The sequence below is a fragment of the Thalassophryne amazonica genome, chromosome 17, assembly GCF_902500255.1.
Source record: "Thalassophryne amazonica chromosome 17, fThaAma1.1, whole genome shotgun sequence".
Lineage (NCBI taxonomy): Eukaryota > Metazoa > Chordata > Actinopteri > Batrachoidiformes > Batrachoididae > Thalassophryne > Thalassophryne amazonica.
In genome coordinates this window covers 15149943-15283684 of record NC_047119.1, presented here as the reverse complement: position 1 = coordinate 15283684, position 133742 = coordinate 15149943, and the positions used below count along the sequence as shown (strand labels likewise).

The following is a 133742-nucleotide window of genomic DNA, read 5'->3' as shown; positions in this document are numbered from 1 at the left end:
TGAGGTGATTAGATTGTGGTTAACTTTTTGATGCTACTACTAATACAGTGATATTTTTGAAGCCAAAACCATTAGTTATAGCAATCAATGACAGTTATTTTATAAGGCTGTAGCGTCTCTCTCTCATTGGTCAATATAGGTCACGTGATCATAAGGCTTGAACATGTATCTGCTATTGATATGTAGATTCTTAAACTACGTTAACCACAACCACTAATCCTACCCGTATCCGTAACCCTAACCATAACAAGACTGTGCTATGTACAAATAGAATTTGTAATTGTTATTACACCTACATGCGAACAATCTCTTTCTATAAATACACTCAACGCTCACTTTATTAGGTACCTTGCTAGTACCGGGTTGAACCCCCTTTTGCCTTCAGAATTACCTTAATTCAGTCTGTCCATTCTCCTCTGACATCAACAAGGCATTTTCATCCACACGACTGCTGCTCACTGGATATCTTCCCTTTTTCAGACCATTCTTTCTAGTCTAAACCCCAAGAGATGGTTGAAATCCCAGTAGATTAGCAGCTTCTGAAAAGCTAGACCAGCCCACCTGGCACCAACAGCCATGCCATGTTCAAAGTCACTAAAATCCCCTTTCTTCCCTATTCTGATGCCCAATTTGAACTTCAGCAAGTCCTCTTCACCATGTCGAGATGCCTAAATGCACTGAGTTGCTGCCATGTGATTGGCTGATTAGCTATTTGTGTTAACAAGCAATTAAGGAGGTGTGCCTAATAAAGTGGCCTGTGAGTGTATTTGGTAGTTGCCCTTGTTTTTGTAATGGGTCACTTCATGAAAAGGGGTCACCATTACACAAGCCAACAATCTTGGTCAGTAAAAACAGAAAAGCCCAATCTGCAGGGAAAAAAAATTAAATGATTGTCTCTTGCTATATATATATATATTGATTAAATAACTGTGATAATATAGAGCACATAATTATCTTTGATTTTTTTTTTTTCTTTTTTGAGTTTTTATGTGCAAAGGGGGGGGACACCAAACCCCACCAAATTTGTGATGACATACAGCACCGAAGTATTATTTTGGTAAAAATAAACAAAAACCACTTAAACTAATTTATCTGAATTTACTTCTGATTTGATGAGCACACTGTAAAATTGATTTTCCCCCATAGACCAGTGTCTTAATCACTTGGTACAGCTGCAAAGAGCATGCCAAAAATGTGGTGTTGAATGTAACCTGTAGTGTCCCGCTCTGTTACATTTAAAACCCATGTTCCTAAGGGGTTAATGTGCTTGGTTTCAGTGCAGAAGGTTCCGGGTTCAAATCCCACCCCTGCCACATTTCTCCATGTAATGTGGAGTTTTGTCAGGAAGGGCATCCGGCGTAAAACTTGTGCCAATTCAACATGCAGATCCACCTTGGATTTGCTGTGGCGACCCCGAGTGCAAACAAGGGAGCAGCCGGAGGGACTTACTATTCCATCCATCCATTTTCTTCTGCTTTATCCGGAGTCGGGTCGCGGGGGCAGCAGCTCAAGCAAAGCCGCCCAGATCTCCAGATCCACACACACCTCCCCCAGCTCCTCCGGGGAACCCCAAGGCGTTCCCAAGCCAGCCGAGAGATGTAGTCCCTCCAGCGTGTCCTGGGTCTTCCCCGGGGCCTCCTCCCAGTGGGACGTGCCTGGAACACCTCTCCAGCGAGGCATCCAGGGGGCATCCGGAAAAGATGCCCGAGCCACCTCAACTGACTCCTTTCGAAGTGGAGGAGCAGCGGCTCGACTCCGAGCTCCTCCCGAGTGACCGAGCTCCTCACCCTATCTCTAAGGGAGCGCACAGCCACCCTGCGGAGGAAACTCATCTCGGCCGCTTGTACTCGCGATCTCGGTCTTTCGGTCATGAGCCAAATGTCATGAGCATAGGTGAGGATCGGAACGTAGATCGATCGGTAAATTGAGAGCTTTGCCCCCCTACTCAGCTCTCTCTTCACCATGACGGTCCGATACAGCGACCACATCACTGCAGATGCTGCACCGATCCATCTATTGATCTCACATTCCATCCGTCCCTCACTCGTGAACAAGACCCCTAGGTATTTAAACTCCTCCACTTGAGGCAAGGACACTCCACCGACCTGAAGAGGGCAAAGCACCTTTTTCCGGTCGAGAACCATGGCCTCGGATTTGGAGGTGCTGATTTTCATCCCGGACGCTTCGCACTCGGCTGCAAACCGCCCCAGTGCACGCTGAAGGTCCTGATTTGACGAAGCCAACAGAACCACATCGTCCGCAAACAGCAGAGACGAGATTCTGTGGTTCCCAAACCAGACCCCCTCTACACCCTGGCTGCGCCTAGAAATTCTGTCCATAAAAATAATGAACAGAACCGGGGACAAAGGGCAGCCCTGGCCCTTACTATTCCTAAACTGTTAATTTATTCCTTAAATAGAATTCCAGTTGTGTTGTTTGAACTCACCACTCTTGAGAGCCTTAAATCCATGGGGAGATTGAATTTAGTTGAACAATAAAGTAACAGTCATCAATTATTCGCTTTATGTTTGTTTCGCGCCGAGTCCTAATATAGCCGTCAAAAATAGCACTCTGGGGCTTTCCCGTGAGCCCATCCCCCCCAAAAAAAGTATATCTTAACTTATCTCAGTAGTGGATTTTATGTATTCCCTGTGGTCCGAATATTCATATCTTAGTCTTTATAACCTTGATATAAAATTAAAAAATTGACCCTCATGTCACATATTGGTGACCCCTTTTCATGAAGTGACCCTAATTGTAGTTTTGAAATAGCTTCTATTATGTTGCGTTGCTTTAAATTTGGAGTAGATTCGAGCTAAAATATTTACTCAGTGAGCAAATATGATAATCATTAAATCAATTTAGCCATTTCTCAAGTGAAAATGCCAAATATTCTCTCCTTCATGATTTCTCCACCTGTCAAATAAAAATATGTATTTGACAAATTCCCAGTGCTTCTGGGCATTTGTTATTCAGCCAGTTAATTGAGCACTAAACACTGTGTAATTCTGCTTCTTAATATTCTTTTCTGTTTTTTAAACTGCTGTCATTGTGTGTCCCTGAAAAACAGTGAAGGAGGAGAAGAAGCAACAGAAAGAAGCTCGGCTGATCAAACGGTTAGAAAAGCAGAAATTGCAAGAGGCCGAAAAACCGAAACAAAGCCAGAACAACAAAGGTAACCTTTAATTTCATGGAATGCAGTAGCCACTTTATTAGGTACAGCTGTGTGCCTGAAGGGTTGGTTGGTTTGAGTGTGGCACAGCGGTTAATGTTTACCAACAGCTGAAGACATCCGCTCAGCGAAGTGGCCCGTGGTGGTTTATTTGTCTGCGTAAGGCTTGTTTCCTCTCTGCTAGGTCGGGCGTACACGGTGAGCGTGGCCCTGCCAGGCTCTGTCCTGGATAATGCCCAGTCGGCTGAACTTCGTACGTACCTGGCTGGACAGATCGCCCGAGCTTGTGTTGTGTTCTCCGTTGATGAGATTGTTGTGTTTGATGAGCAAGGGGAAGCTGTCAAGTGAGTTACCTCAAAGGTATGAGATATTTAGATTTTTTTTTTTAAATGACAGCGGTGATCCTTTTGGTCTTTGTCCCACAGGAGCGTGGAAGGGGAATTTAAAGGCGTTGGGAAGAAGGGAAATGCTTGCATCCAGCTTGCCAGAATCCTTCAGTACTTGGAATGTCCACAGTAAGTGGAGATATTTTGCATGATTAAATCACTTTTTCTTTTTTTTTTTTGTGAGAGTGCAGTTACAGCTTTGATTATTTCCCAGGTACCTGCGCAAGTGGTTTTTCCCAAAGCATCAAGATTTACAGTACGCAGGTAATTTGAAGTATTTCAAATTTTCTCCTAATGCATCCTTCTGTAGCAAAACCTGTTTCGTCTTGGGATTTAAATGGTATTTGAGTCTGTTTTTTGGATTTTCAGCTGAATAAATGTGTGCAAATTCAGTGTTACAATCCAACAAATTACAATAGTTTGCTCAAAACCAAAAGCAAGAAGCAAAATGGTACAATCATTCAGTGCAGCTGAAGCGTTTGAAAAAAGTTTTTATTTACATAGTATGTGGGGCACAATTTTATAACGCTGGTGTCTAGTGAGTGCAAACACATTCTTGTTAACACGATAACTCATTAACGATACACGATATGTGCTTTATACTTATACTGTTGGTACCTCACAAGGAGACGATAAGCTGATGACGTTTTAGGATTGATTGTTGCATGTGTGTTGTAATGAGGATGGTTATTTCTGAGAATGCGTAGTGAGAGACGCTTCACTTTGTGTGAGAGAGAGAGAGAGAGTGACTGTGTGTGTGTGTATCTCAACGATTACCTAAGAATGGATTACACTTAATCGTATTTGGGGTGTACATGTCTGCCTGTCTGTGGCACAATAACACATTGTCAATATGCTGGCACTTTTGTGCATTAATAATTAAAACGCATCAGTGATGTTGGTGACTACCAGATCTAGGCTTTGGAATGCTACAAGTAACTGCAACTACACATGAAGAGTTCAGATGCAAAACCCAGTATCTCCAAAACCATACATTTTTAGTTGAAGCCAGCATGTACTTGGCTGTCAAGGGGACCATCAGTGTGCAAAATATGAAAGAATTTGAACAAATTGTTTTCATTTTATTGATGAAAGTCTGTGCATTTCTGAAAATGGTTTCCTTTAATTCTCCATTATCAACTGCATTTTTCTCCGTTTAAAAAAAATACTTATTGGGTTTTGCATCTGAACTCTTCACATGCTCCTAATTTCCAGCATGCATTTGATTATTCCCTGCAGCAAGCCTAGACATGTCCAGCAGGTGGCAGACAGGTATACGCTATGTTGCACAAACCCAAGAAAGTTTAATATATTTTTAAGTCTTTTACCTGTCTGACCACTTATTATACACCCGCCAACTATCAGTCTTTCAAATGAATAATATATTTCTCACATACAAGTATAAACAGACCTGTTGGTATCTTCAATACTATTTGAACAATGTATGTATATATATATATATATATATATATATCATAAATGTTTAATACCACTGGGGAATTGGTACTACATATAGTCCATGAGCCCAAAGCCAATTTTAACAGCACTTAGAATCCATCCTCGGTATACCATGGCCTACATAAAAATGTTTGATAGCTGTCCCGGGGGGCAGCTTTAGCCAAGTGGGGGTCAGTGAAGGATGAGATGGGGCCACAATTTTAAAAATCCTCCAATCATATCGAAAGGTATACCACATTATTTGTCTGATCGTAGGGATTCCGACAAAGGTATAGTTTGAGCTATCCACGTCTGTTGGGGGCAAAACAGTTTTGGAGCATTTCTAAATGTTGACCCCTGTGTAATCCTTTATTGACACCTACCTGTTTATAGCTTCCCCCGGGATGGCTATTGCTTTTGTGTAGGCCACGGTTTAAGTGGGACAAAATCGGCAACCTGCTTGACTTTTGGTCTAATTCTAGTTACAACCAAGTATCTAGTATGGAAGAGTGGGATGTATCGTTTTTGTGAGATTGCTCGCAGATCTTTAGTTGCGTTCTGTCACGTCTTTGTACGTATGACAGACGGTTCTGTTTTCCGCCTGTCTCCAAGGTTTGCTTAATCCTTTGGACAGCCCACATCACATGAGAATTGATGAAGAATCGGAATACCGGGAAGGAATAGTCCTCGACAGGCCGACCAAACAAGGAAAAGGCTCACTGGTTAATTGCGGAATGAGAAAGGTGAGCTTCTCCATCTGCAGCCGAGGATCGAAGACGTCGCTGGTGCTTACACATGAATATAAGATGAACTTTGTCCGTCTACCGCTGTAGGAGGTTCGAATTGATAAGCAGCTGCAGTCTGGACTGCGGGTGACGGTACAGCTCAGTAAGACACAGACAGAAGGTAATCTCATCGATCACACTGCGTTGTGTTCAGCAACACTACGCAGCGAGTAACTCTGTCAGTGTGTCCGTCCTCAGAGAGCAAGTCGTATAAAGGTGTGGTGGTGGCGCCTCATGTGCCCCGGACTGAAGGTGGATCCTACTGGGGCTACAGCGTCCGTCTGGCCTCTTGTCTCAGTAGGTTTCCTGCGATACACCTGTGTGAGAAGGATGATGATCTTCAGCCTATACTGACTCTATAATCCCATCGGTTTGTCAACGCAGGTGCCGTTTTTACAGAAAGTCCGTACAAAGAAGGATACGATTTGACAGTTGGCACATCGGAGAAAGGCAACAACATCGATCAAATAACGCTGTCGCCCTTCAAGTAGGTTTACAGCCAGTAAGATTTTAAAGTTTTAAAGCAGTAAGAGCAAGTGTTGGTTTGAATTGCACTTTTCAGGCACCTTTTGGTGGTTTTTGGAGGGCTGCAGGGATTGGAAGCGAGTGTAGACTCCGACCAAAATCTGGACGCAACCGACCCCAGTGTTTTATTTGACCTTTACCTCAACACGTGCCCAGGTCAAGGCAGCAGGACCATTCGCACAGAGGTGAGGACACTGTCAAACCTTTGCTTTTACTGACCAGATCAGTCTTCTTACAAGCAAAAATGTTACAACCTGTCGGTATTTCAGTCTGTGAGCACTGGTCAGCCAAGGTTTTTTTTTTTTTTTTTTTTTCTTTCTCCTTCTTTCATCTACAGGAAGCGATCCTAATTTCCATGGCAAGCCTGAGGCAGAAGATCACAGCCGTTTTTTCAGACGTTTCCAACACTCCATTTATGAGCTAAATGAAATCTATCCTAAGACGTGCTGGAAAACGTGACATTAGAAGAACTAGGTAATACACACTTGCAGGCATGAAGATGGTAACTGCTTTGGAAATGTGACTTTTGACCCCATTGATTGACTTCTGGCAAATTTGATTTTGTCTGAACAATTCCAGAAGCCACCTACATATGTGTGCCAAATTTGGTGGACATCAGGATCTTTTCCCCCAGTGACCTTGACCTTGACCACAGAATGACTAATGGAAACTGGCTGAAGGACCGTGTAGCAGTAGTGGAACAAAAACATACATTTCTCAAATCACGGTATTGTAACGCTGCCTTCACATGTTGACATCAGAAAAAGTCGTACTTATTATAGTAGAATCACTGTCATCTGCAGCAACAGACGGTAGATGACGTTAGACGTGGTCATTACTCAGTGACCAGGAAACAACTTTTTCTGAGGTTATAAGCTCAATTTATTTCTGTAATATGACACAAAGTATTCATGTTTACCTCATTAAAACCGAGTGGCTCTCTGTATTTAAACAGCCCATTGTTTGTTGCCCGTGTTTTGTCCTTGGTAAAGATAAGAACTGATTTGTGTCCGCTACCGCGCTCACAGCCAGCGATGGCAGAATTTTGTTTTCCTGTCTCTGAAGACAGTAGAGCAGCTTACAGCCAACATGTGAATGCAGCGCAATACTCATCCAGCTGGTATTCATCAAAGTGTATAAAAATATAAGTGTGGACCCCCACCCCCCCATGTACACACACATTTATGTGTGTAGTCATTCAGTACGAACAGCCCATCGGGTATAAGTGACCATTAAAATCAAATTTTCAAATAAAATAAAAATTGCCGGTATAAGCTTTTACAAATATTTTCCAGATATTCTGTTTGTAGAGCATACTGATTTTTTTTTTTTTCCTTTTCCACATAAGGAAGATGCCTTTTTTTTTAAATTCTCTGTACAAGTAAGTTTGTGTGAATGGACTTACAGTGGTCGGAGGTTTACATACACTCATCATGGGCATGAATGTGTTGGTAATTTTGGGCTTTTAATGATGTCCTTGAACTTTTCTTTTGCCAGGGTGGAATGAATGTAGGGCATGCATCATTGACTTAAAAAAAAAAACAATAATTGGTGCATAAGTTTGAATTTATTTGGGATGTTCTCTAATCCACACAGGGTCAAAATTACACATACAGGCTGAAATGTATACATACATTCACTTAAATGATTTAATAAGTGGTGCTGAAGGTTCTACAATGTCTTTTAACGTGACAAGGTGATCACGATTGACTACAACTGGCAGTTTCTCTTTGACAGCATTCACTGGACTTACTAATACTCAGAACTCAGGGAGATCAAAGAAGGAGAAATGTAGATTTAAACAAGCTGGGAAGGTCTCTTGAAGCCATTTTTAAACATCTACAGATTCCAAGATCATCAGATGAAACAGCTGTATGTAAGTACAAGTTGTGTCACCACTTTGCCAAGATCTGGAAGAAGAGCCAAACTGTCACTCAGATGAAATTGGTTAGGATGTTGAGGAACCACCCAGGTTTAGGTCTGCCATGAACTGGAAACTACCTGAGCACGAGCGTCTCTGTCCAGAGTGAAGCAAGTTTTACATCACCACCGACTGAGCTTGCCATCCAAGAAGGAAGCCCCTACTCCAAAATCAACTCCTTCAAGCTCGACTGAAATTTTCAGCTGCCCACATGGACAAAGGTTGATGGTAAGACCAGACAAAGAACAAGGTGTTTGGCCACAATGAAAAGAGGCATGCTTGGAGGAGTAAAGATGAGGCTTTAGAACCTGAGGACACTACCAGTGGTCAAGCATGATGATGGTAGCATCAGACTCTTTTGTTTTGTTGCCAGTGGTATTGGTGAATTGCATGATGTGGATGGAATAATGGTGGAGGACTACCTCCAAATTCTTTGTCACCTCAAATCAACAGCTAGATGGTTGAAACTTGGCCACAATTGGGTGTTCCAGCAGAACAATGATCCACACACATCACAAAGGGTTGTGGGTTGGATAAAGCCCCAAACTCAACCATATTGAACGTTTGAGGCCAACGCTTAAAAAACCGGGTCTGTTGCCAGGAAACCAACCAGTTTAAATGAATTTTACCAACTTTGTCTTGACGAGTGGTCAAATATCCAACCAGAAGCTTGTTGATGGCTACCAAAAGTGTATGGTTGAGGTTCAGCTTAGTAAGGGACATTTAATCAAATATTAGTGGGGGTGTATGTATATATTTGAGCCTGTATATATAATTTTGACCCTGTGTAGATCAGAGAAGACCCAAAAATGCAAACTTCCCAAACAACTATAGGTGACTTTCTGCTGCCATTCTGTTTTAACTGGAAATTTCTATTTTTATGCTCGTTTTACAGTTTCATTTTGAGTTGTACAAATTAAATTTTTACATTTTGCAGATATTATTTTTGACACATGTATACAATAGTCAACAGGGTATAAGTGCTATGTTGTGACCGATGGCTACTTACAAAAATAAATAAAGCTTTTCGATACAGTTATGACTGTCATGTACACTACCATAGTTTAAAAACATTTAAATAACTGTTCTTTCTGCATAAAAAAAAAAAAAAAAAAAAATCAATTTCTCTTCATTTTGTGCAGTCCATTGAACAAAATACCGACAAAAGTGCACGGTGCATTCTGTGGACAAGTTACACTCAAGCTGCTTGTCGTACACCAGACGTGTTAAACAAACAAGGAAACAAGATTTTTCACATATTTTGATTTTAAAAAATGTAAATATTCAATGACAAGAAGAAATCCTTTTCATAAAGAACTGCAAGTAGCATTTTGCAACTGAGGTCATTTGTGTACAGCTGTTGTGATTAATTATTAATCCACTATTAAGTTTACATTTGATTATATCACTTTCAATCATTTTAAAAATGTCAAAATAATCAGATTTCAGCTGCTCCCATTTGAATACTTTCTGGTTTATTTGACTAGTTTCTTTACTCCTATAAGGCAGTAAACTGAATATATCTGAGTTGTGGACAAAACAAGACAGCATCATCTTGGGCTCTGGAAAACGCTGACATTTGTCATCATTTTTTGCCATTCAATAGACCTAACAACTAATCGATTAATCATGTAAATGACTGATTAATTGATTATGAGAATACTCCTTAGTTGCAGCTACACTTGTGAGAAAGCATGTTGTGTATAACAGAATGTACAGTGCATCCAGAAAGTATTCACAGCATTTCACTTTTTTCACATTTTATGTTACAGCCTTGTTCCAAAATGGCATAAATTCATTTTCCCCCCCTCAAAATTCTACTCACAACACCCCATAATGACAACGTGAAAGTTTTTTTTTTTGTGCCAATTTATTCAAAATATAAAACTAAAAACAAATCACACGTACTTAAGTATTCGCACCCTTTGCTCAATACTTTGTTGATGCACCTTTGGCAGCAATTACAGCCTCAAGTCTTCTTGAATATGATCCCACAAGGTTGGTGCACTTGTCTTTGGGCAGTTTTGTCCATTCCTCTCTGCAGCAGCTCTCAAGCTCCATCAGGTTGGATGAGGAGCGTTGGTGCACAGCCAATTTTGGCTGGGCTCTGGCTGGACCACTTGGCTGTGTGTTTAGGGTCATTGTCCTGCTGAAAGATGAACCGTCGCCCCAGTCTGAGGTCAAGAGCACGCTGGAGGTTTTCATCCAGGATGTCTCTGTACATTGCTGCATTCATCTTTCCCTCAATCCTGACTAGTATCCCAGTTCCTGCAAGTGAAAAATAAACCCACAGCATGATGCTGCCACCACCATGATTCACTGTAGTGATTGTGCCTGATTTCCTCTAAACATGATGCCTGGCATTCACACCAAAGACCAGAGAATTTTGTTTCTCATAGTCTGAGAGTCCTTCAGGTACCTTTTGTCAAACTCCAGTTGGGCTGTCATGTGCCTTTTACTAAGGAGTGGCTTCCATGTGGCCACTCTACCATGCAGGCCTGATTGGTGGATTTCTGCAGAGATGGTTGTCCTTCTGGAAGGTTCTCCTCTCTCCACAGAGGGAATGCTGGCGCTTTGACAGAGTAATCGGGTTCTTGGTCACCTCCCTGACTAAGGTCCTTCAGCCCTGATTGCTCAGTTTAGACAGGCGCCAGCTCTAGGAAGAGTCCTGGTGGATCCGAATTTCTTCCTTTTATGGATGATGGAGGCCACTGTGCTCATTGGGACCTTTGAAGCAGCAGAAATGTTTCTGTAGCGTTCCCTAGATTTGTGCCTGGAGACAATCTTCTCTCGGAGGTCTATAGCCAATTCCTTTGACTTCATACTTGGTTTGTGCTCTGACATGCACCGTCAACTCTGGGACCTTATATGTAGACAGGTGTGTGCCTTTCCAAATCCTGTCCAGTCAACTGAATTTAGCCCAGGTGGACTCCAATTAAGCTGTAGAAACATCTCAAAGATGATCAGTGGAAACAGGATGCACCTGAGCTCAATTTTGAACTTCATGGCAAAGGCTGTGAATACTTATGTACGTGTGATTTCTTAGTAGTTTTTTTTTAAATAAATTTGCAAAAATCTCAAAACTTTTTTCACATTGTCATTATGGGGTACTGTGTGTTGAATTTTGAGGGGAAAAAAATAAATTTCATCCATTTTGGAATAAGGCTGTAACATAAAATGTGGAAAAAGTGCAGCGCTGTGAATACTTTCTGTAGGTCACTAGAACATATATTCATCTGTTTGTTTGTTAAACTGAATGTGTCCAATTATCAGAAACAAGAACAATTAATGGACAACTCGTAGTCTAATTTTGACAGTGTTCATTCATAACTCACAAACTGTGGATAATAGGTGTCACATCCCAAGAGATCTGCAGAATAATTTAACTTATCAACTACAAAACCAAAAATGAATACTTGTCACATTGGCTGGGTTTTGAATCACAATAAATAATACCCAATGCTCTATGGGTTACTTGACGTTATTCTTTCTGTCACGAGTTATTTCTTTTTTGGTATGGATTGTTTTAGGCTTTTAAGGCAAAAATTATTAAAGGCGCACTGTATTAATCACTGATCATTTGTTAAATTTATTATGTGGATTGAATTTATGATCTACTGTACTTGTCTACTGTGCTGACATGATCTCCCTCAACATGGGAAACAAGTACTTTTTCAAGATGCATTAAACAAAAACATAAACCGCTAAATTTTCATCTTTAAATATTTTTTTCATCTATTTACAAAAACACTTGTCACATGGCAGCTATATTTTGAGACATGCTGAATCTTTCAGAAACGTCTGAAAACATTACAAGTCAGTCCAACCTTGGCAAAAGCCTTTTCCTCCTCATGGTGCCTCCAAAACAACAACAACAACAACAACAAAAATTCTGGATAATTGAAAGCTCCATAGAATAAGAACTATAACACTTGTCCAGGTTTCTGGTTTCCAGTCTTTTCACCATGTGGGATGAGTAAAATTGATGTTGTACTGCTTTGCCCATCGTGCAAATACTTGTTTCTCAGTAATAAAACGATGATGGTTTCCTCTTCTGCCACTTTCATTCTGTAGGTATGTCACACATTCATCAGCTCCCCTGGGTTTGTAGTAATGATAGGGCATCTTCTTTAATCCAGATTTTTTTCTAGAAAAATTGTGGTTACAGTATCATCATAAATAGTAATTAAGGAAAACAATATGTAGCCTACTTGACCGAATGCTCTTTTTGTGCTTTCTAACATTACAGTATTTAAACGCTGTGTACTCACCCGCAGTGACTGGGTGGAACCATCCCATACACTTTGATGTTATCACAGATCTCGATGGCTATCACCATGGTGAACCAGCCTGTACTTAACCAGGAGTGAGATTTTTGTCTGAACAAACAACAGAACAACAAAAGAGGAAACAATATGAAAAGCTAATGTGCAATAAAAATCTTTGCAACACTAGAAATACTTGTGCTGCGACCCTAAAAGGCCATTGATCAAATCTTATTCATTAGATTTTAATATAATGGGACCAATAAACATGTTTAGAAGATCATAATATTCAGGTGTCCAGATAATTACACTTTGCTAGCATCATTATAGCAACAATTTATGTAAAGGTAATGTATTTGTACTAAACAGTCTTGTCTTACAACTGACTGACGATCACCGGCATATTGTCTTTAGGGGGTCTACCTTGTTTTCAGAAGGCCCAATTGTCAGAAAACGTGTCTTTTGGGCCTGTTGTCAGAAGGCCCGGTAGTCAGAAAATGTCTTTCGGGGGGATTCCATACTTTTTACTGGGGACTGTTATTGTTCAGAGGTTTTTCTACTGAAACCCAACTGATTTATTAACTATCGACCTTCTGACCAGTAGGTCTTCTGACTAACAGCCCTTCTGAAAACAAGGTGGGCACCATCAGCTAGCTAGCTAGCATTGCTTCTCCAGTAATAAATGATATGAAGGTAATGCATTTGTACTACCCAGTGTTATTTTACTGACAAGTTTTACAACATTTTATAATATACTACGGCAGACTTCTGTAAAATCAGATGATTTGCGATGACTAACTACTACAGGCGTCACTGCAACAAAGTTGATGATGACGGTAGCATGGCTACTAACTAAATAATACATTTTTTCAAGGAGTGTTTTTTTTTGTGATCTATATTTTCTACGAACTGACTGAAAATTACACTGATGGGAAAAGATGGCAAATGATGGCATAAGTATTATAATATCGACTACCACAATGGTAGGCCATGAAAGCAATTTTTCTAGCGAATAATTATGTAAAGCGTGTACATTTATTGTATAACGCAGTGTATTTATATAACAACTGACTGCAAAATTACTTGTTTTTTCTTTGTTTTAGAAGAGTTTGCACTTTGGTAGACCAAAATTTTATAAAATCTGAACATGTATGCAGTACAATAGCCAGTGTCATACTGTAGGCCAAATTTTGCGTTCAGAACCCTTGGTAGCTCTGAAAGACCCTACATAAAAATCCTTAATTCTGGAAAAAGTGAGTTCATGAGATTACCTCGGAAACAAATATGTAACAACCACTTAACCTATCACAATACAGCGGGCTAATATTATGTAATTGTAGGTAGAATGTGAATATATTATATATATTTATATATATATTATATAGCAGTAATGTCTTGTTAAAATTTGATTTTAAAGTTGCATTTTCAACATAAGCAACACTGTTTTCTAACCAGTCACAAATGCAGTTGCCATGGCTGTGACATCAACTGGGGTACCTTGGGTTTCTCAATTTCCTCACGAGTTTCCAAGCAACAATTCCTGCCCGATGAAGTGTTTAAGGGATTTTTCCCTGAGCTAGAATTCAGAATCTCTTCCAAGGGTTTTGAACGCAGCAATACTAGCTAGCTAGTGCAGCCGCTATCCAACAATAACTTAACAAGTACATAAAGTATCAACACTGAAAAATAGAGATGGAAAGGGATGCAAAGTAGAGCCCGAACGATATGGATTTTTTGAGGCCGATAACGATATTTGGATGAAAAAATGCAGATAATCGATAAATCGGCTGATTTGCCGATAGCCGATAAATCAGCCGATATTATTCTTTTTTTTTAATGAATAAAATGTTCTTTTTTGGACCCTTAACAAAAAAACGAATGAGCAAAAAGCTGAAGTTTTGTCCTCATATTGATTAACTTTATAAGAGAGAAGAGTTTTCAAGTTCAAAAAATGCAATTGGAGCAATTAGGGGGCTATTCAAGTGGGCCAACTAGTAAGATATCACTTCTGAAAACAATCTTTGCCATATCACGTGAGGTAAATCTGCCCTGCGATTGGATTTTGGAAAACCATGTGACGGAGAACCAATTCAGATTGGACACTCACATGCGCATGTCATCACACATCTTCTGTGAGGAGTACCAAGATGACCGACGGAGTATCGAAAGTCAGCGGAGTTAACTTTTCAGCAAAAAAAAAAGTTTCTATATCATATCATTAAAAAGTTATTTACAATTTAGTAAAGCCTGGTCCCAGCCAACGGCATCGGCCCCAGAGGGTTAATGGCGAACGCAGTAATTCCCAGAACCCTTCTGGACGACCAGTGAATCTGAATGTTTCAACCTCTTAGCAGTAAACGAAAGTTTGTCATGCTAGAAATAAGGTCTACACAACGTAGGCTTAATAAAAAGCATGACCGACGCAATGAAGCACATTTGACACATTACCACATAAACTGAGTTAATCAAACTGAGTTGAACTGAAACAGGAGAAATGTGGGTGAATGTAATCGCAAAGTTATTACAAACAACATCCTTACAAACTTACTTGTATGCTTTTGTCAGCCGATCAGTGCACTGTGATGGCAAACTACGGGGGCCGGTGATGAACACATTTAAGCAGGGGTGTAAGCAGCTCCATCTACTGGACAAACGGTGCAAGGACATTTTACATTGCCGACACAAACATTATTTCAGTAACTGTTCTGTTTATGAGAAATTATTGGCGTTCTATCGACAAAATTTCGTCCGATAGTGAGTACTTTGAAAAGGGTTTTATATCAGCCAATAATATCGGCCGGCCGATACATCGGTCGGGCTCTAATGCAAAGCCATCCACAATGGATACAATGTTGGCGTACTGGAAACAAAAATGATGAGAAGATGTGGAAACCTATTTCAGGTGACTGGGACAAGTCAGAAGGCTCCTGTGGTTGGTGGAGCCTCCTTTATTACCATCTATCTAAATACCAACCTATCTCGCCCCGTCTCCTTCTGGAATAGACTGTCAAATTTGTGCATCTTGTTTGGTGTGATACTGAAACAAGACACATTGGTGTAGGTCATGCTGAACCTCTGAATCAATCTGTACAAGGTTCCTTTGGCATCCTTCCCAATCTTGTTTGGAGGCCCCCAAAAGATGATCACAGGCCTGCTGTCCATTCCATGGAGAATCTCGTTCGGTCTTCGGATTACACGGAACACACTTGAATGGGCTACCACCCTCACGGATGTCCGGTTTCCTACATCAGCTTCATAGCCCAAAGTGGGAGCATCGTTCATGCGAATTACACATTCTGTGTGGTCGATATCATCTCCGGCATGGCTCCCCAGGACGTGACTAGAGCTCGTCACCAGTGCACAGTATTGACAGTGCAACGTCATAGTCTGAAGAGGAACAGAAGATAAAATTCCTCAGCTACATATACTTAATAAAATCTACATAAATACTGCTATATTTGTTAATGTAATGTTAGAAGTTTAGGGAATGTTTTCGTATTTGTTCAGGTGCCAAATTAAACAAAATGTCTATTTTACAAAATTTTAACATGCATTTCACAAAACTTGATCGTTTCAGGTCAACTCGAGCTCGGAATTAACTATGAATTTTGGGGAGGGGGAAAAAACGGACAAAGAAATTTAGTTTGTTTTACATTGCCAGATGGGATTTTCTTGATTTGGTATGAACCATGAACAAAGACAACTTCCTGTGCTGAAAAATGAAGACAATGCGGAAGTGCCAAAACTGGCAATTCCTTGAATGGCCACATGAGGCTGGCTGTGAAAGAGTGTTAGTCCCCATAGAAGCCAATGTTAAAATCTCCAATTTAACAACAGAAATAAACATGTTTACAGTATGATAGAAAAAACAAAACAAAAATCTTTTGATTTCTATCAGTAGTTTTCTTGGTCATGACAACTGTACAGAGGGTGAATATTTAAATAACATGATAGTTTAAGGTATTTTATGCCATAAAAGGAATTATATAATAATAATGGATAGGGTGTGGTCATTTTGAGTCCCAGGTATTTGTCAGATTGGGGGCTGTTAGCTGTTGAGAACCTACCAGAAGGACAACCATCTCTGCAGCAATCCACCAATCAGGCCTGTATGGTAGAGTGGCCAGACGGAAGTCACTCCTTAGTAAAAGGCACATGGCAGCCCACCTGGAGTTTGACAAAAGGCACCTGAAGGACTCTCAGACCATGAGAAACAAAATTCTCTGGTCTGATGAGACAAAGATTGAACTCTATGGCGTGAATGCCAGGCATCATGTTTAGAGGAAACCAGGCACCATACAGTGAGGCATGGTGGTGGCAACATCATGCTGTGGGGATGTTTTTCAGCAGCAGGAACTAGGAGACTAGTCAGGATTGAGGGAAAACTGAATGCAGCAATGTACAGAGACATCCTGGATGAAAACCTGCTCCAGAGCGCTCTTGACCTCAGACTGGGGTGACAGTTCATTTTTCAGCAGGACAATCACCCTCAGCACACAGCCAAGATATCAAAGGAGTGGCTTCAGGACAACTCTGTGAATGTCCTTGAGTGACCCAGCCAGAGCCCAGACCTGAATCTGATCGAACATCTCTGGAGAGATCTGAAAATGTCTGTGCACTGACGCTCCACATCCAACCTGATGGAGCTTGAGAGGTGCTGCAAAGAGGAATGGACAAAACTGCCCAAAGATAGGTGCACCAAGCTTGTGGCATCATATTCAAGAAGACTTGAGGCTGTAATTGCCGCTAAAGGTGCATCAACAAAGTATTCAGTGAAGGGTATGAATACTCATGCACATGTCATTTCTTAGGTTTTTATTTTTAATAAATTTGCAAAAAAAAATGTTCATGTTGTCATTATGGGGTGTTGTGAGCAGAATTTTTAGGGTAAAAATGAATTTAATCCATTTTGAAATAAGGTTGTAACATACTTTCTGGATGCACTGTATATGTGTGTGTGTGTGTACATATATCTAATTTTCAAATGTGCATGAAAAAAACCCCCTCAATTATTCATCTAAACTGTATGTGTTTGTTTGTGACTCATTAATAAACATCTGAAAATGTATTTAAGTTAAAACTACTTACTCTCATTGCTTTTCACTGATCATACAGACCTGCATAGTGCAGCTGTAATCAATACGCTTGACTGCCTACACAGAATTTTCAGTGATATTTATAGCACCAAAGAACAGTGTGTGATCTACGTCAGTCCCTTGACAATAAATGTACTTGAGCATCCGGAATAAAGTGGCAACACAGACAGCAAATAACAGAAAAACATCATCTCGTTCACAGTACCTTATTTCCAAGGATCGGCACATAGCCGTCTTTCCCAGCCCACTTTTTCAGATTTGTGGGCTTGCGAACATGATTTATAGAAACACGGAACGACGTGTAGTTGCTGGCATTACTTCCAGCGTTGGAGCTGTACAGGATGAGGAACGTCATCAACAGAAAGACGGCTGCAAAGACAACCATCCTGCGGCTCTGCAGTCCCTGCACAGTCAACAACAGCAAAATGAAATGCATTTTTGCAACAGCACAAAGAAATGTTGGAATGTAGGAACTGAATATTAATGGTTAATGGCAAATGTTAATCAATTATTAAATGAATCAACTATTTTGATAATCCATTAATCATTTTGAGTCCAGATCCTCACATTTCAAGTTTTCATAAATTAATTTTCTGTCTTTTTTTTTTTTTATTACTAGTCTCCCCCCCCCCCCCCCCCCCCCCCCCCCAAAAAAAAAAAAACAAAAAACTGTAAAAATCTTCTGGCTGTAGACAAAAATAAATATTTCTGTGTAGGCTCTCAGTTGTCCAGGTGGTTTCCATAGTAGAGAAGCTTGAATCTTCGACTGGACTGGGTTGCTTGACGCGAGGACGTTTCGCTTCAAATCGCAGAAGCTTCCTCAGCTAAAATTCTTGCTCTGGTGGTCTGACTTCTGTCTTGACTCTTCTCAAGAGTTTTTTATGTAGGAATTTCTTAATTAAAATTTGTAAAACAAACACCGTACTTTTAAAGTTAACCAAAAGATGAATCAACTAATAAAATAATCAATAGAATAATTGAAAATAAATATATATATATACGAGGGCTGTCAATAAAGTAACGGTCCTTTTTATTTTTTTCAAAAACTATATGGATTTCATTCATATGTTTTTACGTCAGACATGCTTGAACCCTCGTGCGCATGCGTGAGTTTTTCCACGCCTGTCGGTGACGTCATTCGCCTGTGAGCACTCCTTGTGGGAGGAGTCGTCCAGCCCCTCGTCGGAATTCCTTTGTCTGAGAAGTTGCTGAGAGACTGGCCCTTTGTTTGATCAAAATTTTTTCTAAACCTGTGAGACACATCGAAGTGGACACGGTTCGAAAAATTAAGCTGGTTTTCAGTGAAAATTTTAACAGCTAATGAGAGATTTTGAGGTGATTCTGTCGCTTTAAGGACTTTTCACGGTGCGAGACGTCGCACAGCGCTCTCAGGCGGCGTCGTCAGCCTGTTCAAGCTGAAAACCTCCACATTTCAGGCTCTATTGATCCAGGACGTCGTGAGAGAACAGAAGTTTCAGAAGAAGTCGGTTTCAGTATTTTATCCGGATATTCCACTGTTAAAGGAGATTTTTTTAATGAAAGACGTGCGGACGGGTCCGCGCGTCGGGACGCAGCCGACGCGGTGCGGCGGCACAGGAAAAACACCTCCGTGTTGATAACCATTTGTAAAATCCAGGTGGCTTTTGATGGCTTTTAGTGGAGTGAGTATATGAGAAATTGTTTAACAGCTGGACATGTTCCAACTTGTCCTTAAGGCTTCCAATGGAGGTGAGACAGATCTTTTTTCCAAACAATTTTTGTAATTTTTTTTTTTTCGGTACACTGGATTCTAAATGAAGCAATCAAGATTCCAGCCATGTGATGAACACCATTATTGTGACTTATTACCACTGGAAAACAAACAAACAAACAAACAAACCAAAATGCATTTTTATTGTCTATGACTGGGTAACTATGAAAGGTTTCATTAATTCTGCCTTATAGAAACCTGGTTACAGCAGGATGAATATGTTAGTTTAAATGAGTCAACACCCCCGAGTCACACTAACTGCCAGAACACTCGTAGCACGGGCCGAGGCGGAGGATTAGCAGCAATCTTCCATTCCAGCTTATTAATTAATCAAAAACCCAGACAGAGCTTTAATTCATTTGAAAGCTTGACTCTTAGTCTTGTCCATCCAAATTGGAAGTCCCAAAAACCAGTTTTATTTGTTATCTATCGTCCTCCTGGTCATTACTGTGAGTTTCTCTGTGAATTTTCAGACCTTTTGTCTGACTTAGTGCTTAGCTCAGATAAGATAATTATAGTGGGCGATTTTAACATCCACACAGATGCTGAGAATGACAGCCTCAACACTGCATTTAATCTATTATTAGACTCAATTGGCTTTGCTCAAAATGTAAATGAGTCCACCCACCACTTTAGTCATATCTTAGATCTTGTTCTGACTTATGGTATGGAAATTGAAGACTTAACAGTATTCCCTGAAAACTCCTTTCTGTCTGATCATTTCTTAATAACATTTACATTTACTCTGATGGACTACCCAGCAGTGGGGAATAAGTTTCATTACACTAGATGTCTTTCAGAAAGCGCTGTAACTAGGTTTAAGGATATAATTCCTTCTTTATGTTCTCTAATGCCATATACCAACACAGTGCAGAGTAGCTACCTAAACTCTGTAAGTGAGATAGAGTATCTCGTCAATAGTTTTACATCCTCATTGAAGACAACTTTGGATGCTGTAGCTCCTCTGAAAAAGAGAGCTTTAAATCAGAAGTGCCTGACTCCATGGTATAACTCAAAAACTCGCAGCTTAAAGCAGATAACCCGTAAGTTGGAGAGGAAATGGCGTCTCACTAATTTAGAAGATCTTCACTTAGCCTGGAAAAAGAGTCTGTTGCTCTATAAAAAAGCCCTCCGTAAAGCTAGGACATCTTACTACTCATCACTAATTGAAGAAAATAAGAACCCCAGGTTTCTTTTCAGCACTGTAGCCAGGCTGACAGAGTCAGAGCTTTATTGAGCTGAGTATTCCTTTAACTTTAACTAGTAATGACTTCATGACTTTCTTTGCTAATAAAATTTTAACTATTAGAGAAAAAATTACTCAACCATCCCAAAGACGTATCGTTATCTTTGGCTGCTTTCAGTGATGCCGGTATTTGGTTAGACTCTTTCTCTCCGATTGTTCTGTCTGAGTTATTTTCATTAGTTACTTCCTCCAAACCATCAACATGTCTATTAGACCCCATTCCTACCATGCTGCTCAAGGAAGCCCTACCATTAATTAATGCTTCGATCTTAAATATGATCAATCTATCTTTATTAGTTGGCTGTGTACCACAGGCTTTTAAGGTGGCAGTAATTAAACCATTACTTAAAAAGCCATCACTTGACCCAGCTATCTTAGCTAATTATAGGCCAATCTCCAACCTTCCTTTTCTCTCAAAAATTCTTGAAAGGGTAGTTGTAAAACAGCTAACTGATCATCTGCAGAGGAATGGTCTATTTGAAGTTTCAGTCAGGTTTTAGAATTCATCATAGTACAGAAACAGCATTAGTGAAGGTTACAAATGATGATCTTATGGCTTCAGACAGTGGACTCATCTCTGTGCTTGTTCTGTTAGACCTCAGTGCTGCTTTTGATACTGTTGACCATAAAATTTTATTACAGAGATTAGAGCATGCCATAGGTATTAAAGGCACTGTGCTGCGGTGGTTTGAATCATATTTATCTAATAGATTACAATTTGTTCATGTAAATGGGGAATCTTCTTCACAGACTAAGATTAATTATGGAGTTCCACAAGGTTCTGTGCTAGGACCAATTTTATTCACTTTATACCTGTATCCCTTAGGCAGTATTATTAGACAGCATTGCTTAAATTGTCATTGTTACGCAGATGATACCCAGCTTTATCTATCCATGAAGCCAGAGGTGACACACCAATTAGCTAAACTGCAGGATTGTCTTACAGACATAAAGACATGGATGACCTCTAATGTCCTGCTTTTAAACTCAGATAAAACTGAAGTTATTGTACTTGGCCCCACAAATCTTAGAAACATGGTGTCTAACCAGATCCTTACTCTGGATGGCATTACCCTGACCTCTAGTAATACTGTGAGAAATCTTGGAGTCATTTTTGATCAGGATATGTCATTCAATGCGCATATTAAACAAATATGTAGGACTGCTTTTTTGCATTTGCGTAATATCTCTAAAATTAGAAAGGTCTTGTCTCAGAGTGATGCTGAAAAACTAATTCATGCATTTATTTCCTCTAGGCTGGACTATTGTAATTCATTATTATCAGGTTGTCCTAAAGGTTCCCTGAAAAGCCTTCAGTTAATTCAAAATGCTGCAGCTAGAGTGCTAACAGGGACTAGAAGGAGAGAGCATATCTCACCCATATTGGCCTCTCTTCATTGGCTTCCTGTTAATTCTAGAATAGAATTTAAAATTCTTCTTCTTACTTATAAGGTTTTGAATAATCAGGTCCCATCTTATCTTAGGGACCTCGTAGTACCATATCACCCCAATAGAGCGCTTCGCTCTCAGACTGCAGGCTTACTTGTAGTTCCTAGGGTTTGTAAGAGTAGAATGGGAGGCAGAGCCTTCAGCTTTCAGGCTCCTCTCCTGTGGAACCAGCTCCCAATTCAGATCAGGGAGACAGACACCCTCTCTACTTTTAAGATTAGGCTTAAAACTTTCCTTTTTGCTAAAGCTTATAGTTAGGGCTGGATCAGGTGACCCTGAACCATCCCTTAGTTATGCTGCTATAGACTTAGACTTCTGGGGGGTTCCCATGATGCACTGAGTGTTTCTTTCTCTTTTTGCTCTGTATGCACCACTCTGCATTTAATCATTAGTGATTGATCTCTGCTCCCCTCCACAGGATGTCTTTTTCCTGGTTCTCTCCCTCAGCCCCAACCAGTCCCAGCAGAAGACTGCCCCTCCCTGAGCAGTTGTTGAGCGAGACAAAGGAACACCTCCGTTTCGGAGTGTTAGAGGACAAGTTGGGACATGTCCAGCTCTCCACAAGTTCTTTTATACTCACTCGACTGGTAAGCACTGAAAGCCGAGATAGACATGTCCCATCTTGTCCTCTAACACTCCGAAACGGAGGTGTTCCTTTGTCTCGCTTCATCAGCGAATCGGTCGTGACGCGCGAAGCCTCCACGCGGCTTTACATGACAAAATCTCTTGTTAAAAGTGAAATCTGCCGGAAAATGGCTGATGTCCAGGTCTTGTGATAACCAGAGAAAGAGCACACGACGGTCTCGTATCCACAGAGCCATCAGCTTAGAAATGATCCAGTGGTTTGTGCCGCATCGTCGCAGCTCGGCGCACCGACCGTCCTTTAAAGGGGTCCTTAAACCTGTAGTTAAAGTCCTTATTCTCTGTGAAGCCCGTAAAATTTTCACTGAAAGCCAGATAAATTTTTCGAATGGTTTCCAGGTGCCAGTCTCTAACAGCTTCTGAAAAAATTCTGATGGAAAAAAAGTCCTTTTCATTCCGCCATTTCCAGACAATGAAAATCCGACGAGGGGGCGGGACCACTCCTTCCACAAGGCGTGCTCACAGGTGAATGACGTCACCGACAGGCGTGGAAAAACTCACGCATGCGCACGAGGGTTCAAGCATGTCTGACGTAAAAACATATGAATGAAATCCATATAGTTTTTGAAAAAAATAAAAAGGTATGATACTTTACGGACAGACCTCGTAAGAACTAGAGAGCGCAGTCCCATTGCTGCACACTAAACGAAAACGTCCCTTCATGCACAGCGACATGACGTCTCCTAACCGGGCAAAATATTGACGAAGTACCCGGATGTTAATGCATTTTCAATGGAGATTCGCGACTGAACACACTCAGAAAAATGCTCGCAAAATACGTGTTAAAATGCCATTTTGTCCTGGATATCGAGCCAGTAAAATTAAATTACATTAAATTATGTCAGGAAAGTATTAAACTTACTCTGACACACACACATTCTCAAATATTAGTGTTGAAAGTTACACGATCTGTGCTGTTAAGCTACGCTGCTCGGCTGAGCTGCTGCTGTTCAACGCAGCGCGGCTTCTAAAACCATTACAATACATTTATATATATTATATTTTTACACAATTATCCTTTATTGACCAAGTTTCGTTCATGAAGTCAGTGGTGTATGTGTGCACATCTGTGTGTGTGGCAGCACAGAAAAAAAAAAAAAAACTCCCCAGTCTTGTCCAACAATTTTTAGTCACTAACGACAATAATTTTAACTAGACATTGGTCTAGCAGTGGAAAATATCAACTAGACATAAGTGAAAATAATGATCCGTGTCATCGGGCGACACAGGTACGGCAGGAGACATACAGCTGTTCATCATCCAAATATCACGGACAAAGTGACAACAATAACCAAAACCACTTACTTATGGAAGGAAATATTGTCTCCCTTGTTTCTCCGTTTGTGACTTTGCCAACATGCGCAGCTTTCCGGCGTATTCCACCTGTTTTTTGACGAGACTAAGTGAACTTTTATGCACACAAATCACTAACTTGCCCGGAATTAAAATGGCGATCACGCCTCCTTGTCGGCACACGGCTCAGCGCTACTGCGCGCTTTGCTGCCATCTACTGGAATAAAAGAGCATTACACCATCTGCCACACTATTACAGCACATACACCCGATAATGGTGATATTTGATAATTGCCCACGGCACCCCTGACGATCGAGAATCACTGTTCTAGGACACCATCTGGTATGCTCATCAAGTATCTGACAAGAGCTAGCTCCAGTTACTGAATATCAAACCCCGTGCCAAATTCACACTGGTTACAAAAAGCCACTTTGGATTGGTTATGCAACATCCAACAGACCTGTTGCACAGTTAGTGATGCTGGTTGGATAATGAGCTCGTTTTCATTTCCAAAGTCTAGATCTGGGGCCACTGCTGTTTGTGCAATAAACGATTCCAATCCAGGGGAGATCGACTCTGACATAACATGCAATCGGCCCCTCCTTCACCCAAGGACCATCCCCGTTTGTTATCCTAAAAAAAAAGACCGTTGCTTCTTGCGTGTCATGCGCACGTACAGACAGACGGGCAGCAGCTTCTTACTTCTTACCTGATCCGTGAAGCCCATGCTGTCTTCTCACCGACACGTCTGTGGCTGTCTGTCATCATTCCTGGTAGCAACAGAATAAACCCTCATTCACATCACTCGTTTGAAGCAGATATCACATGCAACCAAACGTCAAGCTGCAGGTATTTATTTGGCGAAATGCTTTTTATTTGGACAAAAACACCGTGTTACGCATAACGTCCGCTGGTGGCGCACCTTTAGACACGTAAAAAAAAACAAAACTATATCGCGTTCTTCGATGTTATTCTTGCCTTGGTAGTTGTCGTAACGTGTGATATGTATTTTTTTTTTAATCGTATTTACCGTTTCATGGTTTTTGGAGGTCTGATGTCTCCTCATCCTCCTCGCGCGCGCGCTCTCTTCCTGCACCACTTGCTGACGTCACAGCTGCAGCAGTATTTGCGTTCTGTCAAGTTTACGTTAAAATAAATAAATAAAGATCGGGAAGGTATCTGGAGCTTAATTATTTGTGCGTAATGCGAAATGCAACCAGTAAATTAACGTTAGAGGAACGGTGGGAACAGTGGCAGTGCAAGCCCAGTGATTCCCAAAGTATGGGCCGCTGCCGCTTGATGGGCCACAAACATGCTGCAGGTGGACAGTCTTTTTTTTTTTTTAACTCTAATTTTCCATTTTTAAGGAAGCTTAAAATAGCCAAAAAACTTGATTATTTCAAAAATGTATTCAGAAGTAACAGGATTTAAACTGTGTTGTGAGAGCGCAGCTGTGGCAGCCTTTCCACTAGCTCTTTTTGTCTTGTGTCTTTTTCATGTTTTAAACTTTTTTCCTGTCCTTGTTTACTTTATATTTACATAATTGTGTAGATCTCTGTGGACAGTGTTACTCTACGGTCACATTCCACAAATGACAATGACACATGGTCTTTGGAGAGGCCATGAGGAGGACATTGAGGGGAGTCACACACTCCACTACAGAGTACTTAAATTTCTGTATGGACGTTGCTGTTCCCACAAAAAACTGTGCACTGCTTTCCAAACAACAAGCCTTGGATTACTAGAAATGCTAAGAACCTCCTGTATAAGAAGAAGACCAGACATCTGAAGTGCATGTACGGGGAACGGCAAAGGAGAAATATAGTATGCAGATAAAAGCTCACAACGTTGAAAAATTTATTTTTTAGAAGAAACAAGGAAGTGTTACATGTAACATCATATATCAAGTGAATTATTATATTGGTCTTGATAATCTCCATGCTGGCAGTTTGAGAGATACTGTCAAATCTACTCACCTGTCACCTTTATATAATGCTATAGTGCAGCAGATAAGTAAAACAATCATGCAAATGGTGATAAAAGCATCAAATTCGGCAGAAACACTCCTTAGACACTACTCTTTTGAAAAACCGATTAATTAAAAGATGCTCTAATCATATTAAAAAATATTCCACATTATTTGCCTGATCATAAAGATTCCAAAAAGGTATAGTTTGGACTATCTGTGACTGAATTCTATGGAGTTACAGGATAAAGACAGTAAGAATGGTGACAAAGGTCAGTTTCAGTTTGTACAGGGGTCAAAAGTTAAAGTTGCTCCAATTTTAGTAAAAAGTGATGCAAATTATTGGTTGAGCTAATAGGATTAATAAATGGAATAGTGTTGACAGTGTTGAATGTTTGGTCTCCAAAGTAAAGGTCAAACAAGGTCTACGTCTATTGGATTCTATGACATGTGACATATGTTACCCCGTAACGTGATAAGTAAGGATGATACATGGTCAAAACTATTCCTTTTTAAAACTGTGTTAACTCAACTAGTAATTTGCAGCACTTTTTACCAAAATTGGAGCAACTTTAACTTTTGACCCCTGTACAAAATGAAACTGACCTTTGTCACCATTCTTACTGTTTTTATCCCATAACTCCATAGAATTCAGTCACAGAATTTGGAATTTTTATGATCAGGCAAATAATGTGGAATATTTTTCAACATGATTGGAGCATCTTTTAATTTTGACCTCTGTGTAATTCTTCAATTGACCCCTACCTGAACACAGATTGAAAATTCACGTGACCTATCGGTTTTTTTTTTCTTTTTCAAAAGAGGAGTGTCTGAGGAGTATTTCTGCCGAATTTGATGCTTTTATCACCATTTGCAGGATTCCCCTCTAAATATTCTAGTATCTGCTGCACTAACAGCACATTTGAGCAGATCGGGGTAAAACCGGCTCAGTTATACAACCCCTGGCAAAAATTATGGAATCACCGGCCTCGGAGGATGTTCATTCTGTTGTTTAATTTTGTAGAAAAAAAGCAGATCAGACATGACACAAAACTAAAGTAATTTCAAATGGCAACTTTCTGGCTTTAAGAAACACTATAAGAAATCAAGAAAAAAAAGATTGTGGCAGTCAGTAACGGTTACTTTTTTAGACCAAGCAGAGGGAAAAAAAATATGGACTCACTCAATTCTGAGGAATAAATTATGGAATCACCCTGTAAATTTCCATCCCCAAAACTAAGACCTGCATCAAATCACATCTGCTCGTTGAAATTGACCCTATGTGTCTTTTTGCAAGGAATGTTTTCACAGTTTTTGCTCTATGGCAAGATGCATTATCATCTTGAAAAATGATTTCATCATCCTTAAACATCAGAAAAGTGTCCAAAATATCAACGTAAACTTGTGCATTTATTGATGATGTAATGACAGCCATCTCCCCAGTGCCTTTACCTGACATGCAGCCCCATATCATCAATGACTGTGGAAATTTACATGTTGTCTTCAGGCAGTCATCTTTATAAATCTCATTGGAACGGCACCAAACAAAAGTTCCAGCATCATCACCTTGCCCAATGCAGATTCGAGATTCATCACTGAATATGACTTTCATCCAGTCATCCACAGTCCACGATTGCTTTTCTTTAGCCCATTGTAACCTTGTTTTTTTCTGTTTAGGTGTTAATGATGGCTTTCGTTTAGCTTTTCTGTAGGTAAATCCCATTTCCCTTAGGCGGTTTCTTACAGTTCAGTCACAGACGTTGACTCCAGTTTCCTCCCATTCGTTCCTCATTTGTTTTGTTGTGCATTTTTGATTTTTGAGACATATTGCTTTAAGTTTTCTGTCTTGACGCTTTGATGTCTTCCTTGGTCTACCAGTATGTTTGCCTTTAACAACCTTCCCATGTTGTTTGTATTTGGTCCAGAGTTTAGACACAGCTGACTGTGAACCAACATCTTTTGCAACATTGCGTGATGATTTACCCTCTTTTAAGAGTTTGATAATCCTCTCCTTTGTTTCAACTGACATCTCTCGTGTTGGAGCCATGATTCATGTCAGTCCACTTGGTGCAACAGCTCTCCAAGGTGTGATCACTCCTTTTTAGATGCAGACTAACAAGCAGATGTGATTTGATGCAGGTGTTAGTTTTGGGGATGAAAATTTACAGGGTGATTCCATAATTTTTTCCTCAGAATTGAGTGATTCCATATTTTTTTCCTCTGCTTGGTCTAAAAAAGTAACCGTTACTGACTGCCACAATCTTTTTTTCTTGATTTCTTATAGTGTTTCTTAAAGCCAGAAAGTTGCCATTTGAAATTACTTTAGTTTTGTGTCATGTAGGTGATCTGCTTTTTTTCTACAAAATTAAACAACTGAATGAACATCCTCCGAGGCCGGTGATTCCATAATTTTTGCCAGGGGTTGTAAACACACTCAATACCCCCAGAGAAGGTACACCTCATGCAATCTTGAGCAGGTCTGCTTAGGAAACTGCTCAATTCAAATTCAACATTGCAGATCTGGCTAAGAACTGCTCAGTTGTGAGTAGCTCCAGTCATGAGCTGCTGAACACCTCCACTTGCAGCCGCTGGGGTAGTGGCCTTTGTTGGTGTTACAGGTATGAAAAAATACCAACACATCAAAGGTATACTGTCTTGTTATTGCCCAAGGCCAACATATGGCCATCGAGACTTTGCCTCCATCCGTCTGTCTGTGATCAACATAAGTCCAATCATATTACTGCCAGGGTCTTCAAATTCACAGGGAACATTCTTGGGATACAGACCTTGGACAAGTTCAAAGATGGCTAATGTTAACCTACTTTAAGCGGTCAAAAGGTCACATTCATTTTCCATTTTTATGCTCATATGGCCGAGGATATTTTAGCATCACGTTCTATTTTTGAATTATGCAATCAGGCGCATGTGTTCTTGCTCTCTCTTTGAAAAAAAAAAAAAAAATTACCTTTGACAAAGTTGTGAGCTTTTGTTTCTTTTTCCAATTAGATTGTGAGCTTTTGACAGAGTTGATTGAACACCATTTGGGTGTGCTCTCACTGCAGGGTCTATTTTTCACTGCAACATTTATTGCATATAGTTGCACTTGTGCAACATGATGAATACGGTAGATGTACAGGATTTTTTAACCACATATAGACATCCTAAAGGCGTGCATCTTAAAAAAGTTCAAATTTAAACATGATCATGCTTCACCAGGAGCCTCTAAGGCCCCGCACCTGTATTAACTGTATTAACCCCTGGCATGTGTTTTTTTTTGTTTGTTTTTTTACACAAATACTGTATAAGAGACACATTCTGTATAGTATGACTTGGTGCACATGTGTTGTTGGACAAGCACATAAATGCATAGACAAATTATAACCAACTTTAACACACTTTGATTCAGAAAAACACAGTGTGTCAGCATTTATTTAGCTTGGCACCCATTTTTAGACTTGGACCTTTGGCGACTCATATGCAAGTTCACATTCAACAGAAATCTGCTTTGACTTTGTCAGGCATGATTAGATAATGAAGTATCAAAACACAATACATTTAAGATCAATTCAAGACATATTTCATGCAGTCAGTAAAACAAAGTCACATTTGTGATAGAAATAACAGTAAAACATGTAACAGCAGTTTGCTCAGTGCAATTAATATAATACTCTTTGGAATTAGTCACAAAATAAGCATTATACAACTGAAGGCAGCATTCCCACTTAAAATCATCAATAAAGCAGCATAAAAGACTAAATGGCTTTTAAAGCTGATGCCCCACTTGGCCCGAAAACGTAATAACTCACTTTATGTGACAGTTACATTCAAACGTAAAGCACAATACCGAGACATGTCTCATTTAGATGCCAAATGTGCAGAATTCTCACATGGATGACACCGGTCAACACGATTTTCCTTGCATGGAGTTTTTCAACAGATTTTGGGTAATTTGGGGGCGCTGAATCCAAATCTGGTGTTAGTTTTTGCCAATCACGTCACAATTTTTTAAAACATTTTTTTTTTTTTTTTTTTTTTGCCGAAAGTTTAAAAAAATTGTTGCTTTTAAGCACCCATATATGGAACGCTGTTACAGTCAAGTGTGTTTAAAAATAACATTTCTTAACCTTACTACTTTGTCTGGAAACAGCTATCAAGTATTGAAGCAAAAGCTGCAGTCTCACACACCTCTTCTAGTGCAGCAGATAACAGAATATTTACAGAAGAATTCTGCAAATGGTGATACAAGCACCAAAATACACCTTAGATATTACTCTTAAAAAACCGACAGGCCACTTGAATTTTCAATAGAAGAATTACAAGGGGGTCAAAATATAAAAATGCTCCAGTCATATTGAAAATTATACCACATTATTTGTCTAATTGTAAAGATTCCAAACAGGTATAGTTTGGACTATCTATGACTGAATTCTATAGAGTTATGGGGTAAAAACAACAAGAATGGTGACAAAGTTCAGCTTCAGTTTGTACAGGGGTCAAAAGTTACAGTTGCTCCAATTTTGTTCAAAGGTAATGCAAATTATTGGATGAGTTAATAGGGTTTCAAAAAGGAATAGTTTGCACCATGTATCATGCTTAGTTATCACTTACAGGGTAACATATGTCACATGTCATAGAATTCAATGGACGTCAACATTATTTGACCTTTAGAGGCCAAGCATTCAATACAGTCAAAACTATTCCATTTATTATTCCAATGCATCACTTTTTTTTTTTTAACTAAAATTGGAGCAACTTTAACTTTTGACCCCTGTACAAACTGAAATTGACCTTTGTCACCATTCTTAAGGATTTTACCCCGTAACATTCAGTCATAGATAGTCCAAACAATACCTTTTTGGAATCTTTATGATCAGACAAATAATGTGGTATAGGTTTCAACATGATTGAGGCATTTTTATATTTTAACTGTGAAACTGTTTAATTGGCCACTACGTGGCCGCCTATTGAACATTCAAGTGGCCCGTCGTTTTTTCAAAAGAGCAATGTCTAAGGAGAATTTGCGCTGGATTTGGTGCTTGTATCACCATGTGAAGTATTGTTTGTTATTTGCTGCACTATTTGGGCCATAAACGATATTACGGCTTTTTGTTCACATTTTGCAAACCTGGTTTAAAAACTATGCTTTTGAAGCTGCTTTTGTCCATGATTAGCAGCGTCAAACTTGTAAGTGAATGAGCAACTTTTGCATAATCCATCAATAAGGAACATGCAGATTGCAAAAAAAAGGAAAAAAAAAAGTGATGTGATAGAGAGAATCTGAGCCCAGATTCAGATTCAGCACCCCCAAATTACCGTAAATCAGTTCTCAAAGTCCATGCAAGAAAAAGTTTTTTTTTTTTTTTAAAAGCACTTATTTTCCTGGCTCTGAACATTTTCATTCAAACCTCCAATTGCTATGCTCAGTTGAGGCAGCAATCACACACAGACAGCACGCAACGATTAGTGAGATGAGTTCTTGATCACAAACCTTTTTGAAGTACCATTGGAACACAGTTTGATCATGATGGCAGTTTGTCTTCTGAGGTGACATAATGTAAAAGTCAGATATAACACCATTATACGTACTGAATCCGCACCTACGAGGTACAAACTGTGTGAGGGGTTGAATGACAGTCAACTCACTATGGAAACACCTTCTGACCAAACCTATTTCACACCTTTAAATATTGCAGCTGGGTGTATAAAAGCAAACTAATCTAAACATGCACAATAAAAACACAGGAAAGATTTTTTTAAAAATACTGTAATACAGAATAAAATGTACCCAATCCAAAGTTACTTGACCAATTTTGCATTTGATGTAAGACTTTTTGGAGTTTCTGGCTACTAGTGCAGCAGATAACTGAAGCAATCATTCAAATGGTGAAACAAGCACCAAATTTGGCATAAATACTCCTTAAACATCAGTCTTTTTAAAAAACCCACTTGCCACTTGAATTTTCAAAAGGCAGCTAGGTAGGGGTCAATTGAGGATTTACACAGTGTTCTAAAACTGAAAATGCTCTCATCATATTGAAACCTATACCACGTTATTTGTCTGATCATAACGATTCCAAAATGGTATAGTTTGGGCTATCTACAAATGAATGTTATGGAGTTATGGGGTAAAAACAGCAAGAATGGTGACAAAGGTGAGTTTCAGTTTGTACAGGGGTCAAAAGATAAAGTTACTCCAAGTTTGGTAAAAGGTGGTGCAAATTATTAGTTGAGTGAACAGGGTTTCAAAAAGGAATAGTTTGCACCATGCGCCATCCATAGTTATCATGTTATGGGGTAACATATGTCACATGTCGTAGAATCCAATGGACGTCAATATTGTTTGACCTTTACTGTGGAGACCAAGCATTCAACACAGTCAGAACTATTCCATTTAATAATCCTATTAGCTCAACCAATAATTTGCACCACTTTTTTTTTTTTTACCAAAAATGGAGTAACTAACTTTTGACCCCTGCACAAACTGAAACTGACCTTTGTCACCATTCTTGCTGTTTTACCCCATAACTCCAGAACATTCATTCGTAGATAGCCAAAACTATACTTTTTTGGAATCGTTATGATCAGACAAATAACGTGGTATAGGTTTCAATATGATGAGAAGATTTTGAATTTTTGACCCCTGTGTAAATCCTCAATTGACCCGTACATGGCTGCCTTTTGAAAATTCAAGTGGCAAGTGGGTTTTTTCAAAAGACTAATGTTTAAGGAGTATTTGTGCCAAATTTGGTGCTTGTTTCACCATTTGAACGATTCCACTGTAAACATTCTGTTATCTGCTGTACTATATACTGACTGCTACCAGAACTAATTAAAAGTAGAATGCACAATCATTCATCTTTAACGTATAAAGAAGTACACTGCATAGTAAACTACAGTGATTAGGCATAAAGCAAAACACTGAACAGAATACACCTGAAAATTACAGTAAAGCCTGAGTGGAAAATCAGTCAAATTGGGAGTTTTTATGAGCATGGTCTAGCTAAACGGATGAGGCTGGAAGCTTGGTGGCATGGGGACATTTTGCAGAACACACTGGGCGCACCACCGGCCCGTCTCACCCGTGCTGTCGGAGAGGTGGAGCATGAGCGCGTGTGATAGGACCTGAAAGATGGTGAACTATGCCTGGGCAGGGCGAACCCAGAGGAAACTCTGGTGGAGGCGGGCAGCGGTCCTAATGTGCAAATCGGTCGTCCGACCTGGGTATAGGGACGAAAGACTAATCGAACCACCTAGTAGCTGGTTCCCTCAGGATAGCTGGTATTCACCGCTCGCAGTTTTATCTGGTAAAGCGAATGCTTAGAGGCCTTGGCAGAAACTATCTCAACCTCTTGTCAAACTTTAAGAAGCCTGGCTTGCTGGCTTGGAGCTGGGCGTGGAATGCGAGCTGCTTAGACAGCCAATTTAAGCAGAACTGGTGCTACGGGATGAACCGAATGCCAAGGAATAATGTCTAAGGAGTATTTGTGCCAAATTTGGTGCTTGCATCACCATTTGAAGGATTCCTCTGTAAATACTCACTTATCTACTGCACTGATTTGGAGTGGGGGATCTGCACAAATCTGCAGATTGCAATTAATTATGCTGAAAGTTGTAATTCATGCCAAAGTTTCAACTCCAAAATATGCAACCACTCCCTTCCTTCCTAAATGACAGCAAAATTGGTTGACTTTGACACAGAAACATCTTTTTGTTGTTGTTTTACACTGAACCATTTCAAATTTTTTGAACACAGCTTTTTTTATAAAGTGCTCTGGCAACAACAAACGTCAAGAAAACCAGTAGCAAACAAATGTGAACAGTGCCACCAAAAAGTTCAAGGAACTACCTCAAGATGATAGTTTCTCCATGAAGGGTACTTAAACTCAATCTTGTGGCGAGTTGCCCATTTGGCATAGATGGCCTTCTCAGTGATGAAGCGGTGGCCCCCGTAGCGTGCACGCTCATGGAACTTGTACATTCTACACTCATCAACCTTGCCCGGCTCATAGTAGTGGTAAGGAACAGCGCTGTGATTGGCTTGGCTGCAGGGACAAAGAAAGCGTCAAATGTGGATTACGATTATTTACGATCAAAGTTTGAAGAGAGAAATCTCACCTGCAGTATTCATCATCGATCATCCCATAAATGTGGATGCTGTCACACAGATCTATAGCAAGAATCACAGTGAAGAATCCGGTGCTGAGAAATGCCCCCGTCTTCATTCTAAGTGAGAGACATCAAAAACTGAAATATTAGGGAGGAAAACGCACATTTTACCATTCTTGTCTAACATCACACATTACCTGTTTTTCCCAGTTTCATTTTGAAACACGCGATCACAGTACTGAATCTTCTGTCTGGTCACAGCGTAGAGTCTCGCATGCGGATATTTTCTCGCTAATTTCAGGAGAATATTGAAAATGTGTCCCTTCCCGTCTTGCCTCATGGTCCTTTCCGGACCCCAGAAGACATATGCTGTGTCTGCTGATTGCTGGAAATAAGCATGCTCATTTTTTAGTAACAGGGGGACGGTGGTGTGGGACACAACACGGACACTGGTGCGGCTTCCTACATCATTCTCATACCCCCCAGTGGGTGCATTGTTCATCCGAATCACACATCCAGTTTTGTCAATCTCCTCTCCTGCACCAGCTTCCAGCATCTGACCTGAGCTGGACACCAAGGCACAGTGGCTGCAACGCAAGTCCAGGAACTGTTAAACAGAAGAAAAAAAAAAAGGAAAGAATTTGTGATAGACTTTTTTGTGCACAGGAGGTATTTATGACTTTGTACACTGATGGTGATCCTTCTAAGTGACACATAAACATGTCTCCTGTATGAAAAGCACAACATGTAAACCAGACAGGGTTTTTGTGTGTGTCTATGCATGCACACTGACTTTTGCACACAGGACCTTCTTGCACTAAGCCAACTATAAGCCACCATGGAGCCGCTGACTTTTGCACAATTGAAAAATAAAGACTACACAAAAACCTACAAGGCGCCAGTAGAAAAGTAACGGGCCTTTCACACCAGCCGCCCAAAGTCCCACGCATTGCTCTGAAACCCATTAAGCCTGGGTCCCACTGAATAATGAAGGATGAAGGAGGAGCCACGCAGCATGTTTTCTTTGCTATGAGAGGGTTTCTTCAACTATCGTGGGAGTTTCATGGCTCTGAGTGGCTCTTAGAAGCATTATCTTCAGTTAACAAGGCTCCTCTCTGAGCGTGGTGCTAATTTCAAGAAGGTCAAAATTTAGCAACAACAGCGTGGTGCAGTTTGTGTACGAGTTACTGCGACGGCTTAGAGGCATTTGCGTGGTGCTTACAAGGCTGCTAAAAGCCCATTATCCGTGCGCCTGGCACCTACGCAGGACCTGAGAGGCTATTTTTGGAGCGGCTCTCCTCTTGCGTGCACAATTCCACCTGCTCTGTGCACTGGACTCTATATAAAATAATTATTTTGTAGCATTACAGGTGGACAGCAGCCTGTCGCACAGCGCACAACCGCAGAACTGTGCTGGAGTGTCTATTTTTGGACTGCGTTTAAAAAAATGGGAAACCTTTAAATGCTGCTGTGAATCTGTGAATTGAAAACCCACACTTTAAAGGGACCGGGTGTGGGAGGGCTGGAGGTTTGGACCAAACCCATGCCTAAACGTGCACCAACATGGCGTTGTCATGGCACTACATGGCTTAGTGTGGCTGATGTGAGCCATTCAAGGCTCTAATGACCAGTCAGTCGTGGCACATGCGGGGTACAGAGAGGCACATAGAGGCACCTTCATAGCGGATACGTGATAGATGAAAACGTTGGTCATTCTTCAAATAATCACTGACATACCCATGCGTGGCTCCTCCTTCATTATTCAGTGGGACCCAGGCTTTATTCTCAAAGGCTAGCCTCACACAGAGGCCGCCGCTAAGCAAAGCAGCAAAGACTACTATGCGCCAGTCATTATAGAGACAATGAAATATGTGGAGAGGGACATGCAGCAAAGGGCATCCAGACCAGGATTCGAATCTGGGGATAGTGAAAATGGCATACTACAGCATGGGGTGCACGCGTTACACTCTCAGCCAAAGGCTTTTCAAATACAAGTGGTGGGGGCTCCAAGAAAAAAGGTTGGGAAGCACCCATCTGCAATACAAGCACATCTTTATTGTTTCATGTCAACTCCACTGTGGCAATGACCACATTAGAGACATTACGAGGACTGCTTTCTTCCATTTGCGAAATGTAGCAAAGATTCCTCCCATCCTGTCTATGACTGATGCTGAGACTTTGATACATGCATTTGTTTCTTCATGACTGGACAACTGTAATATTCTATTTTCTGGTTTGCCGCAGTCCAACATTAGGGGTCTTCAACTGGTTCAAAATGCTGCTGCCAGACTTTTGACTCAAGGCAGAAAGTTTCACCATATTACGCCCATTTTGGGATTCCTTCACTGCCTTCCTGTCACTACAAGATGGGATATTAAGGTTCTGTTATTGACCTTTAAAATTGTTCATGGACTTGCACCTCCCTATCTGGCTGACCTGGTCAAGCCCTACATACCAGCTCGGGCCCTGCACTCACAGGGTGCAGGACTTTTATGTGCTCCCAGGGTGAATAAAAAGTCTGCTGGTCACAGAGCTTTCTCATACTGTGCCCCAGCTCTATGGAATGATCTCCCAGCACACATACGGCAGTTGGATAACGTGGAGACTTTTAAATTGAGACTAAAAACCCATTTGTTTTCCTTGTTTATCATTAGTTTTATTGTGTTATGTGTTTTTATTCTTGTGCTCTTTTATGGTTTTGTCTATTTATTGTTTTCAGTTTTTTTTTATTACCGTACATTTTTTTCTGTTTTCGGTATTGTGTTGCGCAAAGCGCCTTGAGGCGATCTCATCATGAGTTGGCACCATAAAAATTAATAAATTTGATTTGATTTTGATTTGACCAGAGCTAAAAAAAAAAAAGGTCATTGTCCAAATGTATATGTAGTTGACTATCAGCCAGATCACAGGTTTATTCCCATTTTTCAATTTGTGTCAGTGTACTAGTTCTCTCAACCTTTATCCTAACCCTTTAATCAGCTAGTGTGAGAGGATGTAAGTTATGTTTTGTGACACTGACCTACATCAGAGGGAATATATGGGCTGCTCTGTGCTTATCTATGATAACTTTTACTATTTCCTGTACTTTTCAAAATAATGTTTTTCTTCTTGTTCAGAAGCTTTATGAGACTCAGTGATCAGTCCCTCTTCTTCCTACATGTCACCACAGGGGATTTTTATGGAGAAAAATGTGGAATCTCTGGATTTTAAACCCACGTGGTGTGGTGTGGTGTGGGTGTGTGATGTGTGTGAGCAGCAGAAACCTCTCACCTGGTTGGTGGTACCAGAGCTGATCCTCTGGTACCCTCTGAGCCCGGAACTCTTCAGCTCAGGAGGCGGCGGCCCGTCCCCCGTGATCACGTGACCCAACCAAAGCACGACACAAAGACTCAGACTGAGCAAGCAAAGCCACGGGAGCCTCTGTGAGGACAGACACAGGCTCACAGGAAGGTTCTAACAACAAAAACAACATATAAACTAATTACTTACTACCTTAGACTTCATATCAAGAAGTGCAGCGAAACTCTTTTGCACAGAACCCGACGGAACTCATTTCTTCAGCTGTTTAACATCAAGCTCCATGTTAATTTGAGTAAAACGCTACACCGAAAAATAAACATTCCCTTCTTCTTCTTCTTCTTCTTCTTCTTCTCTGGGGTATATCGGCAGCCAGCGTCCAAACTGTTGCATTGCTGCCATCTTCAGGACTATTCCAGTAATGCGTCATATCGTAACAGCCCATTTTCCACTCGGAATAATAATAATAATAAAAAAAAACCAACGTCTTCCCTTTCAACTTGACTCTAATTCTAAAATACTTTGCATGGATATTTCTTCCATCCAGGCCTACCTCCCGCATCTCCCTCAGAAATTCCTGTCAAAGGCTGCCCCATGAACGTCCGATTTCCTGTTTTGGCTTTGAGATTTCAAAATAAATCAGTGACGCGCTAAACGTCTGACAACTGAAATGTGTATGTCGGGCCCTCGGACTATAGTGCAGCAGATAACGGAAACAATCTTTCACTTGGTGATACAAAAAATCAGATTTGGCATGAATGTTCTTCATAAATCAGTGTTTGAGAAAAAAGCTTGGGCCACTTGAAAATCCAATATGGCGGCCAGGTATGGCTCAATGAAGAATTACACAGGGGTCAAAATTTAAAAATGCTCCAATCATATTGAAAGCTATACCACATTATGTGTCTGATCACAAAAAATCCAAAAAGGTGTAGTTTGGACTATCTATGACTGAATGCTATGGAGTTATGGGATAAAAACAGCAAGAATGGTGACAAAGGTCAATTTCAGTTTGTACAGGAGTCAAAAGTTAAAGTTGCTCCAATTTTGGTAAAAGGTGGTGCAAATTATTGGTTGAGCTAATAGGGTAAATAAATGGAATCGTTTTGACTGTGCTGAATGCTTGGTTTGCAAAGTACATCTCAAACAATGTCGACGTACATTGGATTCTATGGCATGTGACAGATGTTACCCTGTAATGTGACAACTGAGCATGACACATACATGGTGCAAACTATTCCTTTTTAAAACCCTATTAACTCAACCAATAATTTGCATCACATTTTACAAAGATTGGAACAACTTTAACTTTTGACCCCTGTACAAACTGAAACTGACCTTTTCCATTCTTCTTGTTTTAACCCCATAACTTCATAATATTCAGTCACAGATAGTCCAAACTATACCTTTTTTGGAATCTTTGTGACCAGACACATAATGTGGTATAGCTTTCAATATGATTGGAGCATTTTTACATTTTGACCCCTGTATAATTATTCTTTGACCCCTACCTGGCCGCCCTATTGGATTTTCAAGTAACCCGCATTTTTGTTTTTTTTTCAAACACTGATTTATGAAGAACATTCATGGCAAATCTGATGCTGGTATCACCAAGTGAACAATTCTGCTCAAAAATCAAACTTATCTGCTCCACTACTAACAGTTTATGTTGAACAGCCACAATCACATTTAATCACACATAATCCCCTATTCATCATAACTGGGTATACATAGGAACTCTCACATGAGGATAAACTAGACACTAACACACACAATATTCATATTTTATCACTGTAATAAAACTGAGGCCTGCGGGAATAGTCTGAAATATATCTAAAACGGTAGTATATATAGTTTTGATTTTCTGTACGGTATCATTTTTATTCTGAAATTTTTTAACCGGTAGTAGTCCACCAATATGACGGAAAATAAAACCTAGGCACAAAAAAAGAAACAAAATCAAACCAAACCAGGAAATATAAAATCCATACAAATGATAATTAAATAGACTATAAAATAAAATATAATACAAACACAGTTAATACATAAAATGTACAATAATTTGTGAATGTTTATATTTCTGTAGTTATTAAGTAGATACACTTCTGACAATTACAATACAACCTAAACTTAATCTTAAAAAATAAAAATTAGTGGCTGCGGGTGGTGTTTCCATCTCCATAAATTTAGTTTTGTGTTTATAAGAGAATATTTGTCCTTCGCGTTTGATTTTTGTTCATGCAGACGCTGCTCTCTGATCTCGCCCTGATTGGATTTTGTAGGCGTTTGCAACGCCCATGCTTTATCTTATTGGTTGATGAAGGTCGAGCACTTGTAGTCCGTGACCGATTGACTGATATTCACGCCAGTATTCCTGCCTCTGGCGTAAAGCTCCGCCTCCCACCAGAAATCTGGTGTGCTGCTTTCATCGTGACACGGGAATGTCCTTTGACGTTTTTGCGCTCACGTACGTACTTGTCTGCGGGATTAACGGTAGTGTTTGTGGAGCCTGTGAATGCTGCCGTGGTGTCGGCTGAAAGCGCCGTAGTCGGTGTTTGTGTTACACCGGCTGATGGTGTGATGTGTGATGCTGACAGGTCAGGTTGAGTTCGGCTAGCTAGCGGGCTAGCTAACGTGAACTTGTTCGCCATTGAACTGTGCTGCCTGCCTGCTTGCTGCTGCTGGAGTTTTCTTATGAACAAAATTGTTACAATTAGCATTCGTATTTTACGAAAAAACTAGGGGAAGATTTTGCCAGCTTATACTTTTGTCCTCAGAGAGTCTATCTTGTTTCACTTTCAGTGCATTCTGTGGTGAAGGGGAGTGCTCGAAGATTGGGGGGAATCAGACTGGTGTCTGGCAGAATGAAACATTCTGATGACATTTCTGATATTTAAGCCGCACCTGCCGTGTGTCATTGAGTTGTAAGACAGGCTTGTCCTCTGCCTACATACTTCAGTAAGTAAATAGTGATTCAAAGGCAAGTTGCTCTGCTTCATGGTTGTATTGACAGGTTTTGTCTGAAAAGTAAAGTTGATCATTTTGAGACAGTGCAAGTTATGGTTGGGAAGATATTGCAAAAAACAAACTACGCACACACATACATACATACATATATGTATATACACACACACCAATTTGGCCACCACCCCTAAAGCGCTTGAAGCGCTTGGTTTCAGTGCAGAAGGCTCCGGGTTCAAATCCCACCCCTGCCACATTTCTCCATGTAATGTGGAGTTGCGTCAGGAAGGGCATCCGGCGTAAAACCTGTGCCAATTCAACATGCAGATCCACCTTAAATTTGCTGGCAACCCCGAGTGCAAACAAGGGAGCAGCCGAAGGGACTTGTGTGTGTGTGTGTGTGTGTGTGTGTGTGTGTGTATATATATATATATATATATATATATATATATATATATATATATATATACACACACACACACACAGGGTTGGGTAGGATTACTTTGAAATGTAATCCAAAAGTAATCAGATTACAAGTAATCCAAATGTATTTACATACATACATGTAATCCACATGTATTCTTTCAAAGTAATCCTACCCAACCTTGTATATATAGAAGTTCACTAAGCGAATATGGCTAATGTACAGATAGCCACTGCCTTGATAACATGCCATTCTATCTACGTAGTGCTTCTAGGTCATGTATCTAATGAAGCTGTGTACCTTACTTTTGTTTCCTGTATGTACATTGACCAAAATTACATTTTGACAAGGTGATGTTATGTGGTCCTGTGATAGACCGGCGTCCTGTCAAGGGTGAATCTTGGCTTATACCCTATGACTGCTGGTATAGGCTCCAGCACCCTCCCTTAATTGCAGTAAGTGGGTGTAGAACATAGGTGTCAAACTGATTCCAGAAAGGGTCAAGAGGGTGCAGGTTTTCTTTGTAGCCACCAACTCCACCAGGTGATTTCACTGATAAACTCTTCCCATCTGCTCAAAGTGATGTTCATCAGTGAAATCACCTGCTGGAGTTGGTGGTTACAAAGAAAACCTGCACCCTCTTGGCCCTTTCTGGAATCAATTTGACACCTATGGTGTAGAAGATGGATGGATGAATATCTTAATCACTTGCTCTGTTCTAAAATATTTGTAACTATGTATGGTTGATGATTGTCGTATGTGCATTCATATAAGTAGAAAAAAAGTTTTGAACATGACTGGGATTCAAAACCAGGACCCTTGGCTTGGAAATACCATGTCCTACCACTTGCATTGCAGCATCTTACACTCTTTAATGGGTCATAGCTTGAACTTATTGCACATCTTATAACCATTCGTATGCCACATACAAATGGCTATGAGATAAACTCTAACCATATTGAACAGTTAACAAGGTTGCGCATGGATAGAATTTTGTGTCAATAATATGGCTATATACGGATAGGCACTTAAGGGTCAAGTCCATATTGTCCTCAAAGAGTTCTGACCTTGTGTTTGACCTTTCATGGTCATCTGATCAATAGAAAAGTGATATGACTTCTGATTGTCTGTTAAACCCACTGTCAGAAATCTTGGGATGATGTTTGACAGTGGTTTTAATTTCAACAAACAAATTGACTCTGTGATAAAGTGAAGTTTTTATCAAGTACGGCTTTTAGCAAAGGTGAAGCCTTTTTTAAATCAGATTTGGAGAAAGCCATTCATGCTGTTATTAGTTCTCGACTGGACTATTGCAATGGACTTTATGTTGGAGTCTCCCAGTTTTCCCTTTGTCGACTTCAACTGGTTCAAAATGCTGCAGCACGTCTATTAACTGACACGCGTAGATGTGACCATATCACCCCAGTCCTCTATGTTCTGCATTGGCTTTCAGTTTGGGCTAGAATTTTATTTTAAAATTCTTGTTTGTTTTTAAGACTCTGAATGGTTTGCCCCCACCATACTTAGCTGAGCTGCTGACACATCGGGACCAAAACAGAGTTTTGAGATTGGCTAACCAATGTGTACTAGAGGTTCTGAGGTCCAGGTACTCCCACTGGGGAGAGCGGGCTTCCTCTGTGGCCACACCCAGACTGTGGAACAAGGTCCACCCCCAAGAACCGCACGATCACTGACTTGGGTCTTTTTAAATCTAAATTAAAAACCTTCCTTTTCAGAATGGCTTTTGCACAACCAACAGCACTCTGACATTTTATTTGGTTCTTATCTGTAATTATTTTTGGATATATATTTTTAATGATGTATCTGTTTTAAATTTGCTTATTGTCTTAAGTTATTCTCTCTCTTTTTTTTTTTTGTTTGTTTGTTTTTATATGACTGTGAAGCACTTTGGTCATCCTTTGGGCTTGATTGATTGTTTCACAGTGACCATAGGTATACAAACCAATTCCCAGAAATAATCATTGTAATTGAGTTTGACCTTGGACTGTTAAAGATTTTTCTCATAGTTTCAAATATTCCAGCAAGTTTTGCCCAAGTTGGATTAGAACTCATGGAATTATTTTGCCATCGGGAGGCTCGGGAGTATGCCAAAACCTTGCCACAGCTGGGGGAAAGGAGAGGTGAAAGCTCATCCAGGGAAGGTGCATGCCAAAGTGGAGGAGATTCACTTCAGCACTTCACCTGGTCAGAACTTTGGAGAATGGAGCCTCATTGATTCAAGTTCTTGGGCCAGTCAGTATATGACGTCCTACCACCTCCTTCCAACCTGTTCACCTGGAGCCTGACAGACACACCAGCTTGCCAGCTCTGCCAGAAGAGGGGTTATTGGAATACATCTAAAGCTGCTGCCCAAAGGCCCTGAGAGGGGGTGATACCGTTGCCACCACGACCAGGTTCTCTGAGCAGTAGCAGATACCGTCTGCCAGCATCACGTCCAACAAGTGGCAACACCGTTCAACATGCTCCATAGCCTTTGTTTGTGCTGGGGAGAAGTCACAACCACAACCGAAAACACAGGCCGGCCTACTCTCAATGGCGAGGCATTGGCAACTCTTGGTTGATCTTGGCAGGCAGCTGATGTTCCCAGACATCACCACAGTTACCACTCTTAGGCCAGACATGGTCATGATATCTAAGGCAACCAAGCAAGGGGTGTTGGTGGAGTTGACAGGATGGAAGAAGCATGAGAGCCAAATATGCCTCTCTTTGTCGCAGTGTGTCAAAGGCAGGGGTGGAAGGCTTGCTGTGAACCTTTTTGAAGTGGGTTGTGGGGGCTTTGCATGGCTTTTTTTTTAATACAGGGTGCTAGGACTTTAGCCATCTGTGGACCACAGAAACAAAGGGCCATCAAGAACATCTTCGAAGCAGCTGAAAAAGCTTCCCAGAGGCTCTGGATTAAGAGGGGTGTGAGTGGCGACGTGAGCTACGTGGACACAAGTCGGGGCCTGATCACTCGTGTCGCCTAGGAGGGTGTCTGGTGATAAGACACGAAACCCCCAGTGATCTCAGGTTCATCACACAGTGTGTCCAGGTTGCACTGCAAGGTGTTCTACATGACTACTGATGTAACATGGCTTCTGTCAATCTGAGTGAAGGCAGTGTGACAACAGTGTGATGTATGTTGGTTGGTTGTGTACATTTTTAAACTATAAAACATCAAGCCTCAGTTACATTTCTTTGTCATAAGGGTTTGATAATGATATATTAGGAGTCATTGGCATGTTTTTATGGATTTATTAACAGATATATCATTAGTAATTAAAAAAAAAAGTCACTAATATCGGTGTCGGCCCCCAAAAAAATCCATATCTGTCGAGCTCTAATCGTAACCCATGTAACCTTAAAATTTTTGTTTTGTGACTAACTGTATAGAAAGGAGGCTGATAGACTCAGTTTGTGAAACTCTTTTTGTTGTAGGCTAACTGCAGTCTGACACTGGACCAGCAGGGAGTACATGTCCACTGCAGACAACCAACAAGCCCTAAGGTGGCTGATCCCAGAGCAGAAAGGAAGTCCTCCTGGAGGTTAATGTGAGGCAGCTGTTGCCTGCCGGTTTTTGCTTTCTGAGATGTCCATGAAACAAGCAGAGGGCATGTCCATCACCCAGGTTTTGGCCATGACTGTAGCTGAGATACCAGTGTTTTTGTATTCCACATTTGGGCAGGTACGCTGTTATGTGCTTGGCAATCTAATATTTCAAGAGAATTATTTTTCTGTTGGTACCCCAAGTTTGGTCATGCTCAAGGTGTTTCTACCTCTTTCAGTCTATCTTTTCTCAGCTAAAACTTACCCCAAGCCTGAAGAAGGTGCTGTTTGCCACAGCTCTGGGCAGCGTGGCGTTGGCTCTCACAGCTCATCAGTTGAAAAGGAGAGGGAGAAAAAGAAGGCAGACAAAGGAGGTCCAGAAGGCTGTTGGGGTACCTGAGGCACTGATAAAGACGGGAAGACCCTCATCTTTAAAGAGAGGTGTGCAGTTTTTAATGTTTAGAGATTTACAAACATTCACATCTGGCTTTTTTAAATTCTCTTCTATGTGATGCGTCACAAGTTAAAAATCTACCAGACCATTTGCAGACAGTGTTGTCTCTGTAGCAGGTCCATTTTCTGGTCGAACGATGATGAGCCTGAGCGTTCGGAGTAACGACACCATGAGTGGAATCTCCTCTCTAGCCCCCAGTAAACACTCAAGTTCTTCACACAGCCTGACATCAGTTAGTTTTACAGTTTTGCCATCACTTTTGAACGTTAACCTTCATCTTTTCCACTTTATTCCACAGTGATTGTTTTTTTTTTTTTGTTAATCTCTTTGAAATGTTTGTGTTTCTGCAAAAGATGCGGGTCCCACTCTCCCCAAACCAGACTGTGAATTCATCTCCTCCCTGGGAGGCGGAACCTGTGGTAGAAGAATCAGGGGCAGTGGAGGATGCAAATGCAGAGAATCTCTATTTAATGGGTAATCTGTGACTGGTGGTTTTAAGAATTCATGATATACTCCTTATCAGATTTGGTGTAATTGACTTTGGCGTTGTCATAGAGGTGTTTGATTGCTTGACTGAGGATAAGAAAATACTTTATTTTATGTTTTTTTTTTTAGATGCTGATTTTTATTTTTAAATGATCCTTTGCAACTTGAATATAATATGCACATTACACATTGTTAATAGTTTTATATGACTGTCACATTGAGCTGCAGTGATTAATCAGTGAGTAAGTTAATCAACTACTTTCAAAATTAATTGAGTTTATTTATGTTTTAAAAACCCCACCAAATTCTTTGATTCCTGCTTCTTAAATATGAATATTTTTGTGGTTTCTCATCCTCTCTGAAATTAACCTGAATATATTGGGGATGTGGACAAAACAAGACATTGGAGGACATCATCTTGGGCTTTGGGAAACACCGATCACCATTTTCTGTTATTTGACCAAACAACTAATTGATTAATCAAATATGAAAATAATCAGTAGGTGCAGCCCTACAATCAAAGTATTGAGGTCATATATTTAGTGTTAAATAAATAGAAATCATAGCAAATAAGATTTAAATTTTTTGTGATTAATGCACAATTGTGCAGCTGTTTTCTTTTTTTTACTTTTTTTTTTAAACAGGAATGGAATTGTTTGAAGAAGCTCTGCGAAAGTGGGAACAGGCCCTGACTATTCGACACCACACCCGCTCAAATTCAAGTAATAGCAGCCTGGCCTTGCAGGCAGCAGCATGCGGAGAAACCGTGGTAACAATCATCCACTTTGTTTGCATGCACATACTGCTTGGTAGTCATATGCATGGTTCAGGGTTCTCCCCAGAACAACGGCGCCGCACTGTCATACTGCCATCTAGCGCCGCTATAGCGTAGTGTCGTCTTGTGATGTTTTAGCGGTAGACTTGGTGGGAATCTAATGGCATGTAAACCCGCTTTTGCAGAAAATTTCACATAAACAATTTCAGCTCTTTATTTTATCCTGTTTACATCCAGTTGACACAAACCATGACAAAACAAGCCTTACAGGAAGTCAGATCTCTGCATTTTTTTTGTTTTGTCTTGGCGGGGACCGCAGCCCGTCCGGGGCACAGCAAGCGTACGGAGGCAGGTGCGCAGCTGACTCGATCAGCGCTGTCTGCTGCAGGATCGATCCCATCCCAGACTAAGAACAATATTGCAGCTTCTGTGACAGCGAACAGGGAGGCTTTTATGAAGACAACGGCAGAACTCACTCATCACTCACTCATCTTCAACCGCTTTTCTGGGATTGGGTCGCGGGGGCAACAGCTCCAGCAGGGGACCCCAGACTTCCCTTTCCCATGCCACATTGACCACCTCTGACTGTGGGATCCCCAGGCGTTCCCTGGTCAGTGTGGAGATATAATCTCTCCACCTAGTCCTGGGTCTTCCCCAGGGTCTCCTCCCAGATGGACGTGCCTGGAACACCTCCCTAGGGATGCGCCCAGGAGGCATCCTTACCAGATGCCCGAACCACCTCAGCTGGCTCCTTTCAACGTGAAGGAGCAGCGGTTCTACTCCGAGCTCCTCACCCTATCTGTAAGGGAGACACCAGCCACCCTCCTAAGGAAGCCCATTTTACCTAATTGTACCCGCGATCTAGTTCTTTCGGTCATGACCCAGCCCTCATGACCATAGGTGAGAGTAGGAACGAAGATTGACCAGTAGATCGAGAGCTATGCCTTTTGGCTCAGCTCCGTTTTCGTGACAACAGTACAATAGAGCGAATGCAGTACCGCCCCTGCTGCACCGATTCTGTGGCCAATCTCACACTGCATCGTCCCCTCACTCATGAACAAGACCACGAGGTACTTGAGGTAATTCCCCCCTTTTTTTTTCTTGGGGAAAACGGCACAATGGAATTTGAAACTATTCAGGTACCAAGACACACTTTGAGATTTTGGTGCTGGACGGTGACTGGGCATTATTTCCATTCTTCTATGTTTTAAAGGACATATCGCACTGAAACCATAAAATTTCCGAGTGTTTCTGACAGCATTTCTTAGAGGAAACCATGCACTTGAATGGTGCTTACATTATAACAGGAACCACAGATTAATTACGAAGTTTATATAAGTGTGCTGTGTTATGCCTCGTATTTAAGTGATAACTGTTCATTTTGATGCAGTCATGGTAAAAGCAGCCGCTTTCCTCTGTGCAAAAACTTGGTGCATGTGCACATCGCGAGTGCGGTGCGTGCTGCTCCGTTACAGAACAGTCTCACATCAAGACAGACTCTCAAAGTAAAATAAAAATGAACCCTACCAGCTCCATTGAGAAGAAAAAAAAAAACCCTGAACAGTCATCCACTTGTAATTTACAAAGTCCGCTCCACCAGAGGAATCCCCACGTGCGATCGCCAGCCGGTGTTGCAGAGCTCCTCACAAAGTTCTCTTATGGTTAGCTAGAAAGTCCTTTATCTCCTGAAAATAACGTATTAAGACTTTTTCCCAGTGTTTAAAAAAAAAAAAAAAATCCATCTGCGTGTCCATCCTATACAAAACAGCGTCATGGAGACATTCCATGTGCACACTCACAGTGGGACTAAAATAGTGTCCTGCGACACAAATGGCAGCATCACCGCACTTTAGAATCCAAAACCCGACAGGCTCTGAAAAAATTAAGAGTTTTGGGGTGATGTTTGTCGCCTCCTGTCTCTCTGTACAGTCTCTGTAGATCCGAACCTTCACTTTCAAATGAAAACTCAGAAGCTTCGTTATCGGACAAAGCAGTGTTCGTTTCACTGTTAGCCAGCCATCGGGATGTTTTTGCTTTTCCTAAAATGTGCATCACTCGCTGAGAAATGCCGACAAATGCAGAGTAATAAGACGTTTTCCAGAAATGCGCCTGCTGACTCGGGGAGGAAAGCTGGACCTTTTGCTTTTCTATTTTTATTTTTTGACAGTATAGAGAGGTGTCAAAATCTGAATCACAAGGACAAGGTGAGTTTTTCACACTTTGAAGTGAATGCCCCCAGCCTGGTGATATTGTGACTTGGGAATTCAAACTTTTCAAATTGAAAATTATGCAGGGAAATGTTTAAAAAAAAAAAAGTTTAGAATCTCCCACATTTTAAATTGTCTTTCTGTACATTATTTTTTCTTTCAAATAAGTTGTGTGTCAGTGAAACACAAACATTTTAATTTAACTAATCAACAATTCAGCACAGAATCAGACCAGAAACGGTACTAAAACATTTTCATTTTTGTCTTGGGGCTTCAGGACATAAGGTTGGATAGGACACCGAGTGAAAGCGTTGCGCGCCGCTTCGGGTGGTAGTTCCCAACAGCACCACTATACTAAGAATTTCTGGGAAGAACCCTGATGGTTGGATTACATTATTTTATGGTGCTGCTGGCAATTCAGTACTTGTGATGTTGTGAGTTAAGGCCTTTACTAAGAAATGCATCCGTACCTTTGGAAGATTCTTTTTGAATTTCTGGTAAGGATTTGCTGTACTGGAAATGTTGTTGTATCACTCATATTGTCTTCTCCCGTAATGGATCTGAGTGCTGGATTACCTGCGATGCTAGAATTTGCATCTGCAACCCCTGGCAAAAATTATGGAATCACCAGCCTCGGAGGATGTTCATTCAGTTGTTTAATTTTGTAGAAAAAAAGCAGATGACAGACATGACACAAAACTAAAGTCATTTCAAATGGCAACTTTCTGGCTTTAAGAAACTATAAGAAATCAGGAAAAAAATTGTGGCAGTCAGTAACGGTTACTTTTTTAGACCAAGCAGAGGGGAAAAAAATATGGAATCAATTCTGAGGAAAAAATTATGGAATCATGAAAAACAAAAGAACGCTCCAACACATCACTAGTATTTTGTTGCACCACCTCTGGCTTTTATAAAAGCTTGCAGTCTCTGAGGCATGGACTTAATGAGTGACAAACAGTACTCTTCATCAATCTGGCTCCAACTTTCTCTGATTGCTGTTGCCATATCAGCTTTGCAGGTTGGAGCCTTGTCATGGACCATTTTCTTCAAATTCCACCAAAGATTTTCAATTGGATTAAGATCCGGACTATTTGCAGGCCATGACATTGACCCTATGTGTCTTTTTGCAAGGAATGTTTTCACAGTTTTTGCTCTATGGCAAGATGCATTATCATCTTGAAAAATGATTTAATCATCCCCAAACATCCTTTCAATTGATGGGATAAGAAAAGTGTCCAAAAATCAACGTAAACTTGTGCATTTATTGATGATGTAATGACAGCCATCTCCCCAGTGCCTTTACCTGACATGCAGCCCCATATCATCAATGACTGTGGAAATTTACATGTTCTCTTCAGGCAGTCATCTTTATAAATCTCATTGGAACGGCACCAAACAAAAGTTCCAGCAACATCACCTTGCCCAATGCAGATTCGAGATTCATCACTGAATATGACTTTCATCCAGTCATCCACAGTCCACGATTGCTTTTCCTTAGCCTATTGTAACCTTGTTTTTTTCTGTTTAGGTATTAATGATGGCTTTCGTTTAGCTTTTCTGTATGTAAATCCCATTTCCTTTAGGCGGTTTCTTACAGTTCAGTCACAGACGTTGACTCCAGTTTCCTCACATTTGTTCCTCATTTGTTTTGTTGTGCATTTTCGGTTTTTGAGACATATTGCTTTAAGTTTTCTGTCTTGATGCTTTGATGTCTACCAGTATGTTTGCCTTTAACAGCCTTCCCATGTTGTTTGTATTTGGTCCAGAGTTTAGACACAGCTGACTGTGAACAACCAACATCTTTTGCAACATTGCGTGATGATTTACCCTCTTTTAAGAGTTTGATAATCCTCTCGTGTTGGAGCCATGATTCATGTCAGTCCACTTGGTGCAACAGCTCTCCAAGGTGTGATCACTCCTTTTTAGATGCAGACTAACGAGCAGATCTGATTTGATGCAGGTGTTAGTTTTGGGGATGAAAATTACAGGGTGATTCCATAATTTATTCCTCAGAATTGAGTGAGTCCATATTTTTTTCCCTCTGCTTGGTCTAAAAAAGTAACCGTTACTGACTGCCACAATTTTTTTTTCTTGATTTCTTATAGTGTTTCTTAAAGCCAGAAAGTTGCCATTTGAAATGACTTTAGTTTTGTGTCATGTCTGTGAACTGCTTTTTTTTTTTCTACAAAATTTAACAACTGAATGAACATCCTCCGAGGCCGCTGATTCCATAATTTTTGCCAGGGGTTGTAGTTACTGTATCTAGAATTAAACACTAAGGGCATCTGAATCAATTGTAAATGTTTTAACCCTCAGCAGGTTTTTATTTTTTGTTTCCATTATCAGAATCCTAATTTTTCTGTCAAATCTCAGTGGAAAATTTGGTAATGTTTAGCAGGTTGTGTAGTTTGGGCTACGAGAGACCCTACTGCAGTGCTGTAGAGGAGATGTCTGTCATATATGAGCTTGTCTACCCTGTTTATTGATAAATAATAATAGCTACAGTACATTTGAAAGCAGCCCATTTGTCTGTAGTTTTTATATTATTGAGTAGTGAAGCAACTTCAAATAATGTTTCATCTTGTTTATAGGTTGAAACTCAGAATAAAGTCTTTGCCGAGAAGTTGGAGACCTTACTACACAGAGCGTATAATCTACAGGAGGATTTTGGCGCCACCATCCCAGCCGAGGGAGTGCTGGCAGACTTTGGTAAGACATCAGATTCTGTAGCACCATGTTGGTCTGGATAGTTGTAGGTGCTGAACCAGTATGTGGATGTAGACGTGTTGCTGCATCCAGAAACATAAACAAAAGCAAACAAACTGGGTTCAGTGAAATCAGTTTGAGGAATATTAAAGCAGCACATGAGGGTGAGGACAGATGGAAGCATTAGATTGTATCAGTTATGGACTCCAACACAGCTACCTCATATAGGAGTGCATCAGCATTGTGCAAAAGGAAGGCAACAATCAGTTAGTGTAGGTTGTGTATTTGTTGTGGGAGTGTTTGTTTTACATATCTCTGTTCCCACTAGTCCCATAGTAGCAATCCCATCCTTTGCAGGGAAGTACATGTATTTTAATTCTTACACTGTTGTCACACACTATTTTGGACAAAGTTTCATTCTCTGCAGAATGGATACTGAGACTGAATAAAATATTGTGAATACATCCTGTTCTCTGTACAAGACAAGATCTTTGAGAGACCTACTGCAACATGTTCACTTCTGTAGTCTATAGAACAGTGGTCACCCACCTCCTCTCTGCCAGGGTGGTGTTTTTTATCTCACACTTTTTTTCAGTCTGCTCGTTCAAGGTGGGAAAAAAATGGAGCAAATTGTAGTGTAGTGAGCGCCTTGCATTTGACATCTGTGTGCGAGTGTGTTTGTGTGAATGTGAGGCATCATTGTAAAGCTCTTTGAGGGTCTGATGCAGATGGAAAAGTGCTATGTAAATGCAGTCCATTTACCATGTTAACCTTCTTAGTTTTGTGCTGTTGCAAAGGCTGAGTTTGCTTGGTCCAGGTACTTCTTAAGAATTTGGAAGTGCATTTCTGCTGCTTGTAAACATTCCATTACCAGTGATAAGGTAATGGGCACCTGGATGTGAAGTCATTACATTTCCACTTGAAACAAACACAGAACAAAGTCAGTTAAACGCACAATCTTTGTGTCTTTGGGTGGACAAACTCTTTTCTAAACCTTTTGCTTTTTTTTTTTTATTATTGTTCCAGCGGTCAAGTAATGCTGTATTTGCACAACTCCCACAGTTTCAAAACCATCGTGATTAAATGTCAAAGACTGCACACAGACGATGAAAAGAACAGAGGATGCACAGATATGTGCGCACGCGCGTGTGTGTTTGCTCAACTTGCTTAGGGAACACTGACACTTAGATGCATGCTTGCACATGCTGTCCCAGGAAGAAATCTACTTGCTTTTAATTGCACAGATGCATGATGGCTGCATCTGTCCATTTGGTGTGCTGGTTGTGCACATCCTCATAATTAACATGAAACTTGTGCTAGATACAGTATACACATGAACAAGATGATTAGCAGTAACAAAATAAATGGCAGAAAGCCTTGAGAAATTTTGTGACATCCACAATTATCCACATCTGTATGATGCCATTGCTGTTGCTCAGCAACAAATGTTTGTGAGAACAGCCAGTAGAAGATCAGTAAAATATTAGAACTCTATTTGAAAATGGAATGTACTCTGGTGTGCCCTCTGGTGGAATCCTCTACAAACACACATAGTACAACAGCCAGTATATGTACAGTTACTGTTGTCCATGTGACTGCATAGTTTAAAAAGCAAGTATATTTCCACCTTAATATGTTTTTATGATCAGAATTAATCATAAAGATTTGTTGATCAGTTGACTGGTTCTTGACTGCTGCCCTAGAATGTACAGTAGTGTTCAGAATAATAGTAGTGCTGTGTGACTAAAAATTAATCCAGGTTTTGAGTATATTTCTTATTGTTACATGGGAAACAAGGTACCAGTAGATTGTCACAAGACCAAGCATTCATATGCACACTCTTAAGGCTATGAAATTGGGCTATTAGTAAAAAAAAAAAAGTAGAAAAGGGGGTGTTCACAATAATAGTAGCATCTGCTGTTGATGCTACAAACTCAAAACTATTATGTTCAAACTGCTTTTTTTTAGCAATCCTGTGAATCACTAAACTAGTATTTAGTTGTATAACCACAGTTTTTCATGATTTCTTCACATCTGTAAGGCATTAATTTAGTTGGTTTGGAACCAAGATTTTGCTTGTTTTTCATTCATTGTCTTGTTGAAACACCCATTTCAAGGGCATGTCCTCTTCAGCAGAAGGCAACATGACCTCTTCAAGTATTTTGACATATCCAAACTGATCCGTGATACCTGGTATGCGATATATAGGCCCAACACCATAGTAGGAGAAACATGCCCATATCATGATGCTTGCACCACCATGCTTCACCGTCTTCACTGTGAACTGTGGCTTGAATTCAGAGTTTGGGGGTCATCTCACAAACTGTCTGCAGCCCTTGGACCCAAAAAGAACAATTTTACTCTCATCAGTCCACAAAATATTCTTCCATTTCTCTTTAGGCCAGTTGATGTGTTCTTTGGCAAATTGTAACCTCTTCTGCACGTCTTTTATTTAACAGAGGGACTTTGTGGGGGATTCTTGCAAATAAATTAGCTTCACACAGGCGTCTTCTAACTGTCACAGCACTTACAGGTAACTCTAGACTGTCTTTGATCATCCTGGAGCTGATCAGTGGGTGAGCCTTTGCCATTCTGGTTATTCTTCTATCCATTTTGATGGTTGTTTTCTGTTTTCTTCCACGCGTCTGGTTTTTTTTTTTTTTTTTTTTTTTCCATTTTAAAGCATTGGAGATCATTATAGATGAACAGCCTATAATTTTTTTGCACCTGCGTATAAGTTTTCCCCTCTCCAATCAACTTTTTAATCAGACTATGCTGTTCTTCTGAACAGTGTCTTGAACGTCCCATTTTCCTCAGGCTTTCAAAGAGAAAAGCATGTTCAACAGGTGCTGGCTTCATCCTTAAATAGGGGACACCTGATTCACACCTGTTTGTTCCACAAAATTGACGAACTCACTGACTGAATGCCACACTATTATTGTGAACACCCCCTTTTCTCCTTTTTTTGTTAATAGCCCAATTTCATAGCCTTAAGAGTGTGCATATCATGAATGCTTGGTCTTGTTGGATTTGTGAGAATCTACTGGTACCTTGTTTCCCACGTAACAATAAGAAATATACTCAAAACCTGGATTAATCTTTTTAGTCACATAGCACTACTATTATTCTGAACACTACTGTAGCTCTGGTTTCCTTAGATGTTGAGTGCTACCAAAATGCTTTTCTTTAGGTCAGCAGTACACGTTCACATAAAAAATTTGTTTGAACTGAGCTATACTTATAAGCACCAAGCAACATTGCTTCACATCTGCAAGTGAATGAAAATGTTTTATTTTTAAATTCATTGTGAGGAAGTATCAACTGTGACATTTTGAACATGTGGCATGTTTCTTTGGCCATGATCCAGCACACAGGTGCCTGTGTTGAGAACCCTGGTGGCTAAAGAAGACCAAAGGGATGCCCACGTTTCATCACACTGCAGCACATAGATGGTACTTTTTGGTCGGGATGGATCGGTTGTCTACCTGGTTGGTTGTAGTCCAGGACCCGGGGTGGTTATGTTGTGTGGAGGACACGGCGGGGCCAACACATCCTTCCAGACTTGACCTGTATGTTTTAAATGTGCCTAACTGGGGCCTTTTGTCAAAGGTTTTTGTGACGTAAATACATGCTGTTGTAAAGGGAGGTGATGGTCTAGTGGTCGTTGGGCTTGAGACCGGAAGATCCTGACTGGAAAATCACTAAGGAAAGGTCTTTAATCTCATATTGCTCCCGGTATGTAGTGAGCGCCTTGTATGGCAGCACCCTGACATCAGGGTGAATGTGAGGCATTATTGTAAAGCGCTTTAAGCATCTGATGCAGATGGAAAAGTGCTTTATAAATGCAGTCCATTTACCGTTGATGTTGGTCTTGCAGAAAGTGATGGAACTCTTACCTTGCCTCAGCTGGAGAGCTTCCAGAGAGTACAAGATGATGACACAACTGTAAGCTCTGAGGATTCCTTCTTCTCTGCTGCAGAGGTTAGTCCTTCTGCTCTGTGACAATAAAATACACTTTTCCCAGTCGATCCAGTACTCCTGCTGAGCACAACATCGTGTGATGTGCTTACAGCTTCTGCTTTATTTACCTACAGTATATCATGTCTCTGTGCATTGACTTAAGCGTGCCTCTTGTCTTGGCAGCTCTTTGATTCCATGTACATAGGAGGAGTGTACCAGCCCCTAAAACCAGCAGCTCTTTATGAAGAAGCCTTGAGTTTGGTCCGGGAGGACAAAGTGTATTATAGGTCCCTGAGGTAACTAAAATCTCACATGTTCCTCAATATACTTCATTTGTAATATGCGTACGATTTTAACTGAGTTTAAATATCTCTCTGTTGTTATCAGGACTGAACTACTTGAATGCTATGGTGACCAAGATTTCCTTGCCAAGCTTCACTGTGTGAGGCAAGCATTCCAGGTCTGCTCTTATTTATAGCTTATACCTGTGTAACTGTTATTGTCTTATGACAAAAAAAGCGCATATGTGTAGAATGCCTTTAAAAATACGCAGTACACAAATACATCTAAGTTTAAAGAAATCTTTATAATATGTTATATATGCAAATTAATCGTTTGCATATGTATTCAGCCCCCTTTAATGCAACTAAAGGCGTCTTGACACGTGCATGAATTTGATCTGTGCACTGGTACGCAATCTGCCGTGCCAGAGAGTAAACTCGTAAACCGTAAACGCAGCTTCATGCAAGTGTGCAAAGAAAATTTTGAAATGTTCAAAATCTCTGGCACACGTGATGTGAACATTGTGCAAACAATTAAAAAAAAACACTGAGTGTGCGTGCGAGTCACTGCATCACAACGCAACTCATCTGAACAAATTATGATGAAATGTTAAATTTGTCATAGCATATTTTTACAGATACGTACTCATTAGAAGGAATGAAAATGCAACTGGTTTACCAAGCTATTACAATATAAATATTACAAATAATTACCTCTTAGACTATTCCAAATGTGTTCTCCACGTCATGAAGCGCATGAAAGCGAAAGAAAAATGCTGCAGCTATAGAAAATTTCTCTGTGATTCCAGAAACGATTAGAGGTGTTTTCATGAGTCAAACTCTGAGAGCAAATGATTAATCCGCTACGAAAGAATTATTTTATATAACGCAGAGTCCAGCAGCACAAAGCGCAGCATACAGTGGGTAGCATTGGCACGACAAATTGCGCAGCAGTGCAGGGGCTAAATGTGTGCAAGTGTCAAGGCACCATAAGTCATCACTTTTATAGCCATTTTGCTTTCAACAAGAACATTTCTGATTCATAACTTTAAACATGTTTAGTCAACCTGTTCATAGTACGAGATATCTAAATTAATCCAGGGTTCTGCATATTGATGCAGTTTTCATCTATTTCTTCAAAAACAATTTTTGGATTTGTATCACTTAATTGTTACACCTCTGTCAGACTACAGGAGATTTAAAATATTGTATTTTACACTTTATAATCCCTGCACATTTTGCAATATCACACTGGGTTTGGACAAACTAATTTGAATTTCATTGTCACTTAATATTGTACATGAATACAGCTTCATGTTGTAGATTGACTTAGGAATAATAATAGCTCCTGATGAACTTTATGGATTTATCTTCTCTCAGGTTCTGTTGTCAGATGAGACTCACCGCACATTTTTCATGGAGACTGGCAAGCAAATGATTTCAGGGTTGATGGTTAAAGCAAACAAGGTAAAATCTAGGACCTATTCAGAGAACATTTGCGCCCTCTGATGTATCTGCATTGCGGCTACAAGCTCCTGTGTTTTATTTTTCCAGAGTCCAAAACCCTTCTTGGAGAGCTATGAAGAGATGCTGCTTTACACTCGGAGAGAAGAAACTTGGACAGTCACTCAAATGGAGCTGGAAGGCCGTGGGGTAATTCTGTCATTCTGCTGATTAGAATATGTCTAATGTGTAATCACAACTGTTTTTAGAGGACGTGCACTGAGGTAAATGTTTGAAAGTAGTGCACATATTTAAAGAGAATGTATTTGTATATATGGAAAATTCCATTTTAGCTGGGTCAAGATTAATAATGTGAGAGTGATTGATTGTGGAGAAATTCAAAGAGCATAGTGTGGTCGCTCATAGTTATCATCAGCAATACTCTAAGCAGAAATGTGTTTATTGGCATTTTAAATGCTTGTAAACTACCTCACCTGAATTCATCGATAAATTAAACACAGAAAGCAGTCAGGTGTCTCTGTGCATAAATAATTATAAAGTTCCCTTTCTGAGTCGTCTACGGCAGTGTGATTGGTAGGCAAGGCAGGTCAAATAACATTTATTTTTTTGATTTTGCTTTTAAATCGGTCTCAGCAAAATCTGATTGTGCTTTGCCAAAAAAATTTGTAATCTAGACTCTTGCTTGTCATGACCTCTACAGGTGGTGTGTATGAACTTTTTTGATATCGTGTTGGACTTTATATTGATGGATGCATTTGAAGATCTGGAGTGCCCTCCCTCCTCTGTAGTAGCTGTGTTACGGAATCGCTGGTTATCAGACAGCTTTAAGGAGACGGTTAATACATGCACGCACACACACAATTATTTTTTTTTTAACTGTGCTGCTGTTGAATGTAAAAGTTACTGTAACAGTGAAGTTATATTTTTCTATTAGGCTCTGGCAACTGCTTGCTGGTCTGTCCTAAAGGCCAAAAGGCGCCTCCTTATGGTGAGTTTCATGTGAACGCAAGAGTGACATCCTGTTTTCCAGATTATAAGGTGCATCTGTCCAACACCCCTAAACTAATATGTATGTAAGATTAAACAGTCTGCCTCCATAAGTCATTTGATAGTTAAACTGGCTTGGGGACTTGATGGCGCCGAATGTACCACTTGAAAGATGGGAATTTAATGAAATAGCAGTTTTTGTGTATTTTTGCTTTGAACTTTGATGACCCCTGGCAAGGTCACCGTTTGGTTTTTGGTCAAATTTTGGGAAAGTTCGTTTCTTGGTAGGTTCCATCTCTGAGCCATGTTTCATTGAAGTCCGAGTTGGCTTGAATCACAGCCCGCCTGATGATTAAAAAAAATTGGCTCTTAAAGGTTCAGTACAGTTGGAGCCAAAATGGCACCATGTTCTGAGTTGACGACACTCTCTCAATTAAGGCACACTACCCAAGACTGCCCTCCCTCCACCTATCATTCAGAGTACCAGCTGCTCTTACGCTCTACCATGTAAATCACAGTACCTCATTCAGTATACAAGAACAGCATGTGCAGACTGTGCTGTCTTGTGGCCATAGATAGTAATGCTGTATTTTACATCTATAAGTTGTGCAGCGGCTTATATTGCAGAAAATATGGTACTTTTTTTTTTGTCGTGTTGATTGTTTGTACTTTTTTGTATGTCTGTTCAGATTGTGACAGGTGTGTTTCTTACTCCTATTTGTAGGTTCCAGATGGTTTTATCTCTCATTTCTATACCATATCAGAACATGTGAGTCCGGTTTTAGCATTTGGGTTTTTGGGACCCAAGAAACATCTAAATGAAGTGTGCACAATATTCAAGGTGAGACCACAGGAAAAAGTTTCTTTGTTACCCTCTGTGTGTCAGCAGTATTTCTCAGACAGACAAGAATTGATGCCAGTGGAAATTTGGTGGCAGGGTAGGACCCTGTTGGAGTTCAAATTTGGTGGGAGAAGGATGAAGTAAAATGGATGGGTAAAAAAGGAAAAAAGTGCCAATAGGGAACTGTAGTCTCGTTTAAGGGTGGGTGATAAAGGGGTTAAATGAAAGAGCATATGACACAGTTCCAGCATCATTATTCACATTAAATCTCGCTAAAACTTACTGACACCACCTCTTACATTTGCCTTGTCTTCCCTTCTCCACTTGGAACTGAAAAAACCCCCTGCACTTTTCGCATCCGCTTCGATGATTGCAGGCGAAAACAAAATGGTACACAATTTTTCCATTAGAAGTGCCCAATTCTGAACCATTTATGATGTTGCACTCGTGCAGAAAAATGAAGTTTACTTTATTAGCTGGGGTGTCAGGTTTTCACTGTTTTTGTACTTTTGTAATTACCATGTGATGTCAGTTTTTTCTTCATTCCAGACATCACTTGCATCAGTCAATCTGTTCCTCTCTTTTCGTCTCCAGCAACAGATTGTGCAGTACCTTAAGGATATGTTCGATCACGACAAAATCCGGTTCACTTCTATTCACTGCTTGGCTGAGGATATCCTGAAGCTTTCACATCGGCGCAGCGACATCTTGCTGGGGTATCTGGGAATTGACAACCTCCTGGAGATCAATGGCACCCTACCCAAAGTCACAGAGGCTTCGTCTGGGCCAAACTGAGACTATCATTGCTGTCAGATTTCTGTGAGCTAAATGCAGCTCAATCAGTAAATGCGGGTGAAGACTGAGCGCTCCACATTCTGTGTTACATCAGACTGAGAACTAGCATCAAGCCTTCATCTGTGTTCAAATACCACCTGTGGCAGAAGAGACATTTTCATCAGATCTGCCTCCAGTTTTAATGAAGACCACAACTCCAGTTCGATGATGCGATTTATTTTTTTGTCTCTTTGATTTTTGGTTGCTGTATTGCCATCATGTGCTCTCAGATCTGTAAGGACTTGTCTCTGCCTTTTCTGTATATCTTAAAACACACCTATTAACAAAAGTGCATAAAAAAGCTGGACTTGCATGGGTTGAGTCGAGTGAAGCACTGATTTGCGTCCTACCCATTTAAAATCACTGGAACAGGGAGATGTTTGTTTTACCTGAGAAGAAATCCTGACAGCTTGTTGATTCTTTGCATTTATACGTTTTATAGTGCGAGGAAGGATCTTAAGCTCCCCTCACACAGCAGTAACGAAGAGCACCAAAGCCAAAATGAAATGAGAAATTTGGACTTATGTTGACTTTTGGAGACATCGTTTAACAGTCGTCCAGCTTCATTTCTGTAGCTGGCACTTTGTCAGAATTTTCAAACTGTTGAAAAATGTGAACGAATCCCAACGACAACTTCAATTCGGCCGTATTCTGTTTTGCTTTCTGTCTTGACGGTTCATCATTTGCGTAGTTCCTGTACATCAGTGTTCCATCTGACTGTCGTCCAACCTCCCAAGTCCGACGTATTGCACAACCGTTGACGATATCTGAACAGATCAATAGCTAAAGGTCTGACGAGCTGAATGTGACTTGTCCATGCATGGGACAGAAAGCAACGTTTTGATACGGAAACAATAGTGGCAAGAACGTTTGATCAACTACTTTAGCTAATTACGCACATTCCAGCTGTTTATAAATGGCTGTGCGTGCACGGCCATTCATCATGAATGTTTTGATTTTGTTTAAAGCGTCAAGGTCACCGTTCCCTTCATTTGTCTTTTGTTAATTTCATTGTTTCGTTCCTTTATGCGCTGTTGATTGCAGGTTTCTCAGTGATGGGAGAGAAGTGTAGGATCATTCCTCCACCTTTTCTCGACAATTTGTGACTTTTTTTTTCCTTTGTTCAGCTATTTGACTCCTTGCTGACTCTCCCATAATCTGGAGTATTTATTGCATTTTATTTAATCGAGCAGGATGTTAAATATTCTTTTGCTGTTTAATTTTGGAAGATATCAATATATAAATTGGTTTATCACACAGTGAATCACTGTCAAGTTTTAACAGGATTTTATTTTTTAGTCTTGTTCTAGGCACATTAAAACAAATTAAAGCTTTAGTCACAGATGGCAATTGGTACATATGCGTGAAATTGTAACAATTTTAGGAAGTAGGCAATGAGAGTGAATGAGCAGTCATAAAGCTTCAGGCACAGTTGGCAATTAGTATATGTGTGCGAAATTGTAACAATTTTAGGAAGTAGGGAGTGAGAGTGAATGATGAGCAGGCATGCTGGGCATTACAAAAATTCACTGTATGACTCGAGCGGTGTATTAGTTTTACAATGTCTGCAGAAATCTGGTCAGTGAGGTGTGTTTCTTTGTAATACTTTTTTTTTTTAATCTGCTCTGCACTGATCTTAGATGCTCTGGTCAGTTTGTGTCCCACTGATCTATGGCTCTTGCATTGCTGCTCCCTTCACCAGCTTTTCTGCACTCTGAAGGCAGATGTTGAAACTTGAGTGGGAGTTTACAGCACAGGCGTCACCAGTGGGTAAAGAGTCCTTATGGGAAATTCATATTGCCAGCAACGCGTATTGAAAGTAGTTGTAAAAAACAAGAACATAACTATATTATGCAATTTTTAAGGTTTGGAGAGGGGGAAAAAAATCCTTTTGTACGTTGGCTGTCCCTTTCACGCTCACTAATTTACAAATGAGATTTTATTTATTTTTAATTGTATTTTTGTGCATAAAATGCAAATGTCAAATATGATGCGCATACTCAGTCTTCACTGCTAACTGTGACTAAGGTTATACGTAAAACAGAAGTTGTCCTTTAACGCATAAAATAACATCTTGGGGAGTAATAAATCAATTATAGCTACGTATCTTTCAACCTCTGCTCTGTTTTTCATACAATCACTTTAACCTGCCTGTTACTCCTCAATTATGTTTTTATTCTAAATCAAAACTGCACCAACTAAAAAAAAAAATATATATATATCTAATTTTTGGCTTTTTTGATTGATGAACTTGGGGAAAAAAAATACTACCCTTTAAAGTGATTATGCGTCATTCTTTTGAAGGAAGAATCCATCCATCTATTTTCTTCCGCTTTATCCGGAGTCGGGTCGCAGGGGCAGCAGCTCAAGCAAAGCTGCCCAGACCTCCCGATCCACACACACACCTCCCAAGCTCCTCCGGGGGAACCCCAAGGTGTTCCTAAGCCAGCTGAGAGATTTTAAAAATTGTTGAACTTAAAAATTATTATACATACTGTATTTTCTGGAGTACAAGTTGCACAGTTTTTTTTTTTGTCTTTATTGTCCTTTTTTTTGTGCATTGTTGCAGAATTTTTGTCATTTATCCTTTTATTATTGGAGTTTTGTTTGCGCTTTGATCTGGGGAAAGTCATATATAAATAGCCATTATTATTTTCAGTAAAGAATGTGGGACTTTTTGGTATATAAGTTGCACCAGCATATAAGTTGCAGGACCTCCCAAACAAGAAAAGGGAAACAAACAAACAAACAAAAAAAAAAAAAACGCAGCTATTACTCCAGAAAATATGGCAGTTGGTGAAAATTTTGAAATATGAATTCTTTGGTGTTAGGAAAATTTGCATTTTAATGTAAAAATTTAATGTAGCAGAGTGCTCAGACTGTAAAACACTTAAAACATATTGTAACTGCAAAGATCACAGGCTGTCAGCAAGAGTTGTTGGGGGGGGGGGGGGGGGGGGATGCTGTTTTCAACATCACACACACTTTCCAGCACATTTTACGGAACAGTGCCATCTATTTGTCAAAGCGAGTAAATTTTTTTATTTCTGATTTTATTATTTTTATTTAATCTTTTTTTGGGGAGGCTAGCAGTGCTCGTTGTTGCTACATGTGACTGATAATAATCCTTGGATTTATAATTTTTTTTTTTAATTTCTATGTATAGCTGAGAGTTTAATCAAACGTCAATGGCAACAAAATCTTTGGCCATATATGAATGCAGTTTATTCCATATCTTCATTTCACTTCGCATAATAAAATCCTAAAATTGTTTTAGTGACATAAGGCAAAATTACTATTTTTAAAAATGGGTACCACTAGTGGCTGTATGTATACTTACACAAGATGCAGAATGGTATAATTTGAATTGTTTCTTTCACACGTTTACTTCTATACTTCCTGCTCCTGTTCTTTTTTCATAATTATGCAGCTGTGCATTTATTGATTTTGAAAATCCTGCATCCATACTGGCACAGATGGAATCATCATCAGCATAAGAAGCATAACATTGCCATTTCTGCCGAACTTCAACCTATTTCATTTCTTTTTGTTCTTGTAATGTAACACATGGGCAGATTTGTACTGATTTGCATTTTGCACTTTATCGAGTAAGAGGAAGGATGCAGGAATATCCCAGACAACATTGCTTGAATACTCAAATCGAAATGATATAGAGAATTATATTTTGCATTATAGATCTTGATAATAGAATATACACACTGTACATTATACTATATTATCCAAATGATTTAGTGTAGGCAGTGTAAAGTTTTAGTCTACATCTTTTACAGGTTCAGCTTCTCCAATCGAATTATTTTATGTAGTACAATCACTGATGGAGTGGAAAAAATGTTAATACACCCTTTTTGCATAAGCATGTGTCAAAATATGATCCTGCTTTTTGTGTGTGTGTGTGTGTGTGTGTGTAAACTGTCCTGTGTTCCTTCATTGGGCTTGTTTAAAGAGTAGATTATCAGAATTTCAGCAGCAAGTGTTGACCTGCATCATTTAGTTCATTATAGTAGTTGGGGGGATCACAAAAATATACCAAACAACATATTTACGTAGGTACACACTTGAACTTCAAAAATTCCTGTCTACTTTTCTACTTGGTGTACATTGGAGAGATTTGATTTTTCAGGAATGTAACAGATTATGTTTTATTGGGGGGGGGGGGGGGGTCTGTACCTTATTTTCTCTTTATGCCTTTTGTTCATTTTATTGTGAACGTACAATGCCAGCACAAATTATAAATTGGTTTTGATTTATTTTTGTTATTAAACTATGGTCATTGTGGTTTTTCTTGTTTCATATTACTTTTCACATGAATTAACATTTATAAAACTACCTTGTTATTTTTGGGGTGCATGTAAATTGCTGAAAGTTAGTCTTTATTAAAAATTTCCAAGTGATGATCAGTGAAGATTTAAATACTCAATAGGGTCATTTAAACCTTTGACATTTACAAGTAGAAGGTGTTGAAGTCCTCGCTAAAATAAAAATGATTTTTGGGCATTTTCACAATCTTATTAGCTGCAACTGCTTTCTGTTGGATTTGAGAGAAGCCCAACATTAATTCCCATAGTTTGTGACTGCAAAATAAGGATGCGCACACATACAGATTTACAGGGTTACAGAATTTTTGTGGACCCATTTGCTGACTCAATTAATTGTATGCATCACAGAGGTGGATCTAGAGGTGGGCTTGAGAGGACTGCACCTCAACCCCAAGCTGCTGACCCAAGTTGTGATAAAATATGGGTAAGGTCTTGCATTAAAAAGTCAGACTGATGAGCACTGCTGCATGCAAAAGTAGTAATTGCAGTGTACATGCAAGCTCAGCTCATTTGACTGATGTCACTGTCCTCCAGTGAAAGAAATTCCTACTATGTCTTGCACCTAAAACATAATTTCACTGATTATCTCATCTACCTGTAGGAAGAGTTGAACTAATTAGAATCAGCTGGATTAGTGGTATGTAGTACTCATCAAAAAGCCCCGGGGTACTGTTTAACCTTCTGTGGGTCCAACTGTATTTTTTAATTTCACCATACTTTAATTTTCTTTTTAATGTATTTTCTGTTAGTATAATGTCCATGTGTTGCACATCAGAATGTTCAGAACAATGAATGAGAGACATGTTTGTCTAGATGATTTAGTAAAAGATCTAATTTGGCCCTAATGTTGAAAATATGAAATGTGTTTTTTTGAAATTCTTCAAATCTTCATTGAATATATGTTTTTATTTCTATGGACAAACTTTTTTGGTGTGAGAAATGGAATTACCAAAGTATTCAGGTCACAAAAGTAGTGTAATATATGAAAAAAAACATTTTAAAACAATGTATGATAAATAAAAAAAAGTGCTGTGCAGTGCAGCAGAGCCACCTGCCGGGAGCTACATGACAGATCTGGAACATTCCAAAGCAGTGCATTTGCAAAATAATCTCTCTTACCTGTGTGCTGTATGCTTGTCTTGTCATATAATTCCTTTTTGAATGAATATCCCTTTATGATGAAAACTGTCAAAAAAAAAAAAAAAAATGCCCATGCCTCTTTGAAAAAATATAATAAAAAAAATTACTGCATCATTCCAGAAGAAAGTAATCCCTCCACGTGTTTTTCCACAATAATTTTGTCTTTTATGTCAATAAGACCATTCTTTTACAGTTTATGAGCATTTCCAGGTGAGTTTGCGTGAGGAGCTCCCACTAACAGACTGTGCAGCTACAGTAAGTGGTGCCTCTTGCAACAGGCAGAAAGAAGAGACAGATCATGTGACATTCTCTGACTTCTGGGATTGGCTGTGTGTGAAAGATCGTCTAGAAGAGAAGTCTAATTTACAGATGAGAATTTGTACTTTCAGGTAGTGGCTGAATGAAGTCTTTGTAAACTTTGGTCACTGATCTATTAATAGAAACATTATGAAAAATACACTTAGATGAGCCCACACATCCATGAACCTCAGAGGGTTCAAATAAAAACTGCGACTACAGTCAGTATTTCAACCTTGCAGACTGCCTTAGAATGCAGGAAATATGCTTTAGATTTTTAATTCTGGGAAAGTGGGTGTATACCCCCTTGATCCCTCTCGTAGGAGTGTGCCTTTGGCATTGCCAAACCCAGTCATAATACCCCCTAAACACACAAAGCTAGATCCACCCCTGTATCCACTGGCAGATCTAATGGGGGGGCTTGGGGGTTTACACCCCTCCCCCTTGAGCTGCACCAAAAATTAAATGGCTATGTTACAACTTGCCAGCCAAAAGCTTAAAGTGTGCCATTCTGAATACAGGGTGCCCAATAGGGCTCAATCAAAATATAGGGGAAAATATAGGGATAATGGCTACAAATGAGGCAAAAATATAGGGTGGTACTAGTCTTGTACAACCAACTTTACAGCAAATAAATAATCATTAAAGCAGATAAGGGTATTCATAGATGAATGTATCATAAATTGTGATACTTTTTGCAATTTGTATCATGACATTTTGAACATAGAACTGTGATGAGCTTAATATTTCAAAATTCAGCAATGCCTAAATGTCTGTAAAATGTTTTTTTTTTACACTTTGATTAATAGCAGCAGCATGCAACTTTTTCTTTTTTACATCTGGTAGTTAAATCAGGCAATTAAAGGGTAAATTGAAGGAGAACTAAACACTGATGATGTTGTCAAACACTTCATTCAGGCTCACCCCAGGCACCTCTGTGTTATTTGAGAACCAGGAGGATAAATCATATTGAACAATGAAGACTCATTAATATTTCCAAATAATGATGTGCTATTTCCAACTTTCTACTTGCCTGCCTGGTTGTTAGTGGGGAACCTGACCATTATGCAGCGTATAAAACAATATTGTGACATTTGAGGCCAGAAACTGAATTAAGTTTTTTTTTTTTTTTTTTTATGTATCATCTATCTCAAGTTGTTAATAAAATTATAGCTATTACCTGTTCCAATGTCCAAAATACATGCTTGAATTCCTTGAGATTGCAGGAAAATGCACCCTTAATTACAAAATTTTCTGGGGGGCAGCATGCACCCCTTCTAAAAAAAAACCTAGATCCGCCCCTGTGTATCATATTGTTTGTGAAGCTTTCTTGCAGAGTCCTGGTGGCCATTAACGCTGCTGTTCCTTCTTAAATTTGCATTTGCGACATTTGCCAAAGTTTTTTTTGTTGTTGGTTTTTTTTTTTTTTGTTTTTAATTAGCACTAGACATTTGCCAAACTGCTGGACCTTTTTTCGTGGTTTTACTCAGTAAAAGCTTCTGGGATTGGTCTATATACATATTGGACACGCCTCTGTTGCCGGCACACTTTTGAATGTAGGGCGCTGTTCTCCTATTGGTTGAACACATGTCCGGGGTGTGGCGCTGAGACCGACCCGGTTGTGTCCGGGTAAGATGGCGTTGGAAGAGCAGTGCTCGGCACCAGCTCAATGGCGGTCAATATCTGTGACTCACGTAGAGTTTTCCGACGGTATGTAAACTGAATGTCTTTGTCTAACCACTTAAGCTCTACTAATCACCAGGCGCTTTTGTTATTTTTGGGAGAAAGTGTGCGTTCTGTTGCTGTGAAAAGGATGCGGTCATTGACGGCGTTGCGGAATAGTGCGCTCATACAAACCCCGAGCACAGCGGGGAACGTCGGCTAGGCTGCCAGATAGTGAGCTAGCCCCGCATGCGCACTTGGCCGCAGTGGCCACAATGAAGGCTAGCGATGAAGCTAACTGGCATAATATTTCCAGTAAGATTCTGTTTAAGAAGTAGATGTGCCAGCACCTATATGTTAGAAACGTAATGAATTTGTAGTAGTATGAGAAGCAAACTGAGTGTGCTGGAAATAATTTCCCAGCTCTTTTGATAGGTATGTAGCCAAAAGTGGCTAACGGAGTAGCTAGTTCCTTGGCCTGATGGTTAATGTCACCACCACAATGTATTTAACTGAAATAATTTCAGTTAAATACATTGTGTATTTAATAGAATACTAGAATACTATTATATAGAATATAATACTATAGAATTTTATTATTCTATTAGAATACTCTAATAGAATACTTTCTCACTTATAGATCAGATGAGGTAATGATTTATACTGTGGCTTCTACAGCACAAGATACCTACATTTAACCTTATTATAACAACCTAGATTCGCTGTTGGTCAAAAAGTGTCAGAAAACTGGATGGTTTTTTTGAACCTACACATTTTTATTGGTTGAACATCTGTTGTACTAAAGCCTTAAAGGGGTCATGTGCAAAATACAGTTTGCTTTAAACATCCTCAAAACCTGCACAACTCTGCCAGGTTAAACTTCCTGCTTAAAGGAAATCTTGAGCCTAAAATGTCTTATTTTTGTGTTTAATGTTGTATATCACAGAAAGATGTCAGTTGATTGTTGCTCAGTAAAACAAAGCTACTGATGAAACACCACTGAGTTTGCAGCCTAATAATTCTGGATAATGCTTTTTTTCACACTTGGCAGAGTGCAGCAGATGTAAAGCGGATGTGTAATCGTTTACAGTAAAAGGATGACTTGAAATTCTGTCACTTTTAGCTGTGCCAGCAGGACCTGCACGCAGTAGTTAAGTATCAGTTACCCTTCAAATTATGCAGTTTGAAGTAGTGAATTGAAAATACATTTTAGTGGGAATATGTGCATTTCAGAAAACCTCAAACATAGCATGAGTTTTTTTTAATGGCAATTTAACAAAGCCATGGTGCAGCTTTTGTTAGCAGAGTCCAAGAGCCCATTTTAATTAATTTATTTTTTAAATCTCAAAATGTTTATTGTTGTTTTCAAGACATACATAAAATGTTAAGAGCTGGCAGTGACATTTACAGATAAGTCTAAAGAGTCAAATATTTGTACAGAATGTCCCACCAGTTCAAGGTCACATGTACAGTAAGTGATGTAAAGTTTAAAAAAAAAAAAATCAATACAGAATAAAACACACACACACAAAAAAGCAAAATATTAAAGTAATCCCACCCACCCTCCCAACCTGTCACCATCAAGATAGGATATTAACATGTGCCATAGTTACACAAATGCAACCATTAAAAAAATAAAAATAAAAAAAATAAAATTTCAAAGAGCTGGATACAGTTGCATAAAACGTCTCCATGTATTCTCAAATTCCCTGAGACTGTTTCAATGAAAACCTTAATTTTTCTAGTTTTAGACAGGACATGACATTCTGTAGCCACTGTGAGTGCAGAGGAGGGTTAGGATCTTTCCATTTGAAAAGAATGGCTCTACGTGCTATAAGTAATGCGAAGACCAAAGATTGTTTTTTTCCTAGCGCTCACATGTGGCTGGTTTTCCAAAACACCAAAAAGTGCAAGTACAGAGTTTGGTTCCAAATTAATATTGAATGCCTGGGACAAAGTGTTAAAAATGTTCGTCCAGAAGACCTGAAGGCATGAGCAGGACCAAAACATGTGACAAAGGGTGGCCTCAGTCAAATTACATCGAATCCACAGAGGACTGACTTCGGGATACATAGTAGACAACCTGGCCCTGGAGATGTGCGCCCTGTGCACCACCTTGAATTGAATCAAACGGTGTGTAACACAAAAGGAAGAAGAGTACACAAGTTTAAGCGCAGAGGCCCAGGCATCATCTGACACAGCGTGACCCAGGTCTTTCTCCCATGCATTTTTGAATTTATCAACTGGTGAACTTTTAAGATCAAGCATGATATTATATAACTTAGAGGTGAGACTTTTGGAAGGTTTAGATGATAGTATTTTATCCACCATGGTCTCCTGTATAGGAACCTGAATGTTAAAATTATTTTAACTGATATTTTATTTAGGATATTTTATTTTTTGCATATTTCAGTATTAGAATATTCTTAGGAATGTAGTCTTAAAGTGACTGATTTATCTTAATTATTTCTGGGACAGAATATTGTCCACAGAAATTTACCATGATGTGTGTGCCATTGAAAAGTAAGTAAATAAATAAATCAACAAACATTTTAAAAGACAACAGCTTTTGAGTATACATAAAATCGCCACCAAGAGTTTGCCTGTGGAATTGGCCATAATTTGTGCTAAAAATACTGTTGATTTTTGTGAACCTGTGCAATTTTACTCACTTTAATTTTGTTATTGCATCTCTAAATTGAATTAAAAAAATGTCCAAATAAAAATAATTGTGTGCATAAGTACTGACACCTTTTAGTATAACTCAACTAGGTGATGGGTGGCTTTGACATATATAAATGGCTATTTTTGGGAGATGGAGATAGATCAGTTCTTTTCTTGTGTGGTTGCAGTCCTCGACCCAGTTGCCATAGTGGGTTTATACAGTGACTTGATATTCAAGCTTCTCACCCTGTCTTGCAGTGTAAGCCCACATAGCCAGTGGAGGAATCTTATTTCTGCCGCTTGAGTCCGCGATGTTGTTCTCTGTCATTACTCGCAGGTTATGACCATATGTGAGGACTTCATGTAAATCGAGAGTCTCGCCTTCTGGCTCAACCCTTTCTTCACCACAACAGTCTAGCCTCCATAAAACATCAGACACAACCCCAATCTGTTTATCAATCTCGGCCTTCGTCTTTCCCCCATTCAAGAACAAGACCCAGAGATACTTAAACACCTTCACTTGGCAATAACTCTTCCCTGTCCCACTCTTTTCTGTCAGAGGACCATGGTTTCAGATTTGGAGGAACTGATTCTCATCCCAGTTGCTTCACACTCAGCCTCAAGCCTGCCCAGTGGGCATTGGAGGTCACTGCCTGATGAAGCAAACAGAACCATATCGTCTGCAAAAAGCAGAGATGCAATTTTAAACTCATCAGACTGGACGCCCTCCAATCTCTGTCTGTACCTTGAAAACCCATCCGTGAACATCATAAACAGGATTGGTGACGGGGAAACCATGGCGGAGTCCAGCTGCTATAGTGAACAGGTCTAATGTGGTGCAGAGAATGCAGACACAGCTCCTACTTTTGTGACAAAAAGACCAGATCCAGCGTTGCAGCTGTTATACTCCCACAGTACCCCTCACAGAACACCTTGAGAGACCCAGTCGTACGCCTTTTCCGAGTTCACAAAACATTTAGACTGGATGGTTGTACTCCGAAGCCTCTTCTCTTTACCCTCTTTGCGAGGGTAAAGAGTTGGTCCACTGCTCCATGACCAGGACAAAACCTGCATGCCACTGAATGTCTCTTGGAATTCATTTACATCACTTAAGAAATATAAACATATGGTGTCTGTGTTAAATCTTATTCGAGCAGGCAGTTGTCAAAAACAGAGCAACTGTGCAATAAAGAGTGGAGTGAGGGAAGCCACCAAGACTCTCATAACTGAATGTGTTACAGGCTTTTGTGGCTGTTGTGAATTATTTACAGCAGTTCCGAAAGCATAATTGGAGAAAAGAGCCTTGATTTTATTTGTCATTATTTACCTAATGTACTACTTTTAATTGCAGAGCACCCGCTACCAACTTCAAGTCAGTCTGGAAAATCCTGCAGTGTCACCTCACGTTAATCACTATTTCTGTTAATTTCACTTTACAGTACTTGCACATTGTGTTCTGTCCCCACATTCTTTTTCAGCAGGAATTGTATCACATGATAGAAGTTAACGGGACATTTCAAGGTGTCGCTTTAATATCTGTACTCAGAGCAGTGATAAATGCCCTAAACATCAATATTTTGTTACTGTGATTTCAGATGATCTGACAGGGGAAATGCTGGCCTACATCAGTCTCCTCCCTATAGCCATTCTCGTGGGGTTTGTTACACTCATAGTGTTTAAACGGGAACTACACACGGTGAGTTTGGCACGTGCACTTTGATTTGCATGTCTGAAACAACATATGAAAATCAGGCTTCCCCTGTGTTTGATTGCATTTGTTAATCCTGTTGTTTTACAGAAAGCTGTATAGAGGCATCATACGTGCCATAACTTTCAGTGCTTGCATGTTTAAAAATAGTTATTAATTTTGACTTTTTTTTTGTCCCAGATCTCATTCTTTGCTGGTGTGCTCCTGAATGAAGGGGTGAACTGGCTTCTGAAGAACATTGTTAGAGAGCCTCGCCCATGTGCAGGTGAATGAAGAAGCAAGCATTTTTTGTGCATTTGTGCTATTTGGAGTTTACGCAGTATGGAGCATGAATGGTCAATAAAGCCCAGTTTAAATTTAGATTATCAGGACATGAGGCAAAGCATTAATAGCACTTTAGAGTTTTGATTTGTTCATCTGGGGTGGGGGTTAAAACCTTGATAAATAGGAGTATTATATTATTAACATGCTTTTTTCTCAAACATGACTGTTCTACACTAGTGGAAACTGCTGTTCCAAAATGTCATCGTGCATCAAGTATATGGTATGACCTGTACTGGTAACAGCATAGGGCTTGGACAGCAAAAAAAAAAAAAAAAAAAGTTAATGAATGGGTGAGGTACTTTGTGTAGACAATAACTAAAAAAAAAAAAAATGCTGTCAGCTTGTAACTCACCAAAATAAAAGAAAATATAATGACAAACCCTAAAGTGAACATTCATTATGTGGTGTAAAGATAACTTATTTAGTTTGAATTAACTTGAAATATTCAGTTTTGAACAAAGTTGTGCAGGCTTTCATGCTAATTGTTTGTGAACTCTGGATTTATTCTTCCTGTGCTTTTTGCTTCAGAGCAAGCGCAGAGAGGAGGGGCTGGTCAGACAAGTTCATTGTCAATGTGTTTACGTGCATGACCGAGAGATGTTTGGGAATTGAATCTATTCCAGATGTTTTTAATCCATAGAAAACATATATGTTGGATGTTCTCAATACCTGAATGTCTTCTGATAGTTCTGCATTGCATGCTCAAGCATTGTGATGTCAGATGTGAAGCCATATATTTTGAACTTTTTGTCCAGCAAGCAGGAAAGTGACGTGGAAAACATCTGTAGGCCTTCATTTGTCCACACAGAAAATTTATCAGGAATCAGTAAAGGAATGAAAAAGAATCAGGCCGATGGGCAGAATTGGTAATTGTATCTATTGATAAAACCTTAAAATTCTAATCCCTAGAGACAACGTGCACAACTTTGTAGGGACATATAATTGACTGCTTTTAAAATGATTGCAAAAAGGACAGTCAAGATGTATCGTCAGCATTGCTGTTGTGATGGGTGACCACAAATAAATCAGTGTATAAGAAACTGAATTTCTGTTCAACAGGACCATTAAGCCACACGGGGCACCATACTGGACCTGTGTTTAACTGATGAATTGTCATTTGGACATGCCTTAACGTCAAACTCTGAGGTGGATATCTCACCTGGCAAACTCTTAATGGAATTGTGAATTATCCGTATTCAGTTGTAGTTTAACTTTAAGCCTGGAGTTTCCTTTGGAGAATGTTTCCCCTGTAATGCATACGTGAACATTTTGAAGTCACTTAATAGAAGAAGCTGATTGATTACACTCAAAGGTTATGAGATTCATTGGATTTTACAACAAGGGTACAGTAGTTGACTAGAGCAGTGAACATGAACCTTTTTGGAATTTAATAGACCCACCAGTTGGGCCAAGGCATACCCCCAGACACCCTGTTTTAGAACAGGGTAGAAAGACTTATATCAGTCATGAGTATGCACTCTGAACAGACTGCTTGTTCCCTTTACATGTGTTACAGAAATTATTAGCACATGTTTTTACATTGAAATACATGTGGATAATATTCTTTAATAGGTAAATGCAGCATGAGCCAGATTTAATGTCTTTCAAACTGGAAATATGTGGTAGGTGATTTCAAGTTGTTGCTCTTAAAAAAATATCAATAGTGACGTTCAGTGTTGTGAAAAGTAACTTTGACAAGTTACTTTCTTAGTTACTTTTTTAGTTGCTTTATACAGTTGCTTTATGCAGTTACTTCATTAGCAGCATTATGCAATTACTTTATTAGAATCTGCCAAAAACTTGCAACTAATAAGTAAGGTAACGAGTAATGTAAATTGGTTACTCGTAAGATTGAGCAATCAGCAAAGTAACTCATTAGCAAAGTAACTAATAGTTACTTTTCTGAGTACTAAATCTTAAAAATAACGAAATTAGATTGAGTAACTTTATTAATTACATTCAGCAGCTGCCAACAAGGTGTCCGCAGCTGCTAATGAACTAACTGTATGAAGTAACTGTAAAATATAACTGTAGAAATTAACTAATGAAGTTACTTTCCCCAACACTGGTGACGTTGCAGAGAGGGATACAAGTTAGTCACTTCAGTTATATGGATATGGTTTGGAGATTATTCTGAATTAAAGGCAACTTATTGTGAATGAGTGGTTGTCTTCTGCTCTCTTTCTTCAGGGATTCACTCAGTGCACACAGATTATGGGATGCCCTCCAATCATTCCCAGCTCATCTGGTTCTTTGTTGTTTACTTCTTCCTTTTCCTTTATTTAAGGTACGTTTTTATAGATTTTTATTTTTAAAGGGTTGGGTACATGCAAGTATATTGTATAAATTTAAAGACCTGTAATTTTCAAAGTTTTACAATCCATATTTTTCTCTTGAGGGTGAAAGTTTTTTTTATGTGAATACTTTGACGTAATCTCTAAACCATGCCTTACTTTGACTGGGCTTGTCAGGTCTCACATGACATAGCCATGTTTATGTCTATGGGTCCTTGAACTTTGAGATCGAGAGACACCTTATCAAGTCTTGAGGGTCCTGATGTTTTCTGTCTTGCTGTATTTTTTTGAGACTTGGATGCTAATCGGCAACCCAAGGCCATTGCCTTACGTTATTGTCTTTGGTATTTTGTGTCTTTAGAGGGTCCTTGGGTACTGCTGAATTTGTTTTGTGTCAAATGAACAGTTACTTGGAGTGACAGATGAGATGTACTACTTGCACAGTGAATGAACTTAAGATATCACAGTTTGGCCATGTGGTGCATGTCTCTCGGTGTGATTTAGTGTTCAGGATTCCACCAACTGGAAAAGGCCAATGGAAGGCCGGTATATTACTTAGTTGTGGCAGATGGATTGCTACTTTTGGGAGGTGGGAATTGACTGATTGTCTTTCTGGTTGATTGTTATCCAGGACTCAAGTTCCATAGCGTGTTGGATACAACGATCCTCTATTAATCGAGTGGTATCAAACTTTGTCAATTTCATTGTAAGCATTGTGATTTCAACATACACTGTCCAACTCCATGGTATCTCACGCAGTTATTACATCATGGAGATTTGTTAGATATTTGTTTGCGTTCAATGAAACTCGGTGGGGCCAATACCGTAATACTGACTGAAACGGTTGTATTCTGTACATATAAGGGGGGTTTCTCTTTGTTCATCCATTAGATTGTAGTAAGCTTTTCCAACATAGCTACATTGGTTCCATGTATATTGTTATGAACCTGAATGTGACGATTGTGATTGTTGTGAAACTGAAAAGGTTTCCCTGAACTCATTATGCGCCTTTTGAGTTTTTACAATTGAAGAAAGGTGTGTTTATTTTTGTTGTTGTTGTTTTTTTTTTTAGCACTTTCTGTTCATTTCAGTGAAGTGTGTCAATGGTCCCAGTGACAAATGATAAAACAGTACAACAGTAAATGCTGACTTGACCAGTCAGTCTAATGTAGAAATGCCTGTTTTTTTTGTGTGTGTGGGTGGGGGGGGTGGGGGGGGGGGGTTAAATTATTATTATTTTACTGATGGGCTATTTCCTCGTGAAAACAGTGTTTGGTTGCTCTGTAACATCAGGCCCAAGAAAATTTATGTTCCAAATAGTGAAGATTATTATTATTATAATTTTTTTTTTTAAAACAATGTGCTTGCTTGAAGTCACATTTTGCTGTCTTCTTAGAATGCATCAAACGAACAATGCACGATGTGTGGATCTGCTGTGGAGACACATACTGTCCATCGTCCTTTTGGGGTTGGCCATATCAGTCTCATACAGCAGGTACAGGACTGTCATTAGCCCCTTCAAAACCTTACACCCTGCTCAAACTACAACATTTGTAGCCCATTATTTATTTATGTGTTTATGACTGGTAACAAAATCCATGTGAAATTTAAGGTGGTTTAAAATTTTCTGCATTGCCTTATTTTCTTATATTTGTATTCACTTTAAATTATTTTAAAATTGAATTGCTTTTGTATGTAGCTAATTCTCTGCATACACACATCATTTATTTGTTTTTAATTTAATTCCTGTTGAATATGCTGCTTGACTTGTAGATCTTGTTGCTTTTGTAGGGGAGACTACATTCACAATTAGAAAATGAAAGTGTCTCTTCCTTTGTTGACAGGGTCTACCTGTTGTATCACACCTGGGGGCAGGTTTTGTATGGCGGAGTAGCTGGTAGTACGTTTGGAATTATCTGGTTCTTTATCACGCAAGAGTTGCTAACGCCGCTCTTCCCTAAAATAGCAGCATGGTAAGAATATTTTAAGATTGGATTTTTATTTATTTATTTTTCAAGCACTTTCATTTGTGTTTCTTTATTTGAGAAGACATTTTATGTTTTGTCCTTCCAAATTCCATTTTACATCACAGGCCAGTATCCGAGTACTTTCTGGTACGAGACACAAGCTTGATCCCCAACATCTTATGGTTCGAGTACACAGTGACCAGGTCAGAGGCCAGGTAAGTGATTCTTTGGTAGCCGTCCTGCTCTATGTGTACCATTTCAAACTCTTAAATGTGTCTGAGCGTCTTAATTTCTTCATTTTGTTTAGGAACAGACAACGAAAGCTTGGAACAAAAGTTCAGTGATGGCGCAGGGCTGTTTTTGTGAAACTGACCTTGGGACTACACACTCTTTTCATGTGCACACACAAGCAAAACGCTCACAAGGAAAAACACACTGGAGAGCCGTCAATTCGACTGACGTGGTTGGTGGGATTAAGGGGCCGAAACCATCAGCAGATGGCGAAAGAGTGCCTGGACCTGGCCCGGAGCCTATATCCTGTGCGAGTCCGTCCACACGCCTCTCCTTCTTGTACAGCTTGCCCCAATGTTCCCCCCAGTGCATGCAAGACTGTGCAAGAGGCATTCTATTTAATTATAGATTAATATATATTTGCAGTATAAACGCACGCTGACATTAACAGTGTACTGTAAGAGATTACAATAAGCCACACGGGAGTCTTTGGTCACGTTTCAGAAAAAGCAGGTGAGCGCCATTACAGCATGTGTTTTGGGGGGAGAGGGTAAACAGTTGGTGGGGACAGGGTTGGTTGCAGCTGGGATGAGGATATGTTAACTTTTTCATTGTTATCTTAATACAAAATGCAGTTTCAGAAATGGGTTTTGATGTAATATAATGAAAATTTGCACTTTGTGACATTTACAAGTTAAAGACTACTAACCCTAGTTAAATGTTAGGCTCCTCCTCCCTTTCCCTCATCTGTCTTTGCTTTGTGTCTCAGTTTGAATATATTAGATTCCAAAGCTGATGTGCAAGCTGTGTAAATTTAACATATCTTGTGTTTAAAAAAAAAAAAAAAAAATGAACATCAAGTTTGTGGTTTCTATCATATCCATGTTTCAGGATAACAAGACTGAAGCACCGCAGCAGCAGCGCTCAGTTGTTTTCGTTGTCCTCATTGTAGACGGGCATGGTGTTTTTTTTTTTTTGTTTTTTTTTCTTTCTTTTTTTCTTAATGCCTCAAATACAGTAGCAGCCTAGGAACACAATTCTGGGGATCAGACCTTTACTTTTTGCTGTTGCACTTTTTTTTTTTAATTTTAAATCATGGATTTAAAGATGTTATAATAGTTAGTGAGAAGACGTGCTATGACCTGGGGGGTTTCTTTAGAGTTTGTAAGGACAGAAAAGCCTCATATCAGTGGTAGCATGTGATTCTGCTTAATTCCTCACAGCAGCTACTGCTGAAAGCTGTTTGGTGGGAATCTGAAGCTGACTTAAATGTCTTAGCATTCCATAAAGGGAAGGATTTTTTTCCCCCCTCTTTTTCCATGTGTAACCAATATCAGGCGGAATTAAAAAAATGTTTATGTATAAGCTACTGTTCAGTGTCGTACTTTAAAATGTTGTACCATCATTTAGTGTTTTGCTCTATGAAAGTCAGTAAGCATGTCAGCTAATGTGGCGCTGGATGGCGCTTTTAATTAAGAACATCATCACTGTTTGAGTGAATTGGTCAGCTGTATGTTTTTAAGGATGGCTCTGTATGTTGATGTCCTGCTACAGTACCTAAAACCTCATTTGTTCTGGCCCATCTTGCTGTTCACAAATGTGCAGACATGAGGAAAATTGGAGTCTGAGCAGAACTTTTGAGTTTTTCATGAAGTGCCTGCCTTTTAATATGGTTGGCACCTTTTATGTCGTGGAAAACAAATATTACAATGATAATAATAATAATAATAATAATGAGATACCCAACAATTATTCTGAGGCACAGATTGGAAATATTTTAACATGTGGAACAAAATCTAAAAAATACTTTCTACCAGAGGTGGGACGAAGTAACTCAAGTAATCAATCTGCAGGTCTCAAGTCAGCTTGCAAACAATTGGTAGTCATTATGACTTGAGACTTGACCTGGGACTTGCTGATTCATGACTTGAGTGACTTGATGGTGACTTCGTCCCACCTCTGCTTTTTGCTGACTACAGCCCCGATTGGCATTATTGGTACACTTTGTTTTTAAATGTGTTTGGGGGAATTTACAAATGAAGCAGTTTTGTGTGAAGTTACTGAATAATAAAAATGTCATCACTTTGACAAGCAGTTTTCTAGAAATAACTCAGGTGGTGGATACACAAACCTTTCCACTAGACTAGTGAGGGAAGCCACCAAAACACCCAACATCTGTAGGCATCTGTGGCTGTGATTGGACAAACTTGGCATAGTGTAACTTTTGACTGTTGCCTCGTGGTGGACTGACAGATTTTCTTAACAAGAACATACGGAATTTCAGCTACAGTTTGCCAGAAGGCACAGGGGACCACTCAAGCCTAGAATTTCTTTTCCACACAAATCAGGGCTGCCAACAGTGCTGACCAGGACTGTACACGACTCAGCCTGTGAAGGTTGTCACATTTTATTGAGCACCGCTGTATCCAACTCGAGAAAACACTTGACCTCATTTCTTTCTGCAAAAGACTATTTGTCCTATTTAAATAACCTGTTCCATTTTTGACTGGCTTTTCCCAGCTCACCTCAGGCTATCCCAAAACACCCGTTGGGAACAGCCGTAGCCTAGATAACGCAGAAAACCTCAACCCAGTTCTTCATCGAAGCTACTTTTTCAGATGTGCTGTGACGTTTTAGTGAACAGTTTCCAGTAGAAATGTTTTTAAAATAATCAAAAGGAGGGCTTCAAGGTGGGGGAACGTACTCCCAGGCAGGCTGTTTAATGAACCCATCAGTCCTTCATACTGCGGAATTTACAATTGTAGGGGCGACTGGGGAGAGATGTAACGGCACCTATTCTACCCATCAGAAATAATGTAACGACTGCCCTGTTTCTCTGCTACATTTACTTCTTGCTTGGATAAGATTCAGTTATATAACTGCAACTGTACTTTAACTCAAGATTGTGATGCAGCAGACACTAGAAAATGTACTTGGAGCACATCCAGTGGGGAAAATACTACCCAAATATTATTACAGTGTGAACAACAGAAAATTAACTTTGAAGTCTGACTTTCATTCGTATAGATTTCTTTGTTTTAATTATGACTGCCAGTAAGCCTACAATCATTCTTACACTACATACGAGGGTAGGCTGAAAAGTTCTAGCCTACCCTTGTACAATAATGTTAGTGATTGTAAAAAGGCAGTGAAATAATCTGAGGCAGATTCAAATCAAATTCAGTTTGTCATAATTTGCAAAACAAAATAAATTTGCATCTCTACAGTTTCATCTGCTACTCAAGTAAAAAGATTTCTCATTTTGAAAATTCAATTCATTTGTATAGCGCCATGTTATTACATATGTTGTCCCAAGACACTTCACAAGGACAAGGTGTAACCTCACTAACCCCCTGAGAAAGCACATAGGCAGCAGTGGTAAGGAAAAACTCTCAGGCTTTTTTTGAGGAAGAAACCTCAAGCAGACCAGACTCTGGGGTGGCCCAATGCTTTGGACATTCTAACAGTAACATACAGTAGTATTCAGAATAATAATAGTGCTATGTGACTAAAGAGATTAAACCGGGTTTTGAGTATATTTCTTATTGTTACATGGGAAACAAGGTACCAGTAGATTCTCACAAATCCAACAAGACCAGGCATTCATGATATTCACACTCTTAAGGCTATGAAATTGGGCTATTAGTAAAAAAAAAAAAAGAAAAGGGGGCGTTCACTATAATAGTAGCATCTGCTGTTGACGCTACAAACTCACATTATGTTCAAACTGCTTTTTTAGCAATCCTGTGAATCACTAAACTAGTATTTAGTTGTATAACCACAGTTTTTCATGATTTCTTCACATCTGCAAGGCATTAATTTTGTTGGTTTGGAACCAAGATTTTGCTCGTTTACTAGTGTGCTTGGGGTCATTGTCTTGTTGAAACACCCATTTCAAGGGCATGTCCTCTTCAGCATAAGGCAACATGACCTCTTCAAGTATTTTGACATATCCAAACTGATCCATGATACCTGGTATGCGATATATAGGCCCAACACCATAGTAGAAGAAACATGCCCATATCATGATGCTTGCACCACCATGCTTCACTGTCTTCACTATGAACTGTGGCTTGAATTCAGAGTTTGGGGGTCGTCTAACACAGTGTTTTTCAACCTTTATTGAGTCGCGGCACCCTTTTTATATTTACAAAATCCTGCGGCACACCACCAACTAAAATAATATTATAATGCTATTACCTCTGGTTTTGCGCAAAACCCAATTATCGAAATAGAAAATCGATACAGAAAACATCTCAAGTAGGGCTGTCACGATTAGAAATTTCTGGAGACGATTAATTGTCAGACAAATAATTGCGATTGACGAATATATTGTCTATTTTTTTTTTCTTTTTTTCCCCTTCTTTATATTCTACTATTGTAGTATAATTACACAACTCTGGAAGAACGTTTGGCTTCCGTGAGTGGAGAAACTGGAAATGGTGCAACATTTTATTTTTATCTTCATTTTACGTACAGTCCCAACTTTTTCTGATTTGTGGTTGTTTCTGTTGCATTTCTGAAATTGTTTCTCCTCATCAGTCACGTTTTGTGCTTAAACACTGCATTAAGCTCAAGACTGAACAAATAAATACCTTTGGAAAATAACAGCTGTTAAAGTTCAGAGTTCTCACCTGCTTTTTGTGATCTCTGCGTCTGAACATTTTTTTTTTTGTGTATCTCAGTTCATTCATATATTCTCATTTTTTTAAATATGTTTTTAAAGATATTTGACCGTTTATTTCATCTCATGATCTCATAAATTCAGCATACGACGCGCACATGGTGTGAACAGGACGGTAACGGCAGAATCACACCTTTAGAGAAAGTTCAGAGAGAAGTAAAAGCTTCACGTTTTCGTTTTGTTAACATGTTCACTCCATTTAAAATCCTCTCTCTGCTCCGCGCTCGCTGCGCACTGAACGTGTCGCGCCTGCATTCAGGAATCTCCCTCCCTCACTCACCCCCTCCCCTCCCTCACTCACCCCCTCCCCTCGCAGTCTGCAGCCTGTTAACTCCGCGCGCGTGCGCACACAGGCACTGACACACACACCGACAGCTCCGCATTTTAGACGGCTTTTGAAGAAGACGGCACTGTTTTAATCGGCCGTCAGCCTCCTTGTTATTGTCCCGCCTTATAAGACGAGAGCGAGGCTGCAGCACAATGACGTCAGATTCTGAGTCGTTTTATGCTTTGTGGATAAAATAAATAATTCACGGTAATCGCGAATATGAAAAATAATCGCGAATATGAAAAATACCCACGGCACCCCTGACGATCGATCACGGCACCCTAGGGTGCCGCGGCACCCCGGTTGAGAATCACTGGTCTAACAAACTATCTGCGGCCCTTGGACCCAAAAAGAACAGTTTTACTCTCATCAATCCACAAAATATTCCTCCATTTCTCCTTAGGCCAGTTCATGTGTTCTTTGGCAAATTGTAACTTCTGCACGTCTTTTATTTAACAGAGGGACTTTGCAGGGGATTCTTGCAAATAAATTAGCTTCACACAGGCGTCTTCTAACTGTCACAGCACTTACAGGTAACTCCAGACTGTCTTTGATCATCCTGGAGCTGATCAGTGGGTGAGCCTTTGCCATTCTGGTTATTCTTCTCTCCATTTTGATGGTTGTTTTCCGTTTTCTTCCACGCGTCTATGGTTTTTTTTTTTTTGTCCATTTTAAAGCATTGGAGATCATTGTAGATGAACAGCCTATAATTTTTTGCACCTGCGTATGTTTCCCCCTCTCCAATCAACTTTTTAATCAAACTACGCTGTTCTTCTCAACAATGTCTTGAACGTCCCATTTTCCTCAGGCTTTCAAAGAGAAAAGCATGTTCAACAGGTGCTGGCTTCATCCTTAACTAGGGGACACCTGATTCACACCTGTTTGTTCCACAAAATTGACAAACTTACTGACTGAATGCCACACTACTATTATTGTGAACACTATACTATTATTGTGAACACCCCCTTTTCTCTCTCTTTTTTTTTTTTTTTTTTTTTTTTTTTAAGCTAAGCCCAATTTCATAGCCTTAAGAGTGTGCATATCATGAATGCTTGGTCTTGTTGGATTTCTGAGAATCTACTGAATCTACTGGTACCTTGTTTCCCATGTAACAATAAAAAATATACTCAAAACCTGGATTAATCTTTTTAGTCACATAGCACTACTATTATTCTGAACACTACTGTAAGTACAACAGTGTTGTTCAACAATGCATGGAGAAGGCTGATCCTGAAAATGCAGAAGGTGGCTCCCATCTCCTGCTACATTACAGCAAATCATTGAGCTCGGCTTTTTGGGTTTGATGGAAATGTGTAGAATGAAATATGCACATTTTGAGTTCAGCCATATGCCAGATGGTGAAACCGCCCGGTGTCAGAAGTTTGAAGATGAGAACATAACGGCAACTTGAGCAGGCTTTTCTTGCTAAGATGATGTTTCAGTGACATCAACTGCACCAGGTCTACTCTGTCCAACTTCACACCAGGCTCTATCATACAACCCCTGGCAAAAATTATGGAATCACCGGCCTCGGAGGATGTTCATTCAGTTGTTTAATTTTGTAGAAAAAAAAAGCAGATCACAGACATGACACAAAACTAAAGTCATTTCAAATGGCAACTTTCTGGCTTTAAGAAACACTATAAGAAATCAGGAAAAAAAATTGTGGCAGTCAGTAACGGTTACTTTTTTAGACCAAGCAGAGGGAAAAAAATATGGACTCACTCAATTCTGAGGAAAAAATTATGGAATCATGAAAAACAAAAGAACGCCCCAACACATCACTAGTATTTTGTTGCACCACCTCTGGCTTTTATAACAGCTTGCAGTCTCTGAGGCATGGACTTAATGAGTGACAAACAGTACTCTTCATCAATCTGGCTCCAACTTTCTCTGATTGCTGTTGCCAGATCAGCTTTGCAGGTTGGAGCCTTGTCATGGACCATTTTCTTCAACTTCCACCAAAGATTTTCAATTGGATTAAGATCCGGACTATTTGCAGGCCATGACATTGACCCTGTGTGTCTTTTCGCAGGGAATGTTTTCACAGTTTTTGCTCTATGGCAAGATGCATTATCATCTTGAAAAATGATGTCATCATCCCCAAACATCCTTTCAATTGATGGGATAAGAAAAGTGCCCAAAATATCAACGTAAACTTGTGCTTTTATTGATTATGTACTGACAGCCATCTCCCCGGTGCCTTTACCTGACATGCAGCCCCATATCATCAATGACTGTGGAAATTTACATGTTCTCTTCAGGCAGTCATCTTTATAAATCTCATTGGAACGGCACCAAACAAAAGTTCCAGCATCATCACCTTGGCCAATGCAGATTCGAGATTCATCACTGAATATGACTTTCATCCAGTCATCCACAGTCCACGATTGCTTTTCCTTAGCCCACTGAAACCTTGTTTTTTTCTGTTTAGGTGTTAATGATGGCTTTCGTTTAGCTTTTCTGTATGTAAATCCAGGTTCCTTTAGGCGGTTTCTTACAGTTCGGTCACAGACGTTGACTCCAGTTTCCTCCCATTCGTTCCTCATTTGTTTTGTTGTGCATTTCCGATTTTTGAGACATATTGCTTTAAGTTTTCTGTCTTGACGCTTTGTCTTCCTTGGTCTACCAGTATGTTTGCCTTTAACAACCTTCCCATGTTGTTTGTATTTGGTCCAGAGTTTAGACACAGCTGACTGTGAACAACCAACATCTTTTGCAACATTGCGTGATGATTTACCCTTTTTTAAGAGTTTGATAATCCTCTCCTTTGTTTCAATTGACATCTCTCGTGTTGGAGCCATGATTCATGTCAGTCCACTTGGTGCAACAGCTCTCCAAGGTGTGATCAGACTAATGAGCAGATCTGATTTGATGCAGGTGTTAGTTTTGGCGATGGAAATTTACAGGGTGATTCCATAATTTATTCCTCAGAATTGAGTGAGTCCATATTTTTTTCCCTCTGCTTGGTCTAAAAAGTAACTGTTACTGACTGCCACAATTTTTTTTCTTGATTTCTTATAGTGTTTCTTAAAGCCAGAAAGTTGCCATTTGAAATGACTTTAGTTTTGTGTCATGTCTGTGATCTGCTTTTTTTTCTACAAAATTAAACAACTGAATGAACGTCCTCCGAGACCGGTGATTCCATAATTTTTGCCAGGGCTTGTATAAAGGACTGGTGAGAATGTGTCAAGCTTTACTGTGTTGGTTTCTCACAATGCAAAAGATGGTGAACCACACCCTTTTTCTGGGTCAGGCTCAAAACTTCTCGGTCGCCCCTAAAGGGGAAGCCCCACTATCCAAGCGATCTGGATGTTCCCACCCTTCTCAAAGCATGTGTCCTCTTTGTCCAAAATGTACTCCTTCTTGTCTTCAAACGTGTCCCTTGTGTTTTAGATGAATTTAAACTGCAGAGCCTCGACCCAAAGGGTCACTCCTTTTACTGTGTGGGCCACGTGTGCATTGTCTGAACCTGACACAGCTGGAGCTGAAGGGAGCTCTGAGGGCTGTTTGCCTTCTCTAAGCGCTCAGGCTCAACCAGACTCACCCGTTGCACCAGTGGCGCTACATTCCCGGAGCAAGAGAGACATTCACCTGTGCGTCTGGAAGACTTTGATCCTCCCAGGAATAGATGCACTCTGGATCTCACTGGAAGGACATTCTGTAGAGACTTTCAAGTCCAGATTTAAGACGCACTTATTTTCCCTTTTCTATGGCTCGCATACTGGCATAGTATGGTGCTATGCTTTCTACCCTTTTAAATTCATTTTGGTCACCTTTAGTATTTCTTTTGTTTTTCTTGTTGCTTAATGCTGACAAATTATACCATATTTGTTGTCTTTCTGCCACTTGATTCTGTTTTTTTTTTTCTCTCTCTCTGTTTGAGGTGTGGCTCCATCCAGAAGTGGGAGTGGGGTGTCCTCTTCTGAAAGCCTCCCATCCTGGACACCAGCATGGACTCCCAAAATCACTGTATATTTGTAATGTCAAATGTGTCGGCAGTATGGTCCAAGCAGAGGGTCACCCCTTTGAGTCTGGTCTGCTTGAGGTTTCTTCCTCAAATCATCAGTGGGAGTTTTTCCTTACCACTGTCGCCTGTGTGCTTGCTCTAGGGGTTGGTAAGGTTAGACCTTACTTGTGTGAAGCGCCTTGAGGCAACTTTATGATTTGGTGCTATATATATATATATATATATATATATATATATATATATATATATATATAAACTAGACTGATTGAAGGACATACTGTCCAAGTTCGGTTATAAGGAAAGGACAGTTAAAAAAATAATTATAATGGTTCTACTGTCCTGTGTTCATGTTTGTGTATTATACAGTATATAAATATTTTATATTTTCACGACAGGTATAAGTTGTTAACTTAAGGGGAGGAGATGTGGTATTGGAGGTATTCATTGTGTTTGAGTTACAGGATCATGAGTCCTTGGGTTTTATGTTTCTAATTGTCCAACAGAGGGCGATGTGAGACGTTTGAGTAGCCAAAGTGCATGTTGAGGATACAGAGGAAGTTGACTGCTGTCGGTACATAACCCGGACACTTTACTGCGCATGGGCACAGACTGGTAGGCAGAACACTCCAGACTCCACGCAGATGCAGTGAGAAAATGCACGGGAAGAGGACTCCGACCAGGGGCGCCGCCAGGGATTTTGTGCCTCATGAAAATCTTACTGCCCCCCCCCCCCCCCCCCCCCCCCTATTATTTTGTCAGTATTATAATTGTATTAGAGGACTCTCTGGGCTCCTAAAATCCATCTCCTTATTCTCCCCTTTTTGGCACCCCTGCTTCTTACTACTTGTCAACTCTTAATCCCAAAGATCGGAAGCGATATTGTGAGAAATTAAATCTTGGAGATGATGACCATGAAGGCTTTCAAGTATTTGGAGGCGTACAATTATTTTATCAGTGGTCCTGTGAGGGAATGCTGTTATTAGCCTGCTGCTGCAGACATTAATGACTTTCTACCATCTTTATGGGCTGAGTGCAGCAGCAGGACGTGCCTTGAAGTTGAGAGACTTTTTAAATGTGACCCAAAAAAGACGCTTCTGCATAGTCCAACCGGCATGCACATTCATGCGTCATGCTGCAGATCACTTGTTGACAGTCATTAAATGCAGCAGCTCTGCGTGTGCACGCAGTGCAAGATAGAAAATAATGATGAAGGAAAAACAACTAGTGTGGAGCCAAAGGTTTCTCTGTGACCAAAAAAAAAAAAAAAAAGCCACCACAAAGATGTGGCTGTTTTAATTATGTACACCTGCATATTGATTGCATACACCTGTGTATGCCTGAGCACAACACAAGATCCACAAACACAAAATCAACCCATATACACACTAAATTTAAAAACCTGACAGCCACCCGTTAGAACTGAACCACGGGCTCTTGGACCTCTACATTTCTTCTCGCTGGCTTTATTTCTTCTGCAGCTTGCAGTCATTTTGACACCGGTGAGTCCAACCTTTCACTTTGTGTTCATATGTTGCCTGCAAAATTTCTCTTTTGTGTGCTTGCGTTCTGAGTAAATGCTCGTCTTTAGGAATGTTAAACTGTGTTTGATTTCAAAAGAATGAACTGAAAATCAGATCGCTGTTTGCACATTTAGGCTGATCACCTAAATGTGGAGCTGCACAGAGCAAACCAAAGGAAAAAACATAAAAAATGTGATAAGTTAAAACACAGGGTGAGCTCATGTGATATGAAAATCTTTCAAACAGATTGTCATCCATTTGGATGTTATGTATTTGTTTTTTTAATTCACGGTGCTGAGCTGATCGGTCAGCTTGTGATGGATCACCGACTGCACGCTTTAAACAGTGACATCTTCAAATATTGTGCACAGTCAGTGGCTGAATATGAGTTTTCTGCCTACCAGTATGGCCCCCGCACCGGTGCACTCTGGTGCATGACGTCATCATGATGCCTTCTATGGGGCAAAGAGGTTCAGTAAAATTATTTTTTGGGAACCCAGTTCATGAGTGGACGTTGAATCTTTTATGAAGATGCAGCATACAGGCTCTGTGGAAACAGCGTATATTCTTCCCCTCAACCCTGTTAACACATTGCAACTGATTCATGTCCACCATAGGGTCAGACTTCACACCACACCGAGCCAAACACCTGACCTAGTACATTTGAGAAATACAACTTAAAGGACAGTGTGCACATATGGAGAGATGATTGACGGTTTGAGTGCGGTGGAATGAAGCTATGTATGTTAAATGGAATAATAAATACAACGCAATGCTAAAATACCCTCGGCCGTATGATCATTTTCTTCTTTATAATTTGCAGTTTAATTGGTATCCCAGTGCAAAGTACAGTATGTATGTGTGTGTGTGTGTATTATACGTTTATTGTTATTTACATTAATTAAGATGCTATTGTCTTGCATACAACTTGTACATATTCTATAAAGCCATTTGGGCACCTTTTTCATTTTATTGATTTGAATACATTTAGCACTAATTATTGGAACACATTATTATTGAAGCCTCTAAACAACTCTCAAATGACCTGAAAACAAAGACTGTTCAAAATCATGGTTTAGGGGAAGGATACAAAAAGCTATCTCAGAGATTTCAGCTGTCAGTTTCCACTGTGAGGAACATAGTGAAGAAATGGAAGACTACAGGCACAGTACTAGTTAAGGCCCGAAGTGGCAGGCCAAGAAAAATCTTAGATAAGCTGAAGCGAAGGATGGTGAGAAGAGACATTGTCAACCCACAGACCTGCTCCAAAGACCTACAACATGATCTTGCTGTAGATAGTGTCTCTGTGCATCGTTCAACTATGCAGCGCACTTTGCACAAAGATGCTGTATGATGCTGTAATGCAGGGGAAGCCTTTTCTGCATACGCACCACAAACAGTTGCTTGAGGTATGTTAAAGCACATTTGGAGAATCCAGCTTCATTTTGGTATAAGGTGCTGTGGACTGATGAAACTAAAATTGAGTTATTTGGACATAACAAGGGGCGGTATGCCTGGCTGAAAAAGAACACAGTATTCCAAGAAAAACACTTGCTACCTACAGTAAAATTTGGAGGTGGTTCCATCATGCTGTGTGGCCAGTGCAGGTACTGGGAATCTTGTTAAAGTTGAGGGTCACATGGATTGCAGTCAATATCAGCAGATTCTTGAGAACAATGTTCATAAATCAGTGACAAAGTTGAAGTTGTGCCGGGGCTGGATCTTTCAACAAGACAACGACCCTAAACACTGCTCAAAATCTACTAAGGCATTCATGCAGAGGAACAAGTACAATGTTCTGGAATGGCCATCTCAGTCCCTAGACCTAAATATTATCGAAAATCTGCAGTGTGATTTTAAGCGGTCTGTCCATGCTCAGAAACCAACAAACCTGACTCTCTCTCTCTCTATATATATATATGTGTGTGTGTGTGTATATATAAAATTTAAACAAATAAAAAGGATGGAAGGATGTTGCGATAAATGCTGGTATATGCATCTGGAGATCTTCTGTAAAGAAGAATGGTCCAAAATACTTTCAACCAGAATCCAGACTCTCATTGGAAGCTATAGGAAGCATTTAGTGGCTGTTATTTCTGTAAAAGGAGGATCTACTAAATATTGACGTATTTTTTTTCTGTTGGGGTGCCCAAATTTATGCACCTGCCTAATTTTGTTTAAAGAATTATTGCACACTTTCTGTAAAGCCTAGAAATTTCATTTCACTTCTCAAATATCACTGTGTTGGTCTGGTATACAGTATGATATATTTAATTGAAATTTCTGATCCAAACAAGCAATGATTTATAAAGGAAAATCATGGAAATAATCAGGGGTGCCCAAACTTTTACATACAACTGTATCACTGTCACTGCTGCTCTGCTTCTAACACTACCTTAATATTTATTCATCCCATACAATACAATCATCTTATATTTGCACATAGAGATTTTCATTGCACTGTCCTGTAGGACTTTTAACTATGTATACGTTTTCAAATTATCTGTTTGCACCAAAAAAGGAGAAGCTCTCTCCAATCTCCTTGTACATTTTGTATAATGACAATAAAGGGCATTCTATTCTATAACTGTCACTGCCTACGTTGCCCAACCTATAAAATAAAATTCTGGAGCCGCCACTGTGAAAGTGTTTAAGTAAATTCTTTTCAAATTTGCAAGTCATTCATTTTATTTCACAATTTCAGCTATGATAAATGCATGTTAAGAATATATTTGTATACAGTATTTAAACAAGTCAAATCTAAGATGTACCACAGGAAAACAAGCAAATGAGCAGTTTTTTAAAATGATTATTTTATTTATTAATTTTTTAAAATGAAGATTCTCTCATGCACTGTGAAACGAGAGCAATATGGCAAACAGTTAAGTGCAAAATCAAGTTAAATTGAGCATGTTTGCATGTTTTGCACATTGATGTACCAGAGGATTGTACCACCAGATGGCACCCAGAATACACCTAGTATAAAGTATATTAAAAAAGAATCCTCAGGTGTAATGCAGAATTTAAACATGAGCAAATGTCAAGATGCATCAGGTATTATTAAGGTGTTTATGAGATGACTGCATAAATCATGTCTGGTGGTGTAAATCCATAATTCTGGATCATCTAAACATTATCCTAAAAAAAGCACTGTAATGTTTGTTCTACATTCAACTGTTCGACTCAACACATCAGCTCGACTTTGTCAGAATGACTGTACTAGATCCACACATAATTTGACATTGAGAAAATTAGTTTATTTATTTTTCAATTTCAGCTGTCTGCTGCAGCATATTGCAGATGAAAGTGAATATGTATGAAAGAAGTTCTTTACTTCCTTCACTCTGCAGTGATTTGGATGGACATAAGTGATCATAGAAGAGATCTGGCTCTTGTCCTGCTGGGTACAGAGAAAAATACTATGATTTGAAGTATATTAACATCTGATTTATCTGCCCCAAAAAAGAAACACTTCAAGATGTTTACTAGTTTAATCAATAAGATGCCAAACATAACATTCCCTATAAATTGTTGGCCCTGAACAGTAAAACTACCTTGATTGAGTTCTTTTTTTTTTGTCTCGATCCAGTACTTATATTTTCCTTGATATTACATGTGCACGGGACACACTGCAAATACATTAAAATCAATCCAGCGTATCTGCCTGACAATTGAACAGCTCTGTAATAATATGGTTTGCTGTGTGGTTAATTGTCTAAGTGTATCATCTGAGAAGTCTCTGTGCCAGTATTTCATTTGAGTGAAATTTTCACATTTATTTAATTTGATATGCAAGTTTGTGTGAAGGCTCTCAGTTGTCCAGGTGGTTTCCGTAGTAGAGAAGCTTGAATCTTCGACTGGACTGGGTTGCTTGACGTGAGGACATTTCGCAGAAGCTTCCTCAGCTAAAATTCTTGCTCTGGTAGTCTGACGTCTGTCTTGACTCTTGTAGAGAAGAACAAACAGAAGCCACAAAAGCTGGAGTTTTAAACCTAACCAGACCCCTCCTACTGAGAGGCAGACTGCTATTGGCTAGTGACTAAACAATTGCTTTAATTAGCACCTATTGTGCTCTGGTAAGCACCCTCCTAATGACAGGGTAGCTGTCCCTCCTAACGATGGGACTGACGGCTCTCCTGATGAGTCTCCTGATGACATGAATGACTTTTGCTCATGGTAAGAATTTCATCTATTTTGGAATAAGGCTGCAAGTTAACAATATGTGGTAAAATTGAAGCCTTCAAGGGTTTGTTTTAGCAAAAGACATGGTCATTGGGTGTGTGTGTGGGTCAAATTTAGATTTTCTTTTTCTTCCACTCTGATGTCTACCATACACACACACACACACACACACACACATATATATATATAGGTGAGTTGTAAAATTGCCCAGGTGAGATAGATCAAATTTATCAAAACTCAATCACTGGAGTCAAAGGTCAAAATATGCTTGTTTTTTTCCAACTCCAATTTGCACCAAACATGGAACTGCCAAGCAAAGTCAAATGCACCAAATGCCAGTCATTGGGGCCACAGTCATGTCAGCCTGTGTGTTTGTTGACTTGCTCCTCCCAGGTCAGGTTTCTGATTTCTACCAAACTTGGTATGCCAATGAATAGCAGGGCAGATATGTGAAACAACTGTGCATTTTTATGGTAAAAACAGCAAATATTGCACAGAGATTACTTGATATATAATTGTTTTTCCCCATATCGCATCAAGCTCTTTTTTTCACCCGTTTTTTTTTCTAAATTAATGTAGTTTTGATCTGAATGGATTCAACATGTAAGAAGACAGAACATGACACTTCATTTGTGTCTGTATGACATACAATATTAAAGACTTTTTTTTTTTTATTAAGATAATCCAGAACGGCAAGGTGGCCATCTTGGATTTTGCTCTTTATTATCCTCAGGGGTAAAATTTAGTTTGGAATAATATTATTATATCAAACAATGTCTGTGCAAAAATTGCACTTTTCCCATAAAACATGCATGCACAGACTTATTTATTTTTAAATACCTTCCCCACTACGAGTTTGAACCAAAGGTTGACCCATCATGGCCATTAAAGAATTGATTTTGGCAAAGATCAAGGATTTTCAAGGCAAGGCGAATTTATTTATATAGCACAATTTGACACAAAGTTATTCAAAGTGCTTTACAGAGGCATTAAAAACAACAAACAAGATTTAAAGCAACTGATATAAAGAAAATAAATATTGAGAAATATAGAAAAAACAGGCTTTGATCACAATAAAAAGTACAATAATGATAAACTTAAAACAAGAATTCATTCTCAGCTTTGGCCCAAATGTGACACACATTCTGGTGGATTCCAGATTTGCCCAGGCAAAGTCAGCCATTTGGGTGAAGGTCAAGGTCATTGGGGTCAAATGTCAGATTGCCATAGCTGTTATTGTCTTCAAAGCCCATGGGTACGCATACCTCGTAGATTACATAAAAGCAATGACATCACCAATGTATAAACAAGTTGTCAGTCAACTTTGTCAAACTTGGGATCTGTACAAATTAGGACCCAGCCAGTCTTGTCCTGCTCTGTTCCTTTTCACAGTTATCTCATTAATAATAAGGTAAAAGAATGGATTTGGCCAACTGGATAAAAATTAATTACAACAAAGGGTGCAACATGCTTTTAATATCAATAAATGCCAAATAATAATAGAAAAGTTAGCGAAGGCATTTAAAACGTTATTCTAACTTTTAAAAATGATTTTTGCCAACCTATGTGAAAGCTCAAGCGTCTGCGATAATTAGTGGCTGATGAGCCAAAATCTCCTCCGCTGAAAGCTGCAGCGTATCTGCACAGATAGAACTATTGTTCCAGTGGCACACGGCCCGCACGAAATGCCGCCTTCATATTTCTTTTTTGGGCTCACAGACACAGTATAAAATAAAAAGGAAAAAATAAAAACCCACTCTCAAACACTGAGACTAACTACAGAAGTGTTTGAACAAATATTTAATCAACTCATTTAGTTTTTTTTTTTTCCACTTAAATGTAGAATATAAATCAGTGCTCATGAAGACGAAAGTAATAACAGAGGATATAGAACAAATAACCGTTTGGTCTGAAGGACTGGAGCTCAAGGGTGTTCAGTTTAGGTTTGTGCCATTTCCCTTTACGTACTGAAATTCCTCCAGATTCTTAAAATAGTTTAATAATATGCTGCACTGTAGAGAGATAAATATCCAAATCCTTTCCAGTCTTTGTGTGAGGAATAAAAAAAAAAAAAAAAAAAAAAAAAAAAAATCAGTACTTTTCTCATACATTAGTATGTATTTGTGAATTACAATTGCCCAGGGGTGGATCCAGAAATTCTTGGTGTTGGGGGGGGGGGGGGGGGGGGGGGTTGTGTTCTGCACATTCATAGTATGACAGGGTAATATTGTCACTGATATTAAAAAAATTATCATTTTTATACCGGTAGTAAGCAACTGTTTCCATCTTGATTACTATCATAAAAAAGTCAAATTTGCAAAGTAAAATACATTTCATTCAATCAATCAATCAATTTTTTTATATAGCGCCAAATCACAACAAACAGTTGCCCCAAGGCGCTTTATATTGTAAGGCAAGGCCATACAATAATTATGTAAAACCCCAACGGTCAAAACGACCCCCTGTGAGCAAGCACTTGGCTACAGTGGGAAGGAAAAACTCCCTTTTAACAGGAAGAAACCTCCAGCAGAACCAGGCTCAGGGAGGGGCAGTCTTCTGCTGGGACTGGTTGGGGCTGAGGGAGAGAACCAGGAAAAAGACATGCTGTGGAGGGGAGCAGAGATCAATCACTAATGATTAAATGCAGAGTGGTGCATACAGAGCAAAAAGAGAAAGAAACAGTGCATCATGGGAACCCCCCAGCAGTCTACGTCTATAGCAGCATAACTAAGGGATGGTTCAGGGTCACCTGATCCAGCCCTAACTATAAGCTTTAGCAAAAAGGAAAGTTTTAAGCCTAATCTTAAAAGTAGAGAGGGTGTCTGTCTCCCTGATCTGAATTGGGAGCTGGTTCCACAGGAGAGGAGCCTGAAAGCTGAAGGCTCTGCCTCCCATTCTACTCTTACAAACCCTAGGAACTACAAGTAAGCCTGCAGTCTGAGAGCGAAGCGCTCTATTGGGGTGATATGGTACTACGAGGTCCCTAAGATAAGATGGGACCTGATTATTCAAAACCTTATAAGTAAGAAGAAGAATTTTAAATTCTATTCTAGAATTAACAGGAAGCCAATGAAGAGAGGCCAATATGGGTGAGATATGCTCTCTCCTTCTAGTCCCCGTCAGTACTCCAGCTGCAGCATTTTGAATTAACTGAAGGCTTTTCAGGGAACTTTTAGGACAACCTGATAATAATGAATTACAATAGTCCAGCCTAGAGGAAATAAATGCATGAATTAGTTTTTCAGCATCACTCTGAGACAAGACCTTTCTGATTTTAGAGATATTGCGTAAATGCAAAAAAGCAGTCCTACATATTTGTTTAATATGCACTTTGAATGACATATCCTGATCAAAAATGACTCCAAGATTTCTCACAGTGTTACTAGAGGTCAGGGTAATGCCATCCAGAGTAAGGATCTGGTTAGACACCATGTTTCTAAGATTTGTGGGGCCAAGTACAATAACTTCAGTTTTATCTGAGTTTAAAAGCAGGAAATTAGAGGTCATCCATGTCTTTATGTCTGTAAGACAATCCTGCAGTTTAGCTAATTGGTGTGTGTCCTCTGGCTTCATGGATAGATAAAGCTGGGTATCATCTGCGTAACAATGAAAATTTAAGCAATACCGTCTAATACTGCCTAAGGGAAGCATGTATAAAGTGAATAAAATTGGTCCTAGCACAGAACCTTGTGGAACTCCATAATTAACTTTAGTCTGTGAAGAAGATTCCCCATTTACATGAACAAATTGTAATCTATTAGACAAATATGATTCAAACTACCGCAGCGCAGTGCCTTTAATACCTATGGCATGCTCTAATCTCTGTAATAAAATTTTATGGTCAACAGTATCAAAAGCAGCACTGAGGTCTAACAGAACAAGCACAGAGATGAGTCCACTGTCCGAGGCCATAAGAAGATCATTTGTAACCTTCACTAATGCTGTTTCTGTACTATGATGAATTGTGAAACTCTTCAAATAGACCATTCCTCTGCAGATGATCAGTTAGCTGTTTTACAGCTACCCTTTCAAGAATTTTTGAGAGAAAAGGAAGGTTGGAGATTGGCCTATAATTAGCTAAGATAGCTGGGTCAAGTGATGGCTTTTTAAGTAATGGTTTAATTACTGCCACCTTAAAAGCCTGTGGTACATAGCCAACTAACAAAGACAGATTGATCATATTTAAGATCGAAGCATTAAATAATGGTAGGGCTTCCTTGAGCAGCCTGGTAGGAATGGGGTCTAATAAACATGTTGATGGTTTGGATGAAGTAACTAATGAAAATAACTCAGACAGAACAATCGGAGAGAAAGAGTCTAACCAAATACCAGCATCACTGAAAGCAGCCAAAGATAACGATACGTCTTTGGGATGGTTATGAGTAATTTTTTCTCTAATCGTTAAAATTTTGTTAGCAAAGAAAGTCATGAAGTCATTACTAGTTAAAGTTAATGGAATACTCAGCTCAATAGAGCTCTGACTCTTTGTCAGCCTGGCTACAGTGCTGAAAAGAAACCTGGGGTTGTTCTTATTTTCTTCAATTAGTGATGAGTAGAAAGATGTCCTAGCTTTACGGAGGGCTTTTTATAGAGCAACAGACTCTTTTTCCAGGCTAAGTGAAGATCTTCTAAATTAGTGAGACGCCATTTCCTCTCCAACTTACGGGTTATCTGCTTTAAGCTACGAGTTTGTGAGTTATACCATGGAGTCAGACACTTCTGATTTAAAGCTCTCTTTTTCAGAGGAGCTACAGCATCCAAAGTTGTCTTCAATGAGGATGTAAAACTATTGACGAGATACTCTATCTCCCTTACAGAGTTTAGGTACCTACTCTGCACTGTGTTGGTATATGGCATTAGAGAACATAAAGAAGGAATCATATCCTTAAACCTAGTTACAGCGCTTTCTGAAAGACTTCTAGTGTAATGAAACTTATTCCCTACTGCTGGGTAGTCCATCAGAGTAAATGTAAATGTTATTAAGAAATGATCAGACAGAAGGGAGTTTTCAGGGAATACTGTTAAGTCTTCTATTTCCATACCATAAGTCAGAACAAGATCTAAGATATGATTAAAGTGGTGGGTGGACTCATTTACTTTTTGAGCAAAGCCAATAGAGTCTAATAATAGATTAAATGCAGTGTTGAGGCTGTCATTCTCAGCATCTGTGTGGATGTTAAAATCGCCCACTATAATTATCTTATCTGAGCTAAGCACTAAGTCAGACAAAAGGTCTGAAAATTCACAGAGAAACTCACAGTAACGACCAGGTGGACGATAGATAATAACAAAAAAAACTGGTTTTTGGGACTTCCAATTTGGATGGACAAGACTAAGAGACAAGCTTTCAAATTAATTAAAGCTCTGTCTGGGTTTTTGATTAATTAATAAGCTGGAATGGAAGATTGCTGCTAATCCTCCGCCTCGGCCCGTGCTACGAGCATTCTGACAGTTAGTGTGACTCGGGGGTGTTGACTCATTTAAACTAACACATTCATCCTGCTGTAACCAGGTTTCTGTTAGGCAGAATAAATCAATATGTTGATCAATTATTATATCATTTACCAACAGGGACTTGGAAGAGAGAGACCTAATGTTTAATAGACCACATTTAACTGTTTTAGTCTGTGGTGCAGTTGAAGGTGCTATATTATTTTTTCTTTTTGAATTTTTATGCTTAAATAGATTTTTGCTGGTTATTGGTAGTCTGGGAGCAGGCACCGTCTCTACGGGGATGGGGTAATGAGGGGATGGCAGGGGGAGAGAAGCTGCAGAGAGGTGTGTAAGACTACAACTGTGCTTCCTGGTCCCAACCCTGGATAGTCACGGTTTGGAGGATTTAAGAAAATTGGCCAGATTTCTAGAAATGAGAGCTGCTCCATCCAAAGTGGGATGGATGCCGTCTCTCCTAACAAGACCAGGTTTTCCCCAGAAGCTTTGCCAATTATCTATGAAGCCCACCTCATTTTTTGGACACCACTCAGACAGCCAGCAATTCAAGGAGAACATTTTTACTGTGAACCCTGACTTTGATAATCACCAGTGACGGATTGACCGACTGGCCAGGAATTCCCATTTTGGCGTCCCTGCACTGGCTTCCAGTCGCTGCAAGATCGGATTTTAAGGTACTGTTATTAGTTTATAAGATTGCTCGTGGACTTGCACCTCCCTATCTGGCTGACCTGGTAAGCCCCTATGTACCAGCTCGGGTCCTGCGTTCTCAGGGTGCAGGACTTTTATGTGTTCCCAGGGTGAATAAAAAGTCTGCTGGACACAGAGCTTTCTCCTACCACACATACAACAGTCGGATACTGTGGAGACTTTTAAATCACGTTTAAAGACTCATTTGTTTTCCTTGTTTTATCATTAGTGTTATGATGTGTTTTTCTTCTTGTATTCTTTTATGGTTTTGTGTTTTTAAATTTTTAATTCAGTTTTTTTCTGTTTTTATTATGTTGTGTGAAGCGCCTTGAGACGATCTCATTGTGAGTTGGCGCTATATAAATTAATAAATTTGATTTGAATTTCCAAAAACACTTTATAATAGTATCATGCAGATCGTACAAGTTTATTCTACTTCTATGGACAGACAATACAGTGCAAAAATTGTCATATTGTTGAACGCAATGAGATATGTTGAGCTCTTCATTTTTCCAGTGGAAGATAGCCACTAAGAAACTGTGGCAAACATTAAGCTGTGAAACTTAAAAATGTCCTCTTTTATTTTCTTTTTTTTTAAAAAACTTTTCCCCTTCTTTTTTTAATTTTTTTTTTTTTTATATATCTTCTTTTTTGGGGGGCTAGTGGGGCATGTCGGGTTCATGCTGTCACATGAAATAGAAGTCAAAGTAAATGTAAGAATCAACCTATTTTCCACATTGTTCCAACTTTTTGTCTAATTTGGAGTTGTAAAGGCTGATGCTTTTGCATTCTGTTATTTAAATTTCAGTATTTTTAGTTAAATAATAACAAGTAGATATTTATCTTCACTGCAGGTTTAAAGACTACATTTGTCAAAAGTTTTTTATTATAGAAAAGATTTTTACGTCCACCAAGGAGGTTATGTTTTCACCGGTGTTTGTTTGTCTGTTAACAGGATAACTCAAAACGTTTTGAACGCATTTGAACCAAATTTGGTGGAATAATGGGAAATATGTCCAGGATCAATCGATTAAAATTTGATGATGATCTGGAATATAGCATAATGTATTAGTTTGCCCTTTTGTGAATCCACATCCTTCGATATTGATATGTGGCGTGGCGGAGGTATGCGCTCTACCGAGTGCCCTTCTAGTTAGATTCTGTAATCATAATAATTAATAAAAAAAAGTGAAAAAATGTATAAAAGTCCATGGGTGCCCAAACTTTAGGGGGCCACTGTATATTACAAGTGCTATGCAACTTAAATCTTACCCTAAAGTAAATCTGTTGACCTGGTTGAACTTCAGGACAGTGTAAACCCTGAATACAAACACCTTGTGAAGATTTCGACAAATCTGACTCAGACGTCTTTCTGCGTTTCCACAGGCCGTCCACTTGGTGGCAACACAGACTGACCTGTAGCCTTTTATAGTCACACTCTCATAATCCACAAGCTCCCAAAACAGGTTCATAATAAAAATATTGAAAGTTGGAATTATATGTTAGAATGTAATTTATTTTTTTCGGTGAGTAGTATTTATCCAGTTAGTCTGTAATTCCTTTCTTTCTGAGAAACTCTGCAGTTCTAATATGTTAGAATAGGAGTCTAAGAGTATTTGTCAGTTGGTGGTCTTATTATTTTTATTGGGTGTTTGTCAGGTTTTTTTGTTATGAGAGAGGTGATATGATACCTGCATTATTGTTCCCAGGATTGGCTTTTAATAGCTGAACCTGAAAAGTGTCTGGATGCCTCAACTGATTGATTTTTATTTTTGTTGCCATTAACCTCTCACCCTCAGTACTTTTGATCTTTATTTAGACAGCATGAAAATAGTCAAGAATACAAGTGAGATAGACTCCAAGTCATCACAGGCCAGCCAAGAAAGTGGTACTTGTTTTTTCCAAGATATAAAACTCAACCTGCACATATTTTAATACCGCAACAAATAGAACACAAAAACAGTTCTTGATCTGTGGTGTGGCCTCACTGCAACCAGAAACTAAAAATACACAGACAACATTACAGTACGTCTCATCATCTACCTTTCTGCAGCTTTTGGTGAAGTCACAGCAGCTGCAAGCCTCATTAAAGGATAAATTCACTCTTTACAACCTTATTGTATTAAAACACTGTTCGCAAGACTATGGGTGATTGACCCACCTTTTGAAGATTCCACAAAAAAAAAAGAAGAAAAGATTGATGGGGCAACCGTTAGCAGAATTAAATACACGTAAACTTAAAAATCCAACATGGGTTCAAAATAGCAATGAAATAATGCTGACAACCTACTTTGTACAACCCCTGGCAAAAATTATGGAATCACCGGCCTCGGAGGATGTTCATTCAGTTGTTTAATTTTGTAGAAAAAAAGCAGATCACAGACATGACACAAAACTGAAGTCATTTCAAATGGCAACTTTCTGGCTTTAAGAAACACTATAAGAAATCAAGAAAAAAAGATTGTGGCAGTCAGTAACGGTTACTTTTTTAGACCAAGCAGAGGAAAAAAATATGGACTCACTCAATTCTGAGGAATAAATTATGGAATCACCCTGTACATTTTCATCCCCAAAACTAACACCTGCATCAAATCACATCTGCTTGTTAGTCTGCATCTAAAAAGGAGTGATCGCACCTTGGAGAGCTGTTGCACCAAGTGGACTGACATGAATCATGGCTCCAACACGAGAGATGTCAATTGAAACAAAGGAGAGGATTATCAAACTCTTAAAAGAGAGTAAATCATCACGCAATGTTGCAAAAGATGTTGGTTGTTCACAGTCAGCTGTGTCTAAACTCTGGACCAAATACAAACAACATGGGAAGGTTGTTAAAGGCAAACATACTGGTAGACCAAGGAAGACATCAAAGCGTCAAGACAGAAAACTTAAAGCAATATGTCTCAAAAATCGAAAATGCACAACAAAACAAATGAGGAACGAATGGGAGGAAACTGGAGTCAACGTCTGTGACCGAACTGTAAGAAACCGCCTAAAGGAAATGGGATTTACATACAGAAAAGCTCAACGAAAGCCATCATTAACACCTAAACAGAAAAAAACAAGGTTACAATGGGCTGAAGAAAAGCAATCGTGGACTGTGGATGACTGGATGAAAGTCATATTCAGTGATGAATCTCGAATCTGCATTGGGTAAGGTGATGATGCTGGAACTTTTGTTTGGTGCCGTTCCAATGAGATTTATAAAGATGACTGCCTGAAGAGAACATGCAAATTTCCACAGTCATTGATGATATGGGGCTGCATGTCAGGTAAAGGCACTGGGGAGATGGCTGTCATTACATCATCAATAAATAAAGTTTACATTGATATCTTGGACACTTTTCTGATGTTTGAGGATGATGAAATCATTTTTCAAGAAGATAATGCATCTTGCCATAGAGCAAAAACTGTGAAAACATTCCTTGCAAAAAGACACATAGGGTCAATGTCATGACATAGGGTCAATGTCAACGAGCAGATGTGATTTGATGCAGGTGTTAGTTTTGGGGATGGAAATTTACAGGGTGATTCCATAATTTATTCCTCAGAATTGAGTGATTCCATATTTTTTCCTCTGCTTGGTCTATAAAAGTAACCGTTACTGACTGCCACAATCTTTTTTTTCTTGATTTCTTATAGTGTTTCTTAAAGCCAGAAAGTTGCCATTTGAAATGACTTTAGTTTCGTGTCATGTCTGTGATCTGCTTTTTTTCTACAAAATTAAACAACTGAATGAACATCCTCCGAGGCCGGTGATTCCATAATTTTTGCCAGGGGTTGTAGTGAACATGATAGTGGTAAAAAGATGTGTGAAGAAATACAAGTAGGAAAATATTAATGTCGAGATTAATTCATATAGAGTCTGAATGCCATTTTTAAAAAAGTGCTTACTTATATCAAACACCCCATTACTGAATAGTCTTTGTCATCCTTGATCACTTCTTTTTAACATTATATTCTGTGAAACTGTTACTGGATTTAAAGGAATACCAGATTAATTAGTGCCAAAGTGAACCATCATTCATAATGGATCTGTAGATAATTGTCCTCTTAGAAAGGAACCTGGATGGTGACCGTTCTGCAAATTCTGAAATGTTTATTTATATATTTATTTATTTAGTCTTGTGTTTGTGAGTATTCTGTTTTCAGTCAAGTAAAGGGTCACCTTGTGGAATCATGACGTTGACGTAAACAAATCAATCTGTATTAAAGTACCGTGCATCTGGAAAGTATTCACAGCACTTCATTTTTTTTCTACTCACAACACCCCATAATGACAACATGAAAAGTTTTTTTTTTTTTGCAAATTTATTAAAAACTAAAAAATCACACATACGTATTCACACCCTTTGCTCAATACTTTGGCAGCAATTACAGGCTCAAGTCTTCTTGAATATGATGCCACAAGCTTGGCACATCTATCTTTGGGCAGTTTTCTCCATTCCTCTTTGCAGCACCTCTCAAGCTCTGTCAGATTGGATGGGGAGCGTCGGTGCACAGACATTTTCAGATCTCTCCAGAGATGTCTAATCAGATTCAGGTCTGGGCTCTGGCTGGGTCACTCAAGGACATTCACAGAGTTGTCCTGAAGCCACTCCTTTGATATCTTGGCTGTGTGCTTAGAGTCATTGTCCTGCTGAAAGATGAACCGTCGCCCCGGTGTGAGGTCAAGAATGTTCTGGAGCAGGTTTTCATCCAGGATGTCTATTCATCTTTTCCCTCAATCCTGACTAGTCTCCCAGTTCCTGCTGCTGAAAAACATCCCCACAGCATGATGCTGCCACCACCATGCTTCACTGTAAGGATGGTGCCTGGTTTCCTCCAAACATGATGCCAAAGAGTTAAATCTTTGTCTTATCTGACCAGAGAATTTTGTTTCTCATGGTCTGAGAGTCCTTCAGGTGCCTTTTGTCGAACTCCAGGTGGGCTGCCATGTGCCTTTTACTAAGGAGTGGCTTCCATCTGGCCACTCTGCCATACAGACCTGATTGGTGGATTGCTGCAGAGATGGTTGTCCTTTTGGAAGGTTCTCCTCTCTCCACACAGGAATTTCTTAGTTTTTATTTTTAATTAATTTACAAAAATCACACACACAAAAAGTTTTCATGTTGTCATTATGGGGTATTGTGTGTAGAATTTTGAGGGAAAAATGCATTTCATCCATTTTGGAACCAGGCTGTAACATAAAATGTGGACAAAGTGAAGTGCCTTGATTACTTCCCAGATGCACTGTACATGTATTGCAGAAACTGAAAGGGTTTTATTGTAGAAAATGCATTTTTTTTTTCTTTCCTTTACACTTAAATGTGATTGTGATTTTGAGTTAAACATCATAAAAGTCCCACAGTTCTATGACTATGCTTGTAGAAACTGTCCTGTGATAAACTGGGCTCGGTTTACACTTTGGTGACATATGTCACCAACTGTGGGCTATTTTTGTTACAAACTTTTTCTTATGTTTTTAAAATATTGAAAATGTGCAAATGACCCTTTAAAAACATTTCTGGTTAATCAAGCTTCTTGGACACACATGCACACACTTACATTTTCTTTCTTCTGCTCCCTTTTGACTTTGTTTAGAACTAGTTTCATGCTTGTCATTTTTGTGTATATCCACTTACTGTTTTGCACACAAAAGTCAACTGCAGCCTTCGTTTTTGATCAGGCATTTGACAAGGATTGTGGAGCGTTTTGTAGATCTCCCTCGTCACTTTTATAATCCTCCCAATGACAGCCTGACTATCTAGTTTGTCATTTTCCTGTGTTTTTCTCTGTCACTTGATTCCACTCCAGCTTTGTCTTGGCTTCTTATTATACTGAAACATTGCTGCACGGCCTTCACCTTAAACATCGCAAAGGAAAAGTGATAAGATTTAATTTGGCCTTTGTTGAAATGCCTAAAATAATATCAGAGGACTGTTTATTGTCTATAGTCTCATCAGTGAATCCTTCACTGTTTTTCCCACATGGAACTTGGGAAATCCTGATATTTTTCAACCTGGGTTCTGTTTTTTAGATGTTTTTGGATTCATCTCTTCACTCACGACAAAAACAAATTTAATTTGATTCAACTTATTTTGATTCAGAACATGAACACCATCACGGGCTAACCGACTCCATCATGTAACTGTATGGGGCAGTCAGGGTAAACCGCTTGTTATTGCCACTGAACAGGCCAAATTGTCATTAGAAATGCTTGGTAGTGTGGAGAGGGTACCTACAGAGGTAAACATGCACTTTTGCCTCATGAAAAGTAAAGAAACTTTAAGGTGACTGATGATACAGTTAGCCGCTTAACTTCGCCTCCAGTCCATTCGGTGGCGCTGGTCTCCAATGAGGCATTACAAACCGATTGCCAATGAGGAGTTTGTTTGGAAGATGGAAAAAGTATCCATACATGCAAGAACTGTCATGGTCCTGCCCTTGATGTACTTTCTGTTATGACTTTTTCATTGATCTTTGCTTTCTTGTTCTGTACATCTGTATTTGCATTCCTGCCATGTTCATGTTTTCATTGGTTTTGTTTTCTGTTCATGTATTGTGTAGTTTTGTCTTAGTAGCTGTTTTGCCACATTGTTTTCATTAATTGTTACCTTAGTTTTCACTTCAGTCTTGGTTTTGTTCTGTTTATTTAATTTCTTGTATTATGCTTTAGTCTGGCCTTTTCTGTGAAGTTTACTTTTGTCTCTACTTTTGTTTTCAGTTTATCACTTAGTCTTCTGTTTAGTCATTTTAGGCATTATCTGTTATTCTGTCGTCTGTGGGTTTGTTTGCCATTTTGTTCTTAGTTTTTATTCTCCAGCCATGGTCAGTTCCGTTCTAGTTTTGTCTTAGTCTTTTATATTCTGGCTGGTCTGTCCACTTTAATATGTACTAGTTTTTGGGGTCATTTCTTTCCGTTTGCATGTCACGATGTTTAGTTGTTTTTTCTGTTTTCTTTCATCTCTGTCTCATTGCACTTGTCTCTGCATTTTGTTATTTCTGTTTTTTTCATCAGAATTACCTTTTGGTTTTTGCTGTTCAGTATTTTTGCACTAAGTCACGCCCACCTGAACTTTTCTGTTTCTTCTGTTTGCCAAGCCCTCTTCCTGGTTCTTCCAACACACCTGTTCTCACTTTCCTCATTTCCACTTTGGTTATTTAAACTCTCTGCCTTCACTCAAGCCCCGCCAGTTCGTTGATTTTCACAGTCCTCGTACCAGCCTTTTCATAGCTCTGCCTTGTTTTGCCGTGTACTGACCCAGCTCTGTTTTGTGACCTCGTCTTGCTGCTGCCCACGTACTTTGTCTGCTTGTGTTAAAGACCTTAGCCTGCCTTTTTGACGACGCCCTGGCCTGCCTAACTGTGTACCGAATCCAAGCTCATTTTTTGACCGATAAAGCCTTTCAATTTTAATTCCATTGTCTGTGAGTTTTTGCATTTGGGTCCCACAACCTTTGGTGCCACATCACCCCGAGTTCCTGACAGAACGAACTGGCCATAAACGGGACTCGGCAAGCTCACTCCCAGTCATGTCTGACAACTCTCTCTCTGCCAAGGACCCGGACATGGCCCTCATCAAGCACATTTTTTCTGAGGTAAATTTTTTCTTTAACTGTTTTCACTCCTGTTACACCCCGAAGAAAAAATTTGACTTTTTGGACAAAGCTTGGAACCTGGTGGAGGAGAACTCCTGGCTGTACGATCTTTTTCCAGAATTAGAAGATCTGGACAACTTGTTGGCGGCAGGAAGCCTCCCAGCCTGGATTTACCAGCCAGAAACGCACTTGCCGCCCACACACCAGCTCCTTGACAGCGAGTCTGAGTGGACCGACCTGGATGATGACTACACATCAGAGACAGAAGGGTCATATCTACAGGACACAGCCACCATAGTAGACGGGCCCCCGCCCGGTCTGCCAATTCAAACTGGCCAGAACATGGAGCCTGCAAGTTCCACTCCTGCCTTGGACTCTGTTGCTGCTCTCCCAGATTTAGAGGTGATAAAGAGGATTTTCTCTGATCTCTCTTTTTTTGTCTGCTTTCGAGACTGTTATGCTCCAGAAGAGAAGTGTGATTATTTAGACCAAGCCTGGAACCTGGTGAATCTACATCCTTGGCTGTTTGACTATTTTCCAGAGCTTCTACGCCTTGACGATGTTTTTTGTGAACAAAAGCGGCCCGGTCAGAAGACGACGAATCTGACTGGATTGATGGTGATAAGGAAGAGGAGTCTGAGTCAGAGCACTTAGCACTACAGGACACGGCCACTGTGTTCTTTAAGATTCAGGACTTATTTTATGAATACCTGGACAGCACAGGTCGGCAGGAACGACAACGGATTTTTTCGGCATTAGACCGCATCCTACAGGATAAGCCGGGAATCATGTCATCTTATCCAGAACTCGCCAACATCAAGTCTCTGTTTATGCAAGGTCGGATCCCCACCTACATTGACGACCCAATGACGTTTCTGTTTGAAGCCGACATTCTAGAGTCCTGCTCGGACACGCCCCAATCTATCACGCTGTCTAACGCTGCAGACACGCTGCCTCCGTCTGACGCACCGGTCCGCTACCAGCAATCAGCATCGACACCAGTCACGACGCTTCCTTCACCGTCTCTGTGTGACCAAGAGACTGCCACACCCTCATCCGTCCCGCCTCCTCAGCTACCCACACCTGCGCCTCGGCGCTTAACGCTGAAGCCGGCTGAGAAGTGCCAGCCAAGAGGTTCGGTCCCGCAGCCGAGTGTGGCATCACCACAAGTCACGCCTCGTCGGATCCCTGTTCTGATGCCACGAAAGCTCCGAAATGACTCAACACGCATGCCACCGGATCCCGTGGAACCTTGCATACCCCGCGTCCTGTCTGCCAAGTGCACACCGCAGGAGGAAGCAGGCCCACTCACGTTCCCTGTGCTGCCAGCAGGGGAAGGAACGTCTGTGGTTGTCTCTTTGACGGGAGCAGAAGCGCTCTCATCTCCAACTTTGCTTGCAGAGTCACCAGGAGAAGTCATGCAACCTGACTGCCTCACAAAGTCCACTGATCGTGAACCAACAGAAACACTGAAGCCGTTACAACTCACCGAAGCACGCCCGTGTCAGCAGTCATCCACAGCGCGTAATTCCTTCCAGTCCTCAGCAGCGCTCATGCCCGCCTCCTGAGTTCGCTGTCATCCACTCTTCTCCGAGTACACCACTGCTCCCAGCACCGCGCATGCAACAGGAGCCTTCCACGGCGAGCACGACATCCCAGAACCCAGCAGCATGTGTTTCTGCTGTGCGCCCACGTTCAGACTCATCAGAGCATCTCCTGTCCCACGAAGCTGCGACTGAACTACAGGAGAAGGTCACACCACTCGAGCCTTCAGCCTGTCACACCCCGCATGAGACGTCACTTACGTATTCTCATCCAAAGTCTTCGGTGACGTTTCTGCGTCTACCCACAGCGTGCACGACTATTGAAGGCACAGACATATCCATGACCTCCACACTACATCTGAACCAATCAACGCCACCCTCAAGGGTGCCCTTGGGGATTACGATCTACAGAACTGTGAGTTTTTTATTTTCTTTTTTGAACATGCTTTTTTGGTGGTTTTTCTGCAGTTTTCGTTTTGTGGCAGGTTTGCATAGAACCTTTTTCCACAATGTATTGCTCTTGTATTGTTACGGTGCTAAGCTAATAGCAACCATGTCTTTTGATATGTGTTTAAGAGAGATTCTGTTGGTGTGGTCCTTTCATTGTTTGCTTTTTTGTTGGGAACTGGTTGGTGCTCCATATTTGGGCTCAATCAAGATACCCCCCTGGTCCATTCTGGAGTGGTTGGTTCCTGTTCGTCTCCCTAATCTTTTGTGTCACTTTTTTTTACTTTTTGCACTTTTCAGCTAAGCACTTTTTTGCTTCCTCAAACTCTTTTGATAACATCATGTATGTCAGTGGCTCCCATAGCTTTTTATCTCTGTGGTTTATTCACTATTATGCTGTATCTAATTCATTTGCTGGGTTCGTTAATCCTCTTACTGTGGCATTTTTGTTTATGTTCAGTGTCAGTATTATCAGGCGTAGGCCCCCAGATTTGGCTGTTTGTCTGTCAATCTCCCTGTTTTTTTGGACTTCCTTGCATGGTAATATGGGGTTTGGGCATTAATTCGCAGCCTTCCCTATTCTGGGGGCCCGGTACTATGTTTGGTCTCTGGTTCCTTGGTTCTGGGGTAATGTTAGCCCTTCCCTCCTGCCCTTTTGCTCGCCAGGGTTTGGGTCATGCACCTGACCCAGGTCCACTTGCTACCTCTGTCACGAGGCCCTGTCTCCCTTCTGGCCGACCTCCTGAGCCTCCTGCTTATCGTCATGGGCTTCGCCGTCGTCCCCCGGACTCCATGCTTGTTTGTTTGCCTGACTGCCTGTTTTTTGCTTTGTCACCCTCCTGCAGGGCTTTTTGTCCCTCCATGGTGTTTTGGCCACCCAGTTGATGCTGCCCTTTTTGTAGGCGGTTCCCTTGGGTTCTGGCCCATTCACTCTGTTGTCTGTGCCCTCCAACCGTTCCCCCATCCCCCCTCCCGTGGTCGCTGTGTTCTTGGGGGGGGGGGTGTGGGCCCATGGGGGAGGGGTGCTGTCATGGTCCTGCCCTTGATGTACTTTCTGTTATGACTTTTTCATTGATCTTTGCTTTCTTGTTCTGTACATCTGTATTTGCATTCCTGCCATGTTCATGTTTTCATTGGTTTTGTTTTCTGTTCATCGTTCATGTATTGTGTAGTTTTGTCTTAGTAGCTCTTTTGCCACATTGTTTTCATTAATTGTTACCTTAGTTTTCACTTCAATCTTGGTTTTGTTCTGTTTATTTAATTTCTTGTATTATGCTTTAGTCTGGCCTTTTCTGTGAAGTTTACTTTTGTCTCTGCTTTTGTTTTCAGTTTATCACTTAGTCTTCTGTTTAGTCATTTTAGGCATTATCTGTTACTCTGTCGTCTGTGGGTTTGTTTGCCATTTTGTTCTTAGTTTTTATGCTCCAGCCATGGTCAGTTCCGTTCTAGTTTTGTCTTAGTCTTTTATATTCTGGCTGGTCTGTCCACTTTAACATGTACTAGTTTTTGGGGTCATTTCTTTCCGTTTGCATGTCATGATGTTTAGTTGTTTTTTCTGTTTTCTTTCATCTCTGTCTCATTGCACTTGTCTCTGCATTTTGTTATTTCTGTTTTTTTCTTCATCAGAATTACCTTTTGGTTTTTGCTGTTCAGTATTTTTGCACTAAGTCACGCCCACCTGAACTTTTCTGTTTCTTCTGTTTGCCACGCCCTCTTCCTGGTTCTTCCAACACGCCTGTTCTCACTTTCTCATTTCCACTTTGGTTATTTAAACTCTCTGCCTTCACTCAAGCCCCGCCATTTCGTTGATTTTCACAGTCCTCGTACCAGCCTTTTCATAGCTCTGCCTTATTTTGCCGTGTACTGACCCAGCTCTGTTTTGTGACCTCGTCTTGCTGCTGCCCACATACTTTGTCTGCTTGTGTTAAAGATCTGAGCCTGCCTTTTTGACGACGCCCTGGCCTGCCGACTATCTGTACCTCTGCAACCATGACTGCCTAACTGTGTACCGAATCCAAGCTCATTTTTTGACCGATAAAGCCTTTCAATTCCATTGTCTGTGAGTTTTTGCATTTGGGTCCCACAACCTTTGGTGCCACATAACCCCGAGTTCCTGACAAGAACGTCCTCATATATGATGCTGTAGTGGAGCAGTGGACAATAATACGGAACCATGGACATTTCAAGGGACTCTTGAGGACCAAAACAGAATTCCACAGAGGAATGTTGGAGCTCTGACAGAGTGACCATCAGGTTCTTGGTCACCTCTCTGCCTAAGGGCCTTCCCCCCCAATAAATCAGTTTAGACAGGCATCCAGCTCTAGGAAGAGTCCTAGTGGATCAGAATGTAATCCATTTACAGATGATGGAGAGCACTGTGCTCATTGGGACCTTCAAATGTTTCTGTACTCTTCAAGATTTGTGCCTCAAGACAATCCTGTCTTGGAGGTCTACAGGCAATTCCTTTGACTTCATGCTTGGTTTGTGCTCTGACATGCACTGTTAACTGTGGGACCTTTATATGTAGACAGGTGTATGCCTTTTCAAATCATGTCCAATCAACTGAATTTACCCCAGGTGGACTCCAATTAAGCTGTCGCAACATCTCAAGGATGATCAGTGGAAACAGGAGGCACCTCCTGAGCTCAGTTTTGAGCTTCATGGCAAAGGCCCGTGAATACTTTTATGATTTTTTTTTTTTTAAACTTGCACTTGCCACTCCCTTCCCCCTCCGGGAGGCTGCGCGGCATGGCTGCAGAAACCCCCCCAAGCTCGGTTGCGCGGCATGAAGCTGCTGCAGCCCACACTCACATTGTCTCAATTTGGATGACGGACTGTTTCAAAGTTTAGTGTCCATAAACAATCAAATATATATATGTGCGATTGTTTTAATTCTGATGTGTACCATTATTACGTTCAACTAGTAATAATTGTGGATTAATTGATGTAGTTTTGTCTGAGGTAATTGGGTGTGATATGAAATGCCCTTTTAGGGATCAATAAAGTTGTTTGAATCTTGAATCTAATAAAAAAAAAAACTTCATTGTCATTATGGGGTACTGTGTGTTGAATTTTGAGAAAAAAAAAAAAAAGAATCTCAACCATTTTAGAATAAGGCTGTAATTTAGCAAAATGTGGGAAAAAAAGTGAAACGCTGCGAATACTTGAATGCGCTGTATAATGTAATCTAATGTGCCATATATGCATTAACAGTTTAGACAGAATAGCTGTTGTTGGGCAACTACCTGATTTGTTGCTGTGCCCCTACATGGAGCAATGTCTCTGTCTTGTGGAAAAACAAAACATTTGTTGGGCCCAAATAGGTTAAAAATCTGAACAAATTAATGCTCAGAAATGAATAGATTTTAATCTTTGCGGGGCACATGCGCAAACCTTGCCATATTTGATTGCAGCTACACAATTAGATCTTCTGCTAGGTGTAGAGATACCAATAATAAAGCTGAAGAAAACAATTTTTTTTTTTTTTTTTGCACTGACAGTAGTTGGGCGAGGCTCATTTGGCAGTGAACATTTCAGGTTGCACTCTGGGTAAAAGTGCTCGTTTATCAGGCCGGAGTCCTTTGCGTCACATTTGTAGAATCTTTCAGTTTTTTTTTTTTTTTTTTTTGCAAACTTCAGGCTGCTGTCTTCTGCCATCTGGCTGCTCTCCCACACAGTCCAGATTTGTGAAGTGCAACACTGAGTTGTCCTTCCCAGGAAAAAAAAAAACAAAAAAAACAACCCTCCTTTGGCAGAAGGAATGCTGTAGCTCAGTTAGACGGGCCCTTAGATCTCACTCACCTCCCCGATTTCAGTTGCTTGTCGCTTGATTTGTGCTTGAATGTCCAGGAAGAACGTTTCTATATTATCTGCTTTTTTTTTTTTTTAAGAGGCACTTTTCCTGGGTAATATTTGGTTAAGTGTAAAAGTTGCAGGCTGTGACAGAGATCCACTCTGATGTCAAGATGATGCGACTGCCACTGGAAGCAGTATTCATGAAGTACTTGTTTGCTCTTATTTCATGCAGTATTTCTGAGTACTGTGCCGAGTTTGACTCCTCGGGAGCTCCTTGTCATGCTTTGTGTTTAACTGATGGAACATGTCGCCCAGTGTGCAGTGATGGACAGCAGTGATTCATTTAAGAGCTGCAGGGAGTTTGCTTCACATGCTTTCTGATTTTCTGAAATTTCTGACAGCTTCATGAATATCTGCATTTGTGACATCCTCCACAACTACGACCCCCCCCCCCCCCCCATTACTTTTTCAAACCGCACACTGCGTGTTGCCTAATGTCCAACACGTCAACAGTTTCACTGGCAATTAAATTTCCAGGCATTAAACAAAGCAACGATTCATCTTGATGTTTGGCGAATGCTGAATGTTTATCAGATTCTCTAATGGCGTAATGAATTCAAAGGTTCACACCAGGTCGCAGTTACCTGATAAATATCCTCACAGGACTCTGGAAAGAAATAATTTTAGTTTCTTTGCCAGTTCAAACTTACCAAAGCAAACAAACCAAAAAGCCCCCTAACAAATGAACCAGAAGGGCACTTGGAGAGTGCAACACCCAGGTCCAGCCCAGCCTATAGGCAGCTTAGGCAATTGCTAATGCCCCTGTCACACATAGCGAAAATGTGCAGGAACCAGGACGACACAGAAACTATGACCATAATCGGATGCAGTCTGGAGGGAAAGAGGCGTGGTCAGCCGTGTCAGAACACATCCAGATTACCTCGTCCACACCTGCACGATGGCATCCAAAGCATATGTGGAGAACAGGTAGATGGCACAGACTGCTGTCAGATGGCCATAAAAGGCACTGAAGACTGCCCGATGTCCAAAGTCTGGATGGCAAACACGGTACCGGAATGGGAGGCAGCGCTGTGTTCCTCCGTTTGCACAGTCTCTGCCGGTACTGGACATCAGAGTACAACCAATGTATGGACAGGACTAATACCATATGTGTCCAAGCCGGCATCGGTGTGGTCACTCACTCACTCATGCAATCACACATCCACTCGTCCTCCCCTTCACAACACTACTGACCTCACGTGCATGTGTGCATAAAGCAGGTGCTGGGCTGATGACATGATTGCTGGGTATGTGTGTTCATAACGGCTGAAAGAGCCGCTATGCATGTCTGCGGGGGGGGGGCCCACATGCGCGCTGTTGTCAGCTACTGGGCACTGCTGGCAGTGGGCCATGGTTTCCCATGCGTCAAACGCAGCCTTTCCAGGGAACTTTAATTTTTTTTTTATTTTTTTGTGTTTTGGCTCACTTCCGCAGCACAACGCAACTCTGTACACCGTGATAGTTGGATTATCACATGGAATTTATTTTTGCCGTGGTTGATTCCAGCACACAGCACGGGTGAGAGGATTTTAACATCATGCTGTGGTCCCGGATCCACGTCCACCCTGTGCTGTGAAACACTCCTGGGCCATTGCTGGAGTTAAGATTCATGTTTAATAATGTTGTCACGGCCTGGGATACAGTTTCACGTCACATCTCCTACAGAGTTAGAAGGTGATCAAGTAATAATATGTATATTACAGCAGTGAGATCCGTTCAGCTCCGAGCCTCTGACGTGTGCTATGACGCGTTACTGCGCACGAGACCACGGAGAGGTGCAGCTGCCCATGTTATATACAGATATGATGAACACAATATTTCACATTATGGGAAGGAATGGAAATAAATAATATGGAAAAAAATAAAGTCAACTTTCACTGTTATAATACAAAAACTAGTTAATACTATTTATTTTTCCGTAGAAAATAAATATAAGCCCATATTGATTTAACTGCATAGTAAAGTCTATTAAATAATGATGATGATAATAGTGTGACAAGCTGTGTGGAAGAACAAAGACCAAGCTAGAGTTTTTGTCTTTTCTACACTCTGACACAAGGAGGTGCTTTTACCTTTTACACACAACAACAGAGACAATAGCAGAAGTCATCAAATTAGTTAGACCCGGACTGGCAACACCTGCACCTTATGAATTCTTTGTGATTCAGTGATACTATGATATATTGTCCTGTGGGTCTTGAGATTTGATCAGCTAGATAGTACCACCTCAGTATGTGAACTATTTTGTGCAAATCAGGCTGAAAATCAAATCCGTCGACTTGTATGTTTGTCAAACTTAAGTTTTTAAGGGCAATTTTTGGTTTGTTTGGTAGAAATTAGCAAAAGGACCTGGGAGGAATAAGCCAACAGACAGACATGACATTGACCTTGGGTAAATTTGGCCTTAATTCCAGAACCCACTTCGATATCTGTGCCACGTTTGGCAGAAATCGGAGTGAAAATTTTAAATTTTCACTTTTGACACCAGCAATTGACTTTCGGTGAATATGACCTTGCCTGGGCAATTCCAAAACCCGCCTCCAGATGTGAGCCAACTTTGATGCAAATCAGAGTGGAAAAAATTTAATTTTGACATTTCACCCCAATCACTGACTTTTGGTAAATTTGATCTAATCTGGAGAATTCCAGAAGCCACCTACATATACAGTATGGTCAACGTTTGTTTGACATTGAAGTGAGAAAAATCTAAATTTTGACCTTTTGACACCAATGACCTTTTACCAAGGCTAACTCTTTAAGGGCAGTTCTGGAGTTGACCTTCATCCACATACCACTTTGTTGGAAAGTGGACAATTGACCTGGGAGGAGTCAGGGAACAAAGAGATAGACAAACACTCAAATTGTGGTTCGATTCTGTCCAAAACTGAAATACTTTATCCTTTACTGACCCTTCCACATTGGTAAAACTGTTTGAGTCAAGCAGTTATGACCTGGAGACTGACCTCTCAAGATCACCCAAGGTCAAGGTTCATGTGAAAGGTGATATGTGACTTCATGTTGGTAATCATCTTTAACCAATTCAACTTAATGACTGTTGGAATTATCCCCCTATATAATCACTGCACCCACATTTTGGGTCCAATTATTATTATAGGGTCCAGAAGCCACATTTACACTGACAGGATGAGGAGGAAAGCTCAGAGTCCTGGCAGACGGTTCTCATCCTCTGTCCTGTCAGTTTGAGCTCTTAAAGTCTGGGAGGCGCTACAGAGCTCTGCTGTCTAAAGGTTCTTTTAAAAAATCTTTTATACCAAATGCCGTCACCATTATGAACTCGACAAAGTGACCAACCCACAGACAAAACCTGTTTTATTGTGTCTATTATATGTCTTTATGTATGACAATGTTTGTATTTCAGTGTTATCTTTTTTGTGCTGGTGAGCCGAAGACAATTTTCCACCTCGGTGGACAATAAAGAATTATTCTATTCTGTTCTTTTTTGCTGTTGACCTATGACATTGACTTTCACCTGTGTTTTGTTTTGTTTTTTTGTCCAAATCACTTAATCCATCAAGTATGGTCCAAACTAGATGGTTGCATTTTGATATGTCTTATTTAGACAAGAACAGATGCACAAGACTGAAAACAATACGCCAGTATGCATGACTGCATATGGGTGTAATAATAATAATTTTTTAGTTTGTACCTTTAAGAAAAATAATTGCTTCCCGTTGGCCTGCAGCCTGTCGGTTGTCAGCAGTGAGAACAGGAGTCATGTGCTCCTCCTCCTCCTCGTCTGTGGTGGTGGCACAGGGTGTGATGGTGTGGCAGACCTGGTCACAGATGGTACACTTAGGCACCCCAGAAGCTGCCTGCTGGCAGGACACATACGTTACACAAATCTCACTGTCATCGTGCACTTCCGCTGACCAGACACTTCCATCAGGTTGCAGAAGCCTGAAGCACGTGAGAGCTTACTGTCAGCCTGTCAAATCTATTAGATTTAATGCTTCAATGCCCAGTTTTTATCAAGTTTAACTGTTGTGTACAAAATTAATTTATGAGGTAGTTTTTAGGAAAGGGGAGCAGTGTAAATAAACTGCAGCTGTATAACGTGTGGTAAAAATGTTTAAACATTTTCATTTAAAATTTTTTTTAGTCATTTAATTTCTGTTTTTCTGTCATCTTTTCGCTAATGGGATGATCCACTGTGACATGATATAAACTCACATGATTCAGTTCAGAAAACACTTTCATTGGAAACTGGTCCCTGAAATACAGTGAATAGAGATCAATGTTAAAATGCAAACTAGCAGTGCACTCAGAGGACATGCCCCACAGCATGATTTAAATTAAGTTCCCAAAGCAAATTCTGAATCTTTTGTCCACACTAGTGGACTGCCTCTATCTTTTTTTTAACCCAATAGATCGAGATCAAAGTACACCTATGGATGTACAATCATGGGATCCTGAGTGTTAAGTTGGTCTTTAAATGTTGAGCTTTCAACCTGAATACACTCATCTTTGATCCTGAACTGGGATCACTAGACTAAGATCCTGATCCCCACCTTTGATCTTGATTACTGATGTTTTTCTTAAAGCCTTTAACAAGGATCAAAGGAATCAGGATGAATGGACAGATCCTGACTTTTGATCATGAACTTTGATTGGCAGACTTAGATCCTGATGCGTGGACTTTAATTCTGAACTTTGAGCTTAATTGCTTACTTCCTGTAATAGCGGTCAGAGGATTCAGGATCAAGGGTAGGTCCTGATCTTTGATCCTGAACTTTAATTGGTAGACTTAAATCCTGATCAGTGAGCTTTAATTCTGATCTTTGCTTCAGATTGTTGTTGTTTTTTTTTTTTTTTTCTGTAATAATAATCAAATGAATCAGGTTCAAGGGTTGATCCTGACCTTTGATCCCAATTGCTTATCTTAAGGCACTTTCACACCTAAATATTTGTTTTAGCCAAAAAGAAAAGTATACATTTAAGGTTTTTCTTCTTCATCAAGAGACTGGATTATTGTGACATAATCCATTGATTATTTGTGTATGAAATATGTACAAATTACTGTAACGGTTTGCTCTGATTATTGTTAGAGGTGGGAAAAAATTCATGTGCAGATTGTCATTATGTAGTGGAAAAAATAAAAAAAATCCCAACAAGAAAAGCATAAACTCTTAAACCTACGGTGCAACAGATGATTGCGCTCTGTGATGTTATTTCTGTATGTTTTAGTTTTCGAGCCTCCGGGAGTCTCATGAGAGTTTCCGACCGTGCCCGTGTTCACGCTCTTTCTAAATTGACCTTATTGACTCCGTCTGGTCTCTTTCTTGTACTACAGTTTTTGTGGCAGATCTCATTAAGGCCAAACAATGCATCCAATAACAGGCTTACAGCGCACCTCCCCAAGGTCTGGCATCTTTTTAACAACGATGGCAAGTTCTTGACTCAATCAAAAATTTTTAAGCTCAAGCTATTCCTCATCCTTCACTTTGGAGGTTGTAGATGTAGTCTATAAAAAATAATCTATAGTGCTGATATACTTCTTTCTTTCTTTCTTTCTTTCTTTCTTTCTTTCTTTCATATAAGAAGGACAACAGCCTACTCTGAACAGATTTACCATACAGTACCATGGTGTTATTTCTTAATGATTGATGTGATGAAGCTCAAGACATATTTACTCGTTTGTGTGTCCATCCCCTGAATCGTCTCAAGAACTATAAAAGTTATGATTTTGTGATCTGCAGTGAGAGTATAGAGCAGATTGAGAAAAGCCTAGAGAGGTGGAAATATGCTCTGGAGAGAAGGGGAATGAAAGTCAATGAAATGAGAGGGAGCACGGTGGAATAGTGCGGTTGCAAGGAGCAGAGGTGGTGAAGTGAGATGAGTTTAAATACTTGGGGTCAGCGGTTCAAAATAAGAGAGAAAGTGGAAAAGAAGTGAAGAAAAGAGGGCAGACAGGGTGGAGAAGAATGGCAGGTGTGATTTGTGATGGAAGGTAGTGGTGTAACAATTAACTGATAAGAATAAAAAGTGTTTTAAATTAATAAATACATCTATGTAGATGGAGCCTTGAACTAATCTAAATGTATGAACTGTTAGATCAGTTTTTCATATTACAAAATGATTAAATGAATCTTGTTTTGCGGCTGCTTACATATCTTCAAACTGATACAAGTTGAAAGGTCAGTGTGACGCTCTTGCGAGACTGTTCACAGGGAATGAACGTCCGTTAGACATAAACTGTATAACAGAGAAGTACTTGTTGAACTTTAATTTCAGTTCCCAATTTATTTATACTGTCAAGAAAGCTATGCTATGCTAATAACAGCCTGCTTCTTCATCTATGCTGCCCTTTCTGCTACTGCATGTGGTGCTGCCCCTAGTGGTGAACAAAAGGTGAGCAGAGGCAGTGCCAACATGCTGCTGCACAGCAGTAAAACATAAAGGAGGTCTCTAGTTTTTTATGAAATATGCATTTGAAGATAAGCAATACCACTTTTGGTTTATTCTAATTTATCATATAAAGTGAATGTGTGGATTCAACAAAGAATTGTATCGACTGCATCATATCACTCCAAAATTAAAAGTATTGTTCCTGAATCACACAAAAGCCCAGGTGCTGTATGTAGATACACATTGTGTCATTTTGTAATGGAAGGAAAAATACCCCTAATAGAAGAGTATCGACAACACTAAAAGGGAAATGCTACAAGAGACAGCAGCTATGTTGTACGGTTTCGAGGCAGTAGCACGAACAGAACTGCTTTACATTTCTTTGGAAGTGACTAGTATGAACAGAATTAGACATGAACGTATCAGAGGGATAGCTCAGCTTCGACAGTTTAGAGACAAGAGAGGCAAGACTGAAATGGTTTGGCTATGCAGAGGAGGGACGCAGGGTATATAGAGAGAAGGATGCTGAGGATGAAGCTACCAGGGATGAGGAGAAGAGGGAGACCAAAGAAGAGGTTTATGGATGTGGTGAGGGAGGACAGGCAGGTGGTCGGTGTGACGGATGAAGATGCAGAGGACAGGAAGAAATGGAGTTGGATGATTTGCTACTAACAGAAGAGTAGCAATTAATTATGGCTCTGAAAATGGGGGGACTGTGTTGAAAAATGGCTGTAATTCTTAAATGATTAATGCAGTATTTTTGCAAAACCCCTCGATTTAAAAGCTAATCCTCTGCGCTACAAGTCCCTCTTGATGGTTTTATTTCAACTCCATTATGGTGGTGCACAGAGGCAAAATTATCCCAATAGTGGAGGTGCTTGTCTTGGTAAAGGGGGATGTCCCTTTTAAAGTTTCTGCCATTATATTTATTAGTATAATTGCATTTGCTTAATGTTTTGTAAAACATGCCCAAGGATTAAAATAGGGACAGTAGTTTGGCACATATACAATGATATAAATTTGTTGTTTGTCATATATATATATATATATATATACACACATACCGCACAGTTTTAAGATTGAGACATGGTCCCTAGATGGGTCCATACAGGGCCCAGAATGCACAATTGTAATTATATTTTTGACAACATTTACTAAATATATAGTACTTTTCAGTAAACATATCATTTCAGAGATTTTCCTCCTCATGTCTATACAGAATTGAAGCCTTCCCTTTAATGTATAACAGGTGACAGCAGCTGACAAAGTGCTCTGCCATCCATGAATAAAACTGAATAGACAAGTGCTTCAGGGAGACACAAGAAAAGTGAAAATCACTGTTTAAAGAAAACCGCTTTTTTGTTCTAAAAGGGAAGGCTTTCCACAAACTAAAAAAAAGAAAAAAAAAAAGACGAAAAATCTGTGGAATTCCTTGGATTAGGACAAACGTATGTGTGCACGCTCTAAAATGCAGAGTGAAGTGATGTACGCAAAAAAATTATAAATGCAACTCTTGTTTTCTTGCCATGCAGCTTAGTGGTTAGCATTGATGCCACACAGCAAGGTCGTGGGCTCGCTTCCTGTGGGGAGTTTGCATGTTCTCCCCGTGTCCTTATGGGTTTCCTCCCACTGCTCCCAGTGGTTGGATTGTGCCTAATTGTAATTAGGGGTTAAATGCAGAGTACAAATTTAGTTGTATATACAGTGCATCCGGAAAGTATTCACAAATCAGCAAAGACCTGAATCCGATTGAACACCTCTGGAGAGATCTGAACGTGGCTGTGCACTGACGCAACACTGCCCATTTAATTTTGGAATAAGGCTGTAGCATAACAGAATGTGGAAAATGTGAAGCGCTGTGAATACTTTCTGGATGCACCATATGCGCCTGTACAAAAAAAAAGATTTCTTATTTGTCTCAAATTCACAAATTTGTTAAAATCCATGTTGGTGAACACTTCATCCAACTCGCAGGGTTGACACATCAAGACACGTACACGTGAAAGTGCAAAATGAAGGGAAATGGTGAAGTGGAAGGGCCAACTGAGGGTTTTGGGATTTGGGTTCAAAATTTAATGTGCTTGCATTCTGGTCTGTGCATGTGTAATATCAAGGAAAATATGGTACATAGGGTGTGAGGCACGGTACAGCATCGAGAGGACGCCAGTCTGTCACTGGGTCACATATAGACAAACACATTCACATCCGCACACACACCTACAGACAATTTAAAGTTTCCAGTCCACCTAACCGGGTGGACTGGACAAAGTGGTCCCAGTTTGGATGCGTGAGGAAGCCAGAGCACCCGGAGAGAATTACGCAAGCACGAGGAGAACATGCAAACTCCACACAGAAAGGCCACAGGTGGGAATCAATCCCATGACCTTCTCACTGTGAGGCAACAGTGCTAACCACTAATACACCGTACTGCCTGTTATGTTACAGCTTTATTCCAAAATGGAGTAAATTCATTTTTTCCCCTCAAAATTCTATTCACAGCAACCCATAATGACATGGAAAAAGTTTTATTCAGAAATTTTTGCAAATTAAAAAAACAAAAAAAAACAAATTAAGAAATGGAATGTACATAAGTATTCACACTCTTTGCTCAAACTTTGTTGATGCACCTTCACCAGCAATTACAGCCTGAAGTCTTCTTCAATATGATGCCACAAACTTGGTGCATCTATCTTTGGGCAGTTTTGTCCATTCCTCTTTGCAGCAGCTCTCAAGCTCCATCAGGTTGGATGGGGAGCGTCGGTGCACAGCCATTTTCTGATCTCTCCAGAGATGTTCAATCAGATTCAGGTCTGGGCTCTGGCTGGGCCACTCAAGGACAGTCACAGAGTTGTCCTGAAGCCACTCCTTTGATATCTTGTCTGTGTGCTGAGGGTCATTGTACTACTGAAAAATGAATCGTTACCCTAGTCTGAGGTCAAGAGCGCTCTGGATCAGGTTTTCATTCAGGATGTCTCTGTACATTGCTCCATTCATCTTTCCCTCAATCCTGACTAGTCTCCCAGTTCCTGCTGCTGAAAAACATCCCCACAGCATGATGCTGCCACCACCACGCTTCACTGTAGGGATGGTGCCTGGTTTCCTCCAAACATGACACCTGGTATTTGGGCAGGATGGTGGCTTAGTGGTTAGCACTGTTGCTTCACAACAAGAAGGTAATGGGATCAGTTCCCACCTGTGGCCTTTGTGTGGTGTTTGTATGGGTTCACTCCGGGTGCTCTCATTTCCTCCAACGTTTAAGGAAATGCAGGTTAGGTGTATTGGAAACTTTATAACTGTGCAGGTCTCCCTTGTAAAACACATCTCTATCTCAATGAACTAACTTGGTTAAATTAAATAAATTCAAGAAGAAGAACAGACCAGACATCAGACCAGAGAATTTTCTTTCTCATGGTCTGAGAGTCCTTTAGGTGCTTTTTGTCAAACTCCAGGTGGGGTGTCGTGCCTTTTACTAAGGAGTGGCTTCTGTCTGGCCAATCTACCATACAGGCCTGATTGGTGGAGTACTGCAGAGATGGTTGTCCTTCTGGAAGGTTCTCCTCTCTCCACAGAGGAATTCTGCATCTCTGACACAGTGACCATCAGATTCTTAGTCACCTCCCTGACTACAGCTCTTCTCTCCCAATCACTCTGTTTAGATGGGCAGCCAGCTCTAGGAAGACTCCTGGTGTATTCGAACTTCTTCTATTTGTGCTCATTGGGACCTTCAAAGCAGCAGAAATGTTTCTTTACTCTTCCCAGATTTGTGCCTCTAGACAATGCTGTCTACAGACAGTTCCTTTGACTTCATTCTTGGTTTGTGCTCTGACATGTACTGTCAACTGTGAGACCTTGTATGTAGACAAGTTGGTGCCTTTTTCAAATCATGTCCAATCAGCTGAATTTACCCCAGGTGGACTCAAGTTAAGCTGTAGAAACATCTCAAGGATGATCAATGGAAACAGGATGCACCTGGGCTGTGGATCCTTATATGCATGTGATTTCTTTTTTTTATTTTTAATACATTTACAAAAAAAACCCAACAAAAAAAAAGCAAAAAACCTTTTTTCACATTGTCATTACGGGGTACTGTGTGTTGAATTTTGAGGGGAAAAGAAAAAGAAAAAAATGAATTTAATTTATTTTGGAATAAGGCTGTAACAAAACGTGGAAAAAGTGAAGCGCTGTGAATACTTTCTGGATGCATGGAATCATACTGATACTCTGGATCTGCAGATATTTAGTATTAAATGACTTGGGTCGGGATTGGAGGAAAGAACCATGACATCAAATGGATAAAGAAAATGGACTGTGGAATAGTCAGTTCCAATAGTCAGAGTAAAAACCTAAAAAATATCCATATAAGTTACATTTAGAACAGATAAAAAATGTGCAATTATTTTGCGATGAATTCCTAGTTGACTATGGACAATCTATAGTCATCAATCAAACCGGTAAAAAGGAGTTTTTAAAATGCCTATTTGTGACCGTATAAAAGCATGAACATCCGCAAACCATCAGACACAAGGGGGTTATTCCCATTCGAATCCAATTCCATCATTTGCACGGTTTATTGTTCTGTAGGTAATTTGGTCGGCGAGGCTTACTGTTGAGTCGAGGCAGCGTCGCTCCAACAGCGGTCAGGGCGTGGAGTAATCCAACAAATGTAAAACGGTAATTCTGTATCAATCCACATCAATACTTTTGTATGTTCGCTTAAATTCAGCCATTTAGGCGTCGGCGTCGGTACGTGACTTTCTCTCACTCTCAGCTAACAATGCTAATAACTAGCAGCGCGCGCAGCCGGTGTTCTGTCAAATTGTGCATCTTGGCGCATAAAATTGACAGTTCTGAGTCCCGACAATATTGCGCATGCGCAGTTGCGCGGACAGAAATGACATTCGACAGGAATGACATCTCGTCAGAACAACCGTCATCGGCGGAGTCATACATCCAAATGTGAAACGGTCGACTATTTTGCCACCATTACCCCGATATTATACGGTCTGACATCTCACATGCTTAATCAATCAGATTCACGGGAAAAATGTAATTGGATTAGAATTGAAATGAAATATTTTAATCGGTTGACAGCTTTCGTTACAATATATAAGTTTGGGTGTTTTTCTTCACCAGCTGAATACTTTCCTTTTTTTTCCTTTTATACTTATCGTGTCAGATGTTGAAACGCAGTTGCTCGTCTTCACAGCAAAGCTCACAGTTTTCAGGTGACTTAAACTTCAAATATGTCACCATTGGAAATGTTGTTTACTCTTGCGAGTCAAACATTTCTTAAATGTCAGTTCTTCTTTGTGGATAACCTCAGCTTCCTTCCCTCGTGTCACTGAGTTGGCGAGTGGTGTTATAAGTGTGCTTTTTTTATAGACTGTCTTTTGGTCCTGATTCTCTTGACCTTCATATTGCTGAGTGGCGCGTTTCCCTCAGATCTCATTTATTAATCAGTTTGTTTGGACAGGCTGAAATCAGAGATGTGGGTTTGAGAATTCCCTCCTGTGCCTGCGGTAACAGTCACTCTGTTTACTCAGATTCCACTTTTTATGTCCCCATGTCCTTGCATAAAAAAAATAAAAAAAAGACTCAAGATAGTAAAATAAATGTGCAAATTTCAAACAAAGGATAGGATGTCCATAGAATGGAAGAAAGGTTGTTATTAACTAATTCTTCGTTGTCTTTATGACGGGTCTCTCCAGCAAATAAGATTTTCATGAAGGCTGTTTCGACATGTTGAACTACCTTTTTTTTTCAGTAAAGCTGTGTATTACATAATTCCTCAAAGAGTTTTAACATGTTACTTGCTATTATATTATTCATTCATTCATTTTCTATACCTCCTTACTTCATTTAAGGGTAATGGAGGAGCTGGATCTTATACCAGCGGTCATTGGGTGAAAGGCGGGGTGGCATATCATTACTGCCCCCCCAATAAAATAAATAAATAAGCAACCAAATCAATCAATTATAAAATATTACACACACATTAATAGTGGGGAGGGGTGTTATTTCAAAAAAATTGGAAATCTATAAATGTTTGCATGGAATATGGCAATATACACGGAATAAACTGTAGCAGGATAAATTTTGGGTCATTTGGTTCCAAAAACCCATATGGACGGAGCCAGTGAAGATATCGGGTTTAAAAATCACCAAAAATATCAGTGAAAATGTCATATCTTGAGAACCGCTGCACCTAGAGACTTGAACTTTAGCTCCAAATGTTGCTTGACCCCAAGTTTGTATTCAACTTCTATAGTAACAATAAGCCTATCTTGTGTTTTTTAAGAGTAAAAAACCTAATTTCAGTACATATGTTACGATCAACTGTAACAAACAAAATCTATGTAGTTTTTATTTCAGGAACATCAGTTGAGTATAATCATCACATGTAAAGAATGACATGGCCACAATGAACTAATTATAAGCAACAGAGTGGTTTTCTACGTCAACAGCACATATACGACACACGCATTACGGGAAATTTTCAAACGCTCCGTCCATATGGGTTTTTGGAACCAAATGACCCAAAAATTATACGGTTATGGTTTATTCCATGTATATTTCCGTATTCCATGCAAAAATTTATAGATTTCAAAAATTTTTGAAATAACACCTCTCCCTATTAATAATGAATGTCCAAAAGAATCAATTCAAGTCAATTCACTGTATTTATACAGTGCAAATCATAGTCAAAGTTACTTCAAAGTGTTACACAAGTATGGTCTATAGCTTGCCCACCCTGTGAACAAGCACGATGATAACAGTGGTATGACAAAATCTCTCTCAACATTTTTTTTGCTTGTTTGTTTCAGGCCGAATGTACAGGCTGTATTGCTGTCGTACACGAGGTGTTGGGAATATTTCATTGTCAGCCTGTGGTAATCTCATGTCTGAGGCATGTGAACAGTGAGTGTGCACTGTTTGTGGAGTGTGTGTGAGACTTGCAAATGACCACACCCATAACCCAGGGGTACATGTGACGCAGGTGGTCCACACGTAACAATCACTCCTGACTAATATGTCAGCAAAGCCAGTATCACTTTGTGTCTTTCACCAGGTTCTATCATCTGGCTATAGCGGCCCAACACCCTCAGTCATTGCCTGTGTGTGTGTGTGTGTGTGTGTGTCTCTTGTGGGCCGTACAAATAGCAGGTGTGGAGTAATCATGTAGTACGTTTGATGCACGGTACCCGTGCAACAACCATGTGTCTTACTGTCCTTCTGACTGATTGATGTTTGATTCTGATATGAGATCCTGATCATCCATCTTTGGTCATGTTCCTGATCTTTGATCCTTATTGCTGAATGTAGATGCTAAATTTGAATCCTGATCATTCAGCTTTAATCCTCAAATTTGAAACTGATCACTGACTTTTGTCCCTGACTGTGGACATTTGATTCTGATTACAGTGTTATGATCCTGATTTGGGCAGCATGGTGGCTTAGTGGTTAGCACTGTTGCCTCACAGCAAGAAGGTCATGGGTTCGATTCCCACCTGTGGCCTTTCTGTGTGGAGTTTGAAGTGTTCTCCCCGTGTTTGCGTGGGTTCTCTCTGGGTGCTCCGGCTTCCTCCCACATCCAAAGACACGTAGGTTAGGTGGATTGGAAACTTTTAAAAATTGTCCGTAGGTGTGGGTGGGGGTGTGAATGTGTTTGTTTGTTTACATGTGACCCTGTGACAGACTGGTGTCCTGTCCTGGGTGAACCCCGCCTCGTGCTCTATGACTGCTAGGATAAGTTCCAGCCCCCCGCGACCCTTAATTGGACTAAGCGGTTGAAGATGAGTGTGCATGTGAGCCTGATTGTTGAATTTAGATCCTGAATGATGATTGCTTTGATCCGATAATCTCAAACAACAGAGTCAGATCAAAGATTAAAGTCAGAATGAGAATCAAAGATATCAGGGTTAAATATAAAAGCTTAAGCAACATCCATCCCTTATTTTGGATGTGCACCAAATTTGAACCATGTCTTCCTAGACCCAAGACCTCTCTCTCCATCAATTTTCATTGAAAGGCCTTCAGAGATATAAATAAACACACAGATAGGCAGAAAATTGAAAATATGACCTCCTTGACGTAGCTAACAAATGATTGATTTAGAGGCTTTTTGCAACATCTAGAAAAATGTAAAAAGAAGGAGCGAAGATCTTGTGAGAGAATATTACATTATATACCACATTTGCTCTTTATGAGTGTGCCAACTACTTGTTACCCAGATGTGAAGTGTTCAGTGCCTGGGCCCTTGAGGATAATGAAGAGGAGCTTTGACAATATCTTAATTAGGAGTCTGAGCCTCCAGTCATTGAAGCCCCTCTGGCAGGATGCAGTAGAAAGTGGCAGAGTTCACTTCCCTCCTTCTGATACACACACACACACACACACAGCATTTGAAGTGTTTTGATTAATGTCCAAATGTAACAGCTCAGGGTGTCTTTCTCATTGATGCGATTGATATTATGTTCACTAAACTCGCGGGAATCCCGCTGACAGTCTGATGATGGTACGACACTCCTGTCTGCTATCGGAGTGAATTTTACAACAGCTGACTTATACAACTTAACTTAACTTATACATAGATACAACTTATACAATTTCCAAAATTTGACATCTAAATATGATAAATGCAACATTATGAAAAGTTTGAAAATAGCTAAGCATTTAGTCAGTATCTTGAAATGATCATGAAATTTCCACTATGTCTTGATAGGGACAGTAAATTAAATTAGTCTTTGTTTTGGAAACATTCAAACACAAAGCTCCCAGTATTACACCTGGTTCAAAGACATGAATGAGTGAAGCGCTTCAGCATCTCACCATGTCATTTAGGTCCTTCAGACCTTTTTTTTTTTTTTTTGTTGAGCAAATGCTTCAGAAGAGCATTAGCATGACTAAAACCTAAGACCCCTCCTGCCTTTTTAAGCATTTTTCTTTTTTGCCTTTCAGACCCCCCTAGTACAGCCCTCTTAAGCATTGTTTTTATGTAGATGTAAATTAATATTCAAACTATTATCATATACCTATAAATGATACGCCAATATGATTGGATAAAACACTAAAGAATAAATAGCAATACACCCTTTTCGCGGACGGGAAATAATTTTCATACCACCCGAGTAATCAGCCAATTCAGACAGCGGCGCGGCGCCACGACGAAGAGGCGCGGTCAGAGGAACTGTGAAATACTGGTGAGTCACTATTAATAATTTCTTACGTGTCCAACGTCGTAGGTTGATTGTTAAAATTAAATTCGTTAGTTCTAAAAGCCATCATAATTATTTATAGGAAAACATTCTATTTTTTTCTACTAAGGTTTGAACTTTGAGTGTTTACACAAGAGAGAAAAGTGAGAAAATGTTAATGCCTGTTTGAGAAAAGTGTATAAAGTGTGTAGTGACGGGTTTTACAGCCTTAAAACATCTATAATAATTGTAAAAAAATAACGCTGACTACTTCACAGATTTTGCCTCTTGCGGGTTATTTTTAGAACATAACTCCCGCGATAAACGAGGGACCACTGTATATCATAAAATCATTATCAAGTTGTTCACCGATGAATATGGCTTTTTACACCCTTCAGAAAACCATACAACATTTATCATTTATAGGTATATCATAAAATCATTATCAAGTTGTTTTACCAGTGGTTTTCTTCAGGGTGTATAAAGCCATATTCATTGGTGAACAACTTGATAACTGATAATATTCAGCTAGTTGACAGTAGGGCTGTACAATATGGCCAAATTATCATATCTCAATATTGTCATATCAATATGATATACAATATGACTATGATTTCACACAAAGTGCAGCAACAGTGAAAATTAAACATTCATAAACAAACTAGTAATAATACCACACTCATTTTGCACTCATCATAAGGTTAAGATACATTGCCTTCCAAAAGTATTGGAACACGTGGTATTTCACACATTTTAATTTGTTTATGCTATTTCAAATACAAGAAATGCAAAAATTTCTAAAATTATATTCCTCAAACTATTATCAAACTTGATAAAACCTGTAAATAATAATCAGTTTTATTGCCAGTTTTCTTCAGACAAGTTATGGGATGGAAACATGAACATTTCCAAGTCACTGAATATGTCTTGGACTTTTTTTTTGCTTATAAAATATAAAAATGTCTTTCATGAAAACATCAAATCTAGGTTTGCATCTCAGTTGTACTTTCTGGCAAATTGTAGCTGAACTATTGGGTCTTCTTTTTATGAAGTTCCTCCTCTACACCAATCAGGAAGCTGTATTTTATATTTTTAATTACATTTATAACAAGTTGTAGACATTTGCTATCAGTCTGAGTTTAAGGAAGATAAATTTAGACATCAGAAAACAGTCGTTTACTCACCAATATAACACGGAGCCTGTGTGTTCAAATTCAAAACTGGCTCAAACATTTTTCTTCTTCTACCTGTAAAAATTATCACGATATATCAAAAATTGTACTGCTGGGATAGGCTCCAGCTCCCTATGACCCTGAATTAGAGTAAGCGGTTGAAGATGAGTGAATTATATGAAAAATTGTGAGTTACAGGCTGTTCACAAACAAACACGGGTGAAAACATAACCTCCACCCAAATTTGTTGGCAAAGGTAAAAAAAAAACCCATTAGTCCATGAGCCAAGCAGGTTTTTGGTACCAGTTAAGAGGAATAAACAACACTTTGAATCCAGCCTCAGTGTATCATGGCCTACACAAAACTGTATGATAGCCATCCCATGGTGGTAGCTGTAGCCAGGTAGGGGTCAGTGAAGAATTACACAGAGGTCAAACTTTAAAAATGCTCCAGTCATGTTGACAACTATCACATTACTTGTCTGGTCATAACGATTCCAAAAAGGTATAGTTTGGACTATCTGTGATGGAATGTTTTGGAGTTATGGGGTAAAAACAGCAAAAAATGGTGACAAAGGTCAGTTTCAGTTTGTACAGGGGTCAAAAGTTAAAGTTGCTCCAATTTCAGTACAAAATGATGCAAATTATTGGTTGAAATAAAAGGATTAATAAATGGAATAGTTTTGACTGTGTTGAATGTTTGGTCTCCAAGGTAAAGGTCAAACAAGGTCTACGTCTGTTGGATTCTATGACATGTGACATATGTTACCCTGTAACATAACAAAGCATGACAGATGGTGCAAACTATTCCTTATAAGAACCCTATTAACCAAAACAATAATTTGCATCATGTTTTTAATGAATTTTAGCAACTTTAACTTTTGACCCCTATACAAACTGAAATTGACCTTTGTCACCATTTTTGCTTTTTTTTACCCATAACTCCAGACCATCCATCACAGATAGTCCAAACTATACCTTTTTGGAATTGTTATGATCAGACAAGTAATGCGATATACTTTTCAGCATGATTGGAGCATTTGTAGAGGCCCCGGGGAAGACCCAGGACACGCTGGAGGGACTACATCTCTCGGCTGGCTTGGGAACGCCTTGGGGTTCCCCTGGAGGAGCTGGGGGAGGTGTGTGTGGATCGGGAGGTCTGGGCGGCTTTGCTTGAGCTGCTGCCCCTGCAACCCGACTCCGGATAAAGCGGAAGAAAATGGATGGATGGATGTAATTCTTCACTGACCCCTACCTGGCTAGAGCTACCACCCTAGGATGGCTATCATGCATTTTTGGGTAGGCCATGATACACTGAGGCTGGATTCAAAGTGTTGTTTATTCCCTTTTAAATGGTACCGATTTGGTCAAAACCGATGAGTGGCTGATGGACTACATGGCTTTTATGGTACTTGCCCTCAGTTGTCAAGATAGGGCCCCCAATAAAAGGATTCCTTTTGAAAATGATTCAATACTTTTATAATATCCTTGAAACAGTAAATCCCATAAAATATGTTGTTTCAGAAAAGATTCTGCCGCTGACTGACTCTTGTCATCCAATTAGCTCAGATCCTCTTCATGACTCGTGCACAGCTTGCGCTTTCACTTACCCACAACTCCATACCGTGCTTGTCTGAAAGCGTCTTCCTCATTTGATGAAAGTTTGATCAGGTCGGTTGTTCCACACTCTCTTGCTGGCGTCTTGTCAGACAACTTTAAAGGAAAGGGTTTCTTTAAGTGTTCTCAAGTCTTTCCCTGATCTGTGTTGCCTATTGCTGTAAATAAAAAAAGAAAATGCAAATGCACACTAATTTCCCATATAGGTGAGGATGGTTTTCAGGAAATCTGCTACTGATGTGTGAATTATATTGTGCTAAAATTAACGACAGTGCTCCAAAACCAGCTTCATTGTGGATGCGGGCTGACATCCTGACAAGCTTTGCAGATCATTATACTGAATAATTTTGTGAAAGAAGGAAAAGAAACCCCAACTCCATCTTTTTTTTTTTTTTTTTGACACAGACCAGCTCGGTATTCTTTAAAAATGCAAAAACATTGGACTGAGACTGTCAGAGCATATTAGAAGATATTTCTCTCACTGTGAACAACTCGCATCCACGAGCTGGAGGCCACAGACACGACTGTCTCACATCTTTATGATACTGTAGTTCTGTGCCGCTCCTACCGGAGCAGATATCTGAGCTCTAAATTTTACAACTGGTATTTGGAGTTGTGATGTCAGCGCCAGTAGTTTGCTCAATCTTGACAGCTCTGTGAATTGACAGAGCTTTCTTATTTTTTTTTTCCACCTGGGGCACAGATATTTTGAGGGTTACATGCGGCACAGAAGCACACAGACACAAGTGGCACAGTGCATGTGGTAGGAAAATATAAATTTCCAAAGAATTATTTCTGCACATGGGGATGGGTTGGGGGGTGAATTTTCCAAAATGGCCATGTTTAGGTCCCAAAGAAATGACTGTGTGTGTGACTGTTGCTTTAAGGGGCTTCTGCTTGCTTGCCACTCCCACTTTGAGTTGGCTTCTTTCCCACATAGTGTGCAAGTCAACCAAGTCCCATCCTCCCGTGCAGAAAAATGAAGCCAAGACGGTACTTCCACATCTTGCAGCTCCTTGAATGGCCACTTGAAGCCACTCTCCATAGGAGCCCATGTTAAATTGTCCAGCTTTGCAGCCAAAATAAACATCTTTACAGCCTGGTAGTTTCTCCATTCATGATAACTGCCTGGGAGAGAATTATTTATTTATTCGTTGACCGGAACGGGCACTGATCAGGCGCAAGGGTCAGTTTGTGTCCAAGGTGAATAGTTCATATAGTCACTGCTCTCTGACCTCTTTAATTCTCCTCTAGAAATACAATATACATCCATAATCCCATGAAATGTTCGCCATGCTCTTCAGCAGAAGACAGTTTTCAGATGTTAACAGATACATTTTGAGTTTGGATTAACAACTTGTTATAACCACAGACATTACCATGTACACTGCACATACCATTGCGAGCAAGTCTGGTTGCTCCTGTGTCAGAGGGTTGCATTCAGTGTCACTCACTAACCTGGTCTATAATAGGATACACAACTTTAGACTGCCAGTTTCCTCATTTCTCAGATTGGGACATCAGTCGAGACCAGAAACCACCAACGGAAGGCCGGCTTTAAACAGATGGACAATGAAAAACTGAACTTGTGTTTTTGTGAATTTCAATTTGTGATTTCATCTAATTTTGTTGTATGTGTCTTATTATTTTTTGCCTGTGCAGAAGGTTTAGTTGTTTTCGAGAAAAGATTTTACCCTTAATTTCGGCTGGCTATAATGTGATCATAGTTTTTGGTGCACTGTTTGCATTTGGTAGCAATTAAAAAAAAAATGATGCCACTGTATTTCAACATTTGGGTGTTGGTGTTTTTATGCAATATAATGTTTGAAATCACAACCCCAAATCAGAAAAAAACTTGTGACTGTATGGAAATTACAAAATGGAGGAAAAAAAAAAATCTTTTATTTTTACTTGTATTTTGTTACAGGAACAAAAAATATTTTATGTTTTGTGTGGTCAACTTCATTTCATTTGTTAACTTGCAAGCGAATACAGTGCTGCAACACGCTCCAAAAAAGTTGGGACACAAATGCATGTACCACTTTGTAATGTTGTTATTCCTTCTCACACTTGTTACTGAAGCTATACTAAGCGAGCAGGCCAGTCCAGTATCCGTACCCTGCTCTCCTGCAGCCATATCTTTGTAATGTTTGTAGAATGCAGAGTGGGTTCAAGCATAGATTTGCTGACATCTGGACTGGCTCTGGTAGTCTGATGTCTCTCTTGACTCTTGTACAGAAGAATAACAGAAGCCACAAAAACTGGAGTATTAAAACCAGACCCCTCCTACTGAGAGGCAGACTGCTATTAGCTAGTGATTAAACAATTGCTCGAATTAGCACCTATTGTACTCTAGTTAGCACCCTCCTAATGTTACCCTACAGCTACCCTGTCATTAGGAGGGTGCCTGTGCTAACAGGCATAAAACTGGAACCTCCATCCAATTTTGGTGTTGGTAAATCCATAACAGAAAAATGAGTAATTGAGGCACTTTTGATCGAGATACAATGCAACATGTACACCAGATGGGCTGTAAAATATTAAATTCAAATGTCCACAAAATCCACAATCCGGATTAGAGCCAGATCAAACTCTGTCAGGGGATAGTGAGTGCCAGTCTGCACCTCGCTTTCAAATATGAGCGTGATTGGGGCATGTTTGATTAAGATATGATGTAAAATATACATTAAATAAGGTTTTCAGTGTTAAATTCAAATGGCCACCAAATCTGTAATCTGGATTAGATCTGGATCAAAACTTTGTCAGGTGATAGTGAGTGCCAGTCTGCACGTCACTTTCAAAGATGAGTGATTGGGGCATGTTTGATTAAGATATGACATAAATATAGATTAAACAAGGTTTTCAATGTTAAATTTAAATGGCTGCCAAATCTGTAATCTGGATTAGATCTGGATCAAACTTTGTTAGGTGACAGTGAGTGCCAGTCTGCACCTCACTTTTAAATATGAGAGTGATTGGGGCATGTTTGATTAAGATATGACATAAATATACATTAAACAAGGTTTTCAATGTTAAATTTAAATGGCCGCCAAATCTGTAATCTGGATTAGATCTGGATCAAACTTTGTCAGGTGACATTGAGTGCCAGTCTGCACCTCACTTTTAAATATGAGAGTGATTGGGTCATGTTTAAGATATTATGTAAAATATACATTAAATAAGGTTTTCAATGTTAAATTTAAATGACCACCAAATCTGGATCAGATCCAGATCAAACATTGTCAGTCGATAAAGGATACCATCCTACATAATGCTGTCAAATATGAAAGAAATGGGGTCTTTTCTAACAGAGTTATGAAGATTTAAAAATCCAATGAATGTTAAAGATAGGGATTTTTCTTGACTTTGTCTTTTGACATATGACCTTGAAAATTGAATCAGTTCATGCCTATCAGGATGTGAATCTTCAGTAAAAATTCCATAACAATATATGAAAAATTGCGAGCGCCAAGTTGTTCACCAACAAACAAACAAATAATGGCGAAAACATAATCTCCTCCAACTTCATTGGTGGAGGAGATTAAACACAAATGTCCCAAATGCACCCAGAAATGCCAGCAGTCACATTGTGGCAAATAAGGCACAATATCTTGCTTATAAATGACAGCTTTATCATTTGGATATTGAGTTTAATTGGGTCAGTAATTCAGTATACTCTCCCATTCTATCAAAGCAGTTGGAGTAATGCTGTTGGTCATCTATAGATGGCACCACTGATCTGACTGACTGATTCATAACTGACTGGGTGGTGGTGGCTCAACTTACCCCGCCTTCCCCTAAGGTCCTGACCTTACGTGTGCATAGGGTAACACTTGGTGCTGTATCAATAAATTGATCACATCTAAGGCATATTTCACATGTCCCGATTTAAAAATGGCTTAGAACACATTTAGGGTCATAGAATGAGTGAAGGACAGTCAACACAAACAGCACACTGTGATTTTAAGGCACTAAGAGAACTCACAGAAGTGTTGCAGGAGGTATTTGCCTTTCCAAAAAAAAAAAAAAAAAGTGAAGCCTACTTCTGTCATCTTTAGTCACTGACAAAGACTTTAATCCTCATTGAAATGAAGTGTGCAATTATATTTAGACATTCACATCTTTTTAAAACTCAAAACTCCTGGATCCCTGACGTTGTTTGAAATAGATTTTTCTATGTACAACTGGCTCAGCACCCCTTAGAGTGCATTCCAAAGCTTAAAAACCGAATGAAACCTCTGCCCCATGTTGCTAGATCCACCACATTATGGAACATAAGTTCCATATTGCGAAGCTTATATCTTAACACTCAGGAAACAGCACAAGCTTTGATTGTTTTTGCACAATCATACAGCAGTTGTAAATGACTGAACAAGAGCACTCTGAGGGCTGCTGTTTATTTATAGCATAAAACCACTACGTTGATCCACTGATTCCAACTGTGTACTTAATTTGTTCCCCCAAAACACTTAAAACCTAAACCCCATCACACTGATCATGAAAACATATGAGGAACTGATTCAATACATTTGTGTTCATTTTTGTCTGACAACGATCCTTTTCCCATCCGCAAAAAAAGTTCCTTGCCAGCTGATGTCTGCCAAGTTCATCAGAAGGTTTTGTGCTTGTTCAAAACTTTGAACAGAGTTGTTAATTTTGTCACCTGTTTTTTTTTTATTTTTTTTATTTCATCTTAGTCTTGTGTCAAATGTCCTTTCTAGTTTTAGTACTATTTAGTCATTCACATAGCATTTTTTTTATTTAGTCATGTTTTAGTCAACTAAAAGTGTGGTTATTTTACTCTTGTAGTCAAGAGAACTGAATGTATTTTAGACTGATTTCAATCAAGGCATTTTAGTCAATTAAATCAACAATTTAATTGACAATTAAACAAAAAACAATGTAGTTTCATGTTACAGCTGCAAGGTGGCAGCAGTAGTACAGGAAATAGAGCTGCCTACCTAGGTGGCGACGGCAGCATACTAACCTGAAATAAGCCCTTGTAGATGAAAATTATAACAAAGATTTTATTTGTTTTTATTTCATGCAAGTCATTTTAGTCTCACCTTTTCTCATCAACAGCAATGCATGTTAATATAATCTAAAATACTGACAAAGTCTTGTCATTGTCTTGTCTTAGTCATGAAAAATGGTCCTTGATGAATATATTTAATTTCATGTAACGAAATTAACACTAGAGCGGCGATCAGGTGGCGAGCTTTCACACTGCTTACATGATTGTTTGCTGCTTCATCC

The 133742-nt window shown here is 39.8% G+C and overlaps 6 protein-coding genes and 2 long non-coding RNA genes across 12 annotated transcripts in view; 6 read left to right on the top strand and 2 right to left on the bottom strand.

Annotated features, from left to right (window-relative positions):
• kyat1 (kynurenine aminotransferase 1) overlaps window positions 1-3143 on the top strand; it is a 35707-nt gene extending 32564 nt beyond the window's left edge. Inside the window, exon 15 of the mRNA XM_034191514.1 lies at window positions 3071-3143. Coding sequence (XP_034047405.1) covers window positions 3071-3073 — 3 coding nt within the window. The 3' untranslated portion in view covers window positions 3074-3143. The remainder of the gene's footprint in view (window positions 1-3070) is intronic.
• spout1 (SPOUT domain containing methyltransferase 1) overlaps window positions 1-6758 on the top strand; it is a 7361-nt gene extending 603 nt beyond the window's left edge. The window contains exons 3-12 of one of the 2 annotated variants that reach the window (XM_034191512.1): window positions 3071-3175; window positions 3357-3516; window positions 3598-3687; window positions 3773-3822; window positions 5608-5738; window positions 5829-5901; window positions 5979-6077; window positions 6165-6267; window positions 6343-6490; window positions 6643-6758. In XM_034191512.1, coding sequence (XP_034047403.1) covers window positions 3071-3175; window positions 3357-3516; window positions 3598-3687; window positions 3773-3822; window positions 5608-5738; window positions 5829-5901; window positions 5979-6077; window positions 6165-6267; window positions 6343-6490; window positions 6643-6729 — 1046 coding nt within the window. In that variant the 3' untranslated portion in view covers window positions 6730-6758. Of the gene's footprint in view, window positions 1-3070; window positions 3176-3356; window positions 3533-3597; window positions 3688-3772; window positions 3823-5607; window positions 5739-5828; window positions 5902-5978; window positions 6078-6164; window positions 6268-6342; window positions 6491-6642 lie in introns of those variants that run through there. The other variant, XM_034191513.1, reaches the window with a different exon arrangement.
• A 5418-nt stretch (window positions 6759-12176) lies between these two features.
• Window positions 12177-25084, bottom strand: st6galnac6 (ST6 (alpha-N-acetyl-neuraminyl-2,3-beta-galactosyl-1,3)-N-acetylgalactosaminide alpha-2,6-sialyltransferase 6). Its single transcript, XM_034191515.1, has 6 exons — window positions 24999-25084; window positions 24678-24738; window positions 17793-17990; window positions 15466-15878; window positions 12498-12605; window positions 12177-12373 (listed from the first exon to the last, which is right to left on the bottom strand). Exons 2-6 carry the CDS (start codon window positions 24693-24695, stop codon window positions 12187-12189), a joined length of 924 nt encoding a protein of 307 aa, XP_034047406.1. The 5' UTR covers window positions 24696-24738; window positions 24999-25084; the 3' UTR covers window positions 12177-12186.
• An 8113-nt stretch (window positions 25085-33197) lies between these two features.
• On the bottom strand, window positions 33198-37708 carry st6galnac4 (ST6 (alpha-N-acetyl-neuraminyl-2,3-beta-galactosyl-1,3)-N-acetylgalactosaminide alpha-2,6-sialyltransferase 4). Its single transcript, XM_034192761.1, has 5 exons — window positions 37533-37708; window positions 37311-37460; window positions 34238-34647; window positions 34050-34157; window positions 33198-33976 (listed from the first exon to the last, which is right to left on the bottom strand). Exons 1-5 carry the CDS (start codon window positions 37542-37544, stop codon window positions 33769-33771), a joined length of 888 nt encoding a protein of 295 aa, XP_034048652.1. The 5' UTR covers window positions 37545-37708; the 3' UTR covers window positions 33198-33768.
• Window positions 37709-39721: 2013 nt separating this feature from the next.
• Window positions 39722-63559, top strand: miga2 (mitoguardin 2). Of its 4 annotated transcripts, none has more exons than XM_034192010.1 (16): window positions 39722-39804; window positions 44161-44407; window positions 44508-44709; window positions 44836-44954; window positions 45076-45196; window positions 45853-45974; window positions 50782-50899; window positions 54774-54877; window positions 55040-55152; window positions 55244-55316; window positions 56518-56604; window positions 56692-56790; window positions 57302-57436; window positions 57536-57589; window positions 58313-58429; window positions 59024-59224. In XM_034192010.1, the coding sequence occupies exons 2-16, from the start codon at window positions 44312-44314 to the stop codon at window positions 59222-59224; spliced, it is 1761 nt and encodes a 586-aa protein (XP_034047901.1). In that variant the 5' UTR covers window positions 39722-39804; window positions 44161-44311. The 4 variants fall into 4 exon arrangements, with proteins under 4 accessions (XP_034047901.1, XP_034047899.1, XP_034047900.1 ...); XM_034192008.1 differs by having other exon boundaries at window positions 39723-39804; window positions 45853-45977; window positions 59024-63559; XM_034192009.1 differs by having other exon boundaries at window positions 39725-39804; window positions 44839-44954; window positions 45853-45977.
• Window positions 63560-66647: 3088 nt separating this feature from the next.
• dolpp1 (dolichyldiphosphatase 1) lies at window positions 66648-77249 on the top strand. The gene is made up of 8 exons (XM_034192011.1): window positions 66648-66747; window positions 70959-71059; window positions 71252-71336; window positions 73586-73682; window positions 75086-75184; window positions 75534-75662; window positions 75782-75871; window positions 75964-77249. The coding sequence occupies exons 1-8, from the start codon at window positions 66672-66674 to the stop codon at window positions 75998-76000; spliced, it is 714 nt and encodes a 237-aa protein (XP_034047902.1). The 5' UTR covers window positions 66648-66671; the 3' UTR covers window positions 76001-77249.
• Window positions 77250-113470: 36221 nt separating this feature from the next.
• LOC117529747 lies at window positions 113471-120085 on the top strand. The gene is made up of 3 exons (XR_004566088.1): window positions 113471-113603; window positions 113813-113829; window positions 120074-120085. It is a non-coding gene; the product is annotated as an uncharacterized LOC117529747 (long non-coding RNA).
• A 6584-nt stretch (window positions 120086-126669) lies between these two features.
• The window catches only part of LOC117529586, a 14052-nt gene continuing 6979 nt past the window's right edge, over window positions 126670-133742 (top strand). The window contains exon 1 of the long non-coding RNA XR_004566045.1: window positions 126670-126749. This is a non-coding gene — a long non-coding RNA (uncharacterized LOC117529586). The remainder of the gene's footprint in view (window positions 126750-133742) is intronic.

Bases quoted from the DNA above. Each gene is read 5' to 3' on its own strand.
- miga2 (XM_034192008.1), top strand. From the start codon at position 44,312: ATGTCCATGAAACAAGCAGAGGGCATGTCCATCACCCAGGTTTTGGCC. The intron at 45,197-45,852 runs GTAATCTGTGAC...TTTTTTAAACAG, and splicing joins AGAGAATCTCTATTTAATGG to GAATGGAATTGTTTGAAGAA. The intron at 58,430-59,023 runs GTGAGACCACAG...TTTCGTCTCCAG, and splicing joins AAGTGTGCACAATATTCAAG to CAACAGATTGTGCAGTACCT.
- st6galnac6 (XM_034191515.1), bottom strand. The intron at 15,879-17,792 runs GTACTGTGAACG...GTTCCTCTTCAG, and splicing joins TGCCGATCCTTGGAAATAAG to ACTATGACGTTGCACTGTCA. The intron at 12,606-15,465 runs GTTGGTATTTAG...TTGTTTGTTCAG, and splicing joins AAGGAGACGGGGCGAGATAG to ACAAAAATCTCACTCCTGGT.
- st6galnac4 (XM_034192761.1), bottom strand. The intron at 34,648-37,310 runs GTGAGAGGTTTC...TCTGTTTAACAG, and splicing joins GCTCTGGTACCACCAACCAG to TTCCTGGACTTGCGTTGCAG. The intron at 34,158-34,237 runs GTAATGTGTGAT...TCTCTCACTTAG, and splicing joins AATGAAACTGGGAAAAACAG to AATGAAGACGGGGGCATTTC.
- dolpp1 (XM_034192011.1), top strand. From the start codon at position 66,672: ATGGCGTTGGAAGAGCAGTGCTCGGCACCAGCTCAATGGCGGTCAATA. The intron at 66,748-70,958 runs GTATGTAAACTG...CTGTGATTTCAG, and splicing joins TCACGTAGAGTTTTCCGACG to ATGATCTGACAGGGGAAATG. The intron at 71,060-71,251 runs GTGAGTTTGGCA...TTTTTGTCCCAG, and splicing joins TTAAACGGGAACTACACACG to ATCTCATTCTTTGCTGGTGT.